We start from the raw sequence: 144,179 nt of genomic DNA, 5'->3' as shown, positions 1-144,179 counted from the left end.
TTATTTCTTGAAAGTGCGTGAATCGCACCCCAACCAGCGGTATCGAAAGACACGTTCTGATGGCGACCCGTTTTGCAGAAGAAGTCAACTGCGAAAGGAGTTACAGAGGACGCAGTGTAGTCGATGGCCGACAGATGGCAGCATGCGACTTGCCGTGTTTAGCTTTGATATACCGAATAAGAAGTTGGAAAGGAATAAACAGAGTGAAAAAGAGTATGTTTACGGGCGGCATTGTGTCACTCAACGATCAAGGACCTTGTATATAGTAATGGACACGGAAATTCTGATATCTTGTTGCACAAAATTATAAATGTCGAACGAAGGAGAAATGTTAGGCGTAAAAATAAAATCTTTGTTTTTCTGTGTTTCCGCTTCGAAAAAGAAACTGTTTGTTAATGATCGCTTTCATTGTGTCCAACAAAATATAAAACGTTATTTAACAGTGCTAGAGACGGCTACCGAATGTGCTTTTCATAAACCGAATCTGCCACTACCGCTGCTGGTCCGACATGTAAACGCTATCACATCAATTCGCGAAACATGGTCACCGATGCCGGATTTCGTACTGTATTTGGAAGCGAGAAAAAAATACCACAGCATTCCATCATTTTACGGTTTTAAGCACTTTAATTTTATCGAAAATTGAGACTGCGGTCAGCACCCTTGTCATGTCATGTCTGATTATGTGTAACGGTGCACGATGTCAAAACCCCGCCCAACCGCCACTGCTTACGTTTGCATTTTTTCACACACGTCACTGACTACCAAAAGGGACGCAACCCGAACGCCAGCACGGGTTACACAAAATCGTAAAACCAGCGTCGCATTCGCATAAATACACGGTAATGACGTTGGGCAATCTTAATCGCGCGTGCAGATCGTAGAAAGTCAGAGGCTGAGTTTATTTTTCCGTTAATTCTGCGTCTCCCGCGGCCCACACAGCATTGTCGCTGTCTCTGCGACTGATTGTTGCTGCTGGCGCTCCACAATGTCGGCAGTTTTAACTTTCGCGCGCATAATGGAGAAAAGGAAAACGGAAAAGGGATAGCAAGTGCACAAGCGCCGGTCAAACTTTACATTCATCGGACTAAGAAGCGAGTAAACCTTTAAGCGATAAATAACGTCAATGGAACCCACATGACTGTATTTAATCTATATAAACCCACATTTAGAGTTAGGCCCTTCAGACATAAACTCTCAAAAGTTATCGTTGTGTCCAATCGAAATTATGCATCGTATTCTTCAATGAAAAATACCACTGACTTCCAGTAATCACTTGTGGCGTCATGCTTGCATAACACTTCCACCTCCCTACAGCAAACTATTGTGTGCTATATTACACACTCTGTTCGCATTTGAAAGCATTTCAATATTTTCGCAATAGTAATGGACGAGCTATAAAAATTCAACGTCCTCTTCCTTCTTACTTATCTTGTTGGCATTCACATACATAATGTGAGTGCCGAGCACCGATTTGTTCACATGGAGAGACAATGATTTATTGCTCTGAAACAGCGGCTAAAACTCGTATGCAGACGTGGAGAGTAACAATCTATCGTAATCGTCAGCAGGAAATGATACAAACTGATATAATCGACAATAATTTCCATAATCGTTCTCTTTCCAAAGCTAAATGTTTCGTAGACTCATCATCGTAATTAGTTCAGAGGTTTCCGTTTCTTCAGGAGTACATAAACGAACAATTACAAAGAGGTGAATTTTTGAAATGTCGCGAAAGCAGTACTGCGCCGAAAATTTCGTTACAACTGCGAACGGACTGTCTCGCAGCGGCATTCTGGATACAAATGCTTTCGGCGTGTTTGGCGCGTTAGATTTGAATAAGAAATCAAGATTCGGACCAATCTCTCCATCGCCTCTCTCTGCACCAGCCGGCTGCAGCCGTGCTGCCAAAGAAGGCATCGATGTCTGCGGCGCTGCTTCCCCCCCATGCTCGAATCGCAACCAAGTCGGGGAAGTCCTCTGCAGCCCCTCAAGGAAAGACTGTAGTCGCGGTGCCGGTGCAAGTTTCTGCTCTACGTTCCCATCTCTTGCGGCCTGCCTTTCCACGGAACTGATGAACCTTGGTTTTACCTCAGTATAAATAACGCAACTAATTTTACCTAAAATACTACAGCGAATATTTACATTTATTGCTAACTGTTTTATCGCATTATCGTCCAAAGCATATTCAGGTTTCGTAATATCCTCTCTGTTTTCACACGTGTTTTTGGCCGTGGGCAAGCAAATTGCACCATTAGCAGAGCAGGAAACTCACCACCGTAAAACCAGAGACGAATTTGCTTACCTGGAAAGCTGCCTATTACATTATGTATTCTGGAACCGACACAGCTTCGTCTGTTATTGGTCACGCTAAGAAAATACATTTGGCACTCGAAAAGTTCCGTCGTTTTAGGAAGTTAAGGAATTTCAAGAGCATACTTTTTGTTTGTCTCTAGCTTTAGTACACTCTAGAAACATCTCAGTGGTGTGTACGTAACCGTTTGCAACTCTGTCGCTTACATGTGTTTATTCAGGCCTTACTTGTGTTGTAAGGGCTGACTGCTTGACATGTTTTCCTTGATGCATGATTTTCTCAAGAGGTGATTGTTTCCGTTTAACCCTCTTTGAAAGCGTGCAAATGGCGGATGTCTGGCCAATCGTTTTTAAGTCACCGGGCTACAAGCAAACCTTATACTCCTTATGGTTTCAAAATTGTAACGTAGTCTGTTTCACATTCTTGGTATATATTAAAACAATTCCGCAATGTTTTTTGAAAAACCACGAAAATAAAAGTTGTCATTATGTATAGCCTCTTGTTAAACGTGCCATTCGTCGTGTTTCAACAGACGGCGTCGCAAAGCTGTACCACACATCTGTGCGATTTGTATTCCTAGATACTCTCTCGAAGTCATTGCCCAATATGGGACAAGCACGTCTGCGGGACATCTGCGATGATAGAATCGTTCTCTACTATTCGAATCTTCGATTTCTCCGTAATATACTTACATTAGGAAGCGTATCTGGCACCCAGTCCGTTTCTGTGAACGTCAAATAGCAGACATCTTCAACTTTTGTAATCCTGTCTTCCTCAGTTGCGTGTAATATTACGGTATATTGATAATTTTTACTTATGGACCGTCTGACAGTCGGCAGCAGAAACCAAAACATTGCATTGAAACAAGCGTTCAGTTCATAGTGCTGTGTAATGTGGGAAAAAAACAGCAAATTCGCATTCGTATGAAGAAGAACACCGAAAATGCAACAGGAGCGTAATATGTAAGAAATTGTCCACGCAACCTGCCACTGATGATGTCTTGCAGAAAATAAAGGCGAAACGCGTATGGCACTAAAATTGTGTTTTATTCAGTTGCTGTCAGACGGTCGATAAGTAAAAATTATCAATATACCGTCAAATAGTAGGACTGCTACTACATAGTACGTAGGGCAGTATTTGCAAACCGATCTGCCAACAGCAGTTCTGTCTTATCACGCAAACACTGTGATGTGGATCCTGGAAATGTGCTAATAGCCACAGCCAGCCTCTCGCTTAGTGGCGAGGGCTACGGCAAACAGTGGCCGGAGACAAGACACCCCCTGACTCTGTGCACAGCGGTCTGAATGGGTCCTCAGTCTTTGAGTAGTTTTGCCGCCGTGCGTAAACGCCAAACGCATTTTGGTGAAATGTGTTTGCAGCAGTGCCCATCTCGCGCTTCTTTCCGCAACTAGCGTAATCCTGATTGTTTAATAAATCAGCTACTTACGCTTCAGTGGCCGTGCACGAGGCTTTTGGACATCCCTTTACGTGCAGCCTGCTCCTCACCTTCCCCCATATCACGACTCCACTGGCGTCTGCCAGGATTCCGTACTCTCCACTACTTGTTAATGTTTCCTCTTCATATTACACAAAATGACAAGCTCGCTTCGTCAAGGGCAGCTCCATTGCAGAGAGATGTGTGTAAAAATTATGAAGCTCTGGACATCGACGTTTGTTCATCCTATCAAAGCCGATTAATGTTCAACATGCAACCTCATCATTAGAGAAAAATGGTTTCCGAAATTTTCCTCACCTGAATGTTGTTTCCCGTGTAGTCGTCGTCTCTGTCTTAACCGCTGAATACAAACATGGAAAATCGCAGCAGATGTCAGATACCTTGACGGAGGACTAGAGGCAAAATTCACCACGTTTGAGTACAGTCAAAAACGTAAATAAATTGAATGTGGTTTGCCTCTGATCAGAAGAAGAAATGAGGGCTACTTGGTTCCATAGGTTAACGTGTTGGGGGGGGGGAGTTGATATGACGGTATTCATCGGTCTGTGTCATCACTTCCACGTCACAAAAGCTGTAAAAATACTTTACTTACGATGATAGGAGCAATGGGACCAAAGTTAAAAATCGTGTTTCATTTTCAGTACTTTCGGAACCCACCACCGGTGCACTGTCTCTCGTTTCATGAATACCGATGCTGCAGGGGCTCATATGTTGCTCCATAGTAACGTCACGGAGGCATTTGTCACGACATTTGTACATTCACCACTTCAGTTGAGGACTTTTTGTGATCAAGAAACATATTTTACATCTTACATTCTAGCTACATGGTTAAACGTATCGCATTTTTTCTATTAAATTTTAAGGTTATATATCGGTACCAGCGCATTCCGTCATTTTGCCGTTTCCAGCACTTTCTATGGACTCCTGAGAAGTTGACCATCACTCTGCCATGTCTTGTCTCACATATACAGTGTGTGAGAAAACAGTCTGACCCAAAGTGTAGGGCAGAAAGACAGCATTAAAAAAACCAATCCGAGCATAGGAACTAGAAATGGCTGTTGAATATTTACAGCGCTATGCCAGCATGAAAACGGTGGGCAGTTTGAACATTTGCTGCGACATACTTAACGCTAAGTAAGTGGTGGATCACGTTTCCTTTACTTTGTCCTCTTGAAGACATGTTGAAATATAAATCATGGACATGTGATTGTCTTTATTTCTAAAGAAATGTTGTCTAGAACGTCGGCTAAGTATTACACACGTGTATGTGATGCTTTGAGTTTTTCTTGTTATCGTCCTGAGACTGTGATTACACTTACATTTTGTGTGAATTATCTTTCATTTTGAGTAAAGACGTCCACATGTCAGATTTTAATTACGTTCCTGTAGCTCCCAAAATACGAATTTTCGACCCCGAGTTGTTGTACTACTAAGTTTCACACTGTCTTTCCGCCCTACACCTTTGGTCAAATCGTTTCTCCGGACCCTGTATAACGATGCTGGATGGCGAAACCCTTTTCAACCAGCACTGCTTAAATTGTTCACTTTCAACGTACGCTACACATACGTCACTGAATGACTCCCACCCCGGTCGTCCGCCCGTATTGCGTCGCGTCACTGGAAAGCCAGCACGCGACACACAAAATCACGAAACCAGCATCAGATCTGCATAATTACTCTGTACTGATCGTCAGCACATTTAGACGTTAGTCACAAATACATATAGTAGTAATGTAGAAGCTGGATTTATTTTTCTGTTAATTTTCCGTCTCCTGCAACCGACAGAGCTTTGTCGCTGCGTCAGAGACCGATTGTTGCTGCCAGCACCGCGGAATGTTGGCAGTTTTAACTCTCCCGCGAGTAATGGCGGTTTTGTGAAATAAGCGAAAAAGGGAGAAAAATTCAGATGCAAGGGTTCATCATCGAAATGAGAGTGAATCCCTACTTGACGCATGTCTACCCACAGCAAGAACTCGCGTAGGTGTGTGTCGTTCCCCACATGTGAATCACACTCCCAGTCGCTGGCCAGTTGTACCACTGTAACGCATCCGGACTGTGCTGTTTCGTACTCGGCACATTCATGGATGGCCTTCTGTCACAGCTGCCTCCAGCTGATGTTACGCTACACCCCCGAGAAGGAGGCGATTGAGTGAAAAAATCTCCCGGTAAACATGTAAGGAAATCGTAAAGAAGTACCGTCAAAACGTTTTTAGCGAAGCCAAATAACTCAGTGCTGCTGTTTTATTACGCTCGCGTGGATCACACGCGTCGTGCGGAATATGTGGAACGGTAACAGCTGGAACGTATTTACACTCCATGGTTTTGAAGACGTATAATGGACAGAAAAATTGCTCTAGAGCCAAGGAGAAATCTTAGTCGTGTACGTAGAACTAGCGAATATGTTGTCACCAGGCATCGCTTATGATGACGTAATTAAAAAGTTGACAGCATCATCTCCTTTGTATCGATGTGTTAAATGGTAACAGATAAGAAAGGATTCCTCGAATGCCTTTACACACTGCTCATGATAGGAGGACGACTGCATTCAAGTCAACGATTAATTCACTGAGAAGGAAAAGAAATGGAAAAAGCTTGCGTCAGCGATATTATTCTGTCGTGTAGCTGGGTGGCGCCTATCGCGAGAATGAAGTCCGCCAAAACTTTGGTTTACGATGCCTGACTTCGTTATGTGCTCCTCGCTGGCGTATGTGAATCAGTGAACACACACCGGGCTTCATGTGTTCGACCGTAGAGATACACATATACACGGCGCCTGCATCTATCCTTCCCGTGTTGTGGTTCGAAACCAAATGGATTAGACGGTTGCACTATCTGCAACTGGAATCAAGTACTGACTTCAACAACTGATCTTGTAGCATTAGTATCACTTATTTGGTAATTCAATTAATCTACTTTCTACAAGATTCGCGACGTTAATGCGACAACTGTCCTTGTTACGTTTGGCCACGTGGAACGACAGCAAACGTTTCAAACACTGTCCTGCCAACTCTTTATTTTCACAAATGGCAGAATTACAGGAATGCGACCAATTTCTCTTCTTGTTGGACTGTGGCTCATTCAGCTGGCCTCTTCCACAGAATCGGTTGGCGGGAATCATATAGTTTTCTGGCCATTTCCTCACGACTACGTCTCATGTGTGGCATTATGCTTTAAGAAGTGACATCCGTAACGTCCTATTTTTACACGGAATAAAAACCTACGACTTGTGCTTTATCTAGTACAAATGACGAACCAATATCGAGATAAGAAGAAAACGTTGCTTGTAGAGTAAATTCATAATAGTGGGTTAGAGATTAACTCTCTGTCGTGTCAAAAATTTTCTCCATTCGTAGAGTTTCAGAAATGACGACCGACTACAGCCAACATCCCTGCTTTCATCCAACCCAAGGATTTTGGTAAATGTTTGCCGCGTAGCGTGTGCTGTTGTCATTTGGGTTGAAATTCTCCCTTTTGAAAGAGTGTCCAAACATTCCTGAGTGATCAGTCAGTGGGCAAACTGTAACGACTTTTGTTTCACGTGTCTTTGTGATGGTCGGCAAGCGCGGGAGCTCACCGGTCATCCCAGCCCTAGAAACGCATATGCAGATGTGTAGTCATACTGTGGAAAATTTACATATGTTCCATACGCATGGCGTTCCATGATACACAACCGTGACGTTATAACATCTACACTCCCGTCCTGTTTATTACGAGAGATTGTCACAACCCACATATGCAGCCCTACCTTATCCTCTGTTCACCAAGATGATACGTTCAGTGTTCCAAAAGATTCCTCCGTGTTAACGTTGTAGTTGCATCTTCCTCCGCAAAGTAGTTCCGCGACATCTCACACATTCCGGCCACGTATCAAATCAGTATCAGAGTTGCCTTGATGACGACACAGAGTAAATTACTCATTAATATCTGCTTCTACAAAACGCGTTGTGCACTCTCCGTAGTGTTTAAATGGTCCTTACTAGAAGACTGTTGTAGAAACTGGCGCCAGTCATGCATGTACGTAATCTTTGAAAACTGTGACCCAATTACGGGAAACACAGTTGCCGTACTAGAACCACTGTCTACTACTAGAAGTTTTAATTTGTCATTGATACACTGACTTTTGCGTAACAAAGCGTCTGTTGTACTCAGGAGATTTGCACGAATAATGCATACTACGGCACTTCTGTTTCTTTCAGACCGATGCCTCGACGTAAACATCGAAACTTGCAGTTGCTATTAAAGTTTTGGAGCCAGTGAAGATGTGGTTCTGGAGGAAGTATTTTGCTGCTTTCAGTTTAGTCAGTATTGGTAACATTTGAAGCTACTTTGTCTTCTGGTCAGAAGAAACTGATAGCACCTCTCGGTTCCGGCAGATTATACTTTACCGTTCCTGCACGTACAACCACCACGTCACACAGTGTGTGTTACTCTTGTGCCGTAGCTTTATAGTGAGAGCAGAAAGGAGAAAAAAAGACAGCTGATATCAGTACATTTAACGAAGTCATTCATTTCTGTGTACGTTATTCACCTCTCGCTGTGTGTCCTGCTCTGTTTAGGAAAGGAGGAAGCGCCGGTAGCAAACTTTTGTCAACGGCTGAATCTGGAGGTCGTTCGTACTAGCGAGGCGATGAAGGCATCTGCGAACTAAGGGTAAATCTGTTTAATTTATTTTATTTCATCGCATAGGTGAACGGACTGAAACAGCATAGTGTGGTCTCCCCTAATCCACAGAAGATACGATAAGAAATGTTACGTTCTTCCGATTAATCTACAGCTAAGAAAAACCTTCAACTTCTCATCGTAATCGCAGTTCCTTCCAGTTCACCGCCCTGTAATTCGTCAGAATCAGGTGAACGGACAATTTAAATCACACAGTGTTTACAATAAACTGTTGCGCCTAAAATTCCGTTACAACGGGGAACGGAGTGGCTCGCGACGGCATTCTTGCGTCAGACGCTGTCCGTGCTCTTGTCGAGTTGAACTTTTGTATCTGTTCAGGATTACATTAGAAAGATTCGTCTCCTTTACTTCGGCTCCACATCACTGTCGTCGTGCTGCCAGACGAGGTGTCGACGTCTGCGACGCCGCTCCCCCACGTCCGGACGCAAATGATTCGATGACCTGCTCCGTAGAATAGCCGCTGCACAAATTGAATTTTTTTTTCCTGGGAAATCTGATTTTTGCGGCATCTCTGACGACAGAAAAATGTGAAGCCCTTTTCTTATACAAAAGTCTGTATTGCTATATTTTTTGTTGGTAACAGTACTCTAAATATTTTTACGTAAAACGCTAGGCAAAGTATTACACTTAGATGAGGCAAGTGGCAAACGAGGGAAAATGTTAGAAATATGGCGCACTTCCCAGAATTGACTGTTCCCTTCGCTTCAGTTGTGTTACACATATTCAGGTCTGGGGAGGGCGTCTCTTGCTGATACACTGTGGAGACGTCGCAACATCGACACTCGCGAGTCATTCATTACCGACGATCCTGCACTGGCAAACACGCCACGCCTGTAATCGAGTGACCCTGGCCTCACATTCTTATTACTAACGTACTGAAGAAACAATTTCTTTCCATTTCAATGTGTCTCATTTTTGCTCTACTATGCGCTCAATACACCTTGAAAACGTAAACGGCGGACATCTTTCCGACTGGTTTCAACTCTGCTAGCTACAGCTGCCAGCTAATATAATTATTAATCGCTCTGTCTGCTGATTGTGCAAATGGACCGCGCGAGCCGAGTAGACGACGTGTTTACATCGCTGTGACATCTTCTTTCCGGAAATGCTGCTGTGGTCTCCTGTACATTCCGGTCGTGTATAAAAACAGGCCAGTATTCGTCTTCTTGACAATGTGCAAACACGTAAAGTTATCCTTTTTGTAACCTGTTGTCAAGTATGCCGTCCAGTCTCTATCGTGTTTGAATAGTGGGTACCACAAAGCCGTAAAAGAAATAAGTGCGCAACCTGTATCTATACTTAGTTCACAACCGTGCACCAGTAAACGTAACTTTTGTCGCTCAGTACAGCACCTTCCAACGCTTTAACGGACGTGGATACTTTTGAACACCCGTTTATGTGCAACCTCCTCCTGCTCCCCATGTTCTCACTGGCGTCCGTAACAAGTCCGTACCCTGCACCATTTGTTAATGTCTCCTCTCGATATTAGGGGAACGCCGAAAAGTTCGCTGTACCGAGGATAGTTGCATTGCAGAGGCTATGAGCGTAAATGTTATGAAGCTCGCAAAATAGAGGCTTCTTCGGACTAACGTTTCATATGCAAACATGACTAGAGAAAAGCAGTTGCCCAAAGTTTCGTCTTGTGAATGTTGTGTCCCGTGTGAACGTCATATCTGTCGTACCGTACACCTTACCTGCTCAGTAACCAGGCTAGGTGTTAAATCACAGAAAATATTAAATTCTGGTCGAGGTCTACGTAGTTCCATAGATTGTTGTCCACATGTTTCAGATGTTTATTGAAATACAAAGAGAAGTTAATATCGCCCTATTCAACAGCCTCTGAGTCATCAATACCGAATCACAGACGATAAAAAAGAGTACCGCCATTACTCACGTTGATGGTAACAATGTGACCAACGTAGTTAAAAATTTTGCTTCGTTTTCAATGCTTTGGCAGATGACCGACGGTGCATAGCCTCTACTTTCATTAATATTGACTCTGTGCGGTCTCACGTGTTGCACCATAATAGCGTGACTGATACTCTTGTCACGACACTTGTACATTTACTACTTTACCTGAGGACATTTTGTAATCAGGAAACGTATTTCACATCTATTTCCTTAGCGCCTTTGTTAAACGTATCATAGTTATCATCCACTGAATTTTAAAGTTACAAATTGCTTCCATCGCATTCCGTCATTTTGCCGTTTTTCACACTTTCCATCAAAGATTAAGTGTACTGGACTCTAGAGAATTCGACCAACCCTCTGTCACGCCTCGTCTGGCATATGCAGTGTGCGGAAACACAATTTGACCAAAAGTGTAGGGCACAAGGACGGCATCAAATGAAAGAATCTCAATATGGAAGCCAGAGGCCGCACGTGAATATTTAAGGCGCTATGTCAGCATGACAACGGTCGTCGGTTTGAACATTTGCTACAGATAATTACGTTAATTAAGTCGATGCTTATCCGTCATTCATTTTCGCTCTTTTATGAGATATTGAAAAATGAAACATGCTGCGTCAGCCAAGTCCGATACACGTGTGATACTTTAAATTTATCCTGTTCTTCAAATATTCTGTTTACGTATACACGTTCTGCAAATGCAGATCGTAGTAATATAGAAGCCGAGTTTATCTCTCCGTTAATTCTCCATATCTCGCAGACCACAGAGCTCTGTCGGTGCATCAGCGGTCGATTGTTGCTGTAGGCGCCACGGAAAGATGGCAGTTAGATTCTGATTTTCAGTGGAGTAATTGGGATTCTATTAAAGAAATGAAAACAGAAAGAAGTAACGAACGCGGCAGCTAGCAGTCAGACAGCACTTTTTTTTAGTTTAATGCGACGACAATTTTAAAAGATAAAGTGTTTTATCTATTAAAAAAATCAAAGTTTAAAGTTACGCTCGCAACGGACAAACTCACTAAAAGGTATCGTCCTTGCCACATTTCATTTTACACACAACTGAATCAGACTATTTCTTATGGGCTACACATAATTAAGCCTGTAATTCATGACGAAGTTGACTGTTACTATTCCTACTGTTGTATCTTCCTTACGTAACGAACGAGCAAAACGCTCACATGAGATAGTAGTCTTGTGTCTAGCACGCTATCGCCCAGGAAACAATACCTCCAGCCAGAGCATTTCCTGTTGCCACACATGAATGATTTTGTCATTACCTCTACATGTAATTCATGTGACCTTCCAAACTGAATTACGTGAATGAATGCGGCAGTTTGCTCGGCAACAACGATAAACAAGCAAAAAAATAGAAAGACTTGGCTACAGATGTCTGCCATCACAGAGCTGTCGTGACAGCTGAGTCTTCCGTGACGTCTTAATGGTGACGACAGCGGCTGAGGGGCGTTTAGAGACGGCAGCAGACCACACTGACGTGTGACGTCACTTGGCAACCAAGTCTTCTAGTATCCGCTGCAATTAATCATTTATTTTTATCGATCATTTAATAGGTATACATTTTCGGTAAATTAACCATCATTTGGTGCCAAGATGCCAGTGTGGGAGATTTTAATTACGTTCCGGTACTGCCGAAAATGTGTAATTGCGACGCCTAAATGCTATTCTCAAATTTCTGTGTTTCATGCAGCGTTTCCAGGCTACAATTTTCATCATATATTTTCTATGTACCCTGTACAACGATGCAGGATGGCAAACTTCGCTGAATCAGCACTGCTTAAATTTTTTATTTTTTACGTACACTGCACATGTGTCGTTCAATGACTCCCACGCCGATCGTCCACCAATATTTTGCTACGTCACTGGAACGCTGGCACGCGACACACAAACCGTGAAACCAGCATCAGATACTCATAATTACACTGTACAGAGTGTGAGCAAATTTAAAAGTTAATCGCAAATGTAAACAGTGGTAATGTAGAAGCTGAATTTCTTTTTCTGCTAGTCTTCCGTCTCCTGCAACCGACAGAGCTTTGTCGCTGCCTCAGTAACTGATTGTTGCTGCTACCACGAGGATCGGTGTCAATTTTAGCTCTCCCGCGAGTAGTGGTGGTTTTCTGAGATAAACGAAAACGGGAGGAAAATATATATCCAAGTGTTCGTCATCGAAACGATAGTGAATTCCTAATTGCCACAGCGACTTAATTTTTAATATTTAGGAACAGCAGAATCTTGTGTTGCCGCCAATTGCGAGATGCGTGTCCATTCGCATACGTGAATCACACTCCTAGTCGCTGGCAGTTGTACCTTTGTAATGCATTCGGAGTGTGCTGTTTCGCACTCCGCACCTACATGGATAGCCTTCTGCCTCTAGCTGATCTTACCCTACACTCCTGAGAAGGAGGAGATTATGTGAGTAAATCTTCCGGAAAACACGTATACTAATCGTCAAAAAATACCGTCAAAACGTTTTTATCCAAGCCAATTACCGTATGTGATGCTTTTATTATGCTCACTTGCATGACATGCGTTGTGCGGAGTATGCGTAGCGATAAGGGACGGAGCTCCACGGTTTTGAAGACGTATGATGGCTAGAAAAATTCCTCTCGGGTCAAGGCGAAACCTTAAACACGTACATAGGATTAGCAGATATGTAGTCACCACCCATCGATTGTCGAGACATAATAAAGAAGTTGACAGCGACGTGTGTTTCGTCTCGACGCGGATTATAATCGCAGTGTCAGAACGTGTTTTACTTCGTACAATGTGTCTAAACGTTGTCCTTCCGTTTCTACAGATTGCGTTCGTATCTGGTAACGGATAAGAAAAAAGATCTATCGTCGGCTTTTACACACTGCATATGTGAAGACGAGAACCGCAGTGAAGGTCTCAGCTAATTTACTGGAAAGGCGCCCGCATCTCGTGGTCGTGCGGTAGCGTTCTCGCTTCCCACGCCCGGGTTCCCGGGTTCGATTCCCGGCGGGGTCAGGGATTTTCTCTGCCTCGTGATGGCTGGGTGTTGTGTGCTGTCCTTAGGTTAGTTAGGTTTAAGTAGTTCTAAGTTCTAGGGGACTGATGACCAAAGGTGTTAAGTCCCATAGTGCTCAGAGCCATTTGAACCATTTTTGAACTGGAAAGGCGATAAAAACAAAAAATCTTCTGTCCGCGATATTACTCTGTCATGTCGCCGGAGAGCAATGATCACGAGAACGAAAGTCACCAAGGCTTTATTTTACGGTGCCTGACTGCGTTATACGCTGCTCTTCGGCGCATGCGGACACACACCACGTTTCAAAATGGTTCAAATGGCTCTGAGCACTATGGCACTCAACTGCTGAGGTCATCAGTCCCCTAGAACTTAGAACTACTTAAACCTAACTAACCTAAGGACATCACACACATCCATGCCCGAGGCAGGATTCGAACCTGCGACCGTAGCGGTCGCGCGGTTCCAGACTGTAGCGCCTAGAACCGCTCGGCCACTTCGGCGTGTATTTGAGACGGTCTGCAAGCACTTGTATAGTAAGCAGTGCTGATAATTCACTGCCGTCCACCCAGCCCGGGAAACGCATAATAAGCAGATGTAAACACCTAATTTGGAAAGTGTACGCACATTCTGTACCCATCGCGGCAGGCCTCGTTGCGTGGTACACAACCGTGACGTCACAACACGGACACACTCGCCCTGTTTATCTCGGCCGACTCTGCAGCGCCACACGTGCAGCCCCTGCCATCGACAGAGCTCGGCCTTACAGTATTCTCACTAAGACGATGCGTTTAGTATTTTACATTCAATTTTTGTCGGGTACTTATTCGTTAGTTCCTGTCTTTCCTGATTCTACGATGATGAGCCCACAAACCAATTAGCTTTGGAAAGAGAACGATTATGTAGATTATTGTGGCTTATATCAGTTAATATCATTTTCTAGTGATGAATACGGTAGGTAGTTTCTGTTGGAACGAACGACGACTTTTGCGATTCGCTTTCCACGTCTGCAATCGAGTTTTAACCGCTATTTCACAGCAATAAAACGTTATCACCGCATGTTAACAAACCGGTGCTCGAAGCTCAGATTACATATGAGAATGCCGACATGATAATTAAGAAGCGATAAATCTTTATAGTTCGCCCATTACTACTGCGAAATATTGAAGTGCTTTTATGTGCGGACAGAGTGTGTAAAGTAGTACACAATCGTTTGCTGTCGAAAGGTGGAAGTGTTATGCAAGCAAGACACCGCAAGTCATTGGTAGAAGTCAGTAGCATTTTACATTGAAGAATACGACGCATAATTTCGATTGGACGGAACGATACCTTTTCGAGTTTGTGTGTAGAAGACCTAACTTTAAATGCTGGTTTATATAGACTACATACAGTTAGGCATGCCCCACCGAGGTAATTTACAGTTTAAAAGTTTACTCGCTTACAACTTGGATAAACGTAAAGTTTGACTGGTGATTGTGCAGTTGTTATAATTTTTTCCCGTTTTCATTTTCTCCATAAAACCGCCGTCATTCGTGAGAATGTTATGAACTGCCGATATTGTGGAGCGCCAGCAGCAACAATCAGTCGCTGAAGCAGCGACAAAGCTCTGTGGACCGCAGGAGACGGAGAATTAACGGAAAAATAAACCCAACCTTCTATAGTTCTACGGTCTGCGATCGCGATTAAATGCGTTCAAAGTCAGTACCGTGTCATTGTGAATCCGACGCTGCTTTTATGATTTTGTGGAACCCGTGCTGGCGTTAGAGTGGCGTGGAGTAACATAGGCGGACGTCTCTTCTACAAGTCATTCAGTGACGTATGTGAGAAAAAGCAAACGTGAGCAGTGTTGTTGGAGCGATGTTTTGTCATCTTGCTCCGTTACACATGACGTGCTGCCCGCAATCTCAAGAGCTCCGCACTCATTCCTCGATAAAATAAATGTGCTTAAAACGGTACACCGAACGAGGTGATGCGCCGGTTAGCACACTGGACTCGCACTCGGGAGGACCACGGTTAAAACCCGCATGCGGCCATCCTCGTTTAGGTTTTCCGTATTTCCCTGAATCGCTTCAGGTCAATGCCGAGATGGTTTCTTTGAAAGAGCACTGCCGACTTCCTTCCCCGTCCTTCCCTAATCCGACGACCTGGCTGTTTGGTTCCCTCCCCCATCAAACTCACTAAAACGGTAAACAAGGTGACGATGTCTGCGACGCTGCTTCCACCATGCTTGAAACGTAATCAGGTCTCGGAGATCCTTTGTAGCTCCTCGACGCTAAAAGACAACAGCCGGCGTGGCGGTAGAAGTCGCTGCCGCACATTGTCATCTCTGCGGCCTGTCTGTTCACGGAACTGATGTCCCTTGGTTGTACCTGAATATAAATAACGTAATTAATTTTGCCTAAAACACTGCAGCGAATATTTACATTCATTACTAACTGTTTTCTCGCGTTGTCATCCTAAACATATTCAGGTTTCGTAATATCTTCACTGTTTTCCCATGTGTTTTTTGGCCCTCGGCAAGCAAATGCACCATTAGCAGAGCAGAAAACTCGCCGCGGTCAAACCAGCATCTGAGACGAATTTGCTAGCCTAGAAAACTGGGTATTATAGTTCGCAAGTATTCTGGAAGCGACAGAGCTTGGTCTATTATTGGCCACCCTAAGACAATACATTCAGCACCCGAGCAGCTCCGTCGTTGTAGGAAGTTAAGGAATTTCGAGGGCTTACTTTTCGTCTGGCTCTAGCTTCGACACATTCTAAAAACATCTCAGCCGTTTGTATGTAACCGTTTCCAACTCTGTCGCCTACATGTAATTATTCTGGCCTAACTTATTTTCTAGGAGCTGACTGCTTGATATTTTGTCCTTATTATGGCATTTTCCATTCCGACGCGAAAAGAAAAAGTTTTTACTATTTTCTCTCGTACTATCAAGAGTTTAGTGAGTATCTGTGCATTTTATTTTTATTTTATTGGATAGTACTTCATTAACTAAAGGCAACGGCAGGCGTCTCTTGCTGATACCCTATGGTGACGTCCTAACATCCAGAATCGCGTCTCGTTCATTACGAACAGCTCTGCACTGCCACATATCCTAGCCCTGGAATCGAGTGAGCAGGGCCTTTTAGCTTCTCACTAGAATAATACATTAAGTACACTAAAAAGATCACGCTTTTCTGGATAGATTATTTTTTCCCCATTTAACACGACTCTTTTTGTTAGTATAGATACAAACACACTTTGAAAGCGTGTAAATGGTAGATATCTGTCCGATCGTGTTTTAACTCACCGGCCTACAAGCGTAAGACTTTACGCTCCTCGTGGCTTTGTGTTCGCCTCGACAAACGGATCACGTGCTCTCTGTTGGCAACATGCTAGTATTATTCCTGCAGCGTCTCACGTCTCGAAATTCTACCGCAGACGGTTTCACATTCTTGATATATGTTAAAACAAACCCGCAATTTTTTTGATAACTAAGAAAACAAATTTGTCATTTTTATTTCCTCTTATTAAACGTGCTATCCGTTGTGTTTCAACAGTCGACATCGCAAAGATGTATCACAAATCGGCGCGATTTGTATATCTACGAGACTATCTCGAAGTCATTGCCCAATATGAGAGAAACCCATCTGCGGGACATTTGCGATGATATAATTCTTATCTAGTATTTGAATCACCGTTTTCTCAGTAAAATAATGACGTAGGGAAGCGTACCTGGTACTCAGTCTGTTTCTGTGAACGTCAAATAGTAGGGCTGCTACTGCGTAGTACATAGGGCCGTCTTTCCAAGCCGATCTGCCAATAGCTGTTCTGTCTTATTACGCAAACTCTGTGATATCGATCCTGGAAATGTGCAGAAGACCACAGCCAGCCTCTCGCTTAGGGCCAAGAGCCACGGCAAACAGTGGCCGGTGGCAAGACACCCCCCGACTATGTGCACAGCGGTGTGACTGTTTTTACTCTTTGAGAAGTCCTGTCGCCGTGCTAAACGCCTAACGCCTTTTGGTGAAATGTGTTTGCAGCAGTGCCCATCGCGCACTTCTTTCCACAACGAGCGTAATCTTGATCGCTTAATAAGTCAGCTATGAACGCTTCAATGGCCGTGCACGAGGCTTTTGAACATCCATCTACCCGCAGTCCCCTCCACGCCTTCCACCGCATCATGATTTCACTGGCGTCTGTCAGTAATCCGTACTCTGCACTATTTGTTGATGTCTCCTGTTCATATTACACAGAGACTGATAAGTTCGCTTCGTCAAGGACAGCTGGATTGCAGAAAACATGCGTGTAAAAATTATGAAGCTCGGGGCGTCGACGTTTGTTGACCCTAGCAAAGACGATTAATGTTCAACATGTAAGTACATGATTAGTCAAAAACGGTTTCCAAAATTTCATCTGAATGTTGAGATCCGCGTTTGCCGTACCGTTCATTTTGAGTGCTCAGTACAAACATGGAAGCTTGCAGCTGGTAATTAGATACCTACATAGAGGACTTCAGCCAAATTTCAGTGCAGTCAAAACCGTACAGAAATAGAACAAATGAGGGCAGCTGGGTTCCATAGGTTACTGTGTCGCAGGTATACATCGAGGTACAGAGAGCAGTCGGTATCACAGTATTCATCGGTCTCTGAGTCTTCACTTTCACATCACAGACGCCATGAAATTATTTCGTCTCTAGTCACGATGATAGGAGCAATGCGACAGACGCCAATAAAAGTTGTGTTTCATTGTCAGTGCATTGGGAACTGCCCAGTCGTGCATTGTCTCTCGTTCCATTAATACCGATGCTGTAGGGGCTCATAATATGTTGCCCCATAATAATGTGACAGACGCTTTTGTCACGACATTTATACATTCACTACTTCGGTCGAGGACTTTTTGTAATCAAGAAACATACTTTACATCTTACATAGTAGCACCTTGGTTAAACGTACCGCATTTTCTTTCACGTACTTATCATGTACTAAATTATAAAGTTGTATATCGCTACCAACGCATTCCGCCATTTTACCGTTTCCGGCGCGTTCTATGGACTCGTGAGAAGTCGACTATCGTTATTAGCTACGACATACTTACGTTAATTAACTAGTGGCTCATTTTTCTTAGACATCTTGAAACATTAAACATGGACATATTACTGTCTTCATTTCTAAAGAAGTACTGTCTGGTAGGTCGGCTAAGTATGATAAACGTATATGTGGTGTTTTAACTTTTCCTTGTCCTCATCCTGAAGACTGGTTAGTCGAACGTCTGTGTTCCAGGTAGATTTTCTGTCAATTACCATTCATTTTGAGTGAAGCCGTCCCTATGTCAGATTTTAATTACGTTCCTGTAGCGCCGAAAATACGCATTTGCGACCCTTAGTTGCGTTACTCAAATTTCTATGTTTCCCACTGTCACTCCACCCTGCACGTTTGGTCAAATTGTTTTCTTTCACCCCGTATAACGTTGCTGGAAGGCAAACGTCGCTCAGCCAGCACCGCTTAAATTATTCACTTTTTCACATACGCTACACATATGTCATTGAGCGACTCCAATCCAGATCATCCGCCTATATTCCGCCACGTCACTGGAACGCAACCACGCGACACATAAAATCACGAAACCAGCGTCAGATCCGCGTAACTTAACTGTACTGATTACGAGCACATTTCGACGGCCGGCCTGCGTGGCCGTGCGGTTCTAGGCGCTTCAGTCTGGAACCGCGCGACCGCGACGGTCGCAGGTTCGAATCCTGCCTCGGGCATGGATGTGTGTCATGTCCTTAGGATAGTTAGGTTTAAGTAGTTCTATGTTCTAGGGGACTGATGACCACAGAAGTCCCATAGTGCTCAGAGCCATTTGAACCATTTTTGAACCACATTTCGACGTTAATCACAAATGCAGATAGTGGTATTGTTCAAGCTGCATTTATTTTTTCGTTAATCTTCCGCCTCCTGCAACTGAGAGAGCTTTGGCGCCGCCCGAGCGACTGTTGCTGTTACTGTCAGCATCGCGGAACGTTGGCGGTTTTAGCTCTCCCGCGAGATTTGACGGTTTCTGAAGTAAATGAAAACGGGAAAAAAATGTTCATCGTCGAAATCAGAGTGAATGCGTAGTTGATGCACCGATTTAATTTTCAATTTCTACCCACAGCAGAACCTCGCGTATCCCTCCAGTTGCGAGAGACACGTGTCCTTTCCCACGTGTGAATCGCTCTCCTGGTCGCTGGCCAGTTGTACCATTGTAAGCATCCGGACTGTGTTGTTTCGGACTCCGCACATTCATAGATGGCCTGGCCTTCTTGCCACAGCTCCCTCCAGTTGATGTTACCCTGCACTACTGAGAAGGAGGCGATTGTATGAGAAATACTTCCGGAAAACACGCATAGAAATCGTCTAAAAATACCGTCGAAACGTTTTTATCCAAGCCAGTCAACTCATGTGATGCCGTTTTATTATGCTCACCTGGATATGCGTTTTGCGGAATAGGCGTAGCGGAAAGGGGTGGAACGTGTCTACACTCCATGATTTTGAAGACGCGTAATGCCTAGAAGAATTCCTCTAGAGTCAAGGCGAACTCTTAATCATGTACGTAGAATTATCGGATATGTTACCAGCCACTGGCTTGTAAACAGTTGACAGCATCGTTTGTTTTTTATCAGTGTGAAATTTAAACCCAGTGTGAGAATCTGTGTTACTTCGTCGCAATGTGTCCAGCTGTTCACCTTCTGTTCCCACAAACTGCATTCGTTAAGTGGTAACAGATGGAAAACGGTCCGCTGAGGGCCTTTACACACTGCAACTGAGAGGAGACACAGCGCATTCAAGTCAACAGTCAATCCACCGAAGAGGCGGTAAACAGGAAAAAGCTTGCGTCAGCGATATTGTTGTGTCTTGCCGCTGATCAGCGCCGATCGCGAGACCGCAGACAGTGAAAGCTTCATTTTACGGTGCTCGACTGCGCCGTCCGCTCCTCGCTGGCGAGTGTGAAGCTGTGGACGCACACCACGTTTCATACGTTCGACCATACAGATACACATATGCACGGCGCCTGCCTCTACCCCTGCTGTGCTGATGTTCGAAACCCAGTGGACTAGACAATTACATTATCAGTGCCTGCAATCAAACACTGACTTCAACATCTCCTCTTGTTGTGTTTCAGTTAACCTAATTTTCCCAAGATTCGCAGTGTTAATGCGATAACTATCCTTGTTACGTTTGGCCAGGTGGAACGACAGCAAACTTTTCAAACACTGTCCTGACAACTTTTTATTTTAACAAACGACAAAACTGCAACAATTCGAGGAATTCCTGTTCTTGCTGCACTGCGCCTCATTTAGCTGGCCGCTTCCGCGGAAGATGCAGAATTGTCTGCGATCTTGCGGGCACTGGAGCAGATGAGACTTTCTTCCTCTCCTAAATTTCTTGTCTGTTCCGATTCACTCAGTGCCCTTTACTCATTGCAACGTTTGTCTCCGGCAGACAAAATTGTCCAGACCATGCAGGATGCCCTCCTCCGACTACAGCGACTGGGGAAGGTTGTAGCTTTCTGCTGGGTTCCGGGGCTCGACGGCATTGCTGGGAATTAAAGGGCAGATCTCGCAGCCGAGGGGGCGTGTCCCGATCCACAAGTACCTCAGTGTGCTGTCCCCTTGCACGCACTCACCTCGCTGTTGAGCTCACGAGTCATGCGTCGGTGGGAGGGTGAGTGGCTGGAAGTGGCTGACAGTAAGCTCCGTGTAGTCGAGCCCACAACGCGTGTATGGTGTACTTCCTTTCAGCCCCGTCGGCGGGACGAGGTTCTCCTCACGCGGCTTCGAATAGGCCACAGCCCTATGACGCACGGCTTCCTGCTCCGGCGGGAGGACCCTCCAATGTGTGGTGCTTGCGGCGTCCAGGCCACTGTGCGCCACGTTTTATTGGATTGTGTTTTATTTTCTGACCAGCGGGCCGCGGCTGACTTGCCGGCGGACCTGCCATCTCTTTTAGGCAACACTCGGACCAACGTGGTTAAAGTTTTACAGTTCTGTGCCTTGTCAAATGTTTTTACAAAGATTTTAGGGAGTGGATTTTAACTTGTTCACTGTGTGACAAGCTCGCCCATATTTTATGTCAGTGGCCAGCCAATGACCATTTCCTGTGGCATTCTTGTTGCTATGTTTTCCCTTTCCTTCGGTTTTACTTTCTTATATAGTATTTTCCTTCCTTTCCTGCTTTCTTTGAGTGTGTTTTTCAGTTTTATTAGGTGTGTCCACATTGGTTCCTTTTAATGTGTGTCAGGGCGCTGATGACCTCGATGTTGAGCGCCCTTAAGCCCCAACACACACACACACACACACACACACACAAACGACAGAATTCCCGTTCATGTTGGACTGTGGCTCATTTAGCTGGCCGCTTCTACAGAAGAGCAAATATCGGCCTGGTGGGAAGCATATAGTTTTCTGGCCGTTCCCTCAGGAGTACGTGTGACGTGTGTTGTTATGCTTTAAGAAATAACATCCGTGGTGTCCGAATTTACACAGAATAAGAGGCTACGATCTCTGCATACTCCAGTAGAGATACCGACACGGTATCGAGAGATGAAGCGTGAAGAACAGAATACGTTACTGATGGAGGACGCCCGTATACTGAGTTAGATATTAACATCCTGTCGTCTCAAAATCCTCGCCATTCGTAGCGTTTTACACCTGACGACCGACACGCATCCCTGCTTTCAACCCGTGCAAGGATTTTGAATCAGGTTTGGTGCGCAGCTTGTGGTGTCAGTTGGGTTAAAATTCTTCCTTTTGAAAGAAGAGTGTCCAAACATTCCTCAGTGCTCCGCCATTGGGCAGACTGTAACGACTTTTGTTTCACGTGTGTTTGTGCCGGTCTGCAAGCACTTGCATAGTAAGCAGTGCTGATAATTCACTGCCGCCCACGCAGCCCGGGAAACGCAAAATACGCAGATGTAGAGACACCCACTTTGGAAAGTGGACGCACATTCTGTCTCCATCGCGGCAGGCCTCGTGACGTGGTACACAACCGTGACGTCACAACACGGACACACTCGCCCTGTTTATTACGGCCGACTCTGCAGCGCCACACGTGCAGCCCCTGCCTTCGACAGAGCTCGGCCTTACAGTATTCTCACTAAGACGATGCGTTTAGTATTGCGAAAGATTTGTCCTATTATGAAGTTTTAGCATTTAAATGGTGTACTGTTTGTTCTGCTACTGCTTCAATATGTTATCGAAACAAATAAATGCCGTACATCTAATCGATCGTTCTGCTACTGGCCACAGCAGCACATCGCGTCGCCCGCCATTCACGAGATGCGCGTCCGTTCCAGCGTGCGAATCACACGCCTAGCCGCTGGCCAGCTGCTCCATTTTAAAGCATTCGAACAGTGCTGTCTCGCAGTCCGCACATTCATGGCTGGCCTTCTGTCACAGCTGCCTCCAGCTGATGCTGTCCCAAATTTCTGAGCAGGAAGAGGAGGAGGTTGTGTCAGAAAATCTTCCAGAAAACAAGTATAGAAATCGTCAAAAAACACCGTCGTAACATTTTATGCGGGTCAGTTAATGCATGAGATTCTGTTTTATTGCGCTCACCTGGATAACACGCTTTGTGTGTTAAGAGTAGTTACGTATTTACGCTCCAAGGTTACGAAGACTTGAAACGGCTAGAAAGATTCGTCTTGAGGCCCGACCAAGTCTTACTCATATACGCATTATCAGCGTCTATATTGTCAACAGACATCGATTGTGAAGATGCATAAAAAATTGGCGACAATGTCATCATCTTTGTGCCGATGCGGAATATAAACGCAGAGAGTCCAGCAGTTGCTTCTCTGTTTCGACAGATTCCATTCGTAACTGGAAACAGATTAAAATATATCTATCCAGAACCTTTACACACTGCACCTGTGAGGACAAAGAACACGTTCAAGTCAAACAGTAATTCACTGTGAAGGCGGCAGAAAATTAAAACAAAAAACTTGTCATCCATATTCTTCTTTCCTGTTGCTGGGCAGAGCCGGTCGCGAGAACCAACGCCACAAGAGCTTTGTTCACGGTGCCTGAATGCGTTACACGCTGCACGCCGGCCTCTGCAAAATTTTGGACACAAACCGTGTTCCGTACCTTCGGCCAATCTCGAAACTCTGCTGTAGTGTCCTATTGTTATCACGTAAAACTAAAGTTATTATATATTGAGTGTCTCTTATTAAACGTGCTATCACTCGTGTTTCAATAGTCGATATCGCAAAGTTGTCCCACGAGCCAGTGCGATTTGTATGTCTACGTACTCTTTCTAAATGATTGCCCAGTATGGGACAAGCACATCTGCGGGAAATTCGTTATGATACAATTATTATCTAGTATTCGAATCTCTGATTTGTCGGATATATACATATTTGGGGAGGTGTATGCGGCCTTCAAATCGTTTTGTGAGTGACAGTAAAATAGTAGGACTGTTAATACATTCTACATCTGCGATGTCGATGCTGGATGTGTCCCTACAACCACAGCCGCCTCTCGCTTAGTGGCAAAGCCTCCGTCTCACAACAGTCGCTGGTGACAAAAACGTCCCCTAACCCTGTGTACAGCGGTGGGAATGTGAATTTACTCCAAGTCTCCTGCCCACATCTAAACGCCTAATCTTTTCAGGTGCAGAACGCTCCCACCAGTGCCCGCCTCGTATTTCTTTCGACAACGAGCGTAATTCCGGTGTATTAATAAAGCAGCCACGAACGCTTTAATGGGCCTGGATAAGACTTTTCAACATCCCTTTACGAGTGATCTGCTCCTCACACTTCTCCACCTTATATTTTCACTGGCGTCCGTAAGGAATTCGTACTCTACATTACATGTTGATGTCTTCCTTTCACAATACGGAAACACCGCCAAGTTTGTTTCATCGTCGACAGTTGCTCAGCGGAGACCATGGGTGTGAAACGTATGAACCTTGCAACGCACAGCAGACGTTCGTTCCGGCTAGTGGAATCTATTAAGGTCTCACATGTAACCACCACAACAGAAAATTGGTTTCCGAAATTTTGGTCATCTAATTGTTGTGTCCCGCGTAGTCGATGTCCTGCCGCGCCTTTCATCTTGACTGCTCAGTACAAACATGGAAACTCGCGGCATTCAGTATTGTCAAAACAATTAATAACTAGAATAGTGTTTACCTCTGGTCAGGAGAAGGAATAGGGGCTACTTGGTTGCATAGTGTCGTTGATACGAGTATTTATCAAAAAAAAAAAAAAAAAAAAAAAAAAAAAAAAAAAAGAGAGAGAGAAATTAATTTCACCGTATTCTCTGAATCATCACTTCCACATCATAGACACTATAAATTTATTTCGTCTTCATTCACGACGATAGTTCCAATGTCATACACCCAGTTAGGTGTTTTGTTTAATTTTGAACGCTTTGGCAACTGACCAACGGTGCATGCTTTCACTAATACCGATTCTGTGGGGTCTCATACGTTGCTCGATAATAGCGTGACAGACACACTTGTCACGATATTTATGCGGTTACCGCTCTACTAGAGAACTTTTTGTAATCAGAAAACATATTACACGACTAATTCCGTAGTGCCTCGTTATACGTGTCACATTTCCTTTTACATAGTTACTGTCTACTGAACTCTATAGTTACAAATCGCTACCGACGCATTCTGACATTTTGCCGTTGTTAGCACATCCTACGAACGATTAAGTGTACTGGACTCCTGAGAATTCGAACAACATTCTGTAACGCATCGTCTGGCATATACAGGGCGGAAAAACTATTTGACCAAAAGCGTAGGGCACAAAGAGAGCGCCAAACGAAGGAATCTGAGTATAGAAAATACAGGTCGCGGTTAAATATTTAAGGCGCTGCGGCAGCATGAAAACGATGGTCAGTTACAACATTTTCCATACATACTCCTGTTAATTAAGTGGTGGCTCATTTTTCACTTCTTTTTAAACATACTCAAACAAGAAACATGGGCATGTGATTGTCCTCATTTCTGAAGTACTGTCTCGTTCGTCAGCTGAATGCGATACACGTGTTTGTGACGCTTCAAATTTATCTTGTTCCTATCGTGACGACTGGTTAGTCCAAACATTCTATTTATGTATACATTTTCTGTAAAATACCTATCATTTTGAACAAGGACCTCAGTGTGTCAGATTTCAATTACGTTTCCGTAGCGCTGAAAATATGCATTAACGACTATTAGTCACCATATACACATTCCTATGTTTCGTGCTGTCCTTCCGCCCTCCTTTTTTGGTCAAACTGTTTCTCCACGCCCTGTATAACGGTGCTGGATGGGAAACCTCGCTCAAATAGCACTGTTTCAATTATTCGCTTTATACGTTCGTTACACATATGTCACTGAATGACACCAAGCCAGCATGTCCGCCTATATTCCGCCATGTCGCTGGAAAGCCAGCGCGCGATCCACAAAATCACGAAACCGCACCAGATTCGCATAGTGACACTGTTCTCGTTGTAAGCACATTCGGACATTAATCGCAATTGCAGATCATAGTAATGTAGGAGCCGAGTTTATCTTTCCGTTAATTCTCCGTCTCCCGCAGACCACAGAGCTCTGTCGCTGCATCAGCGGTCGATTGTTGCTGTTGGCGCCACGGGATGATGGCAGTTAGATTCAGGCTTTCTCCGGAGTAACTGGGATTCTGTTAAAGGAATGAAAACAGAAAGAAGTAACGAATGAGCCAACTCGGAATCAAACAGTACGTTTCTGGTAGTTTAATGCGATGACAATTTTGAACGAGTACTTTCGTGATGCGATTTAGTTACCAGCAATTGGAGAAACCCAGGTTTTAAGTTGGGCCCTCCACAGACAAACTCACTATAGTTATCGTCCGTGCCAAGTTTCATTTTACACACAACTAAATTACACTATTTATTATGACCTACACATAACCTAGCCTGTAATTCATGACGAAGTTGACTATTTCTACTACCACTCTCGTATCTTTTTTAGGTAAGGAATTAGCAAAATGCTCAGACGAGAAAGCAGTCTTGCGTCTGTCACGCAATCATCCTGGAAACAATTCCTCTATCCAGAGCATTTCTTTCTCCGACAGAGGAATGATTTTACAATTACCTTTGCATGTAATCCATACTTTACTGTATAAACTGAATATTTAGTAATAGGGCGAACCGAGTTAAGTACTGCATAGTGTGAATGAATGCTGCGATTTTGATCTTCTACGCAAAACGGCAGACGTCATTTCGCGTCTGCTGCCAGTTGTAAGATGCATTCCAGTAACGTGTCCCACCCACTGACCAGTTACGCCGATTTTAATCTGTCCACCCGGTGCCATATCGCCGCTCACAGATTTCTGGGTAGTCCTCCTACGTAACAGAACTTGCCCGGCCTTTGCCTCCCGCTGCTGTCGATGTAGTTCAGATTTGCCGTTTCAAGATCCGCCAGACAGTCGATCGCTCGCAACACGTGATCCGCGACCGCTTTCTCTGAAGACTGCCGCCGGTTTTTAATTTGGCTCTTTCTCCATTCAGATAATGTATCTTCCATCGTCGCACCTAACTGCTTATGCCTCTTGTTACTCCATGCCACGATTGGAGCCTTTTTCTGAAGAACTAAATAAAAAATAATGCCGCGTTATATTTTAAGTAGTTGAAAAGTGCACATCGCAGGAAACATAGTCTTATCTGACATTGAAATCAATTTCTTCCTCTCAGGAAAAAAATGATGTTTCAGGTAATGTTGGAATGTGACGAAAAAAAGAATGTACTTCTTTCCATTATTTTCAAAAGAAACAAAAAATATAAACTTATTTCATGTTTTATTATGCTACTACTTATTTGAAAGCGCTGAGTAACGCTTCGCTCGAGAACGAAAACAGTCTGAAATTTATTCTACGGCTCCTGACTGCGTTATACGATATTCTCTGGTGCTGTGTGGAGGCGGATTTAAAATCGCAGCAGCCCGTTTCTCTGATGTGGCAGTCTTGTCGGCTCACAGTTGTCTTATTTTACCTTCTTTCATACAAATAGGCTACAGCCCTCCCTCGTTGCCGACTACAAAAGACTTTTATGTACGAATGTTCTGTTTTATTTCTTGGAAGTGCGTGATTCGCACCCAAACCAGCGGTATCGAAAGACGTTGTGATGGCGCCCCGTGTTGCAGAAGAAGTTAACTGCGGAAGGAGTTAAGAGAACGCAGTGTAGTCGCTGGCCGACAGGTGGCAGCATGCGACTTGCCGTATTAAGCTTTGATATAAGAAATAAGACGTTGAAACGGAATAAACAGCGCGAAAAAGATGTCTACGGGCACCATTCTGTCACTCAACGATTAAGGACCTTGTATATAGTAATGGACACGGAAATTCTGGTATCTTCTTGCAGAAAATTATAAATGTCGAACGGACGAGAAATGTTAAACGTAAAAATAAGATATTTGATTCTCTGTGTTTCCGCTTCGAAAGAGTAACAGTATTTTAATAATCGCTTTCATTCTGTCAAACAAAATATAAACGTTATTTAACAGTTCTAAAAACAGCTAACGAATGTGCTTTTTATAAACCGATCTGCCGCTACCGCTTCTGGTTCGTCAGGTAAACACTATCATATCGACTCCCGAAACATGGTCACCGATGCCGGATTTCGTATTGTATTTTGAAGGAAAAAAACACTACCACAGCATTCCATCATTTCACGGTTTTAAGCACTTTCATTTTATCGAAGAATTGAGACTGCGGTCAGCACCTGGTCATGTCTGATAATGTGTAACAGTGCAGGATGACAAAACCCCGCCCAACTGCCACTGCTTACGTTTGCGTTTTTTCACACACGTCACAGATTGACTTCCAAAAGGGACGCCACCCGAACGCCAGCACGGGTTACACAAAATCGTAAAACCGGCGTCGGATTCGCATAGTGAGACGGTACTGACGTTGAGCACTTTTGATCGCGCTTGCAGATCGTAGAAAGATAGAGGCTGAGTTTATTTTTCCGTTAATTCTGCGTCTGCTGCAGCCCACAGAGGTTTGTCGCTGCCTCAGCGACCTATTGTTGCTGCTGGCGCTCCACAATGTCGGCCGTTTTAACTTTCTTGCGAATAATAACGGTTTTATGGAGAAAATGAAATCGGAAAAAGGATAGTAAATGCACAACCATGAGTTAAACTTTACATTTATCGAAGTTAGAAGCGAGTATACCAAACCCACATTTAGACTTTGGCCTTCCACACACAAACTCGCCAAGGTTAAACGTTCTGTCCAATCGGAATAAATGCGACCGACATCCACTAATCATTTGTGGAGACATGCTTTCATAACACTTCCACCTCTGTATAGCAAACGATTGTATGCTATATTACCCACTCTGTTTGCATTTCAAAGCATTTCAATATTTTCGCAATAGTAATGGACGAGCTATAAATATTTATCGTCTTCTTTCTTCCTAACTATGATGTTGTATTCAGAAACGTTAAGTGAGCTTCGACCACCGGTTTGTTAACAAGGAGCGACAATGATATATTGCTGTGAAACAGAGGGTAAAACTCGTACGCAGACGTGGAAAGTCGTCGTTCGTTGCAATAGTAACAACCTGTCGTATTCGTCACCAGGAAATGATACTACCTGATATAAGCCACAATAATTTCCATAATCGTTCTCTTTCCAAAGCTAGACATTTCGTAGACTCATCATCATGATTAGTTCAGAGGTTTTCGTTTCTTCAGCAATAGATAAACGAACAATTACAAAGACGTGAATTTTCGAAATGTCGCCAAAGCAGTACTGTTACAACTGGGAACGGAGTGTCTCGCAGCGGCATTCTGGACACAAATGCTTTCGGCGTGTTTGCCGTGTTAGATTTGAATAAGAAATCAAGATTCGGACGAATCTGTGCATCGTCTCTTTCTGGACCAGCCGGCTGCAGCCGTGCTGCCAAAGAAGGCGTCGATGTCTGCGGCACTGCTTCCCCCCCATGCCTGAAACGTTTGCGAGTCTCGGAGATCCTGTGCAGCTTCTCAAGGAAAGACGGCAGCCGCGGTGCCGGTGCAAGCTTCTGCTATACATTCCCATCTGTGCGGCCTGTCTTTTCACGGAACTGATGTACCTTAGTTTTGCCTGAATATAAATAACGTAACTAATTTTGCCTAAAATACTACAGCGAATATTTATACTTATTGCTAACTGTTTTCCCGCATTATCGTCCTAAGCATATTCAGGTTTCGTAATACCCTCTCTGTTTTCACACGTGTTGGTGGCCGTCGGCAAGCAAATGCACCATTAGCAGAGCAGGAAACTCACCGCCGTCAGATCAGCATCGGAGACGAATTTATTCAGGCCTTACTTGTGTTGTAAGAGTTGACTGCTTGACATGTTTTCGTTATTATGGCGTATTCCATTGCGACGCGAAAAGAAATAGTTGTTATTATTATTTTATCTCGTACTATCAAGAGGTTAGTGAGTATCTCTGCATTTTTTCTTTTGGGTGGGGGGAGGGGGGGGGGACAGCACTTGATTATCTAAAGGCCACTGCAGGCGTATGTTGCTCATACACTAAGGTGACGTCGTAACACCCACACACTCGCCTCATTCATTATGAACGGCTCTGCACTGCCACATGTGCCAGCCCTGAAATCGAGCGAGCATGACCTTTTTGCTTCTCTCTAGAATAATATATTAAGTACTCTAAAAAGATCCATGATTTTCTGAAGAGGTGGTTCTTTCCGTTTAATAAGACACTTTTTCTTCTAGTGTAGGTATTAAACCTCTATGAAAGCGTGCAAATGGCCGATATCTGTCCGATGGCGGATACCTGCCCGGGCTATGAGCGCAGACCTTATACTCCTTGTGGTTTTGTGTTCGCCTCGTCAAACGGATCACGTGCTCTCTGTTGGCAACATGCTAATAATATTCCTGCAGCGTCTTACATCTCGAAATTCCACCGTAGTCTGTTTCACATTCTTGGTATATACTAAAACAATTCCGAAATTTTTTTGAATGACCACGAAAACAAAAGCTGTCATTTTTATTTCCTCTTATTAAACGTGCCATTCGTCGTGTTTCAACAGGCGACATCGCAACGCTGTACCACAGATCGGCGCGAATTGTACGTCTACATACTCTCTCGAAGTCATTGCGCAATACGGGACAAACACATCTGCGGGACATTTGTGATGATAGAATTGTTCTCTAGTATTCGAATCTCCGACTTCTCAGTAATATACTTACGTAGGGGAGCGTATCTGTGAACGTCAAATAGTAGGACTGCTACTACATAGTACGTAGGGCAGTATTTGCAAATCGATCTGCCAATACCAGTTCTGTCTTATCACGTAACATTGCGATATCGACCCTGGAAACGTGCTTATAGATAAGCCAGCCTCTCGTTTAGTGGCGAGGGCTACGGCAAACAGTGGCCGGAGACAAGACATCCCCTGTGCAAAGCCGTGTGGATGGGTCTGTAGCGTTTGAGAAGTTTTGTCGCCGTGCCTAAACGCATAAACTTTTTGGTGAAATGTGTTTGCAGCAGTGCCCATCTCACACATCTTCCCGCAACGAGCGTAATCCTGATCGCTTAATAAATCAGCTGCGTACGCTTCAGTGGCCGTGCACGAGGCTTTTGAACATCCCTTTACGTGCAGTCTTCTCCTCACCTTCCCCCACATCATGACCCCACTGGCGTCTGCCAGGATTCCGTACTATCCACTACTTGTTAATGTCTCCACTTCGTATTACAAAAAGACTGATAAGATCGCTTCGTCAAAGGATAGCTGCATTGCACAGACCATGAGTGTAAAAGTTATGAAGCTCGAGACATTGACGTTTGTTCGCCGTAGCAAAGTCGAATAACGTTTAACATGTAACCACATCATTAGAGGAAAACGGTTTCCCAAATTTTCGCCATCTGAATGTTGTTTCCCGTGTAGTCGTCGTCTCTGTCGTACCGTTCATCTTGACTGCTCAGTACAAACATGGGAACTCGCAGCAGGTATCAAACACCTTGATGGCGGCGTAGAGGCAAAATTCACCACATTTCAGTACAGTCTAAACCGTAAATGAATAGAATACGGGTTGCCTCTGACAGGAGGACAAATGAGGGCAACTTGGCTCCATAGGTTAGTGTGTGACAGGTGTATATGGATATACAGAGACAACTTGACATCACACTATTGAGCGGTCTCTGAGCCATCACTTCCACATCACAGACGCCATAAAATTATTTCGCCTCTACTCACGATGATAGGCACAATGCGACCGACGCCATTAAAAGTTGTGTTTCATTTTCCGTGCATTGGGAATTGAGCAACGGCGCACTGTCTCTCTTTTCATTAATACCGATGGTGTAGGGTCTCGTATGTTGCCCCATAATAACGTAACAGACGCTTGTGTCACGACATTTATACATTTACTACTACATGAAACATGGACATGTGATTGTCTGCATTTCTAAAGAAGTACTGTCTCGTACGTCGGCTAAGTATGATAAACGTGTATGCGATGATCTACGTTTTCCTTTTTCTCGACCTGAAGACTGATTAGTCGAAAGACTGTGTTCATGCGTACATTTTCTGAGGATTACCTTTCATTTTGAGTAAAGACGTCCCTATGTCAGATTTTAATTACGTTCCTATAGCGTCGAAAATACGCATGTGCGACCCTTAGTTAGGACACTCACATTCTTACGCTTCATACTGTCTTTCCGCCCTGCACTTTTGGTCAAATTGTTGTTCCGTACACACGGTATAACGTTGCTGGGTGGGAAACCTTGCTCAACCAGCACTGCTTAAATTGTACTCTTTTTATGTACGCTACACGTATGTCATTGAATGAGTCCCAAGCCCGATCATCCCCCTATATTCCGCCACGTCACTGGAACGCCAGCACGCTACATGCAAAATCGCGACAGCTGCAACAGAGCCGCATAACTAAACGGTACCGATTATGTGGTATGAAATAGCGGAGGTCGGTAACACGAATGTCGAAGCCAAGAAAAGGGGCACCGAAGCCAAGAGACATGCAGAATTAGTAAGGGTAGAGGCAGCTGGCGCCAAAACATTGGCCAAAAACGCAAATAACCGTGCAAGAATCGCTAGGCGAATTGGACACATGAATGCAATAGGAATCGATGCAATGAAAGCCCAGTGGAAGGAAGCACTTGCGAGCACAACGCAAAGAATGGAAAGCGTTGAAGAACGCGTTGCGGGTACCACCCAAAGGTGTGGAAGCGTAGAAAAAGGTGTGGCACGCCGGGAACGCCGAGTACAAATTGGTACACAGCGTGCAGAGGCGGCGGCCGGCTCGGCGCGACGCAGTCGAGTACGAAGCGCGCTCTGCAGCCCAGGGAGCGCACGGCTGCAAAACTGCAGCCCGGCCGCCACAACTGACGCTCAGTTCCAGTATCATTGTGGGGCAGAACCAGGAGGTGTCAGTTCGCGTCAAAGAGACGGGCGCGTGTCATAGTACGCCCAATAGAAATGTGCTAGAGGTACCAGAGTTTGATTACAAACACATTTTATCGGTCCTCAAATTCCAAAATTTCCGGGAAAATGGAGGCTCACCTCACCCAAAAATTTTGCTGTCACAATTTTGTAACACGCTACTAATATCTTGGCCATTGACAACAAAATTAGAATTTATCTGCGGGCACATCGAGGGCACGGCAGCTGAGAAAATGCGTAGTGTTGCAGGTACATGCCGAATGTACCCAGAATTCACCGACGCGTTACTGGGAAAGTATTGATCGCGCCAAGTGCAAGACCGAATAAAAGAAGAAATCATTTTGTGTCCATATCCGCAGGCGTCAGGCCTCTTCGAGGCTTTAATTAGAAAGAATCAGTTTCTTGATGTGCCACATAGAGATGGTGAAATAATGAAGTTCTGTTTCGCGAAACTGCCGAGCAACTACCAGCTAGCGCTTGTAGGAAAGTACGGAGCGAATATCGAAACATTGAAAAGCCTTCTGCTCGAGTATGAGTTAATTTTCGAAAAAGAAGCAGCGCATGATGGAAGGAAAGGGCTAAATAAGTATTACAATGGCGACTTTCGTGGAGCACCGCGCAATAACAACATCCATCAGCGTGGTGGAACATGAGGGAGCCAGGACTATAAGAGACAAAATTGGGGCGGCAGAGTAACTTGCAGAGACAAAACGATACCCGCCAGTATGACACGAGCTGGAGGCGCAGAGATTCACATGGAGAGCGGGACGAGTGAATCGAAATACGTGGTCCTAACCCGAGTTCCAATCACCGAAACAGAAATGGAGGGCGAGCTTGAAGCCAGGACCGTGCGGTTTGGACTCGGGGTGGAAAATCCGCACAAATACTCGGACAGAGCCGTTTACATATGTTGAAATGTGAGGAGCGCAAGAACGTAGTTTTTGTACAGAAAAAAAGTGTTGCCTGTGTGTGAAACAAAAGGGAAACATTTGTAAAATAGACATCTTTCTGTTGTGTACGTATTAGACATTAAGTGTGGTACTTTGTTTTTATTTATATTCTTTAACATGTACATGTGTAACTTGTAGGGGCTACGAGGCGACATGTGGACCTTCCGCATTCTTTGTTAACTCCGAAAACGAAGGGTCGGTCTAACTCACTTTTCTGTACTTTCCATGTCATGCGGGAGGCACCACTCTTCCGAGTCATCGGTAACACAGAGTCCACCTTCCTGTGTGTTTTGTCTTTACACTGTACCAATTACTGAGTGTTTGTTGAGGAAGAGCTACTGGGTGCATATGGACAGTGTCCCGGGCACGCCTCACAGCGCTGCACCACTTGTTTGTTTGCGCGGCATTCGTCACTGCTGTCGTGGGCACACAACTGCGGTGCTGCACCTACTTTCAGTGAGGCTTTTCTCTTCGTTGGCGTGTTGGGCACGCCTCAGCGCGTTGCACCTTTCTGGAGTGTGGCGAGTTTCTCGTACGGTGGTACGTCACGTCTCTGAGCGTCAGCGGTCGTCGGGATTTACCGTGTGAGCGGTGTAATGCCGAAGGTATGGAATTCCTCAACAAGTCCGGTAACTGGTGTCTCGGTGTGAGACCTAGCACACACGACAAGTCTAAAAGTATGATATTTGCAAGAAATTGTGTACAGAGGTAGAGTCCTTGCATTGTAACTTGCCAAGTCTGCCGTGTTGTTTTTTTTTTGTGTGTGTGTAAATTTTCCACCGTAAGTTTGTGTACATCCAGTTCCATGTCAGATGAGTAGCGACCGACTCAGCGATCGGCGTCGCCAGAGACAGCAACATCCACCGAGTTGTCTCAGCGGGGCAGGACGGGGGAGTATGTATGGTAAACGGGTGTAGCCGATAAGTTGCATACAGTATTTTTATTAATTTCCATTACTAAGGCGATTGCAGCTAATTATATCTCGTCTAATATGTGTTCATTGTTTATTTGTGTGCGTCCGCTATGTCTTGAGCAGTTTCAGGGATCGATCGAGGCCTCAGGGATCCGAGACGGCGAGGGACGTGCAGTGGCGCCTGTAGATAGCGTAGTTGGTGAAGTTAAAGAGTCAGCAGTAGTTGTGAGCATGCTCCAGTGACGGGTATGTCATAGGTGGGATTACGTACAGTATTTTAGAGTTACGGGTGGAGTACTTCAGCCTCTCTGTATCTCAATGAGTCGTACCCTGGTATTAACAATGGGCCCATAGGTTAAGTCACTATTCTTTACAATAAGCATTAATTATAAAGTCTCTCAGCAGAGTATAAGAGTTTTGTGTTGTATTAGTGTAACAGTTCTATTCATGTAAATATTCGTCTCTATTAATTTGTTTTATGGAATGTACAAAATACGATCTTTACAAATTCCGAATGCTGTTTTAGTAAAAAGTTTTGAGGAGGCACTCTTTATGAAAGGTCGTAAGTATTGCGCAGGTACTGCGAACAGCGAGTGACTGCTGGACGAGAAGTGACGCTACACGGTGGTCGGTGTGGAGTAAATGGAGGCCGAGCGGCAGGGAGACGCCTGAGCGAGGCGGCTGTCAGTCACGACACGCCCCGCCCCTCCGCGGCGGCTCAGAGGCGCGTGCCGCCCACCTGCTGAACGAGGCGGCGGCCCACCTGGCCGACAGCCTCCGGTCAGCTGAAGGCGGACACAACCCCGGGATCCCACCGGGACGGGCGACCCCGTTGGCGGCTGGCCGAGGAGACAGCACGGCACCGCTCAGCGGTGACGCAGAAATGGGGACTCCACTAGAAATGGGGACTCCACTGCAGGAGAGGTGCCAGACGACGAGGGCGTACTCTGACAGTGGCAGCACGGAGAGTCGCAGAGATCTAGTGAGGCGCGCTTATGACGGACGCCGTTTACAGTTCCTGCACGAATTCGCATAAATCACAATAATAGGCCGGACTGCACGCCCAAAGCAGTTCTGTGCCGGGTATTGATGGACTGCAGTTTGTCGTGATTATGTTCTCTCCTACAGAGAGCAGTTCCGAGCAATCAGCCACGTTCATCGATCTGCTATCCTGGTTTCATCCTCCATCAGATGAATCCACGAGTGTTGCAGTCACTCTGAGAGTAGAATCCCGTATTGCAATTTTTCGTTCTAGATGAGACCAAGTGTACTGTCTTAGGACGTCCAACTACCTGTCCTACGGCTCTGTCCCGATTCTTGCGGTCCTCAATACAATCAGAGCCCGTACGTGTGCTGGCCGCCGTACCGCACTGTGCTGCACATCAACAATAGGCTGTCCTACCACCCCACGAGATTCTTGTCGATGGACAGTGCCGCTACAGAGAGTGGAGGACGACTGGAGCAACTTCCGGGTGCCGCGCCTGGTTCCCAGAAACATTAGATTGGTGGCCCACACCACCAGTCGCACTGCTTCCAGCTGGCGCCGCTTTCTCCACGCCAGGAACCACCATCCCGCTCCACAGGCGAGTGTCGCAGTATTCGTGTGTTGAGTGATTCGTTGTGTGACGTTAGCATGCGAAGGACGTTACTGTCAACTGTTTTCTTTTTTTTTTCTTTTCTTGCTCAGACAACTGCGTGAACACAGTAACATTCGTGCTTTTAGTGAAAACTTTTTTTTTTTTTTGTTTTTTTTTGCCCCCCAAACTTTATTTCAGACACTAGAGATTGGAAATTCAATGTCAAATACATGTATATTTTTCTGCTTTATAGCTTTCAGTCTTCTTTTTTTATATGTACATGTTCATGTTAAAGATATCCTGGTTCCCTATCATCATGTCAGTTTGGAACAATTTTTTTTGGTGATGCACACTATGTTACATAATCTTCGATCACACAGGTACACTTACGAAATTTCTGTCATTTTATGTACACTATATCTCTCTATCTGACTTATGTTCATGCCTGTCAATTGTCACTATGTGTACAAATTTCAATAGTTACAAAATGTTATATACAATAATATGCTACTGTTACACGAGAGTATTTTTGTTTGTCTATGTGAGCGGAATATCTGTGGTTACAATTCTGGTCAATGGTGAATGGACCATCAGCCAATCGATCACTGTAAAATATTTATCATCCTTTCTGTTCAGGGAAACGGCGTGAGAGTGGTTAAACGTCTCAACCGTGAAGCATAGAGATATTGTTTGTCTTTTTGGCTTCATGCAGAAGTATGTGTGTCTTTGAGTTGGGCACCAGTAGCTAATTCTCAAATGTTACTTTAATGAGAAGCTTGCAGGTCCATTAGGTCAACATTTTACTGCAGCTTCGAACTTAGCCTTCTGGCATGTGTTCAACATTTGTATGACTGTGTGAGTATGTCCATGTATGACAGTGGGCTCCCTGAGGGTGAATCTGTGTTGCGTGTGACTTATTCGTCAATGTGAGTAAGATGTTGGCGAAGCCATAAGAAAAATTCCACCTTTTATTTTATCATCAATTTCCAATTTAATGTGCCAGTTCGTTGTGACATTTTGGAAACTGTTTGGACCGATTCTTTCTGAGTGATTGACACACCACATTTGTCAAGTGAGTCATCCACTACCAAAAATAATCTAAATTGACTGGGGGTGGGGAATGAGAGATTCTGTGTCCTCTTTTGCGTGTCTCCTCTCATTTTAATCAATTTTATTAGTGTTCTATGTCATTGCACGGTAGTAACAGACCGAATAAGGTTATTGTAGTGAGAGTATTTGTACTGAGTGCTCAAAAAATAATGTTCACTTGATTCCTATACGTGTTGGGTTACTTCCCTGGGTGTCTTGTGCGAGCCAACCATCGGAGGACGTGGCACATGGCATTTCCGGTTGGGGGCTGCACTTCCCTGAATCTGAGGGGTTCGTACAATAGGCTTAAGCCCCTGGTGGAACGACCTGCGAGACGTCCGAGTGTCGCCGCAGTTTATGTGTTTACCATTCCGGCGCGTCCGGAACGGAGATTCCTGGCACCGACTGACTGCATTCTCCTCTTGATTCTGACAATACTTGTGTCCACAAGTCTGGGTGCGACTGTCTGGCGCCAGATGGCCCGCGGTCTAGGCAGGTTGTTTTCGTAGCCAGTGAAACGGCAAGTTCAGTGGCCTCAGCTGAACAGCAGAGGCATGACTGGTCAACTTAAACTGAGGCTGGTTGACGTCATAAAGCCCTGCTCGGAATTGCAGGGAACGGCCGTTATTGGCGCGAATGATGTTCCGAGACAGTGTGGGGGAATTTTGGAATCAGCGGTTTCCGAGGAGAGTAGAGAGCTGGCTCCGCTCTTGCTTAGAATTGTCAGACAGCCTCCGCTGCCAGGCGTTGACACAGAGTTGCTGCACGGCACAAGTCGGCCCCTGCATCACCAGGACGCTGCCTGCCGACGGCGCGCTGCAGATTTCAGTACCGGTACAGCATTGTGCGGCTCCAGCATTGTAGGTCCTTATCAATACTGAATCACTCAGCAGCAAGCATGCTCACATTGTTACAAGTCCACCTTGTCTGTTTCTCCATGTGATCCCCTCTCACTGCTAATTGCGATACTGCTGTATAGTCGGGAGATTAATATTTGATTCATTAGGACCTACAGTCATTATCGTCAGTCTATTGCATCACAGACAGTAGGAGCCCCTTGTTCTCGAGACAACTCTTATTCTCATAATATTTCAGTAACCCTACTCTTTAACGAAGTGTCTGTGTCGATAATCATGTGAATTTATGTTCTGATGTATAATAAATCTCATTCTCATATTTAATCCGTATATCTTGTCGTACAGATATGCAGAATCCCATTTCCTGTTGTTTAATATGATAAAGTTCTCTTTTTTTCTGAGTAGATTACTATTCTTATTAAATTATTGTGAGTGTGCACTCCTTATTTAACTAACTAGCAGGGGCCACCATCATTTTCCTCCATTACCATTGTGCGCATAATTAATTAGCTGGTAGATAAGGAGGGGTTCGGGTGCATCTCTCGTTCTCATACAAAATTCGTCACAATTAAAGAGGTACAAACTCTTCTCCACCCCGGCACCTCGCAAGATTTCATTAATGACTTAGCTGTCACGACAACCCTATGATGGCAGACATCTGTAGCTAAATCTCTCTCTTTCGTGCTTGTTTATCGTTGTTGCCGAGAAAATTGCAGCATTCATGCACATAATGCAGTAAGTAATTCGGCTCGCCGTTTACTAAGTATTCAGTTTATAAGGTTAGTCGCAACAGGAGTGTCTCGGACTGGAGCAGTTGCTTCCTGGACAATTACATGACAGACGTAAGACTGCTATATCGTGTGAGCATTTTGCTCAGTCTTTACCTAAGAAAAATACCAGAACAGGAACATTAATGGTCAGCTTCGCCATGAATTACAGGCATAGTTTAGTTCATAAGAAGTAGTCTGATTCAATTGTGTGTAAAATAAAATGTGCCAACGACGATAACTTTAGTGAGTTTGTCTCTGCAGTGCGTAGCTTTAAATCTGGGTTTACGTAATAGCCGTTAACTCAGTCCAACTACGTAATTTATCGTTTAAATTCGTCATCGCATTAAACTACCAGAAACGTGCTGCTTGACTGCTAGATGCCGCGTTCTTTACTTCTTTCTGTTTTTATTCCTTTAATAGAATCACAACTTAACTGCCATCGTTCCGTGGCGCCAACACCAGTAATCGACCGCTGATGCAGCGACAGAGCTCTCTGGTCTGCAGGAGACGGAGAACAAACGGAAAGATAAACTCAGCTTCTACATTACTATGATCTGCATTTGCGATCAATGTCTGAGGTTGCTCACAATCAGTACAGTGTCACTATGAGAATCTGATGCTGCGTTCATGATTTTGAGGCTCGCGCGCTGGCTTTCCAGTGTGGTGGCGGAATACAGGCGGACGAATGGGCTGGGAGTCATTCAGTGAGCTGTGTGTAGCGTGCGTAAAAAGTGAATTATTTGAACAGGGCTGGTTGAGACAGGTTTGTTATCCAGCGCCGTTATACTGGGCGCGGAAAAAGTGCAGGGGGAAAGATAGCATGAGACATAGTATTTTGTGTATGGCCACTAAGGGTCGTAGCTGCACATTTCCTGGGCTACAGGAACGTAATTGAAATCTGACATACGAATGTCTTCACTCAAATGACTGGTAATTTACAGAAAATGTATACGTAAACACAATATTTGGACTAACCAATCGTCGCAATGAGAAAAAGGTAAATTTAAATTATCACTTTCACCTGTATCAGATTTAGCTGACGCACACTAGACAGCATTGTTCCAGAAATGAAGAAATAACATGTCCATGTTTCATTTTTCAATACGCCTTAAAAGGGCCAAAAGGAACGAAAAATAAGCCACCAGTTAATTAACAAAATTATGTGGAGCAAATGTTCCAACTGACCACGGTTCACGCTGGCATAGCGCCTTAAATACTCAACTGCGACCTCTACATTCCTTCACTTGATGCTTTGGCTTTTGGTCAAATTCTCGTTCCGCACCCTGTATATGCCAGACAATGCGTGACAGAATGTTGGTCGAATGCTCAGGAGTCAAGTACACCTAACCTTTGGTGGAGAGTGCTAACAAAGGCAAAATGACGGTTGCGTCGGTAGCGATCAGTAACTTTAAAATTCAGAGGACAATAAGTATGATACGTTTGACAAAGGCGCTAAGAAAATAGATGTATAATACAAAAAGTCCTCTAGTAAAGTAGTAAATGTGTAAACGTCGTGACATGAGCGTCAGTCACGCTGTTATGGGGCAACACATGAGACCCTACGGAATCGGTATTATTGATAGCAAAGACTGTGCACCGCTGGTCGATTGCCAAAGCATCGAAAACGAAACAAAACTTTGGTGACATCGATCCTATCACCATGCGTAAAGACGGTATTTTTTAATATCGTCTGTGATTCAGTAGTGATGAACGAGAGACTGTTCAATACGGTGATATTAATTTCTTTTTGTATCTGTATATGTACCTAAAACATATGGGCAATGACCTAAGGTACCACGCAGACGTCGGCGAGAATTCAATATTTGCTGTGATTTTCCACGTAGCCTATTTACTGAGCAGGCAAGGTGAACGGTACGACAGATTCGACGTTTACACCGAACACAACATTCAGAAGGCGAAAATTTCGGAAACCGTTTTTCTCTACTTATGTTTACATATTAAACCTTGACAGGTTTTGCTAGTCCTTATTACGAGATTCATAATTTTTACGTGTATCGTCTCTGCAATGCAACTGTCCTTGGTACAGCGAACTTATCGGTGTTTTCCTAATATGGAGAGGAGACATTAACAATTATTGGAGGGTATGGATTTCTTACGTACGCCAGTGAAAATATAAGGAAGAGGGGAAGGAGGAGATTGCACGTAATGAGATGGTCAAAAGTACTATCCACGTCCGTTAAAGTGTTGGAAGGTGCTATATTGAGCGTCCAAAGTTAAGCTTACTGGTGCATTAAGTGCAGATATAAGTTGCGCAGCTATTTGTTTTGCGGCTTTGTGGTATAGACTATTCAAACACGATGGAGAATGGACGGCATACTTGACAAGAGGTTACAAAAATCATAACTCTACGTGTTTCCACATTGTCAACAAGCCAAGTACGGGCCTGTTTTTATATACGACCGGAATGTGCAGGAGACCACAGCACCATATCGGGAAAGAAGACGTCACAGCGATGTAAACATATCGTCCACCCGGCTCAAGCGATCCTTTTGCTGAATCAGGAGACAGAGCGATTAATAATTATATAGTTGGTAGCTGTAACCAGGAGAGCTAAGACCAGGCGGAAAGATGTCCGCCGTTTGCGTTTTCAAGGTGTATTAGGCGTAAACTAGAGCAAAAATGGAAAAAAATGCTTCTTTAGTAGGGTCACTCGATTACAGGGTTGGCGCGTTTGTCAGGGCAGGATCGCTCGTAATGAGTGAGTCGCGAGTGTCGATGTTATGACGTCACGATAGTGTCAGCGATAGACGCCCACCCGAGATCTCAATATATGTAACACCACTGAAGCGAAGGGAACAGTTGATTCTGGGAAGCCCGCCATATTTCCAACATTTTCCCTCGTTTGATACTTGCCTAATCTGAGCGTAATATTTCGCTAAGCGTTGTACGGAAAACTATTTGGAGCACTGTTAAAACGAAATATCGAGGAATACACAGATTCCTTTCTATAAGAAAAGGGCTTTACTTTTTCTGTCATCATAGAGGCCGCACAGATCAGATTTCGCAAACATGATTTCAACCTGTACAGCGGCTGTTCTGCAGAGCACTTCGTCGAATCATCTGCTTCCCGACTTTGGGGAACAGCGTGGCAGACGTCGACACCTTGTCTGGCAGCACGGCGATAGTGATGCGGAGATGAAAAAAAAAGGCGATGGACCTATCTGAATTAATCCTGAAGTGCTACTAAAGTTCATCTCGACAAGAGCACGGACCTGGCACAAGAAACACGAGACGACGCCGCCACTCGGCTGATAACCCGAGGAGAGTTCGTCGAGTGACCCCTCGGTTTCCGGGCGCGCGCCCCTCCGCCAGGCCCACCAGACTCAACTGTCTCAGCAAGCTGGAGAGAGCCTTTAATCTCCCCTGCACAGCCGACACAGCTGTAAGACTAGGCGACAGTGGTAAATGGGAGAATGGCGATGTTGAACAGCTGAAAAACTTTTTTTTTGTCGTAGCCCCTTTCATGGTTTCAGACCACTCTTTCTCACTTCTCTTTCGCGCTGCATCCGTCATTTCCTCACTGACGCAAAATTTCCGCTCTAGTTTCCTGTTGCACTTTCTCGGGCCCGCTCTTTGGCCGGCTTGTGTCCTGATTCATTCACAGGACTGCAGAGTTTTACTTCTGATCATTCCAAGATGAGGTGCCACTCCCCCTTGCGCAGTACTCATTTATGCCCTTATTTATCTAAGATTGCTGTAATTTTTCAGGGAATCCAGCGTAACTGGACTGTCTGTGCATATTTCTCGTGAGTCGTCCTGAGCTTCTGTGCCTATATCTGGAACAAGCAGCATTTTCTAAAATATATTTTCCAGTTCCTAAAATTATTCTCTGTTCCATGGCTCGAAATGCCTCGATAATGCCCACGCGTAGCTCATACATGTGAACAGTCACAGTTACTTTCATCATTTCCACCGGAGGATAGCGATGGATTTGCAGGTATGTGTGCAAACTGAGGAAGTAACTTAATGAACCATGATCGCTGCACCTCAGAACTCTGACGATGCTGAAATGACGGTCGAGTGGAGGATGCTTAAACTTTGCTATCAGCACACGAGTAACTGGCCTTTTCCACTACTATAGACATATTCGTAAGGTACAAAGAACGAAATACAAAAGGACTGACACGTCAAAAAGAGTGAGAGGTAAACTATTTAGTGCTCGTTCCACAATATCGAACGTGAAAAAGTGCTCATAGCTCATAAGGTATGCATTTTAGAACTTAGTTCACTGGACCGTTTCTCTCTCTGATCGCCCTTTATAGAAGTGTCCTTCTTATTCTACTGAACTGGATAATGCGCTGTATTGCAGTATCAGTAGCTTCAGAGACATTTAAGCTTGCCTCTCCATTACTTAGTACTTACGTATTCCACTTTCTTCCGTATCGTTTCTTCCTGACTAATGTTTCAAACTCAGTCTACTCTTCACCACTATTAAATTGTGAGCTGAGTCTATAACTACTCCCTGGGTATGCGTTACAATCCAAAACCTGATTTCGGAACCTCTGCCTGACTATAACGTAATGTAACTGGAATCCTCCTGTATCTCTCGGCCAGCATGCTTTCCAGACATAAGCCCTATCGAACATGGCTGGGACAGATTGAAAAGGGCTGTTAATGTGCGACGTGACACACCAACCACTCTGAGGGATCTACGCCGAATCGCTGTTGAGGAGTGGGACAATATGGACCAACAGCGCCTTGATGAACTTGTGGACAGCATGCCACGATGAATACAGGCATGCAACATTGCAAGAGGACGTGCTACTGCGTATTAGAGATACCGTTGTGCACAGCAATCTAGACCACCACCTCTGAAGGTCTCGCTGTATGGTGGAACAATATGCAGTGTGTGGTTTTCATGACCAATAAAAAGGGCGGAAATGATGTTTACCTTGAGTCTATTCCAGGTTTCTGTACCGGTTCTGGATCTCTCGGAACCGATGTGATGTAATACATTTTGATGTGTGTTTCTACAGGCAGATAGGATTTGCAAACCTTTTTAGCATCAAATGCTAAGCATTGTCCTAAGAGAAAGCCTGAAAGTAGTACTATTGGACCTGCTCTTACAAAGTCAATACCGTCTTCAGTTGCTCATATCTCTGTTTTAAGTATGTGGGTATTTGCAAGTAACTTGAACCCTTCTTAAGCTGTTTTAAATGTGTGTTTATATCGTCGAAATTTTTTGACACTGTACCATACTGGCTCTATTCACTCAATGAGTGAATATATTTACTGTATGTATGATTGAGGGTTTGCAGAATAGTATGACGTATTTATCATATCTGTAAATATCTTGCATAATATTTGTTTTGCACTGGTGCTCTTTCAATGAAAGACAAATACACATTTTAAATAACTTTGTTTATTAACGTTTTATACATGCACAAAATAAAAAAACAATTGTTGACTCATTTCTTAATATTCGCTCTGTCTTATACCCCTACATTATTCTTTAAATAACTGGTTTTTTTATGCTATAAATTCTGCTTCCATTGTGTTCAATCCAACAGGAGCGACGTCGTATCTCCGTCGTCTGTCTGTAAACCAGGCTGTACAGTTTCAATGTTTATAGGATTATAGTAGCAGCCCTTGGTGCTGCAACCATACATATGTTTACATATTGTTGTAAATCATCTTGTATGCAACATTCACTTACATAACATACAACATCGTTTAGTAACGCTTTCACATATACTTGCCACCGTATTTGTCTGTTGCAATCCGTAGTGCACTGCATAACCAATACAACTACACGACACTTTTATACAGGTCGATGATGGTTGCCTTATTGCTACAGATGTTCATGTGAAGAGGAAGTTGAAAAGGATCGTAGTCTGTTGTCATCAACTTCTCAGTGTGCTTCATCGGCTAACAATGCTCCCCCTAACTCGTATCTGTAAATTGTGTTTTACATTACGACGGACATCCTCAGTTTCTACTATAACTTCACACTCACGATCTCATGCTAATCCTACATATACATGTTTTGAACCATAAGCTAACATGTATGTACTGGTAAATAGTAGCATTCTGAAATGAACTGATAATATCATAGAGCTGTATGGTTTATATACCTCTCTGCAGTATAGATGACCTCGAAATCCCAAGACTTAATGCAATAACATGCAAAAATTATATAGCACGACGACAGGGCAGTTAACACACTTTCTAAGCAGTGTAGACATAGTGAAAATGACACTGTGCCGCGACTCTCGTCGGTAAGTACTATTTCAGTATCCACAGTCCAGTTCACTTCAGGATACAGAGACCAAGACCATGGGAGAAGCATAACTGATAAATCATATGTAATTATTTGATGAAATTATGACATACATCTCAGGATCCAGAAGACAGCCCCTGGGTAATTACATATCCTGATGATTAAGCATGTAAATAATCGAATCAGCACATGTGAGGGTAAAGAGATCTCTGGAATTAGAACGATTTGATCATGTGACGTCACAGCAGCGGGCAGGACGTGCAGCTGCCTCAAGCGTGTTGCAACATGTGACCCTGTTTCTGTTATGATAATACTGAGGCCATTAAAACTGGAATATTTAGAAAGCGACATTGAATTGTCTGTAAGTAGAGCACTCCCCCCGTGCTTGAGATAAGGACATCAGCCTTCTCCACTGCTAATCCATTTCAAGATCCTCTACTGATGTCTGGGGAGATCGAATCCTGTCTGCATGAATGGGCCCTTGACTAGATGCTTGTTGACTATTGGTGACGGATTCCACTGAATTTCCCGTAAACGGTTGACAATCAAAGAGAACACAACGAGGTTTTCTGCTGTGCATGATGAGGGTTTCCTTGATTTCAAGTGTTGATGTTCTGCCTGTAGAGCATCTCGATGACTGGCTAGCTGAGGATTCTTCAGAATGTTCTTCCAGACCTTTAGGAGAGCTGATTTCTTAGAGCTGGGGGTGGGATGATGCTGAGAACAGGAAGTCTTAGAGCGATTGTACTCTGAATACATTCCATAATACCTGATTCAGTTGGACATCTATCTTCTTAGTATGAGCACTATTGATCCTGGTCGAACAGTAATCTTCAGCAACAGAGCACCTATGATAGGGTTAGAGCTGTGGATCTCAAAACACGAGCATTAGCTCCCCATAAGATACCACCAAATTTTTAAGACTGTTGTTTCTCGTTTTGGCTTTAGGTGCTACTTGTAAGTCAAGAGTTCTATCTAGCGCTGTTCCTGTGTATTATGGTGTAATGCAGTACAATGAGACTTGGTCTCTGAATCTGTCTTCTGGTGTGCACTCTGACTGTCTTCTGCATAGATGTGATGTAGATACAATTATTTTCTGTGGATTTAGGTGGAGCCACTATTTCTTGATGTATACATCTAAGACTTCCATATCAGTGAATAAAGAGGTTTCAGCATCATAAACGTTGAGGCTCTGGGCCACCAAGCAAATGTCATCAGTATAAATCAATTTTTTTGAAGACTTTTGGTAAGCTGTGCATGTACAGACCAAAGAGGTAGTGGACTCAGAACAGACATTTGAAGTAAACTATCATTTGGCTTAAGTACACTTCATCTGTCATTGTGAGAATGGATATGAAATGCTCTATTGTTTAGCATGTTGTTAAGTAAGTCCTTAAATTTACGACACAATCGTGAATTTCTAAAGAAGTGCTTCTCACCAAGCAGTGTCGAGAACAGCTGATAGGGCCAAAAAGGCAGCTACACTTACTAATTTCTGCTCATACTCATTTTCGATATAAGTAACTAGAGAGAGTGTCTCTTTCTTAAATTACTTTTGCTTCTTAAGCTGGGCTAGCGCATTTATTCTTAACGAAAGAGTGTGTTTCGATTGTTACTATATGTTGAGAGCTGAACTCTGTAACTTCGTTGGTGTAACCAATTGTCTATGGAAAATGTGGTTCATTAGTCAGCATGGTACGTTTTCATTATTTCTATTTGCTTATTTCTTTAATATCTGAAAACAGTTTAATAGTCACATTCACCCGATAGGTACTTTCCAATTACTTACACAGTTCCAAGATATGCTATTAGATGATGGCGTTCAAGCCTACAGAATTCATAACCACATTGTATTTACCATGATTGGCATATCACCACGCAATACTACGTAACTTTGTCAAATTTGGTTAAATCTAAGGCAATTCCCTGTTTCAAAATGGTTCAAATGGCTCTGAGCAGTATGGGACTTAACATCTATGGTCATCAGTCCCCTAGCACTTAGAACTACTTAAACCTAACTAACCTAAGGACATCACACAACACCCAGCCATCACGAGTCAGAGAAAATCCCTGGCCCCGCCGGGAATCGAACCCGGGAACCTGGGCGTGGGAAGCGAGAACGCTACCGCACGACCACGAGATGCGGGCGCAATTCCCTGTTTATTGTTTCTTTTACAAGCTAACAATAGTTGACTGGCAACCAAAACGTGTAATGAATGGTAAAGCAATGTGTTTTTGCGATCAAGAAAATTAAAAGGCTTCGTAATTAAGTTTTAATGTTTTAGAAATACATAAGATCACTTATCTGCAGCACCTGATAAGTCAGGTCTTAATAACACGGGATTAATGTCAAGATCATTCGTCGAGTACTTCAGACTGACTTTGTTGAAGAATGTCTGTTTCTGAGTTGCTGATCCCAATTACAGTCACTGTTGACAGGGGAGAGGTGAAAATGAAAATATTTAAGTTTAGTACAAGCAGCAATGTGCCCTAGCAAACGTGTTACTCTTTGATCGGAAATGCGCTTAATGATGTAGTGACGATGTTCATCTTAAGACAAATGCTTAGGAACTAATCTCTAGTATGATACGAAGGATTTGTAACATAACCGTGTAAGTCGGAGGTAAGTGCCATGTTATGTAGGAGAAACTGCTGTCTGAATGGTGTAGTGATCTATGTCTTTGTATAGTCAATAGCATAGCCACAACATATTTAGAATATCTGCTGTCATGACATTACATAGGTTTTGTTTTCAGCTAATGTAGTTGTGTCAGATATACATCATACTGAAGGTAATATTACAGATAGGGAAGTGGTCATGGATGTAAATGAGGTGGGAGATGTAACTGTGCGAGATCAAATTTGACAGTGTTCTGAGATATCTAAGTCGAAACGAGGCCCAGGGAGTAAACAGTCTTCTGGCAGGATTACAGGCAGCCTCGGGAGAGCCGGCCACGGCGGAGCTCTCCCACCTGTTGTGCCAGGCGTATGAGACAGGCGAAGTACCCACAGGCTTTAAGAAGAATGTAATGTTATCAATTCCAAAGAAAGCAGTTGCTGGCAGGTGTGAAAATTACTGAACTATCGGTTTAATAATTCGTCGTTGTAAAATACTAACACAAATTCTTTACAGAAGAATGAAAAAACTGGTAGACGCCGACCTCAAGGAAGATAAGTTTGGATTCCCGAGAAACGTGGGATCATGCGAGGCGCAACCTGACCAAATGGAGGGGCGGTTGGTAGGACACGTTCCGAGACGTCGACAGGTAACCAATTTAGTTTTGAAGTGAAGTGTGGGTGAAAATCGTAGAGTAAGACCAGGTGGTGGATACAGTAAGGAGATTGGGATGGATGTGGGCTGCAGTATGTACTTGAAGAGGCCTGCAAGTTATACACTAGAATGGAGAGCTATTTTTAAAACCAGTCTTCACACTGAGGGGCGGAACAACATCTCTCTGTGTTGACGTGAGGAATACATATTTATTTAAAGTAGGGGTAGTTGAAGATCACAGGTTGGTGCTGAAGGATAGATTTCGTGGATCCACTGTATTTTAATCTACTCGACTTGCTTAGCGATGATTCCTGCATGTTTGTGAAGGGGCTGACCTGCTCGTTAATTCTGCCGCATGTCTGGCCCTGACAACAGTACGCAGTGTCATCTGTGTACAGGGCTCTTCTTTCGATCCTCGACCTTTAGAGATGTCAGCCGTGTTGTTGGTGTGTAGCAGTGGAGACGTGACTGTCCCACGTGGCGTCTCTGCAGCTGGCTTAATACTTGTCCAATGGTGATCACCAAGCAGCGCTTGTACTTACCTGTTTCCAGCAACATTTTTAGTAAGCTGCACACTTTGGCATGCGAAGTTCAAAAGTAGCGTTTCAAAGAGCAGCCCAGCATGCCACAACCAATGCAAGGCGCGTTCGCCGTCCACGAGAAAGCGTGCCGGCGTCGCGCCTGCCGTGTTGCGTTCAGCCTGCGTCGCTCTGCTGCTCAGTCCTGGGACCGGGTCGCCTGTGCTGTGGTTGCCGCTGAACCCGGCTTGTTCTTGTGCCATTATGTTGCTCTATTCCTTGAATAACTTTGGTCTGTCTCGAAAGCTTTCCCTGTCACTGAGAGCACGGTAACCTGTGATTTGGTGTTGTTTTTTGGTCTTTCGGGTTGGGAAATCATCTTGATTTTAGCTTGCTTCTATTTTAGAGAGACTATTTTCAGTTTCATGGCCGCGATGAAGAAACGTCTGATGTGTTTGAGGCAGGTGTCTTGTGAAGGGAGTGATTTATTTTGTTATCTTCCAGTGCCTCCAGTCTCTGAGCTGCTTTCTTTCCATTTCATATTCGTCAATCTTATAAAGTAGTGGATGTTAAGCGGTTGCATTCGGATTTTCGAATATTATTTCCTCGTCGGTTTCATCGAATTTTGGATACCACGGATGACCGTGAATGTTTTTGTAGCACTTTGAGGAACTTTTTTGAGGTCGTCAGTAATCAATGACATTCTCATCTGCTATTAAGGATGGTTGTTCGCAAATGGTGTGCTATGACCTGTTGGAACTTTTTTCCAAAAACTACTTCTATTGTGGGACCTAATTCTTGTGATTACCTCGCGCATCATTTGGTGGGTTTCTCTTCTTATTAGGTCACTGAAAACGTTGAAGCCAATCGTAGCATATCCATTTGGTTAGTGCCGTATGGTCTACAGAATTTCCCTACTGTTTAATTTTGTTTCTTATGTACGTCAGGAGTCTTAAGGAGTGGTCTGAATAGTTGATTGGTTAGGTTTTGTGTTAAAACGTATCAATCTGATTTTTTCGACTATCCGATTTCGTGAGTTTATGATCGTTTTAAGTTTTTTCCTAGTTTTTGTGATTCACAGCATAATAAATGATAGGTATTCGTTAGCTATGCAGTCGCCAAATTCAGTGTAGCTTCAGAATCTGGGTAGCTATGTTGTACGTAGTATATGTCCTAAGATAGAAGTGCCATAGTGATTGATAAAAGGCGGCGAGTCATTTCTGAGTCTAGCGTGATTCAAAATGGCTACAACAAGTTTAATATCTTTCTTGTTCAATTTTTCAGCAAATATCGCAGACCTAACACTGAGTCTCCTGTTCCTTTAGCTGGGCACAATGAGGGTATATAATTAACGAGATCAGTTGGCGGTTCCTCGGCAGGATACATCGTTGTGGTGTTTTATATGAAAGACTATGAAGCATCTATCTCAGCTTCTACTACGGTCTGGTTTGCGTGACAGATACAGTTCTCTAGATTGATTTCTCTACCTGCTCATGAGGTACGTGCTGCGACTATAATGCCAACTTCTTTTTCTCTTACTATGCCTTTAGGGAGTTTGTTTTTAGAGCAGAAACCCAGTGTGTTGACAATGCAGATAGTGGCAATATCTTTCTTAGGCTTGAATGTGAAGGTTAATTCTTGTTTCCTGGTGTCTCAGGCCAGGTTGGGCATTGGCCTCCTTGTCTATCAATATGGCGATATAGACGTGGATCCGTGTTCGCCAAAGAACGTAGTAGGAGGTTTTTAGAAACTGCTGTTATTGTTTCCCTTCTTTCAAATATCATGTTGGGAAGGGCTGTAGTGAAGACTCAGAGTATGTTTTCCGTTTGATTGTTTTCGTGACATTCTTGGACGAAGACCGTGATAGTTTCATCAATGCGCTTAATGTATTCAGTTTTGTCTGCTGAGACAGGCTGTTTTGGTCTTTCTTTGCGACTCTCATCACTATTAACGTTATCAGTGTTGCAGCTCCTGTATTTTGGTGCTTCTTGTTTCGGGTCTATTTTGCAATTAAAAATTCGATGTGCTCGACTCGGTTCTTCACATTTCTCTTTATATCGCAGCTCTTCGTGGCTTATTGGAAAGTGTTGCAATATGGACGTAGCTGTTATTGAGGAGATAGTGTTTAAATAGTCCAACCCTGTGAGGTACACAGTGCATTCTGAAATGGTGAACAAGTAGCTTGTTAGTTGGTTCTTTGTAACTATAGATGACTGGAAGCAATAGCGGGGAATTTTGATTTAGTTTCCCGGTACCTTTAGGTCCCCTTCAGTTTTTTCGTTTGTTGTATCACGGTCAAAATTGGTTATCACAAAGGCGAGCGTGAGTCTGTGTGGTTTCTCTTTTGCTTACTGTTTGGCGTGCGGTGTGATTTCTGTTACTGTTGCTTCAGATCGGTAAGTAACTCAAACTGTTCTCTCGGGTTTCGATATCTTATGGGTGTGTTGTGATGTTGGCAAATTTTTTCGGATTTTTTTGTGAACGACTTGGTTGCCCAGGAAACTGTTTTAGTGCAGGTTACAACGATTTGGCGGTTTCTTTGCCACCTTCAAGGTTTATAGTTTATTGCAGGGTTTGCTAAAGTGCCATAAGTTGTGTTAGATGTGCTTTAATTCAATCTGCATCCAACCAGTTGTAAACCTTGTTCTTCGTGAGATGTATTTGGATGAGTGTAAAGTTTTTGTAATTGGAGTATCGTGTTTGTGGCGGCTTTGCCTGTTTACTTCGGGTTTCTTGTCCGGGTTTTCGGCTAGTTCGCGTAGCGTTGCGTTTCTGGAGATCTGGTGGAGACAGAGTTGCCTGCTTCAGTCTGGTGCGCTGAAAACTGTTGTTGCATATCGGAAACAGGACGATCCATAGTCCCCCCCGCTCTGCTTGAGAGCGCTCGCAGTCAGCGTTGAGTCCTGTGCCTTTAGCCTCGGCAGATGCGAGTTGGTCGTCCCTGTCTCAAGTGTGGCGGTTGTGCAGACTGCGGATCCCAAGTCTGAGTCGCTCTGACAATGCTGCATTTGACGGCAGTGGCGCGAGTTACGCATGATGCACTTTGCAGGAGACATCGTCTGAGTAACACGTGTGCTGTCGAACAACTACGTACATGTAACAACAGTTCAAGCAGTTTCGGCTGCGAGAATGCTTGTCCCCAGATATATCAGGGGAAAGCCCTTAATAGGTATATCGGTTGCAGAAGTTAATGCTTGATACCCCACGAGTCAAAGGGTTGTAACAGCTGATTCCCTGACCACCCATATCTGCTCGCTGGTTCGCCTTTTTGAAGACCAGAACGTGACAGCAGCGGCTGTAAGCAGCAGCAGGGAGTGGCCAGTGGTGGGGCTTGCAGTCCTCTGCTGCTCCTGATTGGCTGAAAGGCCCACGTGTAGAAGGATTTCGTGGAGAGGCTCGGAGCTCGGGGAATCGAAAGCTGGCCGTCGGCGCCCGTGTGGCCGACGTGGCGGGTCGCGGGCGCTCTGGAGCGGAGTTCTGTGTCGCGACGCACAGTGTTCTCGAGTTTCAAAACGCCTTCTCGTTTGCGCGCATCTATTACCGCTTAAGAGCTTTCCTGTCGTTATCTGCGAATGTTGAAATAGTAATTAGTGTGGGCGTTTACGGCGAATTGTAGCTCAGGGAAAACTCGGTGATGTTAATTAAGTGGTAGTGGTCCTCCGACTCAAATGACTGACTTGGCTGGGGTAATTGGATAGCGATAATCTCAGTTTGTTATCCAAATTGAGTGACCGTCTTTCTGGTGAGTTTGAACTGTGTATTTCGTACAGCCAGTCGAAAGTAATTTCCTGGGCTCGGCTGTGAATGTTCCCAGTACTGCGGTCGGAACTCGGGATCCTGCCTGGGGGTAAGTAGGTAGCACGAGGACCGTTACCTACTGGCTTTCGAGCGATGAGGTTCGATACTTTCCAGCGGATCGAGGCTCGGCTGGCGACCACTGTGTCGGACCGACTTTACGCGTGTCCCGGTGGTGCAGGACGCTTGTGTGGGTGGGCCGCTAAGCGCCCCCAGTGCGCCCCGTGTCGGCTCTGGCCGCCACCACCTAAAGAGAAGACCGCGGCGCGCTCTCGTGACGTCACGCAGAGCGGGCCAGGGTTGGCTTGGCGCTGCGCTGACAGAATCGAGGCGCACGGCCTGCAAATCTCCGTCAAATGGTTTTACAGAATGTGTTGAGCTGCCGGCGCCCCCCTGCGGCCAGCCGGGCTGCACCCGGCACCTGCCTCCCTCTGGTTCCACTGCGTCCAAACGGAAATCGCGGTTAACACTGCGGGTGCCTGCTAAGTGCGAAATTCACGAAAATCACTCCAGGTAGTACTATTTATCACAGGATTTTCAGTTGGGCTGGATACTAAATTCACACAGACACTCCTTTACTTTGCTCACTCAGGTTTTATTTGAACAAATGGGAGATCGTCTGTTGATTACGAATCACAACAATTTCGGCGTACTGTGCGCTTCCAGTGAAACTACTATGGCACATGTTTTCCAGGACTCACAGTACTTGCACAAGTTTATCCTTCCACAGTACTGTTTCTGTAAATACGCCTTTAAGTAATGTTCTTCCTTGCCCAAGAGTGGCACGTGGAACATTAACTTTTAACATCTGCCATAGTACCCTTACAAAACCTCTAGCTTAACAAATCACCGTCTTGTCTCACAAACCCAATAATGCTAATCTCATATAACTCTGCCATTCGACATTTTGCGTTCACTTCAAGCCACATTTCGCACAACAAGTCATGTGTTACTTTCTTACTATACCTGTTTGAGCCAGTCTATGTAATCCAACCACTAATAAGCTCAACAAACCCATTTACACTTTCATGCACACACCACTTCAGTCATTCGCCCCTCTCTTTTGATTTTATAAGTATCTGAATGTCTCTTGTCATGGTACTTGAATTACAAATCACGTAAAAGTACATCTTTCACACACATATGGAAAATTTTTCTGTTTCAGACATAATATGATATATACTAATATCATACATTATACATTAATAAAATCGACAAACTGCAAAGAGAGATCCTCGACGGAAAACGGAGAAAAAACGTCATGCGAACATATGTCCAGAAATGCACCATCGCCACGGTAGATGACACTGACGAAGGGAATTCCTCCGACAACGTGCTGCGTTTTCCTTGTATATAACAGGCCGTGTGATTAACGCAGCCTATTGTATACACGAAGCATTTCCCAACAATTTTAGTGAGTAGTCTCAGTGCATTAGAATAGGTAGACAGAGGCTACCACTCACAAATAAGCACACAGCTATAAATGAAGGAGACGTTAGGAAAGAGAAGTACTGGCTGTACGATATCAGATTTAATGACATTTAATATTGTCATACCAGGTAGAGTCCATTTTATTGCTGGGTTTAATGCAGTGTAGTGTGGAGACAGTTATTTGCGAAAAATACTGAAGGAGGCTACAGCGAGGATTCTGAAAAGGGAGACTGTTCATTGTTTCTCCTGGCCAGATTCCTCTCGGCTGCCGAACACAGCTCTAGACCTGCAGGGATGTTGGTTGGGTTCCACCAAAGAAGTATCCTGTTCTTCAGTATGGGGAGCGTCGTTCCATTGCAAACGAAACAGACGAAGAGCACTGGTCCTTGCACCATCGTAACTAGATGCATATAGTACACTACCTGCGCTATTCCCTGAGCCTGGTGGAACCCAATTCTAATAATAATTCCTGTTCCACTTAATATAATGGCCTTAACTGACATAAAAAGACATTCCTTCTTTGAGGCAAATTTCTTGTTATCAACAATTTCGAGTCGCCGCATGGAGCACCGATTACGTAGGTACATGTATCCAAGCAGTCCGAGACAAACCAAATTGAATGCCACAGACACTGAAATCCCTGCAAGGACTACTACGCGACTGTAGATCAGGTAATATTTACTCGTCTTTTCCAAAGCAACAGCTGCCACACATACTATACTCCACGGTATAAGCACACACAGCACCTCACGACGGAATAACTGGCTTACTTCAGCAGGTAGTAGCTGGTCAGGAAGCCTGAGATGGCGAACACAAGCATACATCTGGTAGCAGAATGAGTTCAGCCAGAAACAGCTGAGAAGTGTGAGGGCGCTGTCTATCAGCACTGCTGTAGGTAAGTCAGGGACGCCTGCCATACGATACACGACCTCAGAACACAGTATCTGGACTATGCACGTGATCTGAAAGGACAAGAGTATCTTTCCAGGCAAGTTGCGTAACTGGGGAAGGTACATGTATACTCCGGCAGTCGAAAAACGGAAAATGATATTTATCAGTATAAATGAGATTTCTAAAGGCTTCAAGCTGTCGATTTTAAAATCCTTGTATTTCAACGTGGCGTTGGTTAAACTGTTTTTGTAGTTCAGTGTTTGTTCTGTTAGCTTTTGATCCAGTATACTAGTCCTACTATAGACCCATAGAGATCCCAACGTAGTGTACGTACAATTATGGGAAGTCTTAATGGAGGAAAAGTCATGACACTTTAGCAACAGAATAGCTCTGGAAACAGAGCAGATTGCTTCTGTAGCGTTCGACTGCAGACATGATTGATCATCAGGACTATCGAAATAGCAGCGAGCATCGTGCACGGACTGTATCATACTGAACGGGACGTCCTGACAAATGCCGTACGAGTTGACAGCCATCCAGGCCAGCAGACAGAGGTTGACGTTTGCCCTCTGCGTGTAGGCCAGGTAGCTGGTGACGGGTATGTGGGGCGACCTCTGCACCACGTCGTCCCACAGCTGCTCGCGGCACCGCTCGCGCTGCTTCACGGCTTCCAGTGGCAGGTCTTCCAGCGGACACGTGGGGTGGTCCAGGGCGTTCACCAACAGCTGCACGCAGTCAGTGTCCACGGAGAGCGTATCGTGGCTTCTGTCCTCCAGCTGCCACTCCTCGTCTGCAAGAAAACGACAGCAAGTGGGTGGTGGCCGTACACTGCAGGCAGCTGAATCCAAAGTCTTCTCTGGGTGACGAGCCTGGGCGTCGTTTACCCACATTACCCTGGTTCAGTTACCCAGAACTATGTAAGGCGGCATGTCAACACAAAGTAAGAGTATTAACAAAGACAGGTATCATTGTTACTATGCACGTCTGTTTCATCTACAGGGTGCCCAAGAAGTCCCTGTATCGCTCTTGACATAGTAAAAATAAGGAAGTAAATAGGTTTTATTGATAGTCCTGCATGGAAAAAAACAACGTTATCAGAATTATATTTTTGTTTCAGCACTGCAGTCTTTGAGTTCCGAATCCATCTTGTAAAGGAGGGATTAGTGGAGGATTCGTGGGTTCATGAACGTCCGCAGATAGGAAAAACTATGTAACGCATGATGAGACCATTTGCCTCAGTCCCCCTCGTAAAGTAGCCATGCCTGATTGAGATAAATGTCCTGTATTTTCAGGCTGTCTCAAAGACAGGCCACGTATTGGAAGCAATAAAAAGTGACAGGAAACGTGTGTCACCCACTCTTAATCAGATGAGCAGTCTCCAATGAAAATAATTTGCAAAAGAGTAGTTGGACTTCAAGCATCTTCTTCAACAATGCACGACCACACTGAAAAAATATGAATACGAAAGGATTTAGGCCCATGTTTGTTACTGAATTATCTGACAATGGTGTGGAGCAACGATTTGTAACCTACCGTACTTTGTTGTGGTGACTTCTGCCATGTCTCGCTCAAGAGTGTTGTTTACGTATAAATGTGCCATATACCACTGTTTGATCAGGAAAAAATTGTTTTCTTGTCTAAGGAAAGTACCCATATTACCAATAGTTGGAAAGGAACATACCTCACCTTATGTGGGCCATTGTGTGATCAGAATACCTGTTAGGACCACATTCTTTTGAAGCTTACATGAATGGGAACTTCCATTTCTCTGTACAACAGAAGTTTTCAGTATCTCAGCTCCATGACAAGGCAATCACGGATCTTGTGTGGTTGTAGAAGGAAGGAGCTTGAGTCTCGTTTTGTTGTTCAGATGTGTATGTTTCTTAATGAACAACTTATTCTCGGATTATTTGGTTCTGCAGCATTTAAAGCCACATTAAAGTGGTTACCACGAAATCCCAACATTACCACCTCAACAACCTTTTGAAATCGTCATGACAAACTTTTGATCTTACCACGCAAATAACTGAATATGAAGAATAATAAAGCCGCTTGTGGCTCAACGTTGAAAGATTAATGGAAAATTGACACAAGTGTTGAAGAAGTCTTTCTAAGCAGAATTACTAGAACGATCCGCAATAAAGCAAGGGGGACAGCGAGACACATAGATATCTGAGGAAGGTGTGATCGTCCATACACTGATCCGTTGGATACGTATTTTTTTTTATATCTAACTACGTCCATATAGAATATACTCTTTTGACATAACTCCATAGGCGTCCTGTACAAAGAAATAGGATGCAGGCTGAATTCTCGTCTTTGTGATATTTCACTTTCCTCCGTGAACTTAGTGACCCCATCACGCAGCGTAAAGAAAAGTGATGGAGCATATTTGTCACCAGTTTGTTTCGTTAGCACGAGATTGTCGAGAAAAAGCACAACAAAATACATTAACTGACGATTTTGGGAGTTCCTTTACCACAATGAACGATTTACTGTTAATACTCTGTTTGCATACATTCAAAAACACGCAAAAAATGTAATTACTTTGTCTCATTCGTACCTTGTGTAATGATAATGATGCAGCAATAAATGCAATTGGGACATATATGCCTCAGCTGCTGAGTGGATGAATGTGGGATTACAACTCCAGAGATTTGGGATTCAGGCATTGCTCCCGAGATTCCTTCTGTCACTTATCTCTTCTTTCACCTCTGACATTGATTTATGGAAATCGAAAATGTTGGAACTGTAGAATTGTTCGGAGACCCAATAATTAACTGTGTCCCGCAATTATTAACTGGGTAAGTTAGTTCAGAAGTAGGAAGACGGCGAGTGACGACAACCTGCAGTAGGACAGTGGCTCGCGAAGCACTGTGGTGACCAAACCAGGCTTCAGATTGATGACGGCTTTACCTACTGCATTCTGAGAAGTCCTGATGGTCGTTGTCCTCGAGCACTATTCCTGTTCAGAGTACAAATCAAAGGAGAGTGATACTGATACGCTACACGTCATCCAATGTATACCTCATTGGCGTGTTGAGCGCAAATGTATACCCAGTAAGACGAATAAGTTCTGAAAGATTCTTATACACAGGCACATCCTGTGGAAGGCCGAATGCACGACTTTGTCGTAAACACTCCATTTTCTTTGTTATTCATTCCACTCCCACCACATTATCGTGTGGTGCGCAAGGTTCGGAAACTTTGCTGCTTTTTGGGGAGAATGAATAAAATGATAGGTTTCAAAAAAATAAAAGCCATAGCGTCTCTACATAAACACATGTACATTGAAGTTGATGATGGTGCTATGGGGAAGATAAGGCTCTTGCTTCTGGCAAGTCACTGGCAGTCAGTTCCCAATAACTACTACGAGGGTAATACAGTATGATGCAGGTGCCGGCCAGAAAGGGTGTATGTATCCAAGGTGTTGGAGTGGGCTGGGAAGTATGATTGACAAGTTGATGTGGGTAGAGAGAGGTGTAAGGGAGGGATGACAGTGGTCAGGAGGCTGGAAGCGGGATCATCTACATATTGAAGAGGCGTAGACGCTAGGATTATAGCTGGTTGGAGGAGTAAGTGTCTACATACTATTCTGGAACAGGAAGAACCAGCCAGCTGAAGTTCCGCTCGAATAGGATACAGAAGGGGCGGGCAAGTGGAGGATGGGTATGACATGTTGGTATAGGCGCACCAGAAGCCTAGGTATCCAGAGGATAGGCGAGAAAAATTGTTTTTGTTTCCCACGTTTATGGAACGTTTGCAATTTGTGACAAAGTCTGAGGAACCTCAGAAGAGAGGGCAATGTAATCAGCTGGTAGAGGTTGCGTCTGAGACGGGAAAGATGATACAGAGTGCAAGGTGTTTTAAGACTGTAAGGAATGGTAAATTTTTGAGAGTGCTGAGATCCAAGCTATATTGGCGAAAGTAACACTGGGGAAATTAAGGTTTTTGGAAAGACGAAGGAAGAAACAAGATCAGGGGTTAACGTCCTGTTGGTGAAACAGCTATTAGAGCATAACCCAGAATTGGGAAGAACGGGGAAGCAGGACAGCTGCGTCCATCCATAGGAACCGTCGTGTCATTCACCCTACGCTGAGTAGGGACATCGCAGAGAAACTAAATTTGGTCGAAAATCAAGTTTGTAGTCACCAGCTTACCACAGCATCGCCTCGTTCAGTGGGTTTTTTCCAAGTACAGAGGATGGCTGGATGATGGAATCCCCACATTGTAGAGTTTGCTGTTTTCTTAATTTGAGTTTGTTGTAGGCTGGGGTTCCGTGATTATTCCAAGAGATAAGAAAGTGAGAGTCCTCTGCCCATGTCAGCAGAGAGGAATGGAGCAGCAAGTCCACCGCCTTACTGCAAGCGCTTATCTTCCTCCACGTAATTGGGCACTGTCCTTGCATTGTGAGAGAACTGTGACTCGAAGTTATCTGTTGAGTGTACATGACTGTAATGGATGCGTTAAGAGCTTAACATCCACTTCCGACACACATGTTGTTGTGTCATGGTTTTAATAAATTTACAAGTACATAAATGAAACAGTCAATGAAAAGAACGCCTTGTTGTTTGGAAAGCGATAAACTTATTTTTAACTCCTCGCGGCTGTGACTGCGGGAGCACGTGTGGTATTAATTGGGGTTCAAATACGCAGGAGCTGCTGAAAACACTGAGCGGCATTACAGTGCAAGTCTGCAGATGATGAGCACTGAACGTTTACTACAACTGTGCCAAATATGTGTCTGTTGTTGGCCCTCGACTCTCTGTACGTGCATGCTTGGCCTAGGCTTGACTGAGTGACGTTACGCCGACACTGCACTCTGAAGGCAGAAAATTCGTCGCTTCTCTGCAGTCGTCATGGAACTGTTGATACCCTCGTAGACAGAACAGAACTCAGGCTGGACTCTGGCAGAACTCGTACCAGGCACTGGCAGAGCTGGAAATACTTGTCGTGTGTGGCGCCTCGAAGCTACAGGAGGAGTGGCTTACTACTTCTTTCTCATAGGCGGTGGCGATGCTGCTTGGGTGTACAGCATCTCTGCGGTGGTCGATTGACGATTTGCTGCAGGCGAGTATCGTCGACACCACATGTGTCACCTTCAACAGTGTCACAGGCATCAGTGTATCATGATACATTGAGGAGAGGTAATGTACTGTAGAACACTGACACGAGGTCTGGTGATGAGAAACTTTATGCTTCAATTCCTCCTCCCATTACTGGGGAAATACCAGCAATGCAAATTTCTTCCATCACCTGGATTCGAACCAGCTTACTTTTGAAGAGAGTACCACCACACAGTCATGTTTATGTGTGCCATGGTGGAAGTTAGGGAGAGAGAAATGATTGGTGGTATTTATTGTAATAATTCCTTGGGTTTTCAACATAATTGATTTTGAGGTAGTAGAGGTTACACCAAGAGGTGAAGTTATCGAGGCAGATGAAGATATGCTGTTGAGTAATATTTACAGTGACAAAAGAAGCGTGATGTGTCAGACAAGGAACTATACAGCGAACATAATTCATTGGGACACCTGGCCCTTGGCAGTTTGCTCCCAGAGATCTGAATGGGCGACTAGTGCGGAACGTTTCGCCGATGGAGGAGTCATCATACCACTTTTCAATTATAGGCCACATGTCCTGTGGACAGATACCAGTGGTTCCGATTACCTTCTGCATTCTCATGCCTTTGAGCACTGCTGACTTTTCAGGGTTTTAGGAGCAGGGGAAAAGAGTACCTTGAAGCTGTATCCGCCCATCCATCATTACTGATGATTTTTATTCTAAATTTAAGCAGTAGTGAGGTTTGAACCTGGGTCCCATGACGTTTTGATTAGTATACAAAGACACTACCCTTAAATCATATGTGAGCCGTGGGATATAAACTTGCATACAGTATGACATCACACAACTTGACTAGAGCTAGTAGGAAATAAGAGTTTTTTTTTTTTGTTTGTTTAAAGATGGTTGAAAGTAATGGAGTCATGAGCTGCCTCTCATCAGCATTTTATGGAACATGTCGTTTATAGTCTTGTGTTGTAAATGCTACATTTAATTCGTTTTGTGGCGTTATGGACAGTTATTTTAAACTGGGAGCAAGAGAAGGGATGGTCGTATTTGTGCGACATTGTATGTACCGAATTGTCGAGCAGTCATTAGGTACAGTGAGGATATCTTGAAGACATGAGGCACTGAGTTTGGCTTGTTGAGGTTGTTTGGCAACGTGTGGTTGTTATGCACGAGAGGAGAATGAATCCTTTTAAATAAATTGTTGAGTTTATGGAAAACGTGGCAGTGTTTTTGTTCATGTGTGTCACCAATCCCAGGGATTTTGGTCTGTAGAATGAGGCGCTGGTCTCAGGATGTCTCAGAAGCACCCATTGGCAATACCATCTGATTGTATGTTGTAGCAATTATCTGTGCTTTGTAGAGCGTAGAGTGACTGGTACTGTATTATGTGCATGTAACAATTTTCGTTAAGGTATAGTGGTAGCATTGAGATAACATGTGAGTGATGCAGATCTCGTTGGAGTTGATGGAACTGACGTATGGATGGAATGCTATGCTGCTGCTTTGTCTTGGCGTTTTATGTGGCGAAACAAGTATATGTTTTAAGCTGATGTTTTGATGTGGCTGAAGAAAAAGTGGGATTGCTTTTTGGAATAGGTGACTTGAATGTTAAAATGGAAGGTAATGGGGCTGTTATCGTCATATGTTCGACGATATGTGGACGTTGAAAGAGAGTGAATGTTGTGGAAAACAGTGGTTCTAAACTGGATGTCTTTCATGTTAGGGATGCGAGACAAGAAACTGTTGGGATGATGAAGGTGAGTTCGACTGATGGTGTGGAAAACTGTGGGTCTGTACTCTATATCTTTGATGGTGAGATTGCAGCGCATGGAGTTGTTGCGATGGGGAATGTAAGTTTAGTGTAGTGAATAATGCGTTTACTTTATATTTATTAGATCATTCGAGTTGAGGCTGTGTAGATGATGCAGTTGTGCAAGGATTGTACATTTGGACACAGTTAACATGGGTGTTTTTACGAACTTCCAGTATGATGCAGTAGTTTGGGTCAGCAACTTCTGGTAATCAGTGAACGAAAAACCGTTCCAAGTTTTTGTTCATTCGATGAGTTATCTGTATGCGCTGTAAATATTCGTTGCACGTTATTGACATCTTCGGAAATGCCATTTTCGACTATGTTATGGTGATTTGAAAATGGGTCTCGGTCCGAAACAAGTCATCCAATGAATAAAAAATAAAAATTTGCAACTTGGACTGGTCTTGTTTGTAATTGGGATAGGCCAGGTGGTTCTGCGATACTGGGTCAGATAGTCCTCACACAGGAAGTATTGTTGACATCTGTAGCCTCGGATTTGCGATTTAGTTGATTTTACACAATGGCAGCGACAGCAAATCAGGACTCAGTTCCTGATACGTTGGTCTGTTGTGGGCAAGCATCTAGTTCTGCTGGACAGTGATGCGTAAAACAGCCGAAAGTAAAGGACCACGGTTTTAATAGTGGCGAGGGCAACTCCTTCAGACAGGGCCGTTGTAGCAGCCTGCTGGATGTCGCAAGCCGTCTCCAACATCGCCACGTGCTCAGAAGAGATTCGCACCAGTTTCTACTTTCCCCCCCTCCCCCCCCCTCCCCCCCTCCCTATCTCGACCGAACTGCCACGATCTCTCCGATCTCTCGGGATTATCATGACAACTTTCCCCTGAAGATATCTTCAATGTCGGGCTTAAAGTTAGCTTCCAGACAAACGGCTAGTTGTCCACAACTCTGTAAGCTCTTGTCGCTGCTCATTCTTTAATATCTTGTCGCAACTCGCGAGGAATTGAAACGTCAACTACAGCTCACACGTTTGTTCTCGGTGTCCATAACAGTTTCAGTCATACTTATAGACTTGCTGCCGAGTGCAGCTGAGTCTAGAAACAGATGGGGTAAGAGTCTGCTTGTTTAGCAACTTGCTAACAATGCGTATTTCCGTTTATGTGCCACTATTATTCTTATGAGTGTCTGCAGTAAATTATCGGCTGCAGCCGAAATTTTGTAAAGGCCGTTCTTCGCAGTATTACAGTCCCTGGTTCTAATATACGCATATTCTTATGATAACTTACTTCTTTATGTGTTGTAACCCTTTTCGACCACCTTAGTTTTTTAATTAGTCGGTTTACTACCAATTAAAACCCTGCAAGTTCGATTGCCTGAAGCGGTCAAGAGTGACAACGACAGGCATAAATAATTTTTCCGCTGAGAGAGCACAAGCCCACTGTCCCCCCTTCCTCTCATTTAAATGGAGTTACTCCCTACCGAACAAGTAGTTATCAGGCAGGTACAAAGAGAGAATTAAACGATTACAACTCGTTTCATGCCTGGTGCACGATAGATAGATGATCGAGTAAGAGATAAAGTCCAGCAACGAGAATAAAATAATAAATTTAAAAAATATAGTGATTCAAACAAATAGAGTTGTTTAGCAGACAGGTGCGATAGCTGTGTTTCCTCAGTCCTACTACAGTTCATAGTATCAACATTTCTAAGTATAATATTAACTGTGTATTTCGTACAATTAACTGTTCAGTTACAAATCGAAATATTATTCGTCAAAGAAAATTAGTAAATACGAACAGTATCATGCCAGGATCATAGATGAGAAATGTAGAACACTACACGTTACAGTATTGACTAAACATTAGCTTGTCTGAAGCCGTTAAGTTGCAGAAACCATTCGCCATTTTTAAAACAAGCCTTAGACTAGGTCTGAAAAAAAACTACGTATACAGAAGTTTAGAGCGTTTATAGAAGATAAGAAGGAACACTTTTTTTATATGAGGCACGTGTCGCACATGTATGAAGGTCTTATCTGCACTGGCGTTCAGAGACGGTGTTCAAAGTGCTGTGGGATGGGCACTGTTTTAGAGGTGCTGCGGGCCTCCTACGGGAGGGAGACGAGTTGTTCAGTGTACCAGACACTGGCGGACACACCAGGTGAGGTGGTCGCCTCTTAGCCTGAGGCTGCAAACATTATTTGTGAGACACCCACTTGTTTCGAGTGTGTTGCACTATCATTAGCAGCCAGCTGGCACCTGAGTAACGTCTCCAAAACATCACACAGCCTCAGTACATCGCTGGCGCCGAAACCTTCACGGGCCACGAGCAGGTGGAGGGTACACCTATGACCTATGTGTCACATAAACTTTGTTTTTTTTAATCTTCTCTAAACGCTCCAAAATTTTGTGTACGTAGTCTTTTTTTAGTCCTTCCATAACGAAGAAGTCAATAATACATCGAAATGAAGTAGTTAGCTTGTCATAGATCCAGACGGAGAGTTGCCGAGGAATCTGAACACTGACTTTGGAAAGAGCACCAGAGATTATCTTGCGTGGCATGCAAAATCACGCAAGATCTAAAACTACATGTTCAGAAGGATATTTGAATCTCATTCCTCGAACAACTGAACAGTTGTCAGCGCATAACCGTGAAGTGGCCGGGGCCCAGTATTAAACTTACCTACAATCTTTCCGTAGGATGAATCGATGCGCTCAGCTGCATGGTACCAGTAGAAACGATGGAAGGCGTACAGTTCGTCAGCGAGGCTGAACATTTGCGACGCCTCTGGCTGCCGCTCCTTGCACAGCGCACTGAAGTCGTCGTCAAAGGAGGGGCTCCACGGCTGATAGCGCAGCAGGCGTTCACTCAACAGCGGCCGCCTGTAGCACACAAGCTGCCAGGTTAAAAGTTGAAAACCTAGCATGTATACTTTATGCAAGAACGTACAAGTATTCAGAACGGATTTCCACTCAGCAGTGGATTAGAAACTTCCTGACAGATCAGTACTGTGTTCGAGACTGGGACACAAACCTGGAACTTTTTCATTCTTTAAAGGATGCATAGTAACACAGCAAACAATCGCAAATCCATTGGTCTTCTTAGCATTTTAGCGCATCGAGATTTCATCTTTAGATTTCAGAGCACTTGAGTGAGGTACCGATTGTAACTATTTCTTGCAGATCATCCACTCCGTTCTGTGCTGCTATATCGTTTTAACAGGTTTCAGGCACATCAAACAGCAGAACTGCAGCGCTTCCTGCAGAATACCTGTTTTCTTTAAAGAAGAATTTCGTATGCATTGCAAGAGAGTGAACATGTGATATTTATGTTAAGGATATGAATGACTTGTTCGAATTTGTTATAGATCATTTTAGACGCTGACATGTACACATGTCTGTCATCAGCTGAAGCAAAATCGTCCTCATTACCACTTGAAAATGGCTCATAAGGCCGAAACTGCAATTGTAAAACAATTTTTATAGTCAATGGCGAAAATAGACATGGAGCTGGGCAGGCAGGAACCGAGAGCCGCCGTCGCAGCCTTACTTCCGCCAGTAGCTCAGCCGCTGCCTTCCAGCCGTCACAGAAGCTCCCCTGCACGGCTGGCGGGACCAGCGCTCCCGGAAGGATGGGCACTGCAGTGACCAGAGGCCTCGGGAGTTGCTTCCTGGGCGAATCCTCACTCTGCAGTGGAGAGTGCAGTCACTTGAAACGTCGGGGATCCGACACACGGCTCTGACCTGCCAGGGAGTTTCCTATATGCTTTAGGTGAAGTGACATCTGCGATAATTTTCCGTAAAGACTGTATGACAGCTGAAAGCGGAACTCCCACAGGAAGAAGAGCTCTATGGACAAACGTGAGTGTACCGTCAAGCAGGTCCACTTACTCAGTCCCTTTCAACTAATCCAACGGCTAAGGACAGCGCGATACGATGACTTACACTATTTCAAATCCGTCTTTGCAAATACCAAACATGGGTTTTTATTTCACAATAGGTCTTTCGTTTTACTCATTATACCCTTATCAGTTGTGGCATTTTTATGATGTTTCTGCTTACATCCGGCAGTGTGCATCCCACCATCTCACACTGCTATGCTTGACGTGCAGAAGTACATGTCTGCTGACGTAAAACTTGACAAAATGACGCTTCACTATTGCATAAAAATGCTTGTTTACTTGGCTCTGAAGCATTCGCTCCGTCTCGCTTCGTGATTGGTTGGTGCGGGTCTCTCGTTTGGCAGTGAAAATTATCATATAGAAATTGTTGGCCGTAAAACTCTGTCCTAAGGTCAGTGTTCGGTACATCGATTCGATGCATATGTGTCAGGTACATATTATGATGAGAATGGAGCCCTCAGAATCGGGTATGAGACAATTTTTTCCTGATCAATCTACGAATACATTCCCTATAGCCCATCAACGATGGAAAGTTTCCATACAATGCAGAACAATCCGTACTCCCTGTACTCCTTGTAGTATGGTCCTTGGTTATCACTGTTACTTCACAACGACATAGCCAATTAAAGCATGAAGCTGCATCATAATGAGTTCCGTGTGATGTCTGGGTCCCCAGTTTGACCGGAAAGCTGTCTCTCCCATAAGACATGTGGTGCCATGGTGCTAAGGCTCGCAAATCATTTCCACGCTACGTACAGCAGCACGCTGTTCTGCTTGGAGGTACAGTACCACACCTACTCCACTGACAAGCTGGGACTCAGAACCCGTGCCGTGATGAAAATCATCATTTCTACGCCCCAGATGGAGGATGTACGTGCATACTGACAATGATCTGAATAAACATTATACGGAGATTTGGTTGCGGAAGAATTTCGGGAAAGGGCTGTTTTTAACATAATGGAGCCGTTCATTCCATAAGGCAACGAAAGAACGGATTTAAATGAAGCGAGGAAGTGAACAAACAATATCCAGTGAAACAAGCTCTAAAGAAAATCTCGAAACTTCTGGACAGTTGGGAATGTACTACACAGCTATAATGATACAAAACTGACTGCCATATTCAGTTTAGGAGCAAGTGCGTTGCAACGCAAATTGGCAAATCAACAGAGGACGAAATAAATGCTCGCCACATGGAGCTGGAGTGTCGACAAGCGGGGCAGACCGCTGCCACGGAAGTCAATCGTCGACAATTTGCGTGCAGAGGCAGGGAGGGGTCTGTGTGCTATATATAGGCGGCTTTGGCCTGTAGTGCTGGAGCCATTACTGAACGTACCATGCGAGTCCAGTAACGAAGTGGATTGGCGGAATTTAGAAATGACCGACTGTAAATGGCGATACGTGAACTACAGAAGAGACACGAAATGGCGCGCTGCCTGGACTAGGAGGGCGGTACCTAAGCTGCACCACTGCCGCTGTGGCCCCTCAGCCCGAAGAGTGCTACAGATCTCGCTTCAATATTTTCCGATTGTGAGAAGCTCCTCTAGTTTTATTCATACGTAATCGGAGAACGTTCTTTGTTTTGAGCAACATCCCTCACCCTTTTACTCGCGATGAGCACATTCTCGGCTGGAGTATATTCTCTGACTCGCTTTACTCATGTAAACCTCAAAATGTCCTCCCAAAATTTCCAGTACGACGTATATCCTCCGTTTTACTGACACGCCCCACTATACTTCGCCAGCACCTCAGCTCTCTCCTGGACTCTCCCAGTGGTTCTTCGCCGACAATCTCCCACCCTTCGTCGTCGTCTTCATTGCTTCACCTCTCACAGAGAGCCGTAGTCCGGCAGCTCCTTCGCCACTGCCTCCGTCAAATGCTCCACCACCGTCGCCGCCACCTGCGCCACCGTCGACTCCCTCTCCAGCAGCCTCTGCCGCTGGCTCTGTCGCCAACACCGTCGCCAGCCCCAAACCGCGGCCCGCCCCATCGCCCCCACCACTGCCGGTGCAGGAAGTTCCAACCACATCCACCACCACCGTAGCTTCGTCACCGCCGTCATAAACTCCTGTCAATGTCCTTACCTACACACAACTGGGGCCACCTATTACACCACAACCCTCATGCATGCAGTCACAAGACCAAACAAATGAAATAGAATAGATAAAACATCACAATTCAAAAAGAAACCAAGCCAAAAGTGTTTTCACTAAATTTACGAACATGAAACGAATAATTCCTCTCAACTATCGTCCTTTGTATCTACATCTACATACATAATCCGCAAGCCACCGTGCGGTGCGTGGCGGAGGGTACCCTGTTCCACAACTAGTCGTTTCCTTTCCTGTTCCGCTCGCTGACAGAGCGAGGGACAGACGCCTGTCTATATGCCTCCTTAGGAGCCGTAATTCCTCGTATCTTGTCTTCGTGGTCCCTACCAGAAATGTATGCTCGCGTCATTAGGATCGTTCTGCAGCCAGCTTCAAGTGCCGATTCTCTTAACTTTCTCAGTTGTTTTCTTCGAAATGAGTGTCTTCTTCCCTCCAACAATTCCCTGCTGAGCTCCTGAAACATATACGTAACACTTGCATGCTGATCGAAACTCCGGTAAGAAATCTACCTGCTCCCCCTGAATTGTTTCGATGTCTTCTCTCTATCCGACCTGGAGCAGATCCCAAACACTCGAGCAATGCTGAACAAGAAGTCGCTCTGGCGTCCTACACGGCGTCTCCCTTACATACGAACCACACTTTCACAAAACTCTCCCAATAAACCCAAGCCGACCGTTCGCCTTTCCTACCAGAATCCTCACATGTTTATTCCATTTCATCTCGCTTCGCAACATTACGCCCAGATATTTAAACGAAGTGACTGTGGTAAGCAGGACACTTGGAATGCCGTATCCGGATATTACGGGTTCGTTTTTTCTACTCATCCGCTTTCTTCTACAGCAAGAGCCACCTGCCATTCATGACACCAACTAGAAATTTTGTCATCTTGTGTCAACCTGCAGTCACTCAACTTATTCCATGTGCTCGTTCTTCCGTTATCACCCCGCAATGGGACATCGTGTCAAATGCTTTCGAGAAATCTAGAAATATGGAATCTGCCTGTTGCCCTTCATCCATAGCTCTCAGTACATCATGCGAGAAAAGGAAAAGGTGAGTTTCACAGAAGCGATGCTTACCAAAACCGTGTTGATTTGTGCACATAAGCTTCTTAGTCTGAAGAAAGTTGATTATGTTCGAACTGAGAATATGTTCAAGGATTCTGCAGCAAACATGTGTTAGGGATATTGGTCTGTAATTTTGTGAGTCCGTTCTTTTACCTTTCTTCACTTGCACTTTTTTCCATTCGCTTGGTTCTTAGCGCTGATCGCAAGATTCGCGGTAAATGCAAGCTAAGTAAGGGGCCAGTGCCGCACACTACTCTCTGTAAAACCAAACTGGCATTCCACCTAGGCATTGCCACTTATTTATTTTCAGCTGTTTCAGCTGTTTCTCTACGCCAGCGGTACTCATTTCTATGATTTCCATACGGGACTCTGTGCGATGGTCAAACGACGGCACGTTTGTACCATTCTCCTGCGTGAACGATTTCTTAAACGAGGAATTTTTAACTTCGGCCTTCCTTTTGGAATATTCTAGCGCCAAAGCAGACTGGTCAACGTGTGACTGAATAGAAGCGTTAGATCCGCTTAACGATTTTGCAGAGGACCAAAACTTTTTCCGGTTCTCCGGTGGTAGCAGTTGTATGGTTCGCGCACAGATCTTTTCACAGACGCACGAATATCTACAAACCTTGCTGTCCTCATTTGCGTGTTCTCTTTTGAACCGAGAATGTAACAGCCTTTCGTTCCTCAGCCTTTTCCGAATTTTGTTATTAAAGCACGATGAGTCTTTTCCGCCCTTGATCCACTTAGTAGGCGCATACTTTTCCGGATCACGATTTACAATCTCTTTAAACTTTAGCCATAATTCCTCTATGGCCATAATTCTGGAATTAAATGATTGTATTTTACTGTCTAAGTGAGACGCTGACAACTGCATATCAACTCTCCTAGCGTTCTTGACTGATTTACTGACTTTCGTAACCATAGTCGCTATGATGAAATCACCATCACTAATCCCCATCTCTATGCTGACGCCATCGATAAGGTCCTGCCTGTTTGTGCTGGCTGCCGAACTAGCTGCTCAACACAATTTTCGGAAAATGTGTTCCAAAGTCCTTCACAAGACTGTCTGTGAGCACGACCTGCAGTGAATCCATAGACGTCCCAGCCTATACTCGGTAGGTTAAGGTCACCGCCAGCTAGTGTCGCGTGATCTGGATATTTATGCAATGCTGATTCTTTGAATGGCTCCACATTTGTCCCAGCGGAGTCGGGTGGGTGGTAAAAACATCCAACAACTGATATGGTTTCACCTAGTCCTGTTATGTGCGACCACGTAACTTCACTATTGCACTCATATTCAACCTCAGTAAAGAGAATATTTTTTGTCAACTGCAATGAACGCTTCCCCTCCTACGGCGTCGAATATGTCTTTCCGATAAACATTCCAAGACTCGCTAAATATCGCAGAGTTATTTTACTTTGGGTCTTAGCCAGCTCTCAATTCAAGAATAATTTGAGGCTGAGAACGTTCATGGAGGAGAGCAAATTTGGGAACTATGTTACAAATACTTCTACAGTTGACTGATGAAAGTTTCAGAGTCGAACTGACTTTACTCTGAAAGCTATCTGATTTCCCTAAATGTGTACCAACTGGCGAGTGTTCATGAGAGTACCTCAAACTACTGGCCAGCCTGAAACCCCCCACGTGCACTCCACAAGTACTCTGCTATCCGATTACCTGCTTCCTTTGTGTAGTGCACCCCTGTCTTGAAATCTACCCATCTCCGATTTCAGTTCACCTTCCCAACCACTGTTACCTTCATTCCCACTGCCTGACACAATGTCGATAGTTTTATCCCGTCACACTATCTGCATGTGTCCGTACACAGTGAACCAGTAACCCACGCACAGTTCTGATGACAGATGTGGAGTAGCAAACCAAAAATCCCCAAACAATAAACATTGTGGAGTAACAATACCGTTCCTCGAAAACAGCTCCAGGTGGCTGCAAATCATGTTCAATCATCCTGCATAATACTTTATCCTGAGTGTGTATTTTACCACCCTGACCGTGATCTGTCCTACTGCCTGTCTCTGTCCGAGAAATCCTATAGCACATAATTTCGTTCCTCACACTGACCACTGCCTCTCCACAGCTGTTTACCCACATCAGTTCTCATGATGAACTTAACTGTAGATCTCGGATGATCACCTTCGTTTCAAAAGACCTACTCCATTTCCCAGACACACTCATCGCAAAGTAGCTCCCCTACCGACATCTTCAGATATAACTGCAGAAGTCTTTCATCCTATTGATAGCAATCACGACTGAGTCTAATTGTCCATTCTAATCCATGTTTTCCACCTCCATAGCTACCTCACAATAAGCCACCTAAAAGAATCCAACAACAAAGCCACAAGACCTGGGGTGCCTGCTGGGAGCTTGCCCATTCCCACATAGGAAGCCACCTGGTCACCCTCCATAGTGCCAACATATCTCCTACAACACTCCATTCCACGGCCCCATATGTCAACCACTCGAGAGACTATTCCGCTTTCCTCCCGCTCACAACCTCCAGTATTTACGCTCTATGCTACGCACTGATTTAAACACACCAACCACAGGAGAAAACATAAGAACGATGGCTATCCGCTTCCTTCCCTCATCGCTGCTTAGATTTTTCCTCCATCTATTGAGATGAACATGACTTGAGGCCTCTTTTCCTCACCGACTGCATGCCAGTATCTGGACTAGAGTCGCTACTACACGGTATTACCGTAATTTCTCCCCAAGTGTTTTTTTTTGTTTTTTTTTTTTTGTCCCGAATAAGACGAGGACACGCTCACTTTTCGTGTCAGGTTCCACATCATTGTTTCCACAAATTATGAAAACTTCGGAAGTGTCTGTAACCATCAATGCTTTCTCTAGTAAATGCAGTAGCATCGTTTTTTGTGTCAGTTTTCTCCGCTGGTCTGTTACGTAATACGTGGCACATTTTAAGACACAATACGAATCAAAAAATCGAAGGCTTAGCGGAGTCAAAAAACTTTGTAAATCACGAGTTTCTGTAACCATGTCCTTCACTACTGTCTATTAGTGCTAGTTCTTTACTCCATTCTGAATTAAATGATCCCTGTGTTCTCTATAACTTTAATGAATACTTTAATGGATAAAAGTGAGATAAACTCCAATAAACCATAGTGAGTGTGACAGACATTTGAGTGTACACTGGTTTATACCTGATTATCGAGTTCCCTGGCCTGTCCTTGTCTTCTTCCACCTCGTAGTGCTCCGCCTGTTTGCTGGCTAATTGCAAGTCCTGTACACATCCGGTTAATTTCGTGCGCAGCATGTCTTTCACACGTTCCATGTCCTTAATCCAACCGTGGAGTTGCTGATCACTTGCGTGGTTACCCTGAGACACACAGAAAATAGTTCAAATTACTTTCATAACATCCACAAGCAGCAGCCTGTCTTAGTATACAGTTACATGTAGCGCTATTACATGACACTGAAATTACTGCCAGCGCATGAGTGTAGTACATTCAGTTTTGTACAGGCATAAAAACATTAATGCACAGCAGATGCCTAGTGGGGTTTTATTAAATAAATACATTTCTCAAACTGTGACATCCGATAAGAGAGGTGCAGATATTTCTTGGTAGTTGACATTGCAGACGTCTGAATGTATGAATGTATACTCCCGTGACGATGTATCCAACTGAAATGTTCTGGAGCTGCCAGCAGCGTCGAGTCCCTACGTGTAAAGCCACATGGCGTGGCTGGAACTCTGACGAGATTCTATTCAAACTTTTGAACGATTTTCGAAAATAGAATGGCCACAGTGTTGACAAATACGTCAAAATCCTACTCGTTACCTACGCTGTGAGAATCCTGAACACATGTTTTGACCGTCTACAAACGCAACGATAGACATCAGCCGCTCCATATCTGAAACATTGTCTGAGTTAATTGTGCACACACGAAATGTCAGTTTGACTCAAAATTTTGTAGCGTTTGTCTGTCGTCTGGCTGATCGCTTTTGCCGAAAATTTGCGTTTGTAGCTCGTCGTCTAACACGATGTCGTCTGTATCTCGAATATTGCAGATTTGAAGGAATGTATTGACTGTCCGAGTGTTAAGATCATTTCTTCTGGACCATTTTCGGGTACGAAGTTCACATATGTGTCACATATTAAGGTCTATGTTACTTTGGCGTTGTAAAAATCGTAAGCTTCTAAGTCAATGCAATAAAGATACGACCATTTAAATTATATATTTTGATACTCGAAACATCACTCATAAAATCAATACGGTGCTCCCTGTTGATTTAGAATCATGACATTTTGAAAGAAGCCAGATTTCACAGTGCAAATAAAAGAAAAAATCTTAAAATCCATAATTGGTAACTATATAACTCTAGAAAATACTTTTCGTATTATTTTTTATCAGTCTGTCTATTTGTCTGTCCATCTGTTAGGAATCTTTTTCTCTGGATACGTTCTGGGTATCATGTTCAAATTATGTCACATACAAACGTATACGGACCCTTGGCGGCGTACAAACTGTAACCTTATAACTGACTCCAGTCAACAGATACGGCCGTTTATGTCTCGTGTTTCGATAATCGAAAACTCAGTCATCGAAACCTATAGGGTGCTCTCCATTGACTTGGAATCGTGAGATTTGGCAACAACTAAGTTTTCCGGTACAAGTAAAGCAAAAAATCTGAAACTTGTTAACTTGTAATTATATCACATAAAAATGTCGTTTTCGATTTGGACATACATTGTATTCATGACCTGTTGAAAGTATAACATACGAACATTACTGCATCCAAACATAAAATGTATGTTGTATTCATGATTTAGTACGTAAACGGAAATATGTTATTAAATCTTCTCTCCCCACATACATAAACTAAAGTCCTCTGCTTGCTTGTTCTTGTTTGTTTGGGCTGGGCTGACGAAATAACGTAGAATTTCTGGACCGATCTTGGTATTGCTGGGAGCAGTATCTTGCCAGTAAAGCTACAGAGTCTCGATAACAGGCAAAAATCATTGGGAATCTCGATTCCCAGGATGGGGAGTTTGTACAGAACCCTTAGTGCGTGAGTCCTTCTCGCACTTGCCCATTCCGTTTTCCTTTCTTCTATCTACCCTCTAGCAACACCCAGTATGTTGTTCTGGAAGGTGAGTGCTCACCACAGACATGGGTGCCGTCGGGAGAGTCTGAGAGAAGTGGGACAGAACTGCTCTTGTTCTGTATACGTGGAGTCCCCAATCCTTTTGGGTCACACTGAAACAGGTGACAGTGGTTCCACAATAGATTATATTGAGATAGGGAACCAATACTCGAAAGTGCATATTTATTGTGTTAAGGACATACACAGCATACACCACCTAACAACAATGTAGCTCATAGCAATTCTTCAAAGCAACGACTGTCAGTCTGAATGAATGCATGTATTGCAATGATGCCTGATGTTCTTCACACTCTGGCAAAGGTCTCGGGTGTCCGTTGTGCACTCGAACAGTAGCAGCTGATAAACAGTGTAGACACCTGACCACCAAACGGACCTACTGTGCACAACTAGGCTCGTAGCAGTCAAGCATCGCAGTGGCGCATTAACCTGTGCCGCAAGCACACCACTGACCCTGCTGTCAGCTGTCCATTGCATCAGATAGCTTGTGTCGTGTTCATGGCGAGGTGTGTTGCTGTGTACAGTGCACAATGAGTAATCAAAGATGAAATGTGCAAGCACTGCGACGAACGGATTTTGAGCCCTATGTCTGCTTGTGTCAATCCAGTATCGTTCACTGCGCTGTACTGTCCAACTTCATACAGTTTGTATTGTTTGTGGATGAGGCCTCATTCATCCGCGATGTTGTTTTCAAAAGCCAAACAGGCAGATCTAGAATGAGGACAACACCCACGCCACCCATATCGGAGGCCAACAGCAAAGATTCTCAGTCAAGGTATTTTAGGGCATTATCCAAGATCATTCCACTTTGATGTTAATGTCTGCAAGCACCAAGCACCTGAAGAATACTCACACTCATTGTAGGACTGGAGAGGGAGAGGGGGGGGGGGGTCGTCTCTGATGGCCATTGCGATTGCTGGATCTTACGACCCTCGACTGCATTCTCTGAGGTTATGCCAAGATGTAGGTGTACGAAACACCTGTAGATACAGCTTAAGACCTTCTTGCCAGGGTCCAAGCTGCCCGCCTCCTGGTACAACATTGTTGCTCACGGGCGAGGCCTCCACGACGAGTGCGGCCGCTTCATGTTTACAGATGATTGAAGATGTAGCTGTTGTCACACGCGTCGACTCAGTCTGTGTTTCGACAAGTTTCTACAAAGTTGTCACTTCCGCCCAGCTGCTCAGAACAATAAAGTGTGACATGTCTTGGAAGACAGTAGCGTGATTGACTCGCTTCCACTATCGCAGTAGCCGCCACGATACAGGAATGACCTGTGAGGATATGCTGACGTCACTCCGAAACTGTGATCACAGAGAGAGCGTCATGCACGTCAAAGGTGGTGAGGTGGTGGTGTGAATGTGGGATATTTTCAAGAACACTGCCATCCTGAATTTGGAATCATTCAACTGTATGTCAGTCCGACACCTTAAGCAAGTGTACGGTGCTGGAGAGGAAAATGGATTTTCTTGTGTTGCAGATATGTGCAAATATTACTTTCTTAATAAAAATTTTGTACTTGTTTAGATACTCCCGAGCTCATTTTTTGCAGTTCCTTTGTCAGCTGTGTTTATTTACCAGGTGACATCTACACTCTTTTTGGAGAACTGTCGAGGTGATTTCCCAAGTTTCTGCAATGTGTCACTCAAAACGTAACCGATCAGCAGCTACTTGCAGCCAGCATATTCCATTTCGCGCATTTCTGTCACAGCACAATCCCACTCGTTTAATATGTGGAAGTTCTTCTTCTTACGAGAAATAAACCCGTTTGTGCTGCCTTGCGTCCACGCTTGGTAAGTAGTGAGAGTAGTAGCAAGTTGAGAGGGGCATGTTCAAATGTGTACCAACACGCTGGGCACTGTCGCAATGCGCTATGTGTAAGTAATGTTAGTGGGGAGAGAAGAAGCGTGATGGATTGCGACTTGAATTGCTGATCAGCGCACGCTGCGTGGCCGAAGGGGTTTGTAAACAGCCCTGCGGAGGGCGACCCGAGTCTTGCTCTCTCTCCGACTGCCAGCCAGCCCTGACATCGGAGTCAAGCGCTCGTGCGGTATCCGTGACGACGATGGTGACTGCAGTCATGGCCACGCACGTTGGACAACAATGATGACACCGCACTGTTGTCACTGTTTACCGACGACGCTGTGATGTCATTCATCGTGGTCACCTTGGCTGAGGATGAAAGCAAGTATACATATTTTCTATAGTGTTTTTGTTTATACAGTACTGGCCATTAAAATAGCTACACCACGAAGATGACGTGCTACAGACGTGGAATTTAACCGACAGGAAGAAGATGCTGTGATATGCAAATGATTAGCTTTTCAGAGCATTCACACAATGTTGGCGCCGGTGGCGACACCTACAACGTGCTGACATGAGGAAGGTTTCCAACTGATTTCTCATACACAAACAGCAGTTGACCGGCGTTGCCTGGTGAAACGTTGATATGATGCCTCGTGTAAGGAGGAGAAATGCGTACCGTCACGTTTCCGACTTTGATAAATGTCGGATTGTAGCCTATCGCGATTGCGGTTTATCGTATCGCGACATTTCTGCTCGCTTTGGTAGAGATCCGATGACTGTTAGCAGAATATGGAATCGGTGGGTTCGGGAGGGTAATACGGAACGCCGTGCTGGATCCCGACGGCCTCGTATCACTAGCAGTCGAGATGACAGGCATCTTATCCGCATTGGTGTAACGGATCGTGCAGCCACGTCTCGATCCCTGAGTCAACACATGGGGACGTTTGCAAGACGACAGCCATCTGCACGAACAGTTCGTCGACGCTTGCAGTAGCATGGACTATCAGCTTGGAGACTGTGGCTGCGGTTACCCTTGACGCTGCTCGTGAAACGTTGTTGTGATGCCTCGTGTAAGGAGGAGAAATGCGTACCGTCACGTTTCCGACTTTGATAAAGGTCGGATTGTAGCCTATCGCGATTGCGGTTTATCGTATCGCGACATTTCTGCTCGCTTTGGTAGAGATCCGATGACTGTTAGCAGAATATGGAATCGGTGGGTTCGGGAGGGTAATACGGAACGCCGTGCTGGATCCCGACGGCCTCGTATCACTAGCAGTCGAGATGACAGGCATCTTATCCGCACGGCTGTAACGCATCGTGCAGCCACGTCCCGATCCCTGAGTCAACAGATGGGGACGTTTGCAGTACAACAACCATCTGCACGAACAGTTCGACGACGCTTGCAGTAGCATGGACTATCAGCTTGGAGACTGTGGCTGCGGTTACCCTTAACGCTGCGTCACACACAGGAGCGCCTGCTATGGTGTACTCGACGACGAACCTGGGTGCACGAATGGCAAAACGTCATTTTTTCGGATGAATCCAGGTTTCGTTTACAGCATCATGATGGTCGCATGCGTGTTTGGCGACATCGCGGTGAACGCACATTGGTAGTGTGTATTCGTCATCGCCATACTGGCGTATCACCCGGCGTGATGATACGGGGTGCCATTGTTTACACGTCTCTGTCACCTCTTGTTCGCACTGACGGCACTTTGAACAGTGGACGTTACATTTGAGATGTCTTACGACCCGTGGCTCTACCCTTCATTCGGTCCCTGCGAAATCCTACATTTCAGCAGGATAATGCACGACCGCATGTTGCAGGTGCTGTACGGGCCTTTCTGGATAGAGAAATGTTCGACTGCTGCCCTGGCCAGCACATTCTCTAGATCTCTCACCAATTGAAAACGTCAGGTCAATGGTGGCCGAGCAACTGGCTCGTCACAATACGCCAGTCACTACTCTCTATGAACTGTGGTATCGTGTTGAAGCTGCACGGGCAGGTGTACCTGCACACGCCATCGACGCTCTGTTTGACTCAATGCGCAGACGTATCAAGGCCGTTATTACGGCCAGAGGTGGTTGTTCTGGGTGCTCATTTCTCAGGATCTATGCACCCAAATTGCGTGAAAATGTAATCACATGTCAGTTCTGGAATAATATATTTGTCCAATGAATACCCGTTTATCATCTGCATTTCTTCTCGGTGTAGCAATTTTAATGGCCAGTAGTGTAAGCGATTCTTATTGGTTCTACTTCTTCTTTTCTAGGTACGACCTGGCGTTACTCGCTGTGGGATCTGAACCCAGCATCTGATAATGATGATGACGACGATGATGATGATGGTGATCTCTGGGGAACGACTTCGATTGTTCAGAGGCAGATATGTGAGTATTCTAAAGTATTAAATTTTTTGTTGTTATTTTTGAGATGCTCTTGTTTGTAGATGTGCTCAATGCGAATATCGGTGTTGTGACAACTACCAGCTACTAGTTCTTTAGCACCTGTGTTTTCGTTTGGGGTTGTTCATATTCTCTTAGACACATTCACCTACCGACGTCATAAACCTCCTCTAGTACCCATGCTGGATATGCCCTTTATGACAAACATGCCCACTGATGATGAGTTGCTGGAAGTGTATTCCAGTAATGAACACAACAACAGTTTTACGTGTAAGTAGTCAGAATTTATTATTATTATTATACGAATACGGATTTTTATTTCTCCTTCCTTAGATACTTATCAACTGCGTCTCTTTCTCCTTCTCGGGTGCAGAATTATTAGGAGTTCAGCGTGTTGTTGAGGGGAAGAGCATTGTCCAAGTTAGGGGGAGAGCTGTCGTGACGTCATGGGGTGAGTCGATACCAGAGCGGTCATGCTGAGTCACTTTTCTGAGGTGCAGGAAAGGGAGTCCTGTAAGACACTCAGCTGTATACCCTACCTTGATTTATGTTCATAAGGTTTTGATCAACTTATTGTGGGGTCCAGTTACATCTCTCTTTAAAAGTATACATTGCTAAAAAAAGCATGTCCTAATGCCCAGAATCATGATGAGAGGAATTTAAATTGATTTCCATGGTTGCTTCTCGCTAGCGATAGAAATTACCCTAAAAATACAGGGCATACAGATACACAACAAACACCAGATGTCCACTGACGATCTAATTTCTCGTATATGTTGGAAAGCCATAAGGAGAAGACAAACATTAACACACTGTGTGGCACATCGACAAAGAAGTCAAGCGTAAATTAGGTGGTCCCTTCTTCTTGTCCATATTAGCTGAGAAACATCCAAAAAGTGTAGACCTGCTGCTAATCTCTGAAGGCGATAAGCAACACAGCGTTTGGATCAAATGCATGTCCCACCTACGTTCCTCTGAAATGAAAACAGAAAAGGTGCAAGACATTTTTGCTGTGGATGTCTCGTTTACCAAGAGCATGTATGTTGAAAGACACCTGATTGACTGCTAGAGCCAGGAAACAATAGGTGTGGAAATGCTTATCAAGGATAAACGGTTCTAGAAGTTTAAGAATGCCTCTCACCAACACTTCTGTCCCTTCGTCGTTTACGTCGATTTAGAGCGCCTCCTAGTTCCTGTGGTACAGTGTGAACGTGGTGTCTCTGCCTCCTGTATCACTGCCACAAAATGATGATTGTGACATGTGGCTACCCATCAAGTTCTGTGCACGTATAACTCTAAAATTAAAATCTTATGTCAAGGGATTAGTGCGAGATGGTTGCTCACTGAGCTTGAAAGTCTTGTCCGGGATGTTTATAACATTTATAGTGAAAACGTCCTCATGACCAACGTGAAGGAGCATGATGCACTGTACAAGCAGGCAGCTGATCGTTATACCTGGGGGCTGTGACTGGACAGCAGTGAGGAAGCTCCCTGTAGAGACTGTGGCCACGTAACGGGGAAGTACCAGAGTGCAGCCGACAACCCGTGTAACCTTAAGTACCAACTGCCACAGCACACAGCCATCTTTTCCACAATTTAGGTGAGCATGATGCCCACTTTCTAGTTCAGCACTTTGACGAGTCTGGGTAGTAGGATGATAGGACCAGTGTCATTGTTGACACCGTTGACAGATACATGCCGCTTCACAGAGGATCACACCACTTCCTGGATTCACAACGCTTCATGCTCACGTCGCTTCAGAAATTTGCTGAACCAACGCGTCCTGAAGCTATTCTTAGGTAAGGGAGCCACTTATCTCGATGATGTAGAGTTTCAAGAGTTTCAACTTGTGACGGAGAAGCGGTCTTTCCATACGAATATCTGGACTCTCTAGTAAACTAAGAGGCATTTCCATAATGAATGGAAAGAACGGGCACTTGGTGAATGAACAGCAGGACTTCGGCATCTCTGATTTATCAGAACATGTAAAATGATGAACACCATGTACATCTGACCGGCAACATCTTCGAGAAGTTCTGTAGCATATGGCTGAGATTTCGTGGGATGCCGTGGTAAGAAAGACACAAGCCAGCAGCGAATTCTTGAGATGCATGTCTTCCTGGAACATGCGGTCCACAAGTGACTTTGCCAATGTGTGCGCAGGTATGTCAAGGCAAATAACTTGCAAATAATTGAGGGGGAGTACAGGTTGTCTGACGATTTCAGTTTCATCCTTTACCTGGATGTAAACTGTCTCTCAATGCAAACCATGCAACAAAGTGTACCTTTTCAAGGGCTCTCATGGATGTCCAAAGGGGAAATCACCAGACTGAGGAAAGAGATCAAATATGTGGCTGCTGGTGCTGTTGAGGGATATGTCCTAGAGGTAGAGCTGGACTATCCCACAAGTCTGCATGACAGACACGGTGATTTGCACAGCCTGAAAGACTTTCAGGTTCAGGGACTTCAACAGGTGCCTCCTCTAGGGCATTGGCGCTGCGCCACAAATGCTTATCAGGAGACATTTCGACCGAGGTTATATACTGAGGTATATACTGCAATTCCAGCTGGAAGCAGGGGTGTCCTATCACGATCACAAGTGGTTCATCGGGGGGCATAGGTGTGGAAATCTGCTGCACCCAGACTATTTACTGACGTGTCTGGGTGGGTTTATTTGTTAGTAAAAAGGTAAAAAGGTGCTCCACGTGACTGGGTATGTGTGGAATAGTTTGATGAGCTGTTTCTCACAGTTTCTGACTGCATGTTTGAGATTATGGATGTTTCATTGCACACTGCGTGCGTCCATGTGTGTGTGCGTGTGTGTGTGTGTGTGTGTGTGTGTGTGTGTGTGTGTGAGAGAGAGAGAGAGAGAGAGAGAGAGAGAGAGAGAATTTCGTGTGGAACATGTACAATATGTATGCATGTAAAGAAAGTATTTTATATCTTTGCGGATGTGCGCCAGGAATACGGCACGCGTTTACGTGTGTGTGTGTGTGTGTGTGTGTGTGTGTGTGTGTGTGGGACGTGCGTCACGTCCTCGCTGTGACAGCGTGCGGTTAGCGGTCAGCGGGCAGCCTACATCCCATTTGTGTTCTGAGCCGCTTCCAGTTTCCGCCAGCCCGGCTGTGGGCGTCACAGCAACACAGGGCGTGGGAGGCCAGCGGGGGACACGGGCCGAGTCCACACAGTAGGGGGCCCGGCGTACGGACAAACCCAAAATCACTGTAGTGGTGACACGTGGCTGCAGTCGACTCTTACCCGTACGTCGATAAGCAGTACAGAAAACGAGAAATAAAATGCAGAATTTCCATCGCTGTGCAGGAGCAGTGAATTGGAAGGTGGTGCACACTTTTGAATCGACACCTTCCAATACGCTGAATCCGTCGTCCTTGCCATGGCGCCACTGCGCTTTCTGCCATCTAGACCTAATCTATGCCGGCTGGTGTGGCCGAGCGGTTCTAAACGCTTCAGTCTGGAACCGCGCGACTGCTACGGTCGCAGGTTCGAATCCTGCCTCTGGCATGGATGTGTGTCATGTCCTTAGGTTAGTTAGGTTTAAGTAGTTCTAAGTTCTAGGGGACTGATGACCTCAGAAGTTAAGTCCCATAGTGCCCAGAGCCATTTGAACTATTCTGACCATACATACATACATATTTGTGCACAGTATTATGTGAGAGCCCAGTTACCAGGGGCACAGGGTCAAAATCGTGAGCTGCGTCCTTACCTGGGCCACAGCACGCCCTGCCGTACTACTCTGCAGGGCTGTAGTGAAGATCCACGAGAGGAATTATCTCGAATACGAATACCTCAAGACTGCTGCAGCTGTCTGAAGACTCAAGTTTCATTCAGAAAGCAAAGTGTGTCTTTATATCGAAACTATGTGTACAACATTGGTTTCACGGAATAACTTTTCGCAATTACACTTTTCCTAAGCAGGTGCAGTGTATGATGAACGAAGCGTATCTGCACCGCAAATGTAATAAAGAAGTCGTCCTTTAAACATTCTCGCAAACTGTGAGGTACTAACTCTACAAAATATTGGATACGTATCAGGTAAATTGGCTTTCCTGCAGTGAAATGCTTGGATGATGGTAACGAAAACAAGATGCAATGACAGGACATGACACGATGTCGGCAGAAACCATTCTTAAATGCGGAACCCGCAACTATCAATATTTGAAATTACCATCCAGCAAACATCCGTAATATTTATAAGAAAAAGACTTAATCTACTCAGAACCTTTTCAGTTCACTAAAACAGGTATCGCCTAATTCTCTTCTCAAACGATCGAAATTGAGGCTCACACGATACTTTAGGGACTGGCACGTTGCTACATTGGCCACCAAAAGTCACACAAAGACACAGATCATACTGCGTCCTTTTACTTGCCATGTATACTACTGTCAGAATCCAAACAGTCATAATGCACAGTGGCCATTCTATGTGTTAAGGTTGAGTTGTTTGGGGAAGGAGACCAGACAGCGAGGTCATCGGTCTCATCGGATTAGGGAAGGATGTGGAAGGAAGTCGGCCGTGCCCTAAATCAGAATGGCCGGACACGGGATTGAACCGTCGTCCTCCCGAATGCGAGTCCAGTGTATGTGTTAGGACCACATAGCTGTTATTCTCGGTAGTGGGAAAATCACTGGTGGTAGTGTTCATAAATCATAGACAGAGAATTCAGACTCGTTAATGGTTCGAGTTAGGCCACGAGACACGTGCAGAAAGGCTAACGACTGAGATGGATGCTCTCAGAAAGCAGCATCCGGTTTCAGGTTAGTCTGACAGAGATTTTCATTGGCCTTGACATATTCATAAAATGTTCTGGTTGTGACTGTAGTAGCACAGTGCCTTTAACAAAGCCACTCGCAGACGCAAGACGCGCTAACTGGTGGACCCCAGCTGCAGGTTTTCGTTATTGACGCGCGTCCTCTGTGGTTGCGGCGGCTGGGGCATTGCCGTGTCACACGGACAGTGCTGGCTGGCAGTGGTGAGCACAGGGGGCCACCAATGGCGTCGAGCCACAAGTGTCAGCTGCGCTATCGTCTGGCCATGGAGTCGTGGGAAATGGTCACGTGAATGTTAAGGTTGGAAGACTCTGAACAGTTGTGTCGAAATGTATGAATTATGTGGTATGTATACAGGTTCATTACGAGATTTGAAGTTGACGAACCTCCATGTTGAGGGAAGTAATTTTATAGGCCTTCCATATGGAGTAGAGATTCTTAGGAAGAGAAGATGCCGATGGAGACTTGAAATGCTACACTGAGACTCTAGACCACTCTCCACTAAATATGAAGCTAACATGCTTCAGCTTGTAAAGCAGGATTGGGTGCAAAGTTATCTGAATCTGTTAAAGAAGTAGCTAGCAAATACGAGAAAAGAAAGATACAGACGATTTTCTTCGATCTCTAACCATTCCGAGCTTAGCCTCCCTGTATCATAGCCCCAAAAGGCTCACAGAAGTAGAGGTTGGTTCAGAATTCTTCCAGATGGTTAGTATTAGAACTGGAGAGCCAAAGATAGCTACAGTGTGAAGAAGGTAAACTGGGAAACACTCCCCAAGAACTGACCAGGTGGTGTGTGTCATTTTCTCACCCCCTGTACGTATAATACAGTTTATAAGAGGAGGAAAAAACTCCACTTACCATACTTTTGAATGCGAGGGGAACCAACAGCTGTGAGGCGTGCGTCGCACCGAGTGAGAGCAGCTGCACCGAGTCCCGCCAGTAGCTGGAGAGTCGTTCCCGCAAAACAGCCGCCTGGGCCTGCAGTCTTGCACAAGACGGGAGACGACGGACTGGTGAACAAGCCAGTGGATCAGACTTCTGTAGGAAGCACAGCTTTCACTTTCTGCACCCACAAAGTGTAAGCAGGTAGCATTTACCTTTTGAAACTAGATCAATATGCAATGTCAGTAATCGTATGAGTTACAGCACGGACACCTTGACCGGACGTTACAAAGCTCATATTCCAGCGACAAATTTAAAGAGCACATCAACAAAGAGAGAGTACCATCACCTAACGTAGATCCGGTAATAAAAATTAACCTAAGGGTAGAAGTATCAAAATACCTGAAGAAGTGGAAATATACAACTATTTCAAAAATCACCCACACAGCTTGCCCAACAATAAGACAGATTTAAGAAATAAGAGACCTCGAGATAAATTCCAGTCAGTTTTACGTGCTAATAATAGAAAGTAACATAAATGAGAATGTATAGTTTGGCTATTTGACTTTGACTTACTGACAAGCATAGGACGTAACGATTTGCACAGAATCGTGTCTATGCTGGTTTTATAATATGAGTAGTCTTTACTATGTTTCCCGTGAGTTGTATGATATGTATGGAAATGAGGAAGAATTATGTCCACTCATAAACGTTTTTATATTTAGGATGTATTTATTTTAACATAAGTAATATATTTTAGTAATTCAGTAAAAAATTGAATAAGGTGTTTTGCAAGTGCAGCTGAAAAAGCCATTCTCGGCCTAAACTTTCTAAGGAGCATGGAAATGTATGACTACATTTGTACTGCTACAGTACCTTACATATTAACAGTACATTTTACAATTACATGATGATACACATAATGTTCTGTAATATGTGACATGTATCCCATCACATGTTTTTATCTCTTTTTTTGTACTCCTTTTTCTTTTTATTTGTCCACCGGATCAATTCATGTACGAAAGTTGTTGTGAATGCGATTTATACCTTTGTGATGTTACTGTGGTACAAAGAATACACATGTAAAATTATATATATATATATATATATATATATATATATATATATATATATATATATATATATATGATTATTACTGCCATGTTTTTATGAGCAGCCAAGCTACTGTAAGCCTTTGACGATGGATACCATATGTACTATTACGCACTATCACAATAAAGAAATGTCTTATGTTTTTTCTTTACGCGAAATGCTTGTATCGTAAACAGAATGCCAAATTTTGTTAACAAATGTAAACACGATATTAAGATACTCTGGTATAAAACCTTTATTGTGGGATGTACAATCACTGCTAAGGGTAAAGAAGAAACGACTTGTGAATATGTTCCCTACCAACCGCCTCAGTTGTCATATGAACAACATGAACAGTGGTTAGAGGGGATTCATGTTAGTGATGTTAACATCAGTAACAATAAATTTACCTTATGCCATTGCTATGATCCTTACGCTCATGTAAAGTTGATGTACACTCGCAGTTAGGAGACTCAGCATGCAGAGACAACAGTGAGATATACACACGTCAGAAGATTTGTAAATTTTGACACCTCCAGTGGCCCGATGCAAGTGATGTGCTGTTTTTAGCATTTTTTGTAATATAACTGCCTCATGTGTGGGAGGATAGTGGCGTTCTGTACATGCCATCTGCACTTCACATTTCGGTTATTGCTGTATACCTGTATAAAGGGCACAGGATCGAAAATGTAGTCGTGAAAACAAATAATGTTACAGTTAATGGCAGACACAACGCCTTTAAGAAAAATACTGCATTATTTTTATGCCCGTGCCAGATTTTTGGCATTTCGTTGTTATGCGAGCCTATTTTCAGTACAAAAAAGACATCGCTACAGATGGAGAATGATGTGTGTACACGATGTTTGTTCTGTTCCTAATGCTATTGGAATTACTCAGCGCAAATCGCAAAAGAGAAAGTCCAAAGAACGTGCATCCTAATGACTTTGTAAAAAAAACGAATCATCGGCATGAGGGACTTGAGAGCATCGTACCGACACATTACACTGGCATCTGGCTGTAGGGCAACGACTGCAGAATGTATAGCAACGGGTTGGGAGAAGTTCACCAGCCATCACAGACAGACCGGTGTAACCTGGGTTGAGATCTGTGGCTACCACAAGCAGCATAGTGTAGGGCGTTCTGTGGTGTTCAGCGGCGAGAGTCGCTTTTGCCTGTGGCGGTCAGGTCGACGCTGCTCTGTCCTCAGGTGGCCTCGTGAGACGTCACGGGAAGCAGCGGCCGTCGAGGGGCCTACCTCCCCAGCCCACAGAAACAAACAGGGGTCAGGAAGACTCGCGATCAAATCATGTGGAAGGCATATGGAACAGTTCTTAGGAATGTCGAAAATTTGGAAGCCAAATTATTATTCAAACTGGTTCTCCAGATAAACAATCAGTATCTCTTGAAAATATCATTCACATAGTTCTGTATGTTCAAGGACACATAAGTGCGAGGACATCCGCACAATTACCTAAAGAGCTCTCACACTCAAGTTGCTGACAAGAATATGTGTATAAGAGGAAAAAGTAGATTGAGGAAGTGCTAGATGACGATCAATTTGGTTTTAGGAAAGATAAAGGCATCAGCGAAGGACTTCTCAGTTGGCGATTGATGATTAAAGCGAGACTTAAGGAAAATCTAGGCATGTCCGTAGGATTTGTAGTTAGATAAAAATCGTACGATAATTTAAAATGTTGCAGGATTTCCGAAACTGTAAGGAAAATGGGTGTAACCTCTAGGGAAAGAAGGGTTACGTGCAATTTGTACATCAAACAAGAGGATAAAGTAGGAAGACCAATAACAAACAGATTAGGTTAAGAAAGGTAAAAGACATACATCTAATCGCCCCTACGATTCAATCTGTACATCGAAGAAGCAATGATGGAATTAAAAATGGGGTTCAGAAATGGAATTAAAATTCATGTTGAAAGGTTATCAGTGACAGGAATAGCTGAGGTCATTGCTGTTCTCAATGGAAGTCAGAGGTAACAGTAGGAGATGTTGAGTAGAATGAACAATCTAATGGGTAGACTCTATGAATTAAGACTAAACCAAAGAAAGATTAAATTAATGATGTCTAGCAGAAATCAGATCAGTGTTCAACTTGTCAGAATTGTAGACGAGGATCAAGACGAACTGAAAGAATTCTGCTACCTTGAGGACATAGTAGCCGGTTCAAGTGGCCGTGCGGTTCTAGGCGGTGCAGTCTGGAACCGCGAGACTGCTACGGTCGCAGGTTCGAATCTTGCCTCGGGCATGGATGTGTGTGATGTCCTTAGGTTAGTTAGGTTTAACTAGTTCTAAGTTCTAGGGGACTAATGACCTCAGAAGTTGAGTCCCATAGTGCTCAGAGCCATTTTAACCGAGGACAAACTAACTCATAATGGAAAAATGAAAGAGAACATGAAGAGTAGAGAAGAATATTCAAAGAGGATGTTCACGGCCAAACGAAGTCAACTAACATCAACTGTCAGTTTTGTGACAACGAAATCAAAGAATCATTGATAAAATTATTTAATAGGATAGATAAAAGAATCGACTCACGAAGCAGCGGCAGAACACACATAGAAACTGTTGTGATTGGCAAGCTTTCGGAGCCAGTGGCTCCTTCTGCAGGTAAAAGGTTTGAAACGGAAAAGAAGGGTTAAGGAAAAGGACTGGACAGGTCTAGGAAAAGGGGGAAAAGGGGTAGATTTTGGGAAAATCACCCAGAACCGCGGGTAAGAGGAGACTTACCGTACAAGATGAGAAGGAATGTTGGGGACCGCATCCAGGGAGCTTAAAGGTGTAAGATAGGTTAATATACAAGACAGAGGTTACTGCTAAAACATTGATCTCGAGTTAACAAGAGTGTGTCCTCCTATAATAGCCCTGTAACTGGCAAAACATATTCTATCAAAGGGAGAGCCAGCTGCGAAAAGATACAAGTCATATTCCAGCTACTGCGTAAACACTGTTTAGCCTTCAACATAGGCATGACTACCATCACATTATCAATTAGGATGAATGGGCATAGGCTGAGGGTATATACTGGTAACTCACAATATCCTGTTGCAGAGCATGGTCTACGACGTGACATTCGTGACACCAGCGCCTGTTTCACCACCTGGATTCCTCCCCCAGGCACCAGTATCTCAGGACTCCGTAGGTGAGAACTAACTCTACAACGTGTCCTTGGTTCTCGCCATCCAGCTTTTTATCACTGTAACCACTCTTTGATTCACTCCGTTTCAGTTTCCTGCATCTTTCAATGTCATTCCCATCTATTTTTCACCGCCCCATCCCACCTCTGTTATGTACAATGTGTTTACCTTCTCACTCTTAATAACTTGTGATCAATGTTTTAGCAGTAATCTCTGTCGTGCATATCACCTTGTCTTAAGCTCTTAGGTTTTCAAATCTCGTCCGATGCAGTCCTTTAACAATTAGTCTTCCCTTCTCATCTCGTACAGTAAGTTTCCCCTGACCCACAGTTCTGGGCGACTTTCCCAAAATCTACGCCTTAAGTTTTGAGCACAGTATTCTGTGAAAGTGAAACATGGACAGTGGGAAAACCGGGACGGAAGAGAATCGAAGCGTTTGAGATGTGGTGCTAGAGAAGAATGTCGAAAATTAGATGGACTGGTAAAAGAAAAAATGATTAGGTTCTCAGGAGTATCGGTGAAGAATGGAACATACCAAACGCTTTGGTAGGAAGATGGGACAGTATTTTGTTCTTGGTCATGCAACCTTATTGTTTCCTCTTGGTTCTTGTACGTATTACCCGTCTTTCTTTGCAACTTACTCTTATTTTTCTCAATATTCCGAACATTTTGCAAAATTTTACATTTCCGGATGCTTTTCCTTTCAGGGCCTATGAATGTGTCCATTTTATTTCCCAAGTTTTGCTTCCCGCATCAGTTACAATGTCAGACGTGCCGCCCTCTTGTGCTATTAGCCTTCTGACAGTCAAAATGATCGTCATCTATCATATCCTCTATTATCTTTTCCATTCCTCTGTATATATTATTCCTGTCGACAAATTCCATACATGAGGTGTTATGCTCATTGTGCGGTAGGCCTCGCAACTATCTGCTTATATCTTCAGGGTTGTATCTAATGCTATAGCGCCATTCTCGTATATTCTAGACGCCAACATCAATAATTCTTGGTTGACACTTTCGCCAATGATTTGCTGATCAATTGCTGTGTTTTTTTCTGTTTCCCAAGGTTTCTTTTCCGTTAGCTCCTTATATCTATCTTTGTTTGTCCAATTCCTACGATGCCCTTTTCATAGGTGTCCATTTCTGTTCAAATGAACTGCCTGTGTGGTATTCATCAACGTAATATCTACAGCCCAAGAGAAATTCAAATGAAGTTCGTGATTGCTTTGCACTTTTGTGTCCCACTCCTTTCCGCATTTTGTTCATCCAGACCATTCTCTTAAACTTCAATCCACCCTTGATCGCAATTCAACTGACATCTGAGCTTATATCTGGCCCTAGGTGTGCCACACAATCGAAGAGCAGGATTTACAAAACGATAGATTTCGACTTCTAGACATAGATAATCGGACAATTCTTCCCATAAATACAGAAGTACGAGTATCAACAAGAGTCTCACCAGGACGTTACGTCACATGGAACTTTCCTGTGCCTCCATCCTTTTCGAAGCCTACCTCCCGTGGGGAAGCGAGAGTTTTCTATAGCTACCGACGGTTTCGAGTTAAAACAAAGTTAAAACAAAGAGCGACAGAGGGAGAGAAAAAGGGACTCCCCTCTCTTCCACTCCGCTCCAAGGCCAAACGTTGTGTGCAATCATGACTGTTTGTACTGAAGCAATAATGTTATGTAATTGCAGTACGTAAAGTTTTGATATTTTTATCATTATGTAATTTGTTAAAAGAAAGGTGAACAAACATGTAAAAGTAATGCATCCACAGTTTGAAACAGTTACACTGTTTTACATCTAAGTCAACTTGAAGATGCAGAGCTACAATTTTTGTAGTATGTGTATTCTGATATAAAGCATAACATGTGGAATATATGAAACCCCATACATTAATTTCTGTCATCAGTGATAATACCTGCTACAGTTGCAAAATTGTACATCAGCAGTTGATTTTATCACTGGGATGTGTATCAACAGTTGTGCATGTCCCATCAAGAGAAACGTGTGTTCTTATGTGTCTCCACTGTTGTTGTTGTTGTTGTTGTTGTTGTTAGCAGAAGTAGTATAATTATCACCACCGTAAGCTGCCCGTGTCCTTCGCATGTCGTAATGTTGACCCATTGAGATGTCAGGTTATACAGTCCTGGAAATGGAAAAAAGAACACATTGACACCGGTGTGTCAGACCCACCATACTTGCTCCGGACACTGCGAGAGGGCTGTACAAGCAATGATCACACGCACGGCACAGCGGACACACCAGGAACCGCGGTGTTGGCCGTCGAATGGCGCTAGCTGCGCAGCATTTGTGCACCGCCGCCGTCAGTGTCAGCCAGTTTGCCGTGGCATACGGAGCTCCATCGCAGTCTTTAACACTGGCAGCATGCCGCGACAGCGTGGACGTGAACCGTATGTGCAGTTGACGGACTTTGAGCGAGGGCGTATAGTGGGCATGCGGGAGGCCGGGTGGACGTACCGCCGAATTGCTCAACACGTGGGGCGTGAGGTCTCCACAGTACATCGATGTTGTCGCCAGTGGTCGGCGGAAGGTGCACGTGCCCGTCGACCTGGGACCGGACCGCAGCGACGCACGGATGCACGCCAAGACCGTAGGATCCTACGCAGTGCCGTAGGGGACCGCACCGCCACTTCCCAGCAAATTAGGGGCACTGTTGCTCCTGGGGTATCGGCGAGGACCATTCGCAACCGTCTCCATGAAGCTGGGCTACGGTCCCGCACACCGTTAGGCCGTCTTCCGCTCACGCCCCAACATCGTGCAGCCCGCCTCCAGTGGTGTCGCGACAGGCGTGAATGGAGGGACGAATGGAGACGTGTCGTCTTCAGCGATGAGAGTCGCTTCTGCCTTGGTGCCAATGATGGTCGTATGCGTGTTTGGCGCCGTGCAGGTGAGCGCCACAATCAGGACTGCATACGACCGAGGCACACAGGGCCAACATCCGGCATCATGGTGTGGGGAGCGATCTCCTACACTGGCCGTACACCACTGGTGATCGTCGAGGGGACACTGAATAGTGCACGGTACATCCAAACCGTCATCGAACCCATCGTTCTACCATTCCTAGACCGGCAAGGGAACTTGCTGTTCCAACAGGACAATGCACGTCCGAATGTATCCCGTGCCACCCAACGTGCTCTAGAAGGTGTAAGTCAACTACCCTGGCCAGCAAGATCTCCGGATCTGTCCCCCATTGAGCATGTTTGAGACTGGATGAAGCGTCGTCTCACGCGGTCTGCACGTCCAGCACGAACGCTGGTCCAACTGAGGCGCCAGGTGGAAATGGCATGGCAAGCCGTTCCACAGGACTACATCCAGCATCTCTACGATCGTCTCCATGGGAGAATAGCAGCCTGCATTGCTGCGAAAGGTGGATATACACTGTACTAGTGCCGACATTGTGCGTGCTCTGTTGCCTGTGTCTATGTGCCTGTGGTTCTGTCAGTGTGATCATGTGATGTATCTGACCCCAGGAATGTGTCAATAAAGTTTCCCCTTCCTGGTACAATGAATTCACGGTGTTCTTATTTCAATTTCCAGGAGTGTATATAAGAGAGTGCACTAATGCCTTAATTTTATCAGGTGGAATAAACGCATAAAGAAGTAAATAAATGTACACAATGTGCCAAATTCCGCTACTTTTTATAACGCACTTTACACTATTTCTAAGGACACGGGCTCTGTCGTTTCTTGCAACTCTTAGTGTCTGTTTGCTGGGGTTGGCATCGTGTAGTGGATCCCCGTACGCTCTGTAGTATATGGCATTAAAGGTCTAAAAATTTCGTAAAAGTTACAGTACCTTCCTGCATTGTCACTTTTATCGCAACGACAATGAACGGGAGTCTTAAAACGTCACGTGTCTCAGATCTGTGCTGAAGTTTAGTGAGCGAGCAGTCTAGATCGCATCACATCGCATAGTGATTTTTTAATCGGGACCTGTGCGCTACCTTCATGCTGAGTGCCCTGGGGACGCTCCCAAGACAGCAGCCGTGTTCACAGGGCCACGTGGACACGCTCCTGGCTGGACGGCCGAACACTCAGCCGTCCTGCCGCATCACGACATGCCCGCTAAGCCATCCGGTCTCAGCCTCACAGCAAATGTCTGGCTCCAGCGTGTGGACAGCGGCGGTCTCAACGTCCCTGCGGTCTGGCGGCTCTACGGGACCTGTTGAGTGACGTCAGCTGAACACGACACAACTGGAGAGACTCGTGGACTCTCTGTGTCGGCCAACTCAGGCCCTTGTCGAGGCTAGAGGCGGTGTGCTCTACTCCTGTGTCAGCATGATCTCTCCTTATCTGACATCGAATGAAATGTGTTCTCAACCTTCATGTTTATTACTTTTAACCTTCCACATAAACATAACTAACTCGACCTTCTTTTGTAAGGAGAAAAACGTACACTTGCAAGATCTCAACCCTAGATACCAAACACCCGCCCTCTCTTAAAATAAATGGCCATACTTATGATATAACTCATTTCAGACGTCTTGAGTGCAGAGTTTTTACAGTTCTGTAGGTGCAGGTTGCCTGCCACTGGCTGCGCCCCACTGCAGCTGCCTGATGCACGAGTGCAGAGTACTGTGCAGCGGGGTGACGTCCAGAGCCCTCAGACCCGCTTCACGTCGCAAGTGTGGGAAGACGTGTGTGGAGCCGGTCACGTCTGCCCCATGTGCTTCGAAACTTTGTTCTTCGAGTAGAACACATGTTATTTAACATGAAAAACGGGTAAGCAATATGAGCAGATAGTATTTCAATGCCATGCGCATATATTGTCAACACTGTTTAGCAATATTTTAGGACATATTCTGCAGCAGTTTTTCATAAAACACATGCACACACACACACACAGGTCTCTGTTACGGACAGAGGCAAGGTGAAATCTGACAATATTACTTCTTCAAAGCAAGCTTCCTAAACAGTCAGTTGGTGATTTTACGTCTCCGTCGCATTGTGCCAATGAAGTTGTTTGACGACAATGATCGTGGTGAAAGGGTATCGTCATCATTGTCACCGCCATCCTCTCATAAAGAATAGTCTAACGTCAATCAACTATTCTTCTCTCCATTTAACGGGTCTTCTGTATGACTGCCGCAACTAAATCGCAAGGTACAAATAGTAGCACAAAGAAACGCTCATAGAGTTTCTTTTGCCTCGTGTAAGAGTTAGTCGAATAGCCACATATAACGGCGCTTACCGGTCACAACTGTCGCGAGCTTTGACGTTTAAACGTGGCAATTTGACCGTCACTGTATACTGCTCCTGGAGCTGCCACACTGTCGCTTGTCGGTTCACCGGCACTATAAACGCGAACCTCTTACTCACCGTACCGCACAGTAGTTCGAGCTCCGACAATGGGCGAACGCAGCGGAGCGTGCCAGAAACAAGTGGTACACGAGCGTTGAAAAGCTATGTGGTGAGAAGGTCTTAACTGCGTACAGTCATAATCGTGGCGCAAATCTCCGCGCGACATAGGCAGCTGGGGCTCACACCTGGTAAGTGTGCGTTTTGTATATCAGACCAGGTTGGTGATCTTCTCTTGTTAGATGCAATCGGTTGTGATTAGGTAACTGTTTCTTTTCTCCAGTGTGATTATTATTTAGTTCTTATGTTTTTATTTTTATGCACTGTCATTAGGACTGAATTTTCAAATGTGGTGCAACTCCATCATCATGTGTTCATAAGCATCGACGAGAGTTTTTATAGAATACCTAAATGAGCACATTACACTTTATTTAACAATAACGAACTTCCAAATAATATACTCACCAGGTTCATTCCTCCACTTAAACTGAAGATGACGCCACCTCTCACATCTCACCCTGCCGACCACGGCTCTTGCGATGCGCCGAACAGCATGCACGGACTGGGACAGGATATGATGCCTGAGATCATCCGCTTGCAGCGTTGTCATGTTCCATTCCATGTTGTTCAACCTTTCAAAATAAAATGGAGTCAGCTTATGTGACAGATGATACTCTGAAACTTGACTGTATTTTGTAGAATAGAATAGTGAAAACTAAACTCAACTTGCCTCTCTCCAGCTTTTACGTTTCCCATTGATAGAGGTCGCCAGCCCATTAGAGACGAATCGAGGTGTCAGACAGGAATTCTGGCGTAAATTAAGGCTGGCGAACTGATCATTTCTGATGAAATACAAGAATTCGCATACAAACATGCAGCCAGAACTATGATTGGACAAGCACGGCAGACCGCCTTCAAAGGCATGGAGTGGCCGCTCCCCCACAACATGGCTCACCGTCTGCTCCTGGGCGCCATAGTCACGAGCAGCACCTCCACTGTAATACCACGTTTTCAAGACGTTGCCATGTCTCTCCTGTGCCGTCTAGATGAGGCTGAATCTTGATCTTTCGTGACAAGAAAGACCATACTGCGCTACCTTACTCAGTTGGACTGAATACTTATTGCACCCTGTCTTAGGAATTAGTACCTTGGCATCCTTGATTGTGAGGTTAGCAGGGACAAAATGTGACAGAACATGCAACCCCTAAGTGGGAGCTGTTGTAGCAATGTCATTAATAGTCAACATGGCTCCTTACGTCTTAACTGTATGAGTGCCATTCTCCCACGCTTTAGCACAATATGCGACAGCTCAATAACCAAGAGAAATTGCAGCGTTGTTTTGTTTGTCTACATTTGCTCCACAGTTTTTTGCAGGAATGTAGTGCAGTTGATTTAGAATAGAACCAAACGACTTTCACAGGTCCGCGCAGTGCTGCATAAATGACAGTGACAGGAAGAGGGAGGCACCAAGGAATGAAGGAAGTAGCTGCAGGAAATTTTGGTCCTATCCAGGGGCACATATGACTGCCTGTGTATCATGGAGGTAGAACTCTGTGGTCTCAGTTCCACTTGTGTTTTGCTGGAGTCTCTGTCTGTAAAAGTACTCCCTCAGTTTGGTGTCAACTCGGAGGCTCGTCGACACAGTCAGTAAGTAGCCAGTTCTACACGATGAATGTGATCACTAGGCGACAACTACGAACAACAATAAACAACTACCTGGGACCTTGGAGTGCGAAGAAATTGCCTAAGGGGACACGTGAAACGGAATCTGGATCAGTGGAGTGGGCTTGTGTTCACCGGCGAGTACAGATTTCGAACGTCGACTGGGGATCGTCGTACAAGGCTGTGTAGGTGACCAGGCACCGGTGCAGGTCTCTATCCATGGGTTCTGCTGTGGGGCGGGACGGTCGTATTTTGGGGCTGCTGTTATGGTAATATCAACAGTAGCAGAAAACAGTATAACGGGAGTAGGATTCTTTAGGAAGGTAGAGCAGAGAGTGTGTTACAGTGAACAGTTCAGTGATACAGTTACGCTTATCACAATCGACAGCAAACCAACACCGACAACGATAGTTCAGATACTACATGCCGACGTCGGAAGCTTAAGATGACAGAAAAAGTATATGAAGGTACTGAAAGGGTAATACAGTACGTAAAGGGAGATGAAACTCCAATACTCATGGGCGACTGGAATGCAGTTGTAGGGGAAAACGTGGAAGAAATGGTTACTGGAGAATGTGGGGTTGGGATAGGGAATGAGAGAGAAGAAAGACTAACTCAGTTCTGTAATAAATTTCGGCTAGTAATAGCGAATACTCTTAGTCGCAAGAGGAGGATGTATAATTGGAAAAGGCTGGGTGATATGGGGAACTACAGTTAGATTACATCATGGTCCGACAGAGATTCCGAAAAGATATAGTGGATTGTAAGGCATACGCAGGAGCAGATATAGACTCATATCACAATATAGTAATGATAAACAGTACATTGCAGTTTAAGAGATAAGTCAGAAAGAATCGATACGTAAATGTGTCAGTTACAGAAGTTCTAAGGAATGACGAGATACTCTTGAAGATCTGCAAGGCAATGGATACAGCAACAAGGAATATCCCAGTAGGCAGTCCACTTGAAGAGGAATGGGTATCTCTGAAAATGACAATAACAAAAGTTGGAAAGAGAAACATAGGTACAAAGAAAGTAACTGCGAAGAAACCATGGGAATTAAAATAAGTAACTGAAGTATTTATTTTATTACCCATGATGAAAGAGGGAAGTTCAAAAATGTTCAGGGAAATTCAGGAATACAGAAATGCTAGTCATTGAGGGATGAAATAGACAGGATGTGTAGGAAAGCTAAGAGGAAATGGCTGCCTGAAAAATGTGAAGAAATCGAAAAAGAAATGATTGTTGGAAGGACTGAGTCAGCGCATAAGAATGTCAAAGCAACCTTGAGTGAAATTGTTAGCAAAGGGTGCTAACATGAAGAGTGCAGTGGGAATTTCACCGTCAAAAAAGGAGGAGGAAGTGGATATATGGAAAGAGTACATTGAAGGCCTCCATGAGGAGGGAAGATTTGTCTGATGCGATAGAAGAAGAAAGAAGAGTCGATTTAGAAGAGATAGGAGATCCAGTAATAGAATCAGAATTTAAAAGAGCTTTGGAGGACTTAAGCTCAAATAAGGCAGAAGGGATAGATAACTTTCCATCAGGGTGTCTAAAATCATTGAGGGGGAACTGGCGACAAAGCGACTATTCACGTTGGTGTGTAAAATGTATGAGACCGCCGACATACCATCTAGTTTTCGGAAAAATATCATCCACACAATTCCTAAGACTGCAAGAGCTGACAAGTGCGACAGTTATCGAACAGCCTGCTTAACAGCTCATGCATCCAAATTGCTGACCAGAATAATATATTGGAGAATGGAAAAGAAAATTGAGGATGAGTTAGATGACTATCAGTTTGGCCTTAGGAAAGGTAAATGCAACAGAGAGGCAATTCCGACGTTGCTGTCGGTGATAGAAGCAAGACTAAAGAACGATAAAGTTACGTTTATAGGATTTGTCGACCTGGAAAAGGCGTTGAGTAATGTAAAATGGCGCGACGTGTTAGAAATTCTGAACAATCGGGGGTAAGCTGTAGGGAGCACAATATGTACAAAAGCCAAGAGGGAATAATAAGAATGGATCACCAAGAATGAGGTGCTCGGATTAAAGAGGATATAGGCAGGGATGTAGTGTTTCCCCCGTATTTCCAGTATGTACATCGATGAAGCAATGATGGAAATACAAGAAAGGTTCAGGAGTGGGATTAAAATTCAAGTTGAAAGGGCATGAATGATACGATTCGCTGATGACATTGCTATCCTGAAAGTGAAAGTGAAGAAGAATTACATGATGGACTGAATGGAATGGACAGTCTAATGAGTACAAAATATGGATTGAGAATAAATGGAAGAAAGACGAATGGAGTTGGAAGTAGCAGAAATGAGAACAGAGATAAACAAAACATCAGGATTAATTGTCACGAAGTATATCAAATTAAGGAATTCTACTACTAAGGCAGCAAAATAACCGATGACAGATGGAGCTAGGAGGACATCGAAAGCAGATATGCACCTGCGTAAAAGGCATTCCTGACCAAGAGAAGTATATTAGTATCAAACATAGGCCTTAATTTGAGGAAGAATTTTCTGAGAATGTACATTTGGAGCAGAGCCTTGAATGGTAGAGAAACATGGACTGTGGGACAACCGGAACAGGAGAGAATCACAGCATTTGAGATGATGTACTACAGACGAATGCTGAAAATTAGGTCAACTTACAAAGTAAGGAATGAGGAGGTTCTGCGCAGAATGGAAGAGGAAAGGAATATGTGGAAGGGACACGATGATAGGACATCTGCTAAGACATCAGGGAATGACTTCCATGGTACGAAATTGGAGAATACATCCAGCAAATAATTGAGGACGTAGGTCGCAAGTGCTGCTCTGAGCTGAAGAGGTTGGCATAGGAGAGGAATTCGTGGTGGACCACATCAAAAGAATCAGAAGACTGATGACTCAAAAAAAAAAAAAAAAGGAAAGGTGTCTAACGTTTCGTCTCCAAATGCTGGAGACATCTTCAGAGGCTATAAAGGCTCAGGCAGCAGTTTGAAACTTCTACAAACTCTACAAGCTGAACTGTTTGTCCGGATCCCTGTGATGTCATCACACGGCTGCTTAAGAGCGCAGAGTCACGAGTGCGTGTGTTGTCGAGCTTCTGCCGGGGAACACTTGGCGCTGGTTTCTGTATTCAGCACTGGGGCCAGCAGCTCGTCTAATTTCTCTCATTCTTCTTTCCGTTAAAGTGGCTTTCGTGCTTTGGAATTTGAATGCCTTCTCTGTAAATTCAAGCACAGTAATATTGGTTCCGTATCGCAGAGACGAATTTTTAGTTTCCCTGGTCCCAGTGGATGTTCTGCAACTGCCGATTTATTGCTATTTCGCAGATGACAACTGCTCTTCTGTTCCTTAAGCAAGAAATCTTTACTTCTCTTTGCACTACACATGTGTGCTTGACTGTGTACGCAAGACAATTTATATATTCCTCCTGTGCCAAGTGCTGGCCGTACATTCTTTACAGTGTTCAAAACATTCACGCTCCTTCGTAATTGGTATAAACACTGCATCAATACTATGTATTCCTCGTACTCTGATCATGTGAACCATGACTGCTTTTACGAATGGGAGTAAATCTTTGTTTCTTCTTCATGAGAAGCTCCATACCTTTATGGACTTATTGCCCTATTTATCTCTCTCTCAGATTAATCATTTCTTCTGAAAGTAGTGTTTAAATGGTTGGAGCGTTCCTCCAACTACTCTGGTGACACATTATTTAAGCCAAGCCCACCAATGTTCTCATTACTGCTCTTTTCAGTTTGGGACAATGACTGGAATTTTTGTGAATGTATCCACATGTGTGAGTGAGGTTTTTGCAGACCTTCTGTGCCTAACATATGTGGATTTTCTAAGTAGCCGTACATTTTAAAATATTTCAACTTCTTTCTCTTTTTCTATACTGGATTTTATATTATAATTAATATCATTCGGAAAGTTTAGAAATTCTGTGTTATTTTTGTCCATGAGGCTATATAACGAAGTATGAGTATCATCAATATAACAAAACCAACGATAGTGATTTATCTTGCTGGGCTGATGAGCTGTTCCTTCCAGTTTTACATATAGAACTCCGTTGTAACTGTCCTGAGTGTGTTTCCCATAATGTTCTAATGAATACAGTTTCACAAAACTGGATGATTTATTCCAGAGCCTCACAAACTGAGCGAAGTTAATAATGCTTTGGTCCGCCTCTGGTCCTTCTGCAAGCAGTTATTCGGCTTCGCATCTATTGGCAGAGCTGTTGAATGTCCTCCTGAGGGACATCGTTCGAAATCATGTCCAGCTGGCAGGTTAAGTCATGAAAACCCCGAGATGGTTGGAGGGCCCTGCCCAGCATGCCCCAAACGTTGTCAGTTGGGTAGAGGTTTGGCGCCCTTCCTAGTCAAGGTATGTTTGGCGAGCAATACCTTGCTGATATGTAAGGCCAGTATGGCTTGCCATGACGGGCAACAAACCTGGACGTGGACATATCGTTCAGCTCTGCGGGTGACTACTAAAGTGGTCCTGCTATGAAAGTGAACGGCACCCCAGACCATCACTCCCGGTTGTTGGGACTTATGGTGGGCGACAGGCAGGTTGATACCCCCCCAGTCTCCAAGGCATCTCCAGACAAATCTTTGCTGGACATTGGGGCTCAGTTAGAAGTGAGTCTCATCATAGAAGACTGTTACAGTCAATGAGATTCCTGGCCGAAGTCACGTCTAGAGATGCCCCTGATGGTCGTAGGATACCAATCTTACTGTCGTCCGCTATATGGTCTGACCATCTGGATTGATGCTCAGGGGTGTCATTTGTTTTCACAGCAGGACCTGTTTGGTTGTCATCTGTGGCACAGCACACCAGTTCGCCTATGGTGTTCTACACCCTATTTTGCTGCCCTTCTAGGTTAACCATCATTGGCTAATTTTTTTCCAAGATAACGCCCACTCACACATAGAGTTTCTACTATTTGTCTTTGGACTTGCCAAACTCTACCTTGGCCAATAACTTTGCCAGACCTCTTTCCAATTGATATAATTGGAGCAAATAGGCAGGGACCTCCAACCAGGTCGAGATTCTGAGGATCTAACGCACCATTTCGACAAAATATGGCATGATGTTCCTCAGGGAGACATCCAACAACTCTGTCAATCAATGCGAAGCTGAAAAATTGCTTACATCAGGATGCATTGCTTACATAAGGACGCATTATTGACTTGCTTAATCTGTGAAGCTTCTCTCTCGAATAAGTCATCCACTTGTTTGTCTGTTCATGTACGGAACATCTGGACCTTTCAGATAGTTCCTTTTTTTGCCTAAGAGTGTAATTTCTATATGTGACATCGTGCTCCCTCTACGATTTTTACCCTCCTAGCTGCCCTCCAGTACTAAACTGGTGATCCCTTGATGCCTCAGAATATGTCCTGCCAACTTCTGCCTGCTTCTTCTAGTAAGCAGTGATAGAATGTCTAAATAGGCTAATATGTGATGGGCTCAGCATGAAGGATTCTATTTTTTGCATAAATGAACTAAACCTTTTATATGTCTTTTTTTGCTACAGAGGACTGTTGAAGACTTGCTAAGTGCTTGGCAGCCATGCTTGTCGAACAGTCCATAGCGTTAACAACTGGTCTTAATGGAATGATGGGTTTGTGAATTTTTGGTACACCACACAATCTTGGTGGGACCAGATCTGATTTAAAAAGACATTTATAGTCTGTGGGAGAAATCGAGGAGGCTTTCACTAGCTGATGCATTTCCCAAAGTATTGCTGTTGGAGGATAGCTTTTGAACTCCCTGTACCTTCCTGGTTGTTATACAACGCCAGTTATACTGCAGTAGGTTCGTTATTTCATTAGCATTGTACCATTGCCTTATCTGCTGGAAGCTCTAGAATACATAAAAATTGAAATCTCGGACAGGTTTCTTTTCACGTTTCGTTAAGGTACTGATGTCTCAGTGCTTATTGCCTCTGGTAGTGTCTCTGGTGGTGCCTCCAGATTTAGGGGACGAAGTCTTTGGCACAGAAATACGCTATGGAACGTGGCCTAATACCCATTAATCAAAATTGACCAGTAGGTTGTATTTTAATTATTTATCAGTACGAGTACATGTGTTAGTGTTTGTAGGAATCACGAAAGAAATGAGGAGTGTAGAAATTGGAGAAATCCTTAGAGAAGGGGTGGCCAAGACATCAGCTCACGGGCCATGCCCGGGCACAAGTGCGTTTGGCTCATTATATACATCTCCCCAATTAACATTTCTTAAATTTTCTCTGAAGTGCTCAATAAACACTGGGTTGAGCAACCTTACAGTTTTATTTCATGGTTTCTGAACTGTACACCTTGCTGTGTTTTCTAATTTAATCAATTGTACATCATGGGCTGATAATCCATTTATCAATGGGAAAGCATATGTTAGTTTTACACCCTCTTGCTGTACAAATACATAATCTATTAGAGCGCTACTGTCTTGAGCTATACATGTAGGGAAATTGATAGCTGATTCTATATGTAATTAATAACACTTACACTTTTCCCATCTGAACTGGTTAGAAAGTTTACATAGAAATCATCACAGATTAATAACTTCCTGTTTTTGTCTGATAGACAGCGTAAACTTTTTTATGAGTAGCTCCAAATCTCCAAATGGGGACCTGTACACTGTTGCTAGCATCAACACTACATTATCTAGCTGTAGTTTATATGCACAAACTTCAAAGTGCTGATCAATGCAGAATTTGCTTACTTCTCCAGTTTTGTATTTATATCCTTGCTTTTGTAAACGGCAACCACTCCTTTATCCATGCTATATCTGGAAGTGTAAGAGGCTAAATTATACTAATTTATACTGACACTATCCATCACCACAGTTACATGGTGTTCAGACAATCAATCTCATTGTTATTTGTGAGGTCATCTACACATACTAACAGATCATCTACTTTATTTTTTATTCCCCTGATATTCTGATGAAGTAAGTTGATACTACCGTTAGCTCATCCCTATTTACTGTACATAGAGCTTCTTTTATTCTATTTTTTTTTTTAGTGTTGCCTGTTTGGACTTTGACCTTAACATAAGAAACCTGTCACCTGGTCCCATTAACCACAGGGGCCACCTTCGTGTGACTGAGGCTCCCCCTTAAAGTATCTGCTAATAGAGAAGCTAACTTATCTTTCCCCTTCCTATTTAGGTGCAGGCCATGCGTAGTGTGTCCTCACCTACCAGAAGTATCAACAGGAACATCGCGCGTGTGAGGTTTTGGGGGTATCTGGAACATCCCGTTCCTCCGCTACTTCAGATAGCAAGCCAGAGTGTTAACACGCCTTACAGCAGTGTTTACGCAGGACCGAACACGGCGCTGAAAGACCTCCACAGACACCACATTTGTGTGGTTTGTGTGGCCAGTTCATGTTCCTATTTCATCCAAGTCTCTCGCAATAGTACAGCTTGGATTCATACCGCAGGCTGTTTCCTGCTGCCCCAACTGTAATTTCCTGGTCTCCCTAGCATTTGTTTTCACAAAACTTGTGAGCTGGTACGCTGCACCTAACTCCTCCTGACGCTCCTGGCCTTGACTGTTAACTAGAAGCAATATTCTTCTTTTCCTATTCTGATTTGATCCCTACGTGTCTTTTTTTTCTTGAAGCTAATATTCTGCTTCAAAATACATTCAACTACATCTGGATGAGGCCCTTCCTCCACTACTTCTGATAGCAAGCCAAACTGATTTACTAACTGAATTTCGAAGTTTTTTCAACAGTTTCCCTTTTTGCTTCTACCTTTCCCCAGCACCCCGTCCCTGTTTCTTCCCTTGGCCTACATAATTCCAAGGGCGCATTTTCTAATTCAGCCTTAAGGGCACAAATTTTTGCCTCATGTTCAGCAACTGTTCTGTCCTTTCTACATAACTTACGTTGCCATGGAGGAGCGTCTGTATCTACCCAGTTTCCTCGCCTCTACATTCCCCCCAATAAACCATAACCTACACAGTCTTCGCACTCCCGCCTTCAGATTTCTACAGCAAACATTACATTTGCTAGACATGTTTTGACAGAAAAATTTACACAAAGGAAGGGGCTAACTTGGCACAAGAGCACTGATGTTACGTAACCTGTATTAATACGCAATGAAGCGGTAATGTAAACAAACTTTTAAAAATCTCAAAAACTTTATAAAACTACGCTTGTAATTCTTTCTAGGCCACAACGTATTCTTCAAACTCCATATTTCCTTTAACACCAGTGATCTTAGGGAACTCGACTGTCCTTGTCAGTATGTGTCCATTCCAGAAACGCGATTTTCTTTTTAAATGCATCCCCATCAAATGAGGAAAAAGTTTGCGTGCAGTGCATTACTGTGGGCAGTGTGCAGTCAAGTCCAGTTAAAATGTGAAATCTGCTCTAGATTGCACATGTTTTAATTTTCGTTCCTGCATTCCTTTTTCCGTCAAAAAAATTAAACGCTTGCTCCAGGTATGTCTCTCGACATAACCTACGTACTTTGCAGTACGATATGAAGTCTCCATAGGAATCGTTCAGTTTCACTGAAAACCGTTGCAGCTGAAAACGGAAGATGCGTGTGACTTCAGCAATTATACTATGCTTTCTTCCAATTTCGCCATGTGCCAAAGGCCTGCAAATTTAGCACAAAGTGCTTTTTTATGTACAAAACAAGGAATCTCGTCTGTCGACATTCGTGATTTTACCCTGTTTCATTGTCAATCAAATCTTTAAACTCTTTCTGCATATTCCAGGATCCGAATCAAGAACAGTTCTCCACATGAGTAACCTAGAGGCACATATCCTCCGATTTGTGAGGAAACTTAAATCACTTAATAACAGCAAGTCTTCCGGTCCGTAATGTATACCAAATTACGTTTCCTTCAGAGTATGCTGATGCAACAGCTCCATACATAACAACCTTATACAACCGTCCGCTGGACGAAAGATCCGTATGAAAAGATTGGAAGGCTGCACAGGTTACACCAATATTCAAGAACGGTGGAAGAAGTAATCCAGTAAATTACAGGTCCATATTATTAACGTCGATATCCAGTAGGATTTTGGAACATATATTGCGTGTGAGGACTATGAATTATCTCGAAGAAAACGGTCTATTGACACACAGTAAAGACGGATTCAGAAAACATCATTCTTGTGAAGCGCGAAGTGTTGAGTGCTATCGACAAGGATTTCGAAAAGGCCTTTGACACTGTACCACACAAGCGGCTTGTACTGAAATTGGGTACTTATGGAATATCATCTAAGTTAGCTAACTGGGTTCGTGGTATCCTGTCAGAGAGGTCACAGTTCCTTATAACTGACAGTCATCGAGTGAAACAGAAGTGATTTCTGGCGTTCCCCAACGTAGTGTTATAGGCCCACTGCTGTTCCTTATCTATATAAATGATTTCGTAACAATCTGAGGAAAAACCTGAGATCAAAAAATGCAAAACGATTTAGAGAATATACCTGTATATTTTGGAAAGTGGCAATTGATCCTAGATAATGAAGTCCTCCATATGTGCTAAAAGGAATCTGTTAAACTTCGGTTACACAATAAGTCACTAAATCTAAAGCCCGCAAATTGAACTAAAACCCTAGGAATTATAATTACGAGCCACTTAAATTGGGAAGAACACAAAATGTTGAGGGGGAGGCAACCCTAAGACTGCGATTCATTAGCAGAATATTTAGAAAATGTAACAGATCTACTAAAGAGACTGCCTACGCTACGCTTGTATGCCCTATCCTCACCAGATAGGGTTAATGGAGTAGATTGAGAAAGTTCAAAGAAGAGCTGCACGTTCTGTATTACCCCGAAATAGGGGAAACAGTGTTACTGACATGTTACAGAATTAGGGGTGGACATCAAAAAGGCGTTTTTCATTGTGGCACAATCATCTCACGAAATTTCAGTCACCAACTTTCTCCTTCGAATGCAAAAATATTTTGCTAACATAGACATACTTAGGGAGAAACGATCGTCGTAATAAAATAAAGGAAACGGGAGCTATCAGAGAAAAGTATAGACATTCGTTTTTTCCTCACACTGTTGGATATTGGAATAATCGAGAATCGTTGTGAAGGTCATTCGATGAACCCTCCGCCAGGCACTTAGGTGTGATCTGCAGAGCATCCGTGTACATGTACATCTAATGTCGTTTCACAGTAGGTATGCACTACCTGTATCGTATATGAATTGAGAAACCTCTTCGCTCTCTTCTGTCACTGCCACTCATTTTTAAGAATCGCGACGGTAGACCGCTCGACTGCCTCCTTCGTGCAAACAGCCACTGGCCCAGTGAACCTCCATCGTACCGAGACCACACAGCGAAGGGTAGACAGCGCTGACAGCGCGAGTCTGCCGGACTCGAGGGACTTGTGCCGGCCGGAAGACGCCACGCCGCACCGCGACGCCGGACGAAGCGCGGCGCTCTTCCGGGCGCCTCCGAGAAGGACCGAGCGGAGCCGAGCGGCAGGCAGGCCGGGCCCGTGGGCCAGACACGCTGCACGCGTGACTTGTGGCACGGCCGTCATTATGAGCCCCTACCCAGCTGCGGCGAAGTCATTCAGTCAAGTCCTGAGGCGTCACCAGTAGCCACAGGTTGGATGTAAGATGTAATACTTCACGTGTGTTCATTCCATATTTTCCAGGAAAAAGATGTCCATTTTTACAAGTGACAAACAGCAACCGTGTAAAACTAGAGATAATTACAGAGAACACTGCAATATTTTGAGAAATGTCATTAGACCAGCTGATAGTATCAGCTGTGTGAGTAGTATGTACATATCTGAGAATAACATTAAAATAAGCTGGTATATATGGTTCAAATGGCTCTGAGCACTATGGGAATCAGGTCATCAGTCCCCTAGAACTTAGAACTAGTTAAACCTAACTAACCTAAGGACATCACACACATCCATGCCCGAGGCAGGATTCGAACCTGCGACCGTAGCGGTCTCGCGGTTCCAGACTGCAGCGCCTAGAACCGCACGGCCACTCCGACCGGCTGTGTTTGATTATATTTAGTTCCTGTGTGTACTCTTCAGTTTAAGGCATGTTCTGTTTATCCTGTGGAGCATGGGTGCAAAGCTGGTATATTTACTGAATGTATGGTGGTTGGATGAGATACGGGTAGCAGTGGTTGTGGATGTGGATTTTCTGAAGATGGAAAAATAATGTTGGTGCTTGTTTCTTGTAACTGTAAGATTCAAGAAATTTTGATTCTTGTTTTTTTTTTCTCTTTACTTTCTGAAGTGGGGCTAAGGTAGTACTGTGTTGATGTTACTGTGTAGCTCTTCAACTGTTTTGTGTTTCATCTATAAGACAAATATGTCATCCTGGTATCGGTACCAGTCAATTATTTTGTACTCATCTTGTTTTAAAAAGTTGTTGAATATTGTGTTCTCTATACGATCCAAGAATATGCCTACTAATTTCCCACTGAGGGGATATCCCATGGCTAGCCCCTCTTTTTGCAAACAGAAGTTGTTGCTGAAAGTGAAGTAGTTTTGTTCAGTGATTAGACTAAGAATGGATGAGATTTCATTTATTTGTCTTTCTGGGAATTTCTTGTACTTTAGCTGTTGTTCTATAGTGTTTATAGTTTCTTCTGTGAGTATGTGTGTGTACATGGAAGTAATGTCCAGATACAAGTTTTGCTGTTGGGGGGATGTTCTTAATTTTCTCTATTATGTCTTCTGTGGTTTTGAAGCTTCTGTTGTTTGTGTATGTGTATGTTTTCTCTAGGAATGTGTACATGTGTCTCTCTGAAGTCCACCGCTGGCCTGACTAGAATGAGAAGTTTGTGGACCTTTGGGAGGCCTGTTAAGAGTGGAGCTTTAGGATTCCTTTGTATCATTCTTTTTGTCTGGTTCTGTGTGAGGATGTGTGTGATGCTTTTTATTAATGTCTCTGGGTTCCTTTGATATCTTTGTGTTGGATAATCACTTAGGTTGGTCATTTTATTCTATCCCAGAAGTTTTTCTGTTTATACCAACAACAATAGCAATAGTGGAAGGGAAAAACGTAATAAACGAAGAAACAACACTTTTCAACGACACAATCTTCACTGCTCTGAGAGAACTGACGCACGACACACAACAGAAAGCACACACTTGCAAAAGAACCACTCGCCCATCAGACAGAGACACATAAATGAGGAACGGAAGTCGTCAGAACTCGCGCTTAAATTTTCATAACCTTCTTGCAATGTGTGATACATTTCTCACGAGACACGCCAGCGGCAAGTTGGAGTAACGTTATGCATTATGAAAGAAGTGCGACAGTTATGTTTTTCTGTGTATAGAACTAGCTGCAAGCCGTCCAGCGAACATGAGTACACGAGAAACTATGTAACAACCTAGTACACACCAAAACTGTATCCACAACACTACCGTAATCCCAACTGCATAAAGCTGACATACGTAAGTTCACGTTTTCGTATTTGTTTACTAATAGTCGCTCACACAGTTGCAAATGACATGATTTATGTTGAGAAAAACGGCAGCAGAAAAACACAGAAAATATGCCCCAAACACCAACAAGAATCTTAAAACCACGGTGTAATGTATAATAAATAAGCTATTATGAAAGTACCCACAGAACCCAATATTTAAAAAACAAACAGTAAACATGTAATAACGTTTTACACCGTTTTATAGCTGTGCTATTTTCTGCATGTTTTACATAGATGGCGATATTTGTCTCTGAAACTAACATGGGCAATGAAAAAATAAATAAATGAATAACAAAAATATTTTGCATCAAGGCGGACCGACAATGCCCACATTGTTGTTGATATCTCGACACTACAGTTGGTGTGAGAAGTGTCCGCAAAAGGAGGAGGACTGGGTTTGACTGCCAGTCTGACACACAGTTTCCATCTGTCAGAAAGATTCAGATTTCAGATTAGTGAGAAATAACGTTATTTCTGTTATCATTACAATTGTCGTAGTTATTTGTCGTTGTCATTGTTAGTTCGGAGACCGGTTTGATGCCGCTCTCCATACTACAGTATCCTGTGCGAGCCCCTCCACTACTGTAGCCTGCATTCATATGAACCTGTTTGCTGTACTCATCACTTGGTGTCCCTCTACAAGTTTTTCTCCCCACACTACTTCTCCATTACCAAACGGACGATTCGCTGACGTCCCAGGAGGTGTTCTGTCATCTGATCCCTTCTTTCACTCAAGTTGTGGCATATTTTTTACTGTCTGTAATTCTATTCAGTATCTTCTCATTAATTAAACCATCTAAACACCTATTCTTCAGCTGTTTGCGCTAGCACTACATCTCAGTACCTCATATTCTCTTCTTGTGTCAGCTTCTTACCATCCATGTTTCATTTCCATGCAAGACTACACTCGTGACAAGTACCTCAAGAAATGACAGCGTAAAGGTCAAATTTATGTTAAACAGCAAAACAATTACTCTTTTCCTGAGATGTTTTCCAAGCCCTAGCCAGTCTGTATTTTATGTCCTGTCTACTTCGGCTGCAAACAATTATGTTGCTGCCTGAATAGGACAACTCATCTACTGCTTTAGAGTCTTCCTTCCTAATCTAATTACCCTTTTGAATGCGACAGGTCAACGTTTCAGCAATCTTATTAGCTCGCTTAGTAAGATATGGATATGTTGAGATGTATTTCACTGCTTAATACACACATCAAAAAATAGATTGCATCACCTCGGTTCCGAGAGTTCCGGAACCTGTACAGAAAATTGGAATAGATATCAACATAAACATCATTTACGCCCTTTTTATTGGTCAAGAAAACCTCACGTTTCACGTTGTTCCACCATACAGCGAGACCTTCAGAGGTGATGGTCCAGATGCTGTACACACTGGTACCTCTAATACCCAGCGGCACGTCCTCTGGCATCGATACATACCTGTATTCGTCGTGGCGTGCTATCCACAAGTTCTTCAAAGCACTGTTGGTCCAGATTGTCTCACTCCTCAACGGCGAATCGGCGTAGATCCCTCAGATTGGTTGGTGGGTCACGTACCGCGCTGCGCGGTGTCGTGGTTCCAAAGATGGACTTCGCCACGGACGTCGGGAGTGAAGTTGCGCATTATGCAGCCGACTGCGCACAGTTTCAGTTGTAACAGGACTTCCTGTGGCTGCACGAAAAGCGTTATTCAACATAGTGGCGTTGCTGTCAGGGTTTCTCCGAGCCATAAACCGTAGGTAGCGGTTATCCACTGAAGTAGTAGTAGCCCTTGGGCCGCCTGAGCGATGCATGTGATTTGCAGTTCCTGTCTCTCTGTATCTCCTGCATGTCCGAACAACATCGCCTTGGTTCACTCCAAGAGGCCTGGACACTTCTCCTGTTCAGAGCCCTTCCTGGCACAAAGTAACAATGCGGACGGGATCGCACCGTGTAGGCATGGTTCAACTACAGACAACACCAGCCGTGTACCTCCTTCCTGGTGGAACGACTGGAACTGTCGGATCCCTTCCGTCTAATAAGCGCTGCTCATGCACGGTTGTTTACGTCTTTGGGCGGGTTTAGTGACATCTCTGAACAGTCGAAGGGACTGTAACTGTGATTCAATATCCACAATCAACGTCTATCTTCAGCAGTTCTGGGAACTGGGGTGATGCAAAACTTTTTTCATGTGTGTATGACGGAGACTAACCATATTTGACAGAAAATGAAACTAAGTAAATGAATTATCGTTCGATCATCGACAGAGCACGAAAATAATATCACAACGGAAACATTTTCCCAATGTTGTGCAGATGTTAGGAATTTAATCACAAGCCATCATATCTTAGCATAAGAACATGAATCCTAGTCCGTGATTATGTAAATAGTAGTTGCAGAACATCAGGAACGTTTTCCTTTATGATATTAAAATGGCATTATATGCAAATGAGGAACTAAGATTGGTAATTTGTGTATGTTCAGTGAACAGTACACATATGCCTCTAACAGCAATAACAACACTTGGGTGGTGATCGTAAAATGATATGTCTTTTGTAGAAAGAAAGTAATCCACCGATTATGGTACACCATTTATGAGTGAAAAACGAACAAAGTGTGCTTGAATCGCCAACTACAAAGTTATTTCGCACCTGATGCTTATCATAGACGAATTAATGTTGGCTAAAAGTGTACAAAACGCAGACCTTGTGGAAAGCATGAACTAATCTCATCAGACGAAATGCTATGCCTCCACTTAATTGAGCACAGAGGTCGCTTTGGAGGGCTGGATGCCGTGCTGCAGGGGAGGAACCAGGCGGTCACGTGACGCTCCACCGCTGACGTCAGCGGTGACGGTGAGGTGACAGTCGCGGTGTGTACGCGCCAGTCGCTCGCGTGGGATCAGGCGGTCACCTGCGTCGACGTGGAGATGTCGAGAATTGGCAGAAAGGAATTTTTGCGTTTCGACATGTCCACGACCACACCACTAGTAAAGTTACACGATCTGTTTGTCTATCAATGTGGGCTGTCCAAGTATCTGCAACGAATGGTGAACCACTCGTAGTGATGTGAGGCAGTGGCGTAAGAAGATCGTAGCCGACAGGGCTGTTGACGAGTGTCACTCCAAGTGACTGGCGATCGGTTTCAAACCAGACGCAAATTGCCAATGCCTGGCAAAGCAGCTCCATCTGAACCAGCCGCCTAGCAATCGTTCGGAAGGCGGCTGCACAGACTCGACATTTGGAGTCGGCGGCCGTCGCTCACACAGACACTCACAGCTGCGCGTCTTGAGTGGCCCAAACCACACAGAGACGGACAGTGGCTGGGTGGAGGTGCGTCACACGAGTCGCGCGATTTCGCCTCTTCTGAAATTATGGCGATTGGACTGACGGCCTATGGAGGATGTAGTTCAAGCCACTGGTGGTTCCACGGTGTCATAGGGGTGTTTGTGTCGCCGCGACTTGGATTCAGTCACTACGGTCAGTGTGAACATGAACCAGCACGTTTATTTCAACATTCTCGGTGACGAAGTGTTGCCCTATTCTCTGGACACTTGCGTTGTAGAAGATGACACACACAGTCGTGTTCCCAGGGCTGCGTGCATACACTCCCGGTTTCACGAACACTCGGGCGCCCTACAGCACCTCGAGGCGAACACTAGACAACCCGGTCTCAGAGCCGCAGACGTTGCACGGTACTGTCTGGAACAGCGGCTGAGACGTGGCAGCCGACATCCCCACACACTGGTAGCTCTGCGCGATCTGATGCGTCAGTGGGAGGCCTCGGGCAGATGCTGCGTATCTGAAGAAACTTCCGGAACTCTCTTCCCCGCCGAGTTGACGAAGTCTTCGAGGCTAGAGGCGGTAATACCGTGGTGCCGTTTCATGATCCTTCAAGTAAAACTTGGCTTGAATGTGACTGTCTTACTATAACTTAATGATGTATGGAAAGAATGGGAATCATGCACCAGCTAGTTGTACTTGACAAGTTTATTCGAATCTTTACCTAGGTTTAAACAGATGTAAACCTTTCTTCCTTGGAAGAAGTAGTAACGTGTGTTAACTTATTGTGTGAATAGAGAAAACAGGTCATAAAGCTCAGTTAACACTAAAATGAGCCATATAAATGCTAAGGTATAGCCACATGGCTGAATGAACAGTAAAGCAAGGTAAAAGTGTGAATAAACATCTGACGCGCCTGTGGTTGGCTGTTCGATTCCTATGGCTTTCATAATTTTACTGTTCCTGACTGCTACCATGTTAGAGATTTTAATTACGTATATACAGCAAATGTTGTGGAGTATTACTGTAATCTGGTGGTGCAGGGTGTTGACTCTATAATTGCTTCTTTCGAAAAGTAATTAATTTAGCCACTTGCAGTGTTTATTGTTCACTTTTGAACTGATTTACAACTAACAACGACATGGAGCTACTGCTGTTGTCATCTCAAACGACACTGTACATTTATTGATTTTTGATAATACGGTTGGGAAATAGGGATATAAATTCAATTTTAATAAGGCAGTCTCGATCGCAAAAGCTTTTGTTGTCAGTTGCCGCTTTCAGTCTTTGACTGTCATCATCAGATTATTTACTGTCTGCTGTAGCGATATGCGGAGACAGCGAGCGGAGAGAGACGTATGCCACGAGGCACATTCCATTGACTGCTCGGTGAAAAGTGTCAACAGAAGAGGCGGCGGCAGAAGGTATTAGCGCGCTTCCTCTTTGGGTCTCACAAATGTGCCCTTATTGACAGATAGTTAGTATCGCAAAATAGGAAAAGTAGGTGACAGCATTGAGAATAAATTTAAGGAGAGAATTAGTTGTACGGTTAGTAGTAATGGCGTCGAGTGGTCTACATACCTCGGTACACAGCGCGAGTGTATACAGTCGTCAGCGATCCGGCAGTCGAGCTCCTGGAGGAGTTCGGAGGATTCGTGATCCGTGAGGCTGCGGAGCTGCGCCAGGGCGCCGGCGCACCCCCCTCCCTCCTCTGCTCCACCTGCTGGCGGTGGCGGCAGTTCGGAGTCCCAGATGCGGTCTGCCAGGCGCTGCGCAGCTGACCACGCGGGCGGCGGCTGCTCCGGGCTGCCGCACGTTATGAACCCCAGTGGCCAGTCTGCAAAACGTTCTTCAGTCACCTCGAGGTCTGCACTCGTGCATCACGAGCTTCCATGGGCTACTCATATGCACATCAGTACGAGCAGTTACTGAAACACTAAGAGAGCTGCAGCCAACGATAATCGACACGGCGTGAGGTGTGCTGCACACTTTTACAAGCAAAAGGTCAACAAGTCAGCCGACTGTCAGCACGGCGGCCACTGCTGCGGCTCCCCTTTGCGAAGGAGCGGGCAGAGCTGCGCCGACAGTACAACACTGGACACTGTGCCGTCATTCCGTATGAGCCGAGGTTCTGACTGCAGCATCGGTGTGGGCGGTCCGTGCATCGAGGCCCTGAGCAGAGCGGAGAATGCCACGTTGCACTCTCGCCCGTCTCACGGGGAGCCACTCGGTATACAATACGTAACTGGTTACACTGATCGCAGCTGTTACATTTCTGAGTCCTTGAGACAGCTCGCTTGCGATATTTTCGACATCCTTTCAACAAAATAATTTAATGTCGCATGTCAGCCATGCTGTTCTGCCCCAGCTTGACAGAGTTAGCACCGCTACCACAGGAACGTGCGATGTACCTGGCTAAACGCAGACAGTAATATTTAAGTCGAAATCACACTTATCGTTAACTGGTTTGATTGGCGAGATTGGGAATAAGACATATGGTCTGACGTTGGTGTCAGAGCTGGCAGTGCGGGGCTGGAGAGGAGACTCCAGGCTGGCCGAGAGGCAGCTGGGCTGCAGGCGGCAGGGCGCTCCAGACTGGAGCGGCAGCCGGTGGGAGCCTTTCCTGGCGACTTCAGATCTCCAGTCCAGGCTGGGCCGTGAATGACGACCCCGGGCATTCTGTACTCTCATCTCCTGGAGCGCCGCACACTTGGCCTGTCTCATCACAGACTACCCGCCAAGTACTGCGTCACAGTCAAGTAACTGCAGCCAGAAAAGCTGGAATTCCCAATGATGTAATCGGCATACCACTCTCCTCTCGCTTTAATCTCTGGGATCCGCCTCTGAGCTGTATTTTCCTCTTAGCTGTAGCCGAGTTTACCCAGGGTATCTCGTTACGTAAGTAGCAGAGGCGCTGCCATTCGTTGTTCTGTACACTTCCGAGGCAGTAGTTGCACTTCTGTCCCTTTGTACTTGTGCGGGAACGTTCAGCGCTTACGGAGCAGGGAGAAAACAAATGTACAAATGTAATGGCTAAGTACCCATCAAATGTCGAGATCATTTTTGAAATAATCGAACTGAAATTATCGACCGATATGCGAGTGCGGTTGACATACGGTTGCTCGCCGCAGATAAAGCAGCAATGAAGGCACTGAGTGGCGGAGAGTGGCTTTGCACTAAAAAGCGCTGATCTCTTCTCACCTGCCAGAAAGTTTACGGCAGAATCTCTGGACACACAAAAGATATTCTGCCTGCTCATTCCCTCACGAGGGACTCACGTCTTTTTGAGCAAATGTGTGACAAAACCCTCGCAGTGAATTAGACTGCAAAATGAAGCAAAAGGAAAGAAGAAAGCGTAACGTCTCTGTGAAGGAACAGACGGTTACCCCCCCGCAGCTTCACTCGTCAGATCCGCTTCGCTAAGGCAGCCCAGCTGAGGCTACCTCGGCGGTGAGCTGACCTCGCCGGTAAACATTCTGAAAGTTCCGTACCCGCCCAGTGAGACTGCTAATTCTGATGGCGTCTCTCGCTGTCGGTGTGGCTACCGGGCTGTAAACATACAAACAGTCGCTTCTGATGGGACTGTGGGCAGCTGCTACTGTTAACCGAAAAATCGGGATGCCATTGCTGTATGCCACTTGTAATTAACCACTGCGAATGTTCGAGTAATGCATACCTGATATCAATGAACGTAATTGACTCGTACAGAGGGAAGTCCACGCTCCTGACCTAACACGGAGACCTCCGCCTCGTCGTGTCTGAGGGCCGACTGACTCACTTGGCGCTCTCCGTAACCTGCGACGTACAATTGTACGACTCGGTGTTTCTCGTATATTCTCGCGACAGCCTGTCCCCGCCAACTGTGTAACGATACCTGAAGCTTCCCGTACTGGAATAAGGCTACAGTTACGGCCAATGCCTCAGGGACTTTCCCTGACAATTTCTGTAACGAAAGGAAACTACTCCTATTGTGATTAAGCGAAAGTGTGTTTACGGCCGACTGGCGCGCCTCCTCCACGTACTCCCCGACCTGTGTGTCTGGCTGCAGGCAGGCCGGCCTCCCACGCAGCGGGCCACGGCCCCCACCCCCTCACTGGACGACTCGCGCCGCGGGCCGCTCGCGTTCTCTGGCCGTGGGAACACACTCCAGCCACAGCCTGGAACCTCTAAAGTCTGGAAACTCTACAAGCCCCAGAAAAGAGCTGGTTGTGCAAATTACAAATGAATGTAACAATCGTCCACCGTTTCTGCCTCGTGTGAGACCATTTTATGTCCATTTTCAGTTTTTATCGTATGATAAACTTTAAGTTGTTCACATAGCAAGCGTATGTCTGAAAGCATTACGCGGGGACTGTTAAGGTTCACTTTGTCTTCTGGACCTCCGCGAGGAAGTTTATGGGCATTCCTACAGCAGGCAGGAGTGATGGGAAAGATCGCCAGTAATATACTGGCTGAAAAAAATAGCAGCGCAAAAAATATAATTAGTGTGAAGTAATGAAATTGCGGGAGTACATCTCTCTAGATGAAACACCTTAAAGCTTCGAAGGGAATTATGAAATTCAGAGGCCGCCGCCTCAGCTCGAGTTAAGGCAACCGTAAACAAGCCGAGGTAAGGCATCCTCCAGCCGTGTTAATGTACGTAAATGGACGTAAAAGCAACATTTGCATTGCCTGCTTCACTCCTACCAATAGCCCATTTTGTTTTCCGTGTTTGCTGTTAGCTAAGGGTAAAGGCACGAGCTGTACATGCGTTGGCATGTCAGATCTAACGTCATTCGACGCCCCACATTTTGCCTCCCGTGCTAACACAACACTGGCTGCAGATGCCAACAGGGGGAGGGACTGGAGCTATCAAATGCTGTCGACAGCACGAGGCTACGGAGCGTAGCTCAACTGCTTTGTCGACGAGTAACTCACGGTAGTGCTACAGTGCTAATGGTGTTGATACAAAGCAGAGCAATGGCAACGATAAACAAAGTATACATTGCGTTATATCTTCAGTAACAGTAGCCGAAGTTGAGATTCCGTGAGAAAGAATCCCAAGAAATTTCGCTGAGTGAGAAAGAGGTGCCGGATGAGGGATTTGCCTTTCTGGAAATGAGTCAGTGGAATGGGTGGTGTCGTGCGAACAATGTACAAAAGGCGTATAGTGTTGATGATACGTGCACGGCAATAGAAAGAAAGTGTTACTGAAACAGGTGTGGCGCACTTCATCGACGCTGTCGGACAGGGAGCCCCAGTTGCCGTTTCCAGGGAAACGTACTGATGGACAGTCGCTGTCCTAGGAGTTGGTACTAAACGTAATTTTGTATTTGTAAAATCATCCGTGGCATACGAAAACAACAATCACGAATATACACTACTGGCCATTAAAATTGCTACACCAAGAAGAAATGCAGATGATAAACGGGTATTCACTGGACAAATAGATTATACTAGAACTGACAGTGATTACATTTTCACGGAATCTCTGTGCATAGATCCTGAGAAATCAGTACCCAGAAAAACCACCTCTGGCCGTAATAACGGCCTCGATACGCCTGGGCATTGAGTCAAACAGAGCGTGGATGGCGTGTACAGGTACAGCTGCCCATGCAGCTTTCACACGATACCACAGTTCATCGAGAGTAGTGACTGGCGTATTGTGACGAGCCAGTTGCTCGGCCACCATTCACCAGACGTTTTCAATTGGTGAGAGATCAGGAGAATGTGCTGGCCAGGGTAGCAGTCGAACATTTTTTGTATCCAGAAAGGCCCATATGGGACCAGCAACATACGGTCGTGCATTATCCTGCTGAAATGTAGAGTTTCGCAGGCATCGAATGAAGGGTAGAGCCACGGGTCGTAACACATCTCAAATGTAACGTCCACTTTTCAAACTGCCGTCAATGCGAACAAGAGGTGACTGAGACGTGTAACCAATGGCAGCCCATACCATCACGCCAGGTGATACGCCAGTATGGTCGTGACGAATACACACTTCCAGTGTGCGTTCAGCGCGATGTCGCCAAACACGTATGCGACCATCATGATGCTGTAAACAGAACCTGGATTCATCCGAAAAAATTACGTTTTGCCATTCGTGCACCCTGGTTCGTCGTCGAGTACACCATAGCAGGTGCTCCTGTCTGTGATGCAGCGTCAAGGGTAACCGCAGCCATGGTCTCCGAGCTGATAGTCCATGCTGCTGCAAACGTCGTCGAACTGCCCGTGCAGATGGTTGTTGTATTGCAAACGTCCCCACCTGTTGTCTCAGGGATCGAGACGTGGCTGCACGATTCGTTACAGCCATGCCTGTCATATCGACTGCTAGTGATTCGAGGCCGTTGGGATCCAGCACGGCGTTCCGTATAACCCTCCGGAACCCACCGATTCCATATTCTGCTAACAGTCATTGGATCTCTACCAACGCGAGCAACAATGTCGCGATACGATAAACCGCAATTGCGGTAGGCTACAATCCGACCTTTATCAAAGTTGGAAACGTGATGGTACGCATTTCTCCTCCTTACACGAGGCATCATAACAACGTTTCACCAGGCAACGCCAGTCAACTGCGGTTTGTGTATGAAAATCGGTTGGAATCTTTCCTCATGTCAGCACGTTGTAGGTGTCGCCACCGGCGCCAACCTTGTGTGAATGCTCTGAAAAGCTAATCATTTGCATATCACAACATCTTCTTCCTGTCGGTTAAATTTCGCGTCTGTAGCACGCCATCTTCGCGGTGCAGCAATTTTAATGGCCAGTAGTGTATTTTGAAGAAGTTCGCAGAAATATGACCGTTAGTGCATAAGAAAAACTACGGTTATTGAACAGACAAGACGCACTTGTCACAAAAACTGATGTTTTCGCGTTTCAAGGATGCTCGATACAATTTACGGGATGAAGATGCTGGTGACCTACTACGTCATCCACATCAAACTGCGCGCGACATACATATAGTGATTTCAAGAGAAGCAGTGGATGCTTGCTTAACGTCAAACTGTGCTACAGAATTGTAGGACAATGAAATTTCAAACGAAGCTTGACGATGCACAGCATACTACGGAATCGGCCCAGAAATTTGTAGGGGCGGTATTCAAACTTACCCTATCGTTGAGTAAGGAATTTGTTTTCAATTGCAACCAATCTGCATTTGAAGAGGAAACACATATGAAAGGGACCCTGGAAATTAAAGGTATCAAGAGAATTCTGTCAAGATCATGGAATATCAATTCGTATACAATTAACTGACTCTTTAACCGGATGGTAAATATGCTGGAACGCTATTCATTGCTCTGCAAGAACTAAGAGTTGCTCTGCGCCCCTCGATTCTTTCTCATGTGAGTGACTTTGGTAAGGGCAGTAGGGGATATTTACATCATAGCAAGCAAGAGTGGGAGAACGGTCGTTAGATAACTGCAACTATGGTATGAACACTGCATTTGGCTAATAGCTCGTCAAAATAAGTTGCTTTTGTTTCATTCGTAGTCTGCGTATATAAGTCATACTCCTAAAGAACAAACTATCGCTCCTGGACATTGCAGTTCATACCACCTGGAACCACCAGATTAATTCAACCTCCACATGTTTGTCTTTTCTGTGCGTACAAATTATTGCACTATCTGCATCAACGCCTTAAAGGACAGCCAGTTTCACGGTAAGCTGTTTCGCATTCGGTTGCACGCCACCGCTTTCCATCAGTTCCCGTCACCCTGTTACTCCAACGTGATTTCTGTATGCATTCTTCAAGAGTGGATGCCTTGCGCGCTTCGTAGCTGCCAAGGAGCTCGTCTTTGATCTCGATGGTGCGAACCTTTGTGATCATTGAGACGCGCCATTTTTATTCGGTTTCTATGGTCCAAGTTAATGGTTTGTTTCTAACATTTCTTGGATGTCGACGATGTCCATTTTGTGAGGTGTAATACATGCACCCCATAGAAGGTTGATCTCTGCGCATCCCAGACTCTCGTTTTCTGTGGACATGGTGCGTCATCACCAGTTAATATTTTTCTGGTCATAATTTTCACTTTCGAATAAGCCTTACTAAAGACTGTTCCTGCGACGTCGGACTTAACAATTTCCTTGTAAGTCATCTAACAGAGAAAGTTAACAAGTGTGGGGAATCTATTGGACATAAGAATGCTTTTTTAGCTTTGTCAATCCTTGGAAAAACAGAAATTATGCAACATCTTAGCTTTCAGGAAAAATACAGAAAGACAGAATGGCGATATAAGACTAACTCGCTATGTTCTTTCCAAGATAAAGTTCTGCAGTGAGTCTGAACTTGCGCTACGTGTACGTGATGAAACAGTAGAATCTAACAGTCCTAGAATACTTAGGGTACGGGTAAATTTCACTTCCGCGTCAGCTGCGGATGTGAAAGAGCACGTGAGCAATGCTGCTGTCTTTTAGGTGCACCCAGTGGTATGCAGAAGAATTTATTGGACTGTACGTTACATGTGTGTCTGGACGCAGGCAGTTTTTGTGTCTCTGTTAGCAGATGAAACATCTGATGTAGCTTCTAAATTTCAGTTACTGGTAGTATTTCGTTTTCTGTCGTCTGCTGAAGAGCCGGTTGAAAGATTTTGCATGTTTTCAAATCAATCGCTTATCAGTCGTACCTCCTTGGCTGATTCAATTAAAGATGTACTCGCCGATGTTGTCCAAGAAACGAAAGAAAACGTAATATCTGAAATTTATGATGGCGCCAGCGTCATGCGTGACCATCATACAGAAATCCAAGCAACTGTAATATAAGGGCATAATTCCGTGTATTACGTATATTGTTATGAACACTCACTGAACTTAATTTTTTCCCAAGCGACAAGTCGAAACAAACAAATGAAACCGTTTTTCGGAACTACTGCAGAGGTAGCAATACTTTTCTGTCATTCACCTCGAAAAGTGGCTGTTCCAGATGCAGTTGTGAAACAAAGAATCCCACATGGATCAGCCATTACATAGAACTTTAAATCGTGAAAAGTGCTCACAGTTAATGTGAATAGAGAGGACACTCCAGAATGTCTTAAACACATTGAAGATACCAGCAGCCAGACAACAAATGTAAATAAAACATGTGGTCTAAGGATAAAACTCTATCACACAAAATTTTCCTTTCGGTTAGGGATATCTTATAAAAATAACTAGCTGACAAACCCAGCAATGTACAGGTATTCATTTGGCAATTTTCTATGAGAAATGAAAACAAAAATTGAACTGTGTTTTTCTGTAATATCGAAAAAATTTCATTTATATGTATTCGTGAAAACACTTTTAAAATTACGAAACAGTCGCACAAAGAAATATGCATAATTTCGAGAAGTGTAAGCACAGCTTATTTTCATGTCTAGACCGCGATTCTGTAAACGTCTGCATACTCTCTTCACAGCCCTACAGATGGCTAATGATTTCGCCTACAGCCGTTTGCGCTTCGCAGCTGAAAGATGTTGAAAGCTCTGCCAGGTATCGGGGATTTCTCTTAAGTGGACTCGACTCTGTGTGTGTCTCAGCTCTAACGAATAAATGTATTAAAAATTCATACATGACATCACTCATGACGCCACATCTCCTGGGCCTTGCGTCATGCAATGACACGACTTTGCAGGTACATTCCCTGGTGTACGTCGGTACTGTGTGCAGAATGTGCTGCGAACAGAGGTGGTAGGGGAGAAGCAGTAAATTTAGACGTCATGCACTATGAGGCAATTTGTCGTGCATCTCACTGTTTATGACGTTATGTGTCCTGAACTATGATAGGTGAGTAGTTATTGCCCCCACAGCAATTCATTGCTGGCAGTAAGGTATGTGTGTAGCAAGTTTGGTTGAAATCGGTTCAGGAGGGGATGTGGAACATCTGCAAACCACACACACACACACACACACACACACACACACACACACACACACACACACACACACATACATACATACATATATCCATTTTTATAATATGTATGTATGCCCTACGTGAACATCTAGTACAGCCAATTTCAAAAATATACCACTGGTCGCGTCTCAATAAAGCAAGCAGCAGCATCATTCCGAAACGAAATTTTTAAAATTAGAGACAATGTTAATGATATCACAGAAGAAACAGAGGTTTGAATTCTGCAGCCACTTGTTGCCCTCTAATTTACTCAAACACCGCTTCTTTCTTTCGTTGAAAAATTAGTGTCCTGAAAATGTGCTATCTGCTGTTACACAGTCCTATCAATTTTTTAAGTAAAACTGAGTTAAAACCAGAGCTACAGACCATTTATTCTCGAAATAGGTTTCAAGAAAAATAAAAAAACGCAGGAGCCCTTATAAAGTTTGTCATTGAAAATAATCTGCAAGAACCTTTTGGCGACGTCAGGAATCTGCTGAAATCAGCGGCTGCTGTCCCATGAGAAGCTGTGAAGCAGAGACGTGTTTCCGCACGTTGTCGCGGATCAAACAGTTTCTTAGAAGTACCAGAGATGAAGACAGGCTGTCTCGTCTTGCCATGCTATCTATTGCAAAGAAAACGATTCACAGGTGTCCAAATTTCAACGACAGAGTCATAGATCCATCACGAAAAAGGAAAGGAGGATGGTCTTTTTCTATACGTCTACAGGCGATTCAACCCTACGACCGTTGTCAGGCTCATTGTAAGGTAATTTTACAACTACACAAATATTTTACTTAATTTAGGAAATTAAACAGTGCAGTGAAGGAAGTGAACTCCGTGCCAGCCACGTCAGGCGTCAGCCACCGATGTCTGTGCTGTACCGCTAAGGATACGTCCTCTGCACCGCGATGACACAACGGCGAATGTTAATTTCTGAAGCGCAGAATGCAGCCCACCGTTTTCTCTTGTCACTCGGAACTTTCCACTCTTCATTGTGCTTAGCAACGATCGAAATTTTGTTCTTGGTTTGTATTTTATTCTCTTTCTTATCGATGTATCGCTGTACGTTAAGTAGTTAAGAGCCATTTGACATCACTATATTCATTGTGAATTGTTTTTTATTGTAATATCAATGTCCACGATTATGTAGAATACAGAACTATGGAAAATATGTAAAGGGTGCTATTATGACGAGGTATAGCAGAAATTATGCACGAAGGTGCTTAGGTTTTAAAGAATCTACTCGTTGTATTTCGCAGCATCTTACTTCCATCTATTCTCACACCTATGAAAAACATTTTGGGCTCAGTTCGGAAATATAGATCCTTAATTTACCGTCTTTGCAAATCGTACATTATGATATTTTTCACATGCAAAAGGCTGTTACAAAGTACATTGACCGAAAAGGGTGGAATGAAGTGCAGTTTGTCCCCAAGGCGGCCCTTCACTGTCAGGGAGAAAACGTATAACCTTTGATAATAGCATATGTAAGCCAAGGCGCCTGCGCGTGAGTGTAAACTGCACTGTGCATAACGTCTTGTCAGTCTGTACTGCACGAAAAAGCACTTACCTTCATAGTCACAGTAGCCCGATAGCACGATAACTTCACGGAAACTAGATCCAGAGATTCTGCCAGATTTGAGGTGGCTGCAGACGCAGTCCAGCACCGACGTCCCGTTTGCTGCAAGCAGAGCTGCCACTGCGGCAACTACGCCCGCCGGCTGCATTGTCCGCTGTCGACACTGGGGAGCAAACAGAAGCAGTGCGCGTCGCAGGGAGCGCGCGCTCAATATGACGGCGGGCGCAGCGGATGTCTGCCGCAGGACGGCCAAACCACGGGAAGCGTGGCGTGACGCCTCTCATCCGGATGACCGCCGTATTCCTGTTTGCCTGGTGAGAGTTCGCAAAAGTTGTCGAATAAAACTAACGTGGTATCTGCCCTTCCCCAAGGAAGTGTTGTAGGCGTTCTGCTGTTCCTAATCTATAAAAACGATTTAGGAGGCAATCTGAGCAGCCATTGTTTGCAGATGATGCTGTCTTTTACCATCTAGTAAAGTCATCAGAAGATCAAAGCAATAGCAAAATGATTTAGAGAATTTATCGGTGCGGTACGCAAAGAGGCAGTTTAACATTAATTTTTTTAATTAAATGTGTGGTAAGAGCTTGTGCGATCAAACTGCTGACGTCATCGGTCCCTAAGTTTACAAACTACTTAACCCAACTTAAACCAACTTATGATAAGGACAGCACACACACCAATGCCCGAGGGAGGACTCGAACCTCCGACAGGGGGAGCCGCGCGAACCGTGACAAGATGCCACAGACCGTGCAGCAACCCCGCGCGGCAGTGGCAGCTGATTCTAAACAATGAAAAGTCTTGTGTCACCCACAGACGAACTAGAAGGACTCCGTTATATTTCTTTTGCTCGATCAGTCACACAAATTCAAAGGGAGCCATTTCAGCTAATGCCAAGGGATTAGAATTAGGGCCAACTTAAATAGGAACGATCAAACAGAAAATCTTGAGTGGAAGACGAGCCAAAGTCTGTGTTTTGTTTGCAGGACACCTAGAAGATGCAACAAGTCCACTAAAGAGACTGTCAGCTAGGGGTGCTAGAAGCACGCTCCGTCACACACCGCTTGCTGGCATCCTGAGCATTGTTGTAGATATACATGAACATCTCCCTATACTCGCAATAAGTCACAAGATGGTGCATGGCGGAAGCTGCCTTCCACCAGTACTAGTCATTTCCTCTCCTGTTACGCTCTTAAATACGGCAAGGGAAAAACTACTGTATATTTGCCCCCACGGACACCCTAATTTCTCTGTATTAGTGCTTCTTGCGCCAAATGGACGTTGATGCCCGTGAAATCATTCTGCAGTCAGCTACGAATATCGGTTCTCTAAATTTTTTCTGCAGTGTTCCTCGAAAATAACATTGTCTTCCTTACAGGGGTCCCTATTTGGGTTCACAAACCATCTCTACAACATGTGAGTGTTGTTCGAATCTACAGGTAACAAATCTAGCTGCACACCTATCAATTGCTTCGATGTCTTTCTTTAATAGGACCTGGTGCGGATCCAAAACACTCAAACAGCACTCAAGAATGGGTTGTACTATTGTCCTATATTCTGTCTTCTACAGATTAACACTACGTTCCTAAAATTCTCCCACTCGAAGTCGTGCATTCACCTTCTCTGCTCCATTCTTAAATGCTCATTCCATTTCATATCGCCTTGCAACCTTACACAGAGATATTTCATCGATGTGACTGCTAATGCTGTATTCCAGTATTTCTACGCTTAGATCCAACTACCATTCATCTCACCATCTAGAAATTTTGTGTAAGTCAACTTGTACCGTCCCACAGTCACTCAAGAATTACATCTCCCTGTACACCACAGCATCATCAGTTCATTCTGTCTGTCAGATTATGTTCTGCAGCACGTCAAGCTCTCTCGAGTGCAATGTAAGAGGTTCTGTTATCAAGAAATTTTTCTACCACTTACATATCTAGAAACCTATTGTATACGCTCGTCCATTCGTTAACAGACTGTACTGAGCCACCTTAGCACTTAATCACTGTGGACTGCGAGCCAAATCGCTGCCTCAGGATCTGTCAGTAGTTTTCTTCCGGTGTCGTATTACAGCAGACGTGCGCTCACCCTTCCCTCCCCACCCCAGTCCCCCTCCACTCCCTTCCGTCACACTGCTGTCGCCCCATTAAGGATCGCTTCAGGTCTGTATACAGTAGTGAAAAGAACGTTGCGAAGTGCTATCATGAGGGATGGGCCAAAAACCAAATATATTCGATTACACCTATGTCTTTTTTCAGCAGGGTAACAAACTCCAGGTGAAATGTATTCATAAGGTTGTCTCCATACCCTTAAATAGTCTTGTTTGAGGCACAGCTCAATGTCCTAACGGATTATCAGATGAAATTATATAACTTTTGGCGCCAGAGGTAACTCCATGTTAATGTCTCGTTTGTAATCTGTGTCTAGAAATAGGGCATGGAAAATCGCGGAAGTAGTTACAATGAAGAAAGTCCGATAGATCTATTTGCTTCCTGGATGTTCTGTAAAAAGCCTTTGAAGAGCTGGGTGGCGCCAGAAGTCGTCTCACCGGCTTCTGAGCGGTACAAACTACTGGCAGCTCGCTTTCCGTGCAGGGAAGGCCACTAAGAATGCCGCAAATGCAGTACAACAACTTGTCTGTGCAGCCGCGTGGAAACACGTAGTGGGCGGCCGAGTGGGTGCCTCGGAGGCTGGCGGCAGCTGACGGTGGCGGCCGGCGCTGTCCTCTCAGGCAGTGGCGGCTGACCGCTCACTGCCGAGGTAGCCGCCACGGCTGCGGCATCGTGCTAAGCGTCCTGGAAAACCGGCGCGAGTGACTCCAGCAAGGGCTGCACTTTCTTCCTTTTCCGAGCCTGCATTTGCACAGCCAGGGTCCGCCGTCTGACGATTTTCTGCGGACCTCAGTCGACACCCCCGGGATAACAAGGCCACCCAGCAATGTTAGTGACGTCGCACTAAGCGGCCCATTGCCGACGCAGCAGTCCACGGACACCTCCGTACAGACGTGCCTGATGCTAACGATCTTCTGTCCGTCATACAGAAAGGAGCGAACTATGATTCGAACCAAAGACCAAATTATATATATTCTTGTAAACAGCATAAAGGTTCATAACGAAATACCGATTACATATACGGGCAGGAATAAGTTTAATCGATTGAGGAGCTTTGCCACTATTTTATAATTGTCAGAACACTATTTAGCTTTAAAACTCTCATACAGGTGGTGACAAATGCCAACTGACAGCAGGACTTAACATTTTCAAGCTATTACACTGAAAGTAAATTATCTTAAACACTGTCATACGTAGCAAAACGCTCACAACTTTCGTTTACAATAAGGTAACAAGAGTTCGCTTTATCTCATAAAACACATGACTATTGTGAATTTACTCATATGTTCACGGTGACAGCTCTTTTCAAGAATTTTTACAAGTGTATCCCCAGTAATAAAGAATGGAAACAAAAGATAGATATCAAATATTCTCCTTTTAACATGGACATCACTGAACACAAGATTCTGTCTTGCACTGTGATACTAAGGGACTGCTCTTTCCTTTAAGAAAAGCTTGACAATTTGCAGTTCACTCTGCTATTGAAGATACACTTCTTGAAACAATATTAAAAATATTATGAAAGGTAAGGAAATGAAAAACAACCAAGTGCATTACATGTAAGAATGTGAGCAAAAGGCTGAGGCTCTCTTTACTTATCATTTTCAGTCTCTCTACAGCTTTTCCACGTAGAAATCACCAACTGCAAGTCTCATTATTACTGTCTGTTACTAACAAAGTGCTTTTCTATTTGGAAAACCTGACAATTTGATGTTCATTCTGGTACTGAAGATAAACACTTTTCAGAGGAGTTATAGAACCTATTCCTGCCCGTATTTGTAACCGGTATTTCGTTATGAACCTTTATGCTGTTTACAAGAATATATATAATTTGGTCTTTGGTTCGAATTATAGTTTGCTCCTTTCTGTATGACGGACAGAAGGTCGTTACCATCAGGCGCGTCTGCACGGAGGTGTCCGTGGACTGCTGCGTCGGCTATGGGCCGCTTAGTGTGACGTCACTAACACTGCTGGGCGGCCTTGTTGTCCCGGGGGTGTCGCCTCGGTGCTCCACTGAGTGCACTCGGCCCCCGCCTCACCGCGGCGTCTGGCTGCGCAGCTGAGGCCACGGGCAGCGCTGCCCGTGCACTGCCGCGTGGAGGTCTTTTGTCATTTTTTCTATAAGATACAGCTGTAATCACTTCTCGAAATTATAAAACAGGGAGTTTCAAAAATGACCGGTATATTTCAAACGGCAATAAAAACTAAACGAGCAGCGATAGAAATACACCGTTTGTTGCAATATGCTTGGGACAACAGTACATTTTCAGGCAGACAAACTTTCGAAATTACAGTAGTTACAGTTTTCAACAACAGATGGCGCTGCGGTCTGGGATACTCTATAGTACGATATTTTCCACATATCCACCATGCGTAGCAATAATATGGCGTAGTCTCTGAATGAAATTACCCGAAACCTTTGACAACGTGTCTGGCGGAATGGCTTCACATGCAGATGAGATGTACTGCTTCAGCTGTTCAATTGTTTCTGGATTCTGGCGGTACACCTGGTCTTTCAACTGTCCCCACAGAAAGAAGTCACAGGGGTTCATGTCTGGCGAATAGGGAGGCCAATCCACGCCGCCTCCTGTATGTTTCGGATAGCCCAAAGCAATCACACGATCATCGAAATATTCATTCAGGAAATTAAAGACGTCGGCCGTGCGATGTGGCCTGGCACCATCTTGCATAAACCACGAGGTGTTCGCAGTGTCGTCTAAGGCAGTTTGTACCGCCACAAATTCACGAAGAATGTCCAGATAGCGAGATGCAGTAATCGTTTCGGATCTGAAAAATGGGCCAATGATTCCTTTGGAAGAAATGGCGGCCCAGACCAGTACTTTTTGAGAATGCAGGGACGATGGGACTGCAACATGGGGCTTTTCGGTTCCCCATATGCGCCAGTTCTGTTTATTGACGAAGCCGTCCAGGTAAAAATAAGCTTCGTCAGTAAACCAAATGCTGCCCACATGCATATCGCCGTCATCAATCCTGTGCACTATATAGTTAGCGAATGTCTCTCGTGCAGCAATGGTAGCGGCGCTGAGGGGTTGCCGCGTTTGAATTTTGTACGGATAGAGGTGTAAACTCTGGCGCACGAGACGATACGTGGACGTTGGCGTCATTTGGACCGCAGCTGCAACACGGCGAACGGAAACCCGAGGCCGCTGTCGGATCACCTGCTGCACTAGCTGCGCGTTGCCCTCTGTGGTTGCTGTACGCGGTCGCCCTACCTTTCCGGCACGTTCATCTGTCACGTTCCCAGTCCGTTGAAATTTTTCAAACAGATCCTTTATTGTATCACTTTTCGGTCCTTTGGTTACATTAAACCTCCGTTGCAAACTTCGTCTTGTTGCAACAAGACTGTGTTCTAGGCGGTGGAATTCCAACACCAGAAAAATCCTCTTTTCTAAGGAATAAACCATGTTGTCTACAGCACACTTGCACGTTGTGAACAGCACACGCTTACAGCAGAAAGACGACGTACAGAATGGCGCACCCACAGACTGCGTTGTCTTCTATATCTTTCACATCACTTGCAGCGCCATCTGTTGTTGAAAATTGTAACTAGTGTAATTTCGAAAGTTTGTCCGCCTGAAAATGTACTGTTGTCCCAAGCATATTGCAACAAACGGTGTATTTCTATCGTTGCTCGTTTAGTTTTTATTGCCGTTTCAAATGTACCGGTCATTTTTTAAACACCCTGTACATCAAATTTCCAAATCGAAAATTATAAAATTTTTTACTTTTGAGAAGAGGAAGAAAGCAAAGTGGGAATGATTGGTAGTTGTGGCCTCAACAACGCTGGTGAGGAATGTGGTCTCAGAATGTGTCCTCGAGCCCGACTTCCCTGGGCGGCGCCTCCCATTATTAGTTTGTCACATGAGATATTTCAGAAAATGTCACGAGACCAGTCATCCCTCGCATAGCTGTCCTAATGTCTAAATGTAGTCCGGGGAAGATAGAAAAGACGATAGAAAGAAGCACAGAATGTGGCGAGGTATCCAGAGTTACTTACCCTGCAAGGTCAACTTGATGGTATTACTTGCAGTAATAAACATCCACCAGTTTACCCATTGCTCACAAGCCACATTGGAGAACGTAGTTCATGTTTTCCATTTGAATTGATCACACAGCAATACACAAACTTTGGCACAGCCAACAAATCCCACTTGTTCCACAGGGTGTAAATAAACCAAAGAGTGTGGCTGAGGCTAAGGTTCAAAGATGTTGCATTTGGACGGAGCTTATTTTTGGTCAGCAGTAGAATTCTAGAAAACTGCACACTGAAGACGGTAAAAATAAAGAGTGTGTCAAAAAGGACTTTGTAGCTTTAGAAATACAGAAATACATTGAGATATCTTGCAGAGTCGATTGACGTGTTAGTTTGTAGCAAAGGACCTCAAGTTTCACCTAAAAGTCTCATTTCGTTTCGATGTGAATACCATCTGTGATGCGGGACACATCCCACTGGTAGTCAATTTCCGCTTCCCACATTCGCTGTAGCAAAACTGGCGAAACTTGTGCAACAGCAGCGTAGATTCGATTTTCGGGTCGGCCAAATTGTTTGCTACGGGAGGAAGATACGCGCGGTCTTTAATGAAACCGCCGAACAGTTATTGCAGAGTTCGTTTCATGGAACCAGAACACACAGCGGGCACGCTCCACACCAGTGAAAGCAGCCATCTTAACTGTGCACAACGCTGGCGTTCCTGGTGGTGGAATGGGGCACTGATGGACTGAAGTACATGGAGGTTGTTTGCTGCATAATCATACACCTACCGATTCTGTAAGTTATCTCAATACATCTCTATATCATTCTAAAGTAGCAAATTCCTTTTTGACTCGCCCTGTACATGTCTATTTGGATTACATTCATTATAATTAAAGTCACCTATTGGATTACCGGGCACAGAGAGAGTCTTGTAGAAGACTCTCTGTAGCTTTAAGTGGTGAAGTTTTCTGATTCGAAATCTTTATTTGCCGAAATCACAATTGATCGTACAGTGATGACTAGTTTCGGCAAATTTGAACCGCCATTTTCTAAATATTCTTGCTTAATACATATTGGTTATAAAGTAGACGTCTGAGCTTGTAACCCCACACCCTGTATGAGTTGCAAGCCATTGTCGCCACATCAGTAGTAGAGCTAGAACAAGCCTACAAGGCTTCCACGGACATTTCTGTGTGAAGTTATCTATTTTAACTACAAGTTACTCGTGATTTAATGTCTATGGCGAGCATGGACTAGAGGTGGAAGATGGACGCTGATGATCTCATAGTATAGGATTATTGTCTGCAAATGTTGCAACTCATGGTTGCTAATACACTGCCAGAAAAAAAATTGGAGCTTATGGAGGTTAATAGGTCACTCAAGATTTATTGTTGCAACACTGCATATGGAGTACATGAAGTGGTAACACATACAGGCGAATTGCACACACGGTTCGACGAACCAGGCATCGACCAAACCTGAGACATCGATATTAGCACGTGGCGTAGCCACTACAGGCGGCAACACAGGCGCTGACTCTGTCATCGAGTCGAGTATGGGTGGCGAATACAGCCCTGGGATACGTAATGTCACGTCGTTGTGTAAGAGTCCTCGCTTGACACGTCGCACCTGTCACTTGTCGTCCCACCATATCCCACACCTGCTAAACTGGAGAGGAGTCCAGCCAGGGAAGTTGCCACACATCTTACAGGGCACATTGAGCTCGATGAGCAGTATGTGGGCGAGCATTGTCCTCTTGGAACCACACACCATCTTCCTGTTACAAGTAAAGCAAAAGAGCAGGTTTAACAACATTCTGCATTTCCACTCCAGGAACAGCACAGTAAGGCCAGTGTGTACACTCTTTGAGGTAGCACTCACCAGCTCTTCTTCGTATGCACAAACGACCGTCACTTGGATGCAGGCAGTATCTGCTGCCGTCGCTGAAGACCAGGGCGCGCCATTCCTTCTTCCAGGTGAAGGAAGCCCTGGCGGCACCAGTCGAGCTCTCCACGTCGATGCTGTGGTGTGCGTGTGTGTGTGTGTGTGTGTGTGTGGGAGCGGGGAGAGAGGAGCTAGAAGTGTGGGTGCCAACAGTCTCACTGCTAATAGGTGGTTCACAAAAGTTTGTGTTGAGGTGTCTGGTCTCACGAGCTGTGCTACCTGTGCTGTGGTAGCTGTACGCCCTGTCGCCGCTGCCCCTGGAATAAGACGATTCTGGCGGGCGTCAGGGCTGCGTGGACGTGCAGGAGCTCGTCTGCGAGTGCGATAGTGATCACGTGACCACCGACAGCATCGCAGAGTGGCGCAGCACGTGCAGCTTATGAAGCTGATCTGTGGAAGTACGACAATTTGACCTCTTCCAGATATACGAATATATGAAATAATTGTGAGGAATGATCGGGGATAATTTGAGTTTTGTGAAAAGAATATAAGATTTTTGGTTGGTTAATATTACAGAACATCCTGGTCTGGTAAAAAAGCAAGAGATAGTCAACAGACAGTCAGGCAGAAATTATCTAGCTGACTAGTTAGATACATGGCTGACTCTAGACCAAACATTTGGACTCCATAACGAAAATGTCTGACCCTGATTTGTCGTATGAACATTGTAATGAAAATATTGGTTTTGATTACTTGAAGAGCATTAGTCTGACTTTTCTGTCTTTCATAGGTACTGAATTCGGTGTTCAGTAAGTTTCATCAGGTGAACAGCGTCGATACAATATTGCAAAGTTTAAAAGACGCGGCGGAACGGCATTTAAGTATGACTGATACTGTGTTCCACAAGGAAAGAAATGATAGCTGGTCAGATATTTAGTCTCAATAGGGGGTTTACAGGTTAATGCAGTATTACTTTCACCTCATATCCCTACTGTATTAGTGAAGGAGCTGAGCGGTCCCACTGCCAGCTGCTGCGGTCTCCCAGCTGGTGAGGCGCTGCGGCCGCCCCCGCCTGCCTCAGTCGGCACAGCACTGCAGCCGGAGCAGTCCCACGTCGAACGGCGGCCTCCAGAGCTCTGTACACCGGCGTCAGTGTTGGGTTATTCGCGTGTGCAAACCGGAGTGACGCGAATAACACAGGCGGTGGACGCCGAAATGCTACATCCGCATTGACGACTAGTTCACTAGATTGTTCCGTAAACTTGTGTCTCTGATCCTATTACTGAACGTAATACAGTACTATGGTCGCTAGAAGTGTTCTTTGATAGCGTGATACACAGAATATGCTGGAGTATAGTGAACACGGCTGCTTGTTAAATCACTGACCCTGTATCAGCTGAAACAAAGAACAGCAGGTGCCCACTGTGATTTCTTGACAAGCCCAGTGTTTGTAAGCTGTTCAGTTACAGACACGTTTGCTGGACCTACGAGTACGGTGTGGATTACTGACCTGCTCATTTGTGACACAATACAGCTTTCACTGCTCCAAGCTATTCGTTCTTTTGAGAATAAAAGTTGTTCCAGAATGTGTTGAGCATTTTTCTCTCATAACGCAGCTTCAATATATTTACTGTTAAATGGTGGACGTCTATTAGTGCGTTTTTGACCCTACCGGTTGCAAGCCTCGTCAATGCGATCGCGCGACATGTGTGGGTGACATGTTTACACTGGCGGGTTTTCTGCCAGATGTGAAGACACACTTCCGTTGTGGAAACTATTAAAAGCATACCGCATTGAAGCCCGGCAAAATTTTGAGTTTCAGTAAAACATCGCCATTCTTGGTGATACTGTCCTTTTTCTAAGTCATTTCTCTCGTTTCTTCTTCAACAGTGGCTGTTTTGTGTGCCAAGGGAGAATAGAGCCGTGTCTTACTAACATGTTTGGTGTAAATCTGTCGATTAGTGGGAAGCTACTATCGCAGGATCGCGATTTCTCGCCGCCAAGTCGTATTTGCGTAACTGGAGCTTTGCGGATGTGCGCCAGGAATACTCCACGCTTTTACGTGTGTGTGTGTGTGTGTGTGTGTGTGTGTATGTGGGAAGTGCGTCATGTCCTCGCTGTGACAGCATGCAGTTAGCGGTCAGCGGGCAGCTAACATCCCGTTTGCGGTCTGAACCGCTTCACGCGTCCGACAGCCCGGCTGTGGGCGTCACAGCAACACAGGGCGAGGGAGGCCAGCGAGCGACACGGGCCGAGTCCACACAGTAGGGGGCCCGGCGCACGGACCGACCCAAAACCACTGTAGTGGTGACACGTGGCTGCTGACGACACTTACCGGTACGTCGATAAGCAGTACAGAAAACGAAAAATAAAATTCAGAATTTCCATCGTTGTGCAGGAGCAGTGAGTTTGAAGGTGCTGCACACTTTTGAATCGGCACCTTCCAAAACGTTGAATCCGTCGTCCTTGCCATGCCGCCACTGCGCTCTCTGCCATCTAGACTTAAACTATGGCCGGCTGGTGTGGCCGACCGGTTCTAGGCGCTTCAGTCTGGAATCACGCGACTGCTACAGTTGCAGGTTCGAATCCTGCCTCGGGCTTGGATGTGTGTGATGTCCTTAGATTAGTTAGATTTAAGTAGTTCTATGTTCTGGGGGACTGATGACCTCAGATGTTAAGTCCCATAGTGCTCAGAGCCATTTTGAACTTAAATGTATGGCCTGACACGCTTTGTCTCTTACATGATGCGAGTCTCACCATGGCTTCATGCCAAATCCCTGCAAAGAATTTAAAATAAATTTCGTCCGTTTCGAATAGCTATACCAATTGGAAACCGCTTCATTAAGTTTTAACTGTGTCTCTACAGATATAAATAACTGATTTATAAATTTTATATAAGAATATAAGGAGAAGATTAAATCGATTAAGTAGACATATAGATATCAGAGTAGCAAATTTTACCTGGTGATTATCAGTACAACGGAGAATACAGAGAATCTGTGGTACCCTCATGTCGTTTATGTACGAAGTAAAATATTCGACAACGTACACTAAATTACTCCAATCCCTCCTCCGCCTACACTGTTTGGCGGAAAGACCCTCGCCGCCGTGGGGTGGCGTGCGTGCCTCAGTGATGCACACAGCCGTACTGCAGATCCAACAACGTGGAAGGGGCGTCTATACAGCAGCCAGACCAACATATGGTTCCCGTAGAGGGGCAGCAGCCTACACAGAATAATGCTGAAGGTATGATGGGTAAATCCAGTTCTTAACGAAAAGTTACATAATCGAATGGATGAAACATATAGAGGAATCGAGTGACAGCAAACGTCTTCAAGTATCGAGGAATCGTTAATGAGGTAATGGAACAAAGTGTGCGGTAGTACACAAAAAGCAAAGAAGCTAAACAGTGAGTGGTTGGAGGTATCAGGAATTCTTTACGTCATTAGCTACAATTGAAAACATTACTTACAGATATTAGCATCCATAGGTTTAATACTGATTCGCAGGGCAATTTGAGACACATTGCTCATCATATCCAACCTGTAGATTACGAACGACTGTGCAAAGAGTAACACTCTATCTCGAAGCTAAACTTTGACCGTTATTTTAGTAACACTAACGGTCAAAGTTTAGCTTCGAGATAGAGATTTTCTTCGGTCAGTCCCATACTCTTCTACATGTGTTCTTCAGAAGTACAGTGCAATGTTCTTTCGGACATGCATACATATATGCACGCTTGCATGTCCGAAGAAACATTGCATCGTATTTCTGAACAACACAGGCACTTCAGTATCGCATTTATCCGCCGATTCCGGGCAAGCGACTGTCAGTTAAAATGTCTCCAAATCAAATGGCTCTGAGCACTATGGGACTTTACTTCAAAGGTCATTAGTCCCCTAGAACGTAGAACTACTTAAACCTAACTAACCTAAGGACATCACACACATCCATGCCCGAGGCAGGATTCGAACCTGCGATTGTAGCGCTCGCGCGGTTCCAGACTGTAGCGCCTAGAACCGCTCGGCCACCCCGGCCGGCAACATGTCTCCCCTGTAGGGGAATACTCATAACGTATGTACGAGTGCAGGGGTAGCAGACACGTGGTTGACGACATATGGAAATCAGGGTCTGGTCTTGAAGAAATGCAAGTGAATTTACGCTAACGCGTATAAATTTATGCACCATCTCGCCACATAAGTCTTCTAATGTCAATTATGTAGGTGGTACAACACTGGCATTTTTTCCTGGGTTTGTTGGTGACTTAATATTTTCATTTTTTCCATTTCTTTCCCTGAGCGACCAGCTCGTACTTCCTGTTCCAGTTTCTGCTGAACGTGAATGTGGCGTTCCACGTTCGTTCGAAAAACTAAAGGCAGGTACACACTCTCAGATGACAACAACAGACAGTAGAGCGCTGTATCATCTGCAGTTCGATAGAAACAAAACACATTGACAATGAAAGAAATAAAGAATTATTTACCCATTGCGTGATAATGTAATGACTACTGGAGCGATGAAAATTAATACATTCCGCCGGGTGAGAGCAGTAACACGCGGTAGTGTTCTGTCTATACCAGTGGTACAGGCACCAGTCCCTGCCCCTGTGCATACACACATAGTCAGAAGGTTAAGAACTGCAAAGATGACAAATTTTTTCTTGTTGAGGTAGTGGATAAGTTGCAGAACATAGTCGATGAAGGAGAAGTTCCAAGTGAACCCCACTCTTATTGACAAGAAGATGTACTGGTTATGGAAACATTAAATGCAGCCGGGTTCAGACGTCCATTCCCTCCAATGTGTTGACCACCCCACCTCAATCACGTGCAAACAGACACACCTTGACTCTAGCCATTCCTAGACCCACGCAATTGTGTAAAACAAACAACCACTTTTCAAACTCGTAACTACAGCCTTGAAACCATCCTATCCAATTTACTAACTTCTGGGGCGTAAAGCTAGTTCGCGTCCGTAGTGTAACACTACACTTGCACCCTGGGTAACGCTAAATGAACTAGCACATACTGGCAGCCAGATAATCTGAGGATCTCCTGACTATAAGAAACTTTCAGTAAGAGTTATGTCACCAGACAGACCAAACGGTCCTTGTCAGGTCCCTCTGACCGGGAAACTCGGACCCGTGGTTTGAATTTGTCACATAAACATAGAAGGCATAAGCTATGCTAAGTGCCAATTTCTATCAAAACTATTAAAAAATGACAACATTGACTTGGTTGCTATACAGGAAACTCATTGTGATACAGTGCAACAACTAAATAAAAGGGGCAAAATACCAGGCTATGAACTGTTGGAAGCGACCTATCATAGGTCTTACGGAGTAGCCACATATGTCAAACAAGATATTGAAAACGCTTTCCTAATTTCTACATCCACCAACGAAGACATTCATAACGTTGTCACAAAAATCGGAAGCATTACCGTCTCCAATATTTATAAGCCACCTGCTACACCTTGGCTAGCCCACGTTCTTCAAACTCATCCACATCCTGCTGCATACGTTGGGGATTTCAATAGTCATCATGAACAGTGGAAGTATAAAGACAATGATGCAAATGGAGAAGCACTAGCAAAATGGGCAGAAGACGAATACTTATACCATGTATTCGATGCTTAGGATCGATTTACGTTTAAATCAGCTGCCTGGAGACAGGAATACAACCCTGACCTGTGTTTCGTCTCGTCCAACAACAGAGACCAACCTCACACGGCCTCGCATAGAGTTCTGTCCGACTTTCCGCACAGTCAGCACCGTCCAATCAAAATAGAGGTAGGAACTCAAATTCCCCTTATTACCTCTATACCTCGCCCACGATGGAATTTTAAAAAAGCCAATTGGACTGGGTTCTCCACAGATCTGGACAAATGTTTGGGATGGATACTACCTACTAGCAAAAATTACCAAAGATTTGTTGGTGCCATGATAAGCACGGCCAAGAAGCATATACCAAGAGGGCACCGCAAAGAATACATCCCTGGATGGTCCCAAACGAGCGAAGAACTACACCAGAGCTTCCTTGAATACGGAGATCAGGAAATAGCGGATGAACTGCTTCTCAGCTTGGATGCTGCCAGAAGACAAAAGTGGACGGAAACTGTAGAAAGCCTCAATTTCCAAACATCTAGCAGGCAAGCGTGGTCTATGCTAAGAAAACTAGGTAACAGCCCACTAGCACAACGACAAAAAGCAGCTGTAAGACCAAATGCTATAGCTGCACATCTAGTTAACACGTCTAGGACACCAAAAGATAAAACTCATACAATCCAAGTGAAGCGAGAACTCAAAATCTTAAAACATGAAGCCACAGAAACTGCTGCCATACGATAAATAAATACTAACTTATTAAAATACACAAGATTAACCCTAGACTGTACACTAACGTGAAAGCTGCACATACAGACCATACAAGGAAAGTGTACAACAGAAGAATACTTCTGTATCTACTTACTGATCAAACATGAGAATTGCATCCTTCTACTGTACTCCACAACTTCAAACCTGGGAATTGACTTGTCTCATTTTCCAGAGCCTGGAGTGTCGCTGGTATGTTCCATGACGCCCCCTGTGGACATCAAATGAATGACTACTGTCGATTGCCTACCGCCGTAAGACGAGGCTCCAACCCACTGCAACTACATTTTCGTGATATTGACAGAGAACAAGCGAGTAGCGAATTACTATAGAATGCATCAGACGTAAATTAATGGTTAAGACGGAGGTGAACGTTGTTGGACACGAATACATTTTAACGAAAACGAGATCTTGGTTAGCATCAGCCAACATGTGTCTGCATATGCTTATACATAACCTAGGGTTTTGTGAATTTAGTCTCTGCACGAGCCTTAACTGATATACAGATCACAGTCTGTTGCTTTTTCAGCAAAACCGTACTGAACATGCAAGTTTTCGAAGGAGGCGGTGAGTTCTGCTCACGAAGAAAAGGAGGAATGTTTAAAGTTTCAACTCCTCTTGATGTCGAGACCATTCGAGTAGTGACATGGCCTCTCACTACAGAAGAATGAGGGTAGAAATCGACAGTACCCGTATTTAAGGGAAGGCCGCACTGTTTCCTGCAGTGGTTTGGCGAAACCACAAAAAACCAAAATCTGGGAAGATGGACCGTGATTTGATCGTTACCTCTGTACCACAGCTTTTCCTGTACATTTTTGGTTTCTGTTAGCGTTCCCTGTACGGCCACAGTGTGGGGACGTCAGGCACTCCAGCTGTACACATCACGTAGAACACGCACACAAATGTGCACAAAGTGAGTATCTGTCGAATAATGTTCACAGAAATTTGTTGCCAAAGCATTCGTCTGTCGCATTGTATAGACAAGAATTTCTCAGGAAATCGTGAACAGTTCCAATGCAACACAGTGACCAGAGAATTCTGATTTGCAAATACGACGTCATGAGTTATAGATTCTTCTATCATATTTCTTCATCTGTGGTCCAGGGGTAGTTCCGCATCGAGCGCCGGGTGGGAGGGTCGCCAGTTTACTGCCTCACCACAGTACGCCCATACCTGGACAGCTTTCCCTCAGTGTTTTCGTGGCTTCGTGTGTAACACATCGTCGTGGCCAGAAGCTAACAAGAGTTTACTTTGGTCTCTTAGAGTGATGTGACGGGTATACTATGTGAACGCTAGTCCACTCAATACCCTTCACAGAGTTACAGTAGGATCCGTTAAGTGGAGATAGTAGTAAAATACATCTACAGTTTTGTGTGAACCGCGTTCATACAACATATAATGAGGAAGTAGCGATGTGCTTTCTCATCAGCTAAGGTGGCCACCTATGATCTAATTGCTAGTGGAGGGTATTTGTGTTGAAGTCCTCCTTGGAACAGCGTCGAAATTGGCGTTGCTGATCTCGTTTCTACGGCCCACGAGATTGTTGCCACGCCTTGGCCAGGTGCAATGGAGCAACAGAGGAAAGCGCATCTACCTGCTCCTGACTTTTCAGTTTGAACTTCGTTGCAGGGTCGTGAAATTGTTGTTAGCAAACTAGCTGTGTCCGCAGTGCAACACAAGAGATGTCGTATACAGCACAGAGAAGAGTTGGGTACATCTACTCCTCACACAGCGCTCCCTGAAGAGAGTCTGTTGGTTGTTATATACTGTAGTGCTGACTCCTGCTCTACTGGTGGGATCGATGGTGCGAAAAAGGAAGTTGAGATAGCTGGTGTGTGTCCTAGCATCTTCCAGAAACATACAGGCGTGGGGCAGTCGTTGGGATTTCTGGTGTTGCAATGATTAAACAACAGAAAAACTGAGAGCCCTCTAAATTTGTCTGTTCCGTTAGAGTCACCCTTTCCTACGACCTCTTACCGACTTTCTCCTGTTACTCCCATTAAGCCGATTGGTGGCCAGGATTTCCTCCCTCTTTATCCAGATGTGATGCCTGACTCCTCTCGTGTGTGCCGATCAGAACTGCAAGACAGAGCGTCTGGTTCAAATTGTTTTTCAGAAAATCTGGCTAATGTTCAAGAACAACCTGCGTACCTGACAGCAGTCGCTCTAATGCCTCGTAATCGCTATAAGCAACGCATCTTCCTTGAGCGGGTGGCAACTTGTAAAAGGAAGAAAATGGGTCCTGGTCCGAAACTAGCTATCAAGTGAATAAAAAAGTGAAATATCCCACAGTGGCTGGTTTTTCGTTGTACAAATATTTTGTTTCAGCCAGTATGTTACTAAAAACTTCCGTGATTTCGAGACAACGTTGATTTAACAGCACTCGCTCCTAATGACTTATCTAGTGTCATAAACTTAATATTATCAACGAAAGAAAATGAAAAGTAAGAGTTGTATCGAGTGGATGGATGGACACAACATCATGAATCCATGGACTATGCATATCAGCAGGGGACTATTCAAGATGATGGATGCTCTGTAATGGTGTGCGGCATGTGCAGTTGGAGTGATATGGGACCTCTGATACGTCGAGATACGACTCTGAGAGGTGACATGTATGTAAGCATCCTGTCTGGTCACCTGCATCCACTCATGTCCATTGCGCATTCTGACGAACTTGGGAAATTCCAGCAGGACAATGCGGCACCCCACACGGCCACAATTGCTACAGAGTGGCTCTAGGAACACTCTTCTGAGTTTAAACACTTCCACTCGCCCCAAACTCCCAGATATGAACATTATTGAGCATATCTGGTATGCCTTTCAACGTGTTGTTCAAAAGAGATCGCCAGACCCTCGTACTATTACGGATTTATGGACAGCCCTGGAGGATTCATGGTGTTATTTCCCCCAGACCTCATTCAGACATTAGTAGTTTTGCGGCACTTCTGCGAGATCACGGGGACACTACACGATATTAGGCCTGTCTACCAGTTTCTTTGTTTCTTCAATGTATAACGTAACAATTCAGAAATTTTATGCAGATGATACAGAAATACACGACGTTTCAATGTATAGCTATGCTGATATTGAACGACAGGAAGAAACTGAACCTGAATGTGGATGTTCAAGCAGTGTACGCCGAGCTACATATGAAGAAACGATCACCATAATAAAATAAGGGAAATCAGAGGTCGCACGGAAATATATAAGCGCTGTTTTTTCCACGCGCTATACTTGGTTGAAATAATAGAGAATTGTGAAGGTGGTTCCATGAACCCTCTGACAGGCACTTACATGGGACTTGCAGAGTATCCATGTAGATGTAGATGTAGACTTCTGCTGCAGCACCTGGAGATCTGGTCAAGTCGGCATGACAGCGCGTATGGAGCCAAATCAGAAGAAGTGCTAGGACTGAGCATACGCAGAAGTAACAGAGGTGGTTGTGGAATTCAAACCGCAGTGTTTGGCAGAAGGAGGAAGTTGTTTTCGTGAAATTCTCAAAAAAATGGTTCAAGTGGCTCTCAGCACTATGGGGCATCTGAGGTCATCAGTCCCCTAGACTGAGAACTATTTAAACCTAACTAACGTAAGGACATCACACACATCCATGCCCGAGGTAGGATTCGAACCTGCGACCGTAGCAGCACCGCGGTTCCGGGCTGAAGTAGCTAGAACAACTCGGCCACAGCGGCTGGCGTGAAATTCTATTAGGTTAATTTACAGAAAAGGAATTCGAGGCAAAATGTGCTACATTTATGTTGAAACTATTGCACGTCTCAAGTAGGAACCTCGAGAACGAAGTAAGACAGATTAATGTGCGTACAATGGTATCTATTCAGTTACACACACTCGCTAAATATGGCAAAGAAACAGTAGATACGTTCGTTTAGGTTGTTACCAAGTACCATTGACCATGCTGTATTATTCATTGATCAATCATCAGTGATTGTTTGCTTAATGGTTCCTCTAAAACATGATACTCAAGAGTGAGGTTGCATGTCACTGCCAGGGGAGCTGATGGACATTAGAACAACTTGTGCCACTTATCGCAGAAAGCGACGGAAAGGCCGGTGTTCTTGTAGAACATCGTCTCCTACTCACCCAGCAGAGGCAGGACAACACTATGGACACCTGCAGAGTTCAGTAATTCCTCAGACACAGGAGGATCGTTTCATGTTTAAGTTCCCCAAGACACGCGGCTGAGAGTGTATCTGATTTGTTACTTCCGAGGGAACTGTGGTATGTGATGGAGAGTAGTGAAAGTGTATAAATGTCTTGTGCTGTTGAAAGATCACCCCCAAAAGTAGCACAGTTGTACAGCTTGGAGGAATCCAGCAGAGTTTAGTGTTCCCTCACAGGACGAAATGGGTTATTTTAAATTACAGTTGGCTCCAAAGGATATTTAAAAACTGATCCTTTAACCAGTAATACAGGATATGAGGAACATCTGCGCTAGAGCAGCTGTGTGATTCAGAAAGTTAGTCAATAAGAGCTGTCCTGCTGGAACAACACATCCCAGTAAAGTTGACCAAAAGGCAGCAGACCACACTTGTTGTATCTAGCAAATTCTGTGTTTTCCGACCAAACACCACTGGTTATTTTGGCTTATTATTCTGTCCGGCACGAAACGCCAATAAATCAGCATGTCTGCGACAGGTGAGCTGAGGAACACCCTGCAGAGGAGATCCCTGTAACACAATAACTGAGTAGATGGGTGTCGTTCTGAGCAAAGGTTAAATCAGCTGGTTCTGTAGAAACGGTGCAGGAACAGGTCTGGTGTATATTGCTCTCAACAGGCTGCCGTGAACAGGCTTCAGGGGCTACTTTCGGCCACAACTGAACACGACATGCAACCTGGGTTAGCTCTTAGATGTCACAACCAGGTTGGTTGAGATACTTCAGCGCGACTGGAGCTATGAGTGAGGCGCATTGTCGTGCTGGTAGATACCAGTGTTGGAGGGTCAGTGCAGGCTCACGCTTCTTATGTTCTCCACAGTTCAGCGTCTCCTTAACAAACACCAGGCTTCGTTTCAACCCTACATTTCCGCACAGCATGATATATTAATCTGGTCTTGCATATCTTCATGGTGGGACATAATGAGTATCACATCAACTGTATCACTGTAACACAGCATGGAAGGTGAGGTAATGCTGATAATGTACGAACGGCAGCAGAGCAGGCTGCATGCTCCTGCTAACTTCCGTTTTACCTCCACAACCACCACATGTGATCTGCTGTAAACTCATAATATTCACTCTCACCTTTAAAGTTGTCTTACACATCAGACTCTATAACGTTTCCACGTAAAACCTGCTTTATAACTATGCAATTACAATTTTATTTATGTATATACAGGCACTGATTACGTCTGTGGGCTCTGAATAATAATAGAATAGAGACAATTATACACTCCTGGAAATTGAAATAAGAACACCGTGAATTCATTGTCCCAGGAAGGCGAAACTTTATTGACACATTCCTGGGGTCAGATACATCACATGATCACACTGACAGAACCACAGGCACATAGACACAGGCAACAGAGCATGCACAATGTCGGCACTAGTACAGTGTATATCCACCTTTCGCAGCAATGCAGGCTGCTATTCTCCCATGGAGACGATCGTAGAGATGCTGGATGTAGTCCTGTGGAACGGCTTGCCATGCCATTTCCACCTGGCGCCTCAGTTGGACCAGCGTTCGTGCTGGACGTGCAGACCGCGTGAGACGACGCTTCATCCAGTCCCAAACATGCTCAATGGGGGACAGATCCGGAGATCTTGCTGGCCAGGGTAGTTGACTTACACCTTCTAGAGCACGTTGGGTGGCACGGGATACATGCGGACGTGCATTGTCCTGTTGGAACAGCAAGTTCCCTTGCCGGTCTAGGAATGGTAGAACGATGGGTTCGATGACGGTTTGGATGTACCGTGCACTATTCAGTGTCCCCTCGACGATCACCAGTGGTGTACGGCCAGTGTAGGAGATCGCTCCCCACACCATGATGCCGGGTGTTGGCCCTGTGTGCCTCGGTCGTATGCAGTCCTGATTGTGGCGCTCACCTGCACGGCGCCAAACACGCATACGACCATCATTGGCACCAAGGCAGAAGCGACTCTCATCGCTGAAGACGACACGTCTCCATTCGTCCCTCCATTCACGCCTGTCGCGACACCACTGAAGGCGGGCTGCACGATGTTGGGGCGTGAGCGGAAGACGGCCTAACGGTGTGCGGGACCGTAGCCCAGCTTCATGGAGACGGTTGCGAATGGTCCTCGCCGATACCCCAGGAGCAACAGTGTCCCTAATTTGCTGGGAAGTGGCGGTGCGGTCCCCTACGGCACTGCGTAGGATCCTACGGTCTTGGCGTGCATCCGTGCGTCGCTGCGGTCCGGTCCCAGGTCGACGGGCAAGTACACCTTCCGCCGACCACTGGCGACAACATCGATGTACTGTGGAGACCTCACGCCCCACGTGTTGAGCAATTCGGCGGTACGTCCACCCGGCCTCCCGCATGCCCACTATACGCCCTCGTTCAAAGTCCGTCAACTGCACATACGGTTCACGTCCACGCTGTCGCGGCATGCTACCAGTGTTAAAGACTGCGATGGAGCTCCGTATGCCACGGCAAACTGGCTGACACTGACGGCGGCGGTGCACAAATGCTGCGCAGCTAGCGCCATTCGACGGCCAACACCGCGGTTCCTGGTGTGTCCGCCGTGCCGTGCGTGTGATCATTGCTTGTACAGCCCTCTCGCAGTGTCCGGAGCAAGTATGGTGGGTCTGACACACTGGTGTCAATGTGTTCTTTTTTCCATTTCCAGGAGTGTATTTTGTATTTGTAAAGGATTAAGTAGTGGATTTGTGAAATAATATCTGTGTGTGTTCTGAAACCGCCACAGAAAAGAATTAATGAAGAAAAACTCAAAGATTTCATGACAATCAGCCATTTTATAAATAGTAGTCTAAGAATAATATTGTCGTTGTCGTCTTCTTGGAGTCACATAGAGAGGAGGAACCTGTGACGCTATGTTAAACACATAGGTAGCTTTCATTTGTCGAGATTGTAAGCAGGACGCTATTAGGCGCTGATTATCAAGAATGGTGTGTGAACTTGTTATTCGAGTTTTAAATGTAGTTGTTTAATGAGAATTCGTATGGTACTATTAGAAAGCTTGCCTGGTATTTTACACATCTATTTGCGACACTTTCAGCTTTTTAAGTCGTGTCCGCGGTGCAGAGCTGAGACACGGCGGAGCGAGCCGCCGCCGCGGCAGATTCAAATCTGACAATAAGGGCAACCATACGGCAATAAGCGGTCAGGCGAAAAGTGCATTTAAAATTATTTCTCACAGCAGTTAGAGATCGGAGTACAAAGCAGCAGATTTTACGTTCTGTTTCACAGGCGGACGCGGGCTGCTAATATTGTAAACTTTAACATTGTCAAAATTAAAATACTTCCATGT

At 44.6% G+C, this 144,179-nt stretch overlaps 1 protein-coding gene across 1 annotated transcript; it reads right to left on the bottom strand.

The window, feature by feature from the left end:
- Positions 1 to 53,356: 53,356 nt before the first annotated feature.
- LOC126426583 (uncharacterized) lies at positions 53,357 to 122,827 on the bottom strand. Its single transcript, XM_050088479.1, has 7 exons — positions 122,342 to 122,827; positions 112,503 to 112,758; positions 94,026 to 94,192; positions 83,979 to 84,130; positions 72,155 to 72,330; positions 64,584 to 64,783; positions 53,357 to 55,853 (listed from the first exon to the last, which is right to left on the bottom strand). The coding sequence occupies exons 1-7, from the start codon at positions 122,496 to 122,498 to the stop codon at positions 54,376 to 54,378; spliced, it is 2,586 nt and encodes an 861-aa protein (XP_049944436.1). The 5' UTR covers positions 122,499 to 122,827; the 3' UTR covers positions 53,357 to 54,375.
- Between the last annotated feature and the right edge of the window lie 21,352 nt (positions 122,828 to 144,179).

Source organism: Schistocerca serialis, chromosome 11 (genome assembly GCF_023864345.2).
Source record: "Schistocerca serialis cubense isolate TAMUIC-IGC-003099 chromosome 11, iqSchSeri2.2, whole genome shotgun sequence".
In the NCBI taxonomy this organism is placed as follows: domain Eukaryota; kingdom Metazoa; phylum Arthropoda; class Insecta; order Orthoptera; family Acrididae; genus Schistocerca; species Schistocerca serialis.
Note: the sequence above shows the minus strand (reverse complement) of the source record. Positions and strands in the feature narration are given on the sequence as shown.

Excerpts from the sequence above, each read along its gene's own strand:
- LOC126426583 (XM_050088479.1), bottom strand. The coding sequence starts at position 122,498 with ATGCAGCCGGCGGGCGTAGTTGCCGCAGTGGCAGCTCTGCTTGCAGCA. Across the intron at positions 94,193-112,502 it reads CACTCGCGCTGTGTACCGAG|GTTGAACAACATGGAATGGA; the intron begins GTATGTAGACCA and ends TTATTTTGAAAG. Across the intron at positions 84,131-94,025 it reads TAAGTGGAGGAATGAACCTG|TCCGTCGTCTCCCGTCTTGT; the intron begins GTGAGTATATTA and ends CTTGTTCACCAG.